Genomic DNA, 144,179 nt, shown 5'->3' with positions numbered 1-144,179 from the left:
TGTCTATCTACAAGTTTCTTGCAACTGATATTCCTAGACAGGTGATCAACATATTTTTATTTCCTATTATTGTGGTTGTTCACTCCCTGTTACCACTGGAGTTCAACATTTGAATTAAGGGTAATGTTGCATTGTTATATCGTACTTACGGCTGCAGTACTAGCCCTGGGGGTCATTAAGGTGCAGTTCTTCCTGTCTCCTGTTGCAATGATTTGCCGTATATAATTGCAATTATATGCTAATATGGGCAGAAGTGTATAGCAAATAGATCAATAATATCAATGAGTGCGCTAGCAGCTGGAAATTAGGTGACCCTGCAAGAGGCTCTTCCCACCTCCACCACAAAGTACTAATATGTGCAGAAGGCAGAGCCGGCAGAACCCGCTCAGCAAATGGATGCAGTGCAGGGAGGCGCCAGGCAGGAGAGGCGCTCTCCCTGATCTGCATCTCTGTGCTGTACGATGTTGCTGCTGGCTGCCGCTGCGCCTATCACTACAAGCAGCAACAGCCAGCAGCCCAGATCGCGGCTCTTCCAGTCCCCATTCCAGCCACGCCGCAGATGTCATCTCCTCCCGTCCCGTCCTGTGTCAGTGCAGTGACGCTAGCAGGAGGAAGTGTGGGGGCGGGACTGACTCTGGGTGCAGAGAGCTGCAGTTACTTATAACTGCAGTACTGCCAGGAGCCACTAGATGCCCCCATCTCCATGGACGGAGCCATCTCATCACCTGCCAGGACTCAGGAACAATAGAGAGACTGCCCGGGACCAGTACAGAGGAACTAAGGGAGTTTTCTTTTTATGTGTGATTGTCTTTCTGTCTATTATCTATCTATCTATCTATCTATCTATCTATCTATCTATCTATCTATCTATCTATCTATCTATCTCATACCTCCCAACATAACCCTCTCCAGGAGGGACAAAATGCTCTGCTTCTGGACTTTACTTTATTTGTCATCGCCTGTTTTGAACAGGTTATTGGATAAGAAAGGTGTTTCAACACAGGTAATAGTAAGCAAGCATACATTAAGAGGGCAGTCCAGGAGCAGAGCATTGTGTCCCTCCTGGAGAGGGTCATGTTGGGAGGTATGCTATCTGTCTATTATCTATCTATCTGTGTCTGTCTGTCTATCTATCTATTTATCTGTCTGTTTATCTATCTATGTGTCTGTCCAGGGGCAAAACTGCCGGAGACAACGGAGTCTGTTGCCACCGGGTTCCTTCCCAGAAGGGGGCACTTCCTCCATTGTACCCCGCTCCATTTGTACCCATTCTGCAGTTGCTGTAGAAGAGGAGCCACCGAGCGCAGCGTCTATCATCAGTGGCACTCGCTCCTCCTCTGTGACTGTCTCGGTGCTCTAGCCTGCAGACATCACTGGACATCCAACAGCAACCCAGAGTGAGGAGCTGGTGATGTCAGGGGTCATGGCTAAACTATTGGTGTCCCTTATACATAGGTGCTGCCTGGCTGAGTAGCCCGGGTCCGGAGGCTGTACATGCGGCCTGCACTGAGCTGGCGTCCCTTCTCCTGGCTTTCGGCGTCTGGGTTCCTGCTTTCTCCGTGCTGGGGTGTGGCCGCATCTCTCCCTCCCTCCACAGTCCGGGTGCTGCTGAAGTGCCTGTGTGAGGCAGTTACACCTCCTTGCTGCCAACGCTTTCCAGCTGTACGGTAGCTGGAGAACCGAGGGATCATGCTGCACAGTGAGGAACTGGCCGGGACCCCGTGCGGGTCAGCAGTGTGGGGCTGTCACTGACTGGGGAGTGTGCACGGGAATCTAGTCTGCAGTGTTAAGTGCAAGCCCTATTGGGGGAGGGGGGAATGGGGGGGCGAACTTCGGTGCACACTGTCCCTTTATTAAGTATGGGAGGGAGGGCGCAAATTTAGAGTTTGCAGGGGGGCGCCAAACACCTTTGCATGCACCGGCCCTGGCAGAAGGTAACCCATATAAAAGGAAGCCCACTGCACTTGCATCTTTGCGTATGGTGCCGCATGATTTCAGAAACATCGGTAACATTGTTGCACATAGGGTTGTCACACACAGCCTCTGAAGACGCACAGGCTGAGCTGCTTTCCCGTGAAGCACAGCCCTCTCCAGTAGCAAGTGTGATCGCGTCTGCTAATATATGCACGCCCGTAAAAGCGCCATCCCAGTGGTCATGACATGCCTGCGTTCACATTGTAAATGCCACATTGCTTTCAAACAAATATTTAAAATGCCCGCTCTAATATATATTGTGGACGCCTGCGCATCTTATTACCATGTGCTATGAATGTGCGCTATACATTGCAAAACACTGCATCCCATAAGAGAAAACAATACACCCACACATTATCTGAGTTCCAAAGCTCATTGATGTATATATTTGTTATTAAAAGGATATGTATTCAATATATCACAATGTACAGTATATATATATATATATATAGTTACATGGTTACAATTTATACAGTAAGCAGTTATTACAATCTAATTCAAAATACAGCCACAGCCAGCAAACATACATTTAATCATATCTACTTGTTGCAATGAGCTACAACTTAATAACAGGCATCAAATTGATATACACATTAATTTGGTTGCTTTAATACCAAACACGACATGTCCATCTTGCTTCGTTCCAATAATACCCCTTTTAAACTCGCACACCCGGGTCACTCCCGGGATGCGTCCCATGATGCATTCCCGGGACTGACCCCTTTCACACTGCACTAAGACCTAGGATCGACCCGGGACAGCCCCATTTACACTGATCCCGGGATATCCCTGCAAATGCATATGTATGTCATTAGAAATGGCCTTTTCTGGCTCACATAGATGAGGTCACAGTAGTCAACAAAGGGAGGGGTGGTGCCTGCTCACACCATTGCTGCAGTCATGGCCGACGGAGTACCAGTGTGTATGCCTGAGCTCATGATTCTTTCTGCTTTGCAGATGTTTCATACAGCCAGTGACAGCATGATGCAGCTTGTCACACTGTGTAGTATACTGCACATATATTTTATGAGGAGGAGGAGGGCGCAATTTATGGTGGATAGGGCTACTAGTCGCCGCCAATATTTGCGCAGGAGGGGAGCCCTCATATCATCCAGGATGAGTACCATCCTGAGCGTGAGTATGGGGCCTAACCGGTCATTTTGGTCCAGAGATCGCCGGCACGGAGAAGCCTTTATGAGGAGCGTGGAAGCTTACCAGGATGAGGAGTGGATGGCTAACTTCCGTGTGTCTTGTGCAACCTTTAACTACATCCTGGAATTACTTACCCCAGCACTTGACATGCAGACCACCAGGCTTAGGAGACCCATCGAGGCACGCAGGAGGCTAGCTATTGCATTGTGGTGGTATGCTACCCCAGGCGAGTACTGCTCAGTCTCATGCTTGTTCGGTGTTGCGATCTCCACCTGCTGAGTCATAGTCCACCAGGTGACTAAAGCAATTGTATCTATCTTATACAAGCGCTTCATATCTCTACCACAAGGACAGCGCTTACAGGATACCATCAAAGGATTTGTGAAGCGAGGCTATCCGCAGTGTGGAGGAGCGATTGATGGGACACACATCCCCATTATTGCCCCACGTGACAACTATGCTGACAATTTTAATAGGAAGGGCTGGCACTCCATCATATTACAGGCTGTTGTGGACCACAAATATTGGTAAGTGTTTATTTTTGGGGTGGTGGGATGAGTTGCATGTGTGAGTTTTACATTCTAACTTTTTTAAATTTTACTGTTCTTTAGTTTCCTAGATGTGTTTATTGGCTGGCCAGGCCGATCTCATGACTCCCGAGTTCTTGCCAATTCTGACCTGTACAACATCGTAGAGGAGAAGCAGGGAGGCTGGCTGTACCCCAAAGAGTGTGCAAAGATTGTGAATGGGGTGGAGATCCCTGTCCACATCATCGGGGATGCTGCATACCCTTACGCCCCTGGATTATGAAAGGCTACACCCAACAGGTCCAGTTAACCCCAGAGCAACAAACCTATACTCACACCCTGAGTTCAGCAAGGATGGTGGTTGAGAACGCCTTTGGCAGGTTAAAAGGAAGATGGCGTTGTTTGATGAAGCGCAATGATGTGGACCTAAAGAATATGCCTAATGTTGTAGCTGCGTGCTGTATACTGCACAACATCTGTGAACTGAAAAATGAGGTATTCCTTCCTGAGTGGACTGTGCTAGACCCTGAGGTTATGAACCCACATGTGGAAGGTGCTTTGTTTGGGACTGCCTCAAACTCCGCTGCAGAACAAATACGCCACACTATTACGTCCAACCTTGCAGCACTGGTACAATAGTGTTTAAGAATCAGCACAACATGTTTGGTGAATTACATTTTTTTTATTTTGTATTCCACCTTTCAACTTGGACTGAAGTGCTAAGTGGTGTGCCGCAAGGCTCAGTATTAGGACCGCTATTGTTCAATATTTTCATTAACGACCTAACAGAAGGTCTAGAGAGCATGGTGTCAATTTTTGCAGATGATACCAAATTGTGTAAGGCTATAAATACAGAGGAGGATGCCGAGTCTCTTCAGAACGACTTAGTTAAATTAGAAGCATGGGCAGCCAAATGGAGAATGCGCTTCAACACAGACAAGTGTAAGGTAATGCACTGTGGTAACAAGAACAAAAATTACACCTACCTACTAAATGGGGTAAAATTAGGGGATTCTGTACTGGAAAAGGACTTAGGTGTCCTCATAGATAGCAAGCTAAGCAGTAGTACCCAAAGTAGGACTGCAGCAAAGAAGGCTAATAAGATATTAGCATGCATAAAACGGGGTATTGATGCTAGGGACGAGAGTATTATACTCCCGTTATATAAATCACTAGTGAGGCCACACCTTGAATACTGTGTACAGTTCTGGGCACCGTACTACAAAAAGGATATCCTGGAGCTTGAAAAGGTACAGAGGAGGGCGACCAAACTAATTAAGGGCATGGGGACGATGGAATACAAGGAAAGGCTTGAAAGACTAGGCATGTTTACATTGGAAAAGCGGAGACTAAGAGGGGATATGATCAACATCTACAAATATATAAGGGGACAATACACAGAGCTTGCGCGGGACCTGTTTTTGGTTAGATCAACACAGGTTAGAGGAAAGGAGATTCCGCACAATACGGCGTAAAGGCTTTTTCACGGTAAGGACAATACGTGTTTGGAATTCCCTGCCCGAGGGAGTTGTAATGGCGGAATCTGTCAACACCTTTAAGAATGGGTTAGATAAATTCCTAATGGATAAGGATATCCAGGGGTATGGTGCATAGTCATGCATTATAGTTACTATAAATAGGGATAAAATGCAATGGCTGACAGCAGCATCAGTCAGAAATTTTAGTCAAATCATCATGCATAGGACACCACAAATAGGTTGAACTCGATGGACAATTGTCTTTTTTCAACCTCAGATACTATGTTACTATGTTACCTTTGATCTTTGGTTTCAATATTTATGATTTAAAAAAAAAACACATTGCCAGCAACTGTGTATATATGGAGAAACAATGTAGAAAACACTGAAAACATGGTCTACTGTTACGCACAAGTGGGAATGTTATGCATAGATTTGCAATCAAGTTTTGATTGGCATAAAAAAAAAAAAAACACTGGTAGGCTTGTAGATACAACACCATAAACCACAGTGTCCCTGCAGTATATTATTACTGTGTAAAACATAAATAAAAAGTGCTTTAATGTAGACACTATACAAAACAGAACATAGAAAAAAAATTAAAGAATGCACAAACAGTTGTGCATAAACACTGACCACACTGTGGTTATTTAACAACAAATAACAACAATAAGAAATTCACTGTGTTTCACAGCAAATTGCGCAATACAGTAAACTCTGTGCTTTGCGCGCTAGATGGTGCAGTATTTGGGGCATAGTATGGGCCAGGATTAAATGATGACAAACACTGCTCAGGGTATTGTGAGTTGTGGAGTTGGATTGGTGCTCTTGAGTTATTGCTCATACGCTCATAGAACGCCATGTTCATTTGGTGCAATTCCCTGTGCCGGTCATACTGCTCTCTACTCATGCGTTCCTGCATTGTCATGACTTGGGAAAGAAATGCATCATGCATTTGGCGTTCTGCCTCTAGAAACCTGTCGAGCCTTGCATCCTCCTGTGCGGACATTGTAGCGTCCATCTCCCGGAGTTGGTCGACAAGGACATTTGACATGGCTTTAGCCACTTGCTCCGCTCTGCTCACTTTCTTACTTCTAGGCGGTACGGTGTAAACTGTGAAGAGAAGAAATACAAAATGAGCGTATATAAAAATAGCAGCGTTAGCAAACATGTGTTTGTGGCATTAATCCACCTACACACTAGCTACTCTGCAACATTGAACCATTTATAAAAATGCAAAGCCCCCCTGGGTGGGGGCAGAAATTGCAAAGCGTGCCACCGTGCCAGCAGCGTGATGAGCGCAGTGATCCTGCAAGGGGCTCATTTGCGCTCGCCACGCTGCCGCCACACTGGCCACTCATACTACACACATAACCGGATGATTAACAATTGTGGATTTGTGCTATGAGTGTTAATTTCTAAACATGTACTTACTGTTTTTCTGTAAAGTTGGGGTGACGGTGACGGCACTTTGTACAGTCCCACTGTCACTGGTCTGAGCATCCACGACGTCTTCAATGGTTGCAGTTATGCTGTCGTCGTTTCTGGATGTGTTTATGGACGGCTGGGAGGATGTGTCGCTGTCCTCAGGTGTGTCGTCAATTAACAACGGTGATGACGGACAGACGTCACTGCTTGTCTGTGTCTCTTCTGGAGTACCTTCTGTAGCTGTGTACTGTGAACTGGAAGACAGACATACCGGACTGCATATAGCTGTGTGTCCAAAGATATTTGCACAGATGTCATAGTACTGCCAGTCGATACGGCCAACACCGCTCTTTTTCCTGTTGTTGTCATGCACCTTCAGAAACTGCTTTTTAAGAGTTTTCATTTTGTTTAACACTTGCTGCTGTGTGCGGATGATTCCTCTGGCTTCCAGCATCTTGGAGATGTTTTTATAAATCACTGCATCTTTAACTGTGCCTGTGATCTGCCTCATTATTTCCTCCTCTCCCCTAATGCTCAGCAACTCTCTAACCTCCTGGTCTGTCCAGGTCGCCATGCTGCCTTCCTCACACGCATCCAGGACGCTCCCCTGGGCTCTGAAAGATGACATCATCTTTTCTGAGCCCAAGAGAGCTCCAATCGGAGGCCTTTTAACAGTCCCGGGATGCTCGACCCGGGAAATTGTCCCTGTACCCTTTCACACTGACAAAAAACACGGGATGATGCGCGTTCACGTGCAATATCCCGGGATTTTCATGCGAGTGTAAAAGGGGTATAATACACATACATGACGTTACTCCATTATATAATTTTAAAACATTATGATGTCTGGCGCTTGATATGTTATAATTATGTGCTGTATGAAATATGTGTCGAATCTGTCTCTGTGGCATGTCTGTGTAAATGCGTATGTTACCATATATTGCTGTGCTCGCGGCACGTATTTGCAAGCATAGCAAATCATAATGTGTGGAGTCTGTATGTTCTCTCTATGTAATATTTTTGACTTCGACAACATGACCACTCCCCATTACCACCCCCAAACGCTGACTTCCTGTCACTCACTTTGCAACTAAAATTTTGCTGCGACCGCACTCGTAAATCACTCACTGCGCATCTGCACCTGAATGACCCCCACTTTGCTTTGTGAAGCAGTTCCAATGCCAGATTAATAGTGGGGCAACCGGGATGGCTACCCAGGTTCCCCACACATAGCGCAAGGTCTTCACTGCCAACCCTGCAGCCTATTGTGGCCTGACCCCTGCACCCAACTCACTCCAGTCCCTGCACTGTTTTCATCACTGGGTTGAAGATATCTAATAATGACACTGCTAAGCTGTTTCTGTAGTGTCATCCTGTTCCAGAGCCATCTCAGCCGATTCACTGCCCAGCGCTTCTGTATCACTCCAGGCAGCTGGGGCACAGAAGCACTGCCCAGCAAATGAACCCAGCTGCAACACAGTCCAAAATTCAAATAGGGGAACCACAGTAACTGCCACCCCAAACACTGGCAAACATCACCAGCCGGGACTCACTGGCAGTTGGTGTGGTGCCCCTATTTGAATTTTGGACTGCGCTGCAGCCCCCCATCTGCAACTGCCCCTGCTTATTACACTATGGGGTAGCAAACATTTTTGTGCGAGTTTCCGCTGCCGTAAAGTGCGGTGGCTGCCCCGCAGCTTCGGCAGAACGAAAGATTCACTGGCAATTGGATGCCCTCCCGTGTGTGGTCTTTACTGATACACTGTATCATTTCCCTATAATGTGTTACAATTAGTTTTTGAGCTCATGATTAGCTATTTGTACTCTACAAAATATATTACAGGATCTGTGTATAAGTGAGCGTGAGGAAACTATATACACTTGTTATGAGAATTGGTCCCGTGGGTTGTATATCTGCTATGTTGTCTGTGCTAATAATATTATATGGGGATACACATACTGTATTTACTGCAAACAAATATGTCTAACACAAAGATCGTCTCAGAGCTGAACGCAAATGGCTTTTGTGGGCACAAATTGCTAACTGGTTTCCTAGAAACAGTCGTTGTGTGCGGATGAGTGGTGCTGTAGATTTTCTTACTTGTTGAACTGTACGTTGTTATGTGCATGGTGTGTAAGCAGTCATGTGCATGGTATGTAAGCAGTTATGTGCATGGTGTGTAAGCTGTTATGTGCAGGGTGTGTAAGCAGTCATGTGCATGGTGTGTAAGCAGTTATGTGCATGGTGTGTAAGCAGTTATGTGCATGGTATGTGCATGGTGTGTAAGCAGTCATGTGCATGGTGTGTAAGCAGTTATGTGCAGGGTGTGTAAGCAGTCATGTGCATGGTGTGTAAGCAGTTATGTGCATGGTATGTGCATGGTGTGTAAGCAGTCATGTGCATGGTGTGTAAGCAGTTATGTGCATGGTGTGTAAGCAGTCATGTGCATGGTGTGTAAGCAGTTCTATTTACTGATTATATAATCTGAGTTATTGTGTGAAGTATCCTGTGCATTTGTGAAAGTATGATTGAATAGTGTGTCCTCACATGTAATACACTGTTGGTAAGTTGATAGATTTGGGTTTGTAAAGCAATGGAGACCCTTATTGGATTAGCTACGACAGAGGTTCCCGAACTCACCATTACTGGTAGGTTTTAAGTTTATCCATGTTTGAGCACAGGTGACTTTCAGTAACTATTACCTCAGTCCAGAAGCGTAGTGTGGAGACATGACACCTGGAGCAGGGTCATGTCACGATGCCCCCACCCACCACCACCACCACACATGCATGCATGCATCACGCTTGCCTACCCTCCCGCATTCAGCGGGAGGCTCCCGATTTTTACATGAGCCTCCCGCTGCCCCGCAAACCTTGCCAGCCCCCCGGATTTTTAGAGTCCTTACCGATAATCAGTACTGCGCATGCGCAAGTCCGGAGAGGCCAGGGGGTGGGGCCTGCACGGGAGACTTCATGGCCGGCCACTGCAGTGTTGTGTGTATGTAGCATCGACACACTGCACACTGAAAAGCCGTCTCAATCAGGTGTGTGCTTCCCTGTGGCTGGCCCCTCCCACCACACTCAGAGAGGGCTGGCTGGCTGCGTGTATGTTAGGCGCGGCGGTCTTCGGCCGTGCCCTGACTGAGCAGCGGTCACGGCCGCCGCGCCTCTCTCCTTCCCTGTCCCCCGCACGGCGCCTAGCAACGCCAGGACGCCGTGTGCACGATAGTCGCCGGGTCCCTGGCAATGCAGGACGCCGTGCGTGCAGGGCCGCCGGGTGCATAGCAACGGGGACGCCACAGGTGGACCGCGTTCCCCGTTGCTAAGAATAGTTAATTAGGTTGCTCGTGCAGCAGGGCGGTTGCTCGTGCAGCAGGGCAGCTGCACGGCAACTAGTAATTAGGGTCTGGGGGCTGGTCCTGCTGGCCCTCTTGTTATTGGCCAGCAGGGCCTTTTTATGTGAGCCAGCACACTGCAGCCCCGCCGGTGATAGCTTCTTGTATGCTGTTTCTGCCTTGCAGAACTCTGTTCCTGTCAGCCGTGTTTGGTGGATCTTGCTCCCTGCCCTTTGGTACTTTGGAGGTCCGAAGCCGGTCCTGGGAATCCTTCTAGTCCTTGCGAACCTGTTTGTCATCTGGGGTTCTCGCCCGGTTTCGTGAGTAGCGGCTTCTGCCGCGTGTTGCGGCCTATGCCGCTTAGTGTTTACTTTACTGTGAATTGGTGCATTTGCGGAGGTTTCCGCTTTCACTGTCCTCCCTGGAACTCGGCGGTGCCGTGTAGGGGAGTGGACAGAGGTTTCTTTGTAGTTCTTTTCCTTTGGCGGTGTGCCGCACATACGTTTAGTTTTTAGGTAGTTTATAGCCCCTAGCATGGTTGTTTCAGTTAGAGGTCCCCTTGTTATTACCCTGTCTCAGTTCACGCCTTGTCTCTCTTTAAGACCTGAGGGGGCATCGGAGTTGGGCAGACCTAATCCGCCCTTCAAACGCGGCTGCCATGGGCCCAAGAAACCATAGTCGTTCAGGCGTGAATTGATAACACGGGTAAGACAACGGAGGTAGGGTGCTAGGGGCTATTTCCTTCCCATTTCCCAATCCCAGCATTCCGTCTTGGTGCTCAGGACTCACTACATAAGATCTCCCCTGTCCTGAGCATCAGGATCGTAACATTATCACCGACCCACATTAAAAAAAAAAGGGGGTTTAATTTTTTCCGTTGTATTGTTGGGCCTAGAAATTCGGCCTCATGAATCCGGCAGGTTTAGGGCCAAACCCCAGTCAGCTTTTGGTTAACCAAATACAGGAATTAACTCAGATGGTTCAGGACCTTACTCTTCGGGTGAGATCGCAGGAAGATCTTTTGCGAGCCTCCCCGAGTATGGTTCCAGAACCAAAGATGCATTTACCTGACCGTTTTTCGGGTAACCGAAAGGATTTTTTTAATTTTAAGGAAGCTTGTAAGCTTTATTTTCGTTTAAGGCCCCGTTCCTCTGGTACTGAGTCTCAGCGGGTCGGGATTGTGATGTCTCTACTTCAGGGTGATCCACAGACCTGGGCGTTTGGGCTAAGAGCGGATGATGATGATGCTTTGTTATCAGTAGACGCCTATTTTAAATCCTTAGGCCTCTTATATGACGACCCAGATAGAGAAGCATCAGCTGAGAGTCACCTGCGTGCCTTTAAGCAAGGCAAAAATCCAGCAGAGGTGTATTGTACCGAATTTCGCCATTGGTCGAACGACTGTGGCTGGAATGACCCGGCCCTGCGCAGTCAGTTTCGCCTCGGTCTGTCGGAAGTGATTAAAGACAGTCTCCTTCAGTACCCCGCTCCTGAGACTCTAGACAAACTCATGGAGCTCGCTATTAAAATTGATCGTCGTCTCCGAGAGCGGAGGGCTGAAAGAGGAACTACTTTTAGGCCTAATCCATGTGTATATACTTTTCCTGAGGACGTCGAGGAGCCCATGCAAATGGGTCTCTCCCGGCTGTCCCCAGAGGAAAGAACCAGAAGGTTAAGTTCTGGTCTTTGTTTGTATTGCGGTGGTAAGGGACATATCGCACGTAACTGCCCGAACAAGCCGGGAAACGCTCTGACCAAGTGAATTGTGAGGGGGTTCACTTGGGTCTGCTGTTAATCTCCTCTAATAATTCTCTATTAGTTCCGGTAAAGATTTCCTTTGGCAGCCTCAGTTCGTTGGTGTCGGCCTTCGACGACAGTGGAGCTGCAGGAAATTTTATGGATTTAGCTTGGGCTAAGGCTTTAGACGTTCCACTGATACCCTTAGATAGACGTATCACCATGCACGGCTTGGATGGGGGTCCGCTTTCCAATGGGGTTATTACTCACCGCACACCTCCAGTATTGCTGACAGTGGGGCCCTACATTCAGAAGAAATAGAATTTTACCTTACACATTGTCCGGCAGTTCCAGTAGTTTTGGGTCACCCCTGGCTTGCCTTTCATAATCCCACCATAGATTGGCGGTCTGGGGAGATTTCCCAATGGGGTCCTTTTTGTGTTAAGGAGTGTATTTCCCATCCTGTCCGGGTTGCGGCAGTTACCCCAGAACTTATTCCTCTGGAATATCAGGATTTTGCTGATGTGTTCTCCAAGGGTAATGCGGACGTTCTGCCTCCCCATCGGTCCTATGACTGCGCTATAGATTTAGTTCCCGGGGCCACTTTACCTAAGGGGAGATTATATGCCCTCTCCGGGCCAGAAACCACGGCAATGGATAATTATATCCAGGAAAGCCTGAAAAAAGGCTTCATTAGGCCTTCGAAATCTCCTTTGAGTGCAGGATTCTTTTTTGTTGAGAAAAAAGATGGGTCGCTCAGACCATGTATTGATTTTCGGGCTCTGAATAAAATTTCTGTAAAAAACACCTACCCTTTGCCTTTGATTTCAGTACTTTTTGATCAGTTACGCTCTGCCGTTATCTTCTAAAAAATCGATCTTAGAGGAGCTTACAATCTCATCCGAATAAGATCTGGGGATGAGTGGAAGACGGCTTTCAGCACACAGTCGGGTCATTATGAATACCTGGTGATGCCCTTTGGGCTGTCAAATGCTCCTGCGGTATTTCAAGACCTCATCAATGATGTTCTTCGTGACTTTCTTGGAAAGTTCGTTGTCGTTTATTTAGACGACATTTTGATTTATTCTGAGTCTATGGAACAACATATTACCCATGTGCGTCTGGTTCTTCAAAAACTACGGGAGAATCATTTATACGCAAAACTAGAGAAATGTGATTTTCACATCACGGAGGTGTCCTTCTTGGGGTATATTATTTCTCCCCAGGGATTTTTCATGGAACCGAAAAAACTCCAGGCCATCCTTAATTGGGCGCAACCCACAAATTTAAAAGCAATTCAGCGCTTTTTAGGGTTTGCAAACTATTATAGGCGGTTCATTCATACCTTTTCTGATTTGGTCGCTCCTATAGTAGCATTGACTAAAAAAAGAAGCGGACCCTTCCAATTGGTCGCCTGCAGCCGAGTCTGCCTTTCGGGCCTTAAAGCAGGCCTTTGTCTCGGCTACTGTTCTCAGGCACCCTAACCCGGAGCTCCCCTTTATAGTCGAGGTAGATGCCTCAGAGGTTGGAGTGGGGGCTATCCTATCTCAGGAAGATCCGGAGTCTCAGGAATTACACCCTTGTGCCTTCATGTCCAGGAAATTCTCCTCCGCAGAATCCAACTATGACGTTGGTAATCGAGAATTGCTGGCAGTTAAATGGGCTTTCGAGGAGTGGAGGCATTGGCTGGAGGGAGCTAGGCATACTATTACAGTGTTTACTGACCATAAGAACCTGCAGTATATTGAGTCAGCTAAGCGGCTTAATGCTTGGCAGGCACGTTGGGCATTGTTTTTTACTCGTTTCAGGTTTATTATCACCTTCAGGCCCGGTTCCAAAAATACTAAAGCTGATGCCCTGTCACGTTGTTTTCTCCCGGTTCACAATAACCATCCTGCTACTACCCCCATAGTTCCATTATCTGTCATCCGGGCAGGCCTCACACAGGATTTATTTACTCAGTTAGTCCAGCTTCAACAGCAGGCTCCTAAACCGACTCCTGCTGATCGTCTCTTTGTCCCTGAATTTCTGAGAGGCACTGTTTTAGCTGAGTTTCATGACAACAAAGTCTCTGGTCATCCATGTATCACTAAGACCTTGGAGTTAGTCTCTCGCTCAGTGTGGTGGCCTAGTCTTTCTAAAGATGTAAGGGAATTTGTCCATTCCTGTCAGGTTTGTGCACGGCATAAGGTTCCTCGTTCATTGCCTATCGGGCAACTCGTACCTTTAGCCGTTCCTCTCAGGCCATGGTCACATATATCCATGGATTTCGTGGTGGACCTTCCTCTTTCAGCCGGATTTTGAGTCATTTGGGTGGTAGTAGATTGTTTTAGTAAGATGGCTCATTTCATTGCTCTTCCCCGATTACACTCTGCTCAAGGGTTGGCAGTCTTGTTTCTCCGTCATGTGTTCAGGCTCCATGGGTTGCCCAGGGATATTGTCTCTGATCGGGGTCCGCAATTCATTGCTCGTTTCTGGAAACGTTTTTGTGCCTCATTAAATATGAAACTCTCTTTAACATCTGGGTACCATCCACAATCTAACGGACAAACCGAACGAGTTAACCAGTCATTAAAACAGTATTTACGGTTGTATTCGGCCAAACTCCAGAATGATTGGTCTGAATTTCTTCCGTTAGCCGAATTTGCTTATAATAACTCTTGTCATTCTTCCACCAAGGAGTCCCCATTCTTTTCAGTCTTTGGCTTTCATCCTAGAGCCAACTCTTTTTTTCCTCATTCTCCAGTCTCCTCGTTGACCTTAACCTCCCATCTCAGAACAATTTGGAGAAAGGTGCACCTTGCCTTGAGAAAAGCTGCCTTCCGAGAAAAGAAATTTTCTGATAGGCTCCGACGTCCTTGCACTTTTAAGGTGGGAGATAAGGTATGGTTGTCAACTCGCAACATCAAGCTCCGACAACCTTCGGCTAGATTGGGACCCAAATTTATTGGATCATTCCTTATCATTAAGAAGGTCAACCCAGTTGCTTTTCGGCTACGCTTGCCGACATCTCTCAAAATTGGCAATACTTTTCACTGTTCTCTTTTGAAACAGTATTTTTCTTCCAGGAGATTTCCTCGGAGGACTTCCCAGGGTAGATCTCCGGTGGATGTTCAGGGGCAACAAGAGTTCTTGGTGGAGAAGGTTTTAGATTCTAAGCTTTCTCGGGGTTGGCTCTATTTTTTGGTCCACTGGAAAGGTTATGGCCCTGAAGAAAGATCTTGGCTGTGGGATAAAGATTTACATGCTCCCAAGCTGAAGAGGATTTTCTTTCAGGAGTTTCCTCAGAAACCTGGCTCTAGGGGTTCTTTAACCCCTCCTCAAAGGGGGGGTACTGTTAGGCGCGGCGGTCTTTGGCCGTGCCCTGACTGAGCAGCGGTCACGGCCGCCGCGCCTCTCTCCTTCCCTGTCCCCCGCACGGCGCCTAGCAATGCCAGGACGCCGTGCGCACGATAGCCGCCAGGTCCCTGGCAACGCAGGACGCCGTGCGTGCAGGGCCGCCGGGTGCATAGCAACGGGGACGCCACAGGTGGACCGCGTTCCCCGTTGCTAAGAATAGTTAATTAGGTTGCTCGTGCAGCAGGGCAGCTGCACAGCAACTAGTAATTAGGGTCTGGGGGCTGGTCCTGCTGGCCCTCCTGTTATTGGCTAGCAGGGCCTTTTTATGTGAGCCAGCACACTGCAGCCCCGCCGGTGATAGCTTCTTGTATGCTGTTCCTGCCTTGCAGAACTCTGTTCCTGTCAGCCGTGTTTGGTGGATCTTGCTCCCTGCCCTTTGGTACTTTGGAGGTCCGAAGCCGGTCCTGGGAATCCTTCTAGTCCTTGCGAACCTGTTTGTCATCTGGGGTTCTCGCCCGGTTTTGTGAGTAGCGGCTTCTGCCGCGTGTTGCGGCCTATGCCGCTTAGTGTTTACTTTACTGTGAATTGGTGCATTTGCGGAGGTTTCCGCTTTCACTGTCCTCTGTGAAACCAGATATCTGCAAAAATGCTCACGTACTGCTGAGCGACACTGGAGGAAATCACGCTCTAAGGCAGACTTCCTCCATTTCAAACTTATGCTCTCATCCTTCAGTGCTGCCCTTTCTCTTGCTAAACAGTCATACTTCAAGAACCTCATCTCCTCCCAGTCTTCCAACCCCCGGCGCCTCTTTGCCACTCTCAACTCACTCCTCTGCCCACCTCCACCTCATCTCCCTTCCTCACTCTCTGCTCTTGACTTTGCCACTTACTTCACATCCAAAATTGACTCCATACGTCAGGACATCACATCACACCAGACCATCAGTAACCAGCCTTCTCCCATCCTTTACCAACCCTCCCCATCCCTCGCACAAACTCTGTCATCTTTCTCCCATGCATCTGGAGAGGAAGTCATGGTCCTCATTCGTTCCTGTCCCCTCACCACCTCCCCACTTGACCCTATCCCCTCCCGCCTCCTCTGCTACCTCTCTCCTTCTGCTTGTTCCCATCTTTCCCACCTTCTCAATCTCTCCCTCTCATCAGGCACTGTCCCCTCTGCCTTCTAGCATGCACTCATCTCTCCTAGTCTTAAAAAAAAACCTACCCTTGATCCAAACACTCTCTCCAACTACCGACCCATCTCTCTCCTGCCTTTTGACTCCAAACTCCTTGAGCGTATTGTCTACAACTGCCTTACTTCCTTTCTTTCCTCACACTCACTGCTTGACCCATTCCAGTCTGGCTTCCATCCTCTCCACTCCACTGAAACTGCCCTTACAAAAGTATGCAATGACCTCCATGCTGCTAAATCTAAGGGACACTACTCTCTACTTATTCTACTTGATCTCTCTGCTGCTTTTGACACTGTGGACCATCCTCTCCTACTACAAATCCTTCACTCCATTGGTCTGCGTGACACTGCCCTCTCTTGGTTGTCGTCCTACCTTTCTGACCTTTCATTCTCTGTCTCCTCTCATGACTCCACCTCCCCCTCACTTCCACTAACCTTAGGGGTACCCCAAAGTTCTGTCCTTGGTCCTCTTCTCTTCTCTCTCTATAGTCCTCACTAGGTAAGCTCATTAGTTCTTTTGGTTTCCAATATCATCTCTATGCTGATTACACTCAAATCTATCTTTCCTCTCCAGACCTCTCCCCTGCTCTCCTCACTCGTATCTCCAACTGTCTCTCTGCTACCTCTTCCTGGATGTCCCAGCGCTTTCTTAAACTTAACATGTCTAAGACCGAGCTGATCATCTTCCCTCCCTCCCTCCCGCATAACCTCACCTCCTACAATCTCATTATCTATTGATGGCACTACTATCTCCTCTACCCCCCAAGTGCGCTGTCTTGGAGTAATCCTTGACTTCTCCCTCTCCTTCAAACCACACATTCAGCACCTCTCACAAACCTGCCGTTTTCATCTAAAAAATATTTCAAGGATCAGACCCTTTCTGACCCAGGATGCTACTAAGACTCTTATCCACTCACTGGTCATCTCCAGACTGGACTACTGTAATCTCCTCCTGACTGGCATTCCTGACAAATACCTCTCTTCACTCCAATCTATCCTCAATGCTGCTGCCCGGCTCATTTTCCTCACCAAACGCACTACATCCACCTCTCCTCTCTTACTTGACCTTTACTGGCTCCCCTTCCCTTTCAGAATCCATTTCAAGCTTCTCACACTTGCTTACAAAGCCCTCACCCACTCCTTTCCCATCTACATCTCTGACCTTATCTCGCCTTACACTCCCACCCGTCCTCTTCGCTGTGCTAATGCACGCCAACTCTCCTGCCTACGGATTACTTCCTCCCACTCCTACCTCCAAGATTTTTCACGTGCTGCACCACTTCTCTGGAATTCCCTACCTCTCCCCCTCAGACTCTCCACCTCTCTACAAAACTTCAAACGGGCTCTCAAGACCCACTTCTTCACCAAACCCAGCCAAATCTCATCCTAAACCTCTGTTCCACGCTATGTACCCCATATGTCTCACCCCTGTCTGTCTCCCCCTCCCCTTTAGAATGTAAGCTCTCACGAGCAGGGCCCTCTTCCCTCATGTGCTTACCCTTTTCTTACTTTAATAATCTTCAGCTGCACCAAATCCAGCAGTCTTCTGCCACCTGATACTTATTCCAGTGTCATCTGCTGATGTAGCTATGTTTATTTACCCTGTACTTGTCCTATATTGTCGTCAACTGTAAGTTGCTGTTTTCATGTTTGATTATTGGCTTATGTACTCTGTAATTGGGCACTGCGGAACCCTTTTGGCGCCATATAAATAAAGGATAATAAAATACATACATGCATACATATATATATATAGATTCACACACATACATAAACACACCACACACATATACACAGATATGTACACATATACAGTACATACACACACAGATACAGTATACACATATATTCACAGAGACATAAACACACACATATACACAGATATATGCATATATACACACAAATATACACAGACATACATATATACACACAGACATACATAAACACACACATATGCTCACACATACTGTATACAAAGATATATACACACAAACATCCATAAGCACACACATATACACACACAGACATATACATGTATACACTAACACACACATATGCACAGACATATACACACATTTACACACAAACACTCACATTTACACACACAAACACACACACACACACACACACACACACACACACACACACACATATATATACACACACACACACACATACACATAAACACACATATACACACAGTATACACACATTAATTCTCTCCAAGAGGGCAGCAGCAGAGCAGCTCCTCATTCCAGCCTGGAGGGGTGGAGCTTCTATGTGATTGACCTCCGTGGGTAGAAGGAAAGGACTGAGGAAAGGGAAGGGGTGGCCACCACACTGCCTGCATGTTTCATATCACTGAATGCAGATCCCGGACAGCCAGGAAGGTTCTTCTGACAAGTCTCCAAACCTCCCCTCTTCCCTATCAACACACCACACTACACTGCACTGGACTCTCTGCACTGTGCAATCTGACATGGAACATGCAGGCAGTGTGGTGGCCACCCCTTCCCTTTCTTCCAGTCTTCTCCTTCTACCCCGAGATCCGGGCTTTCAGTTCTGTTACAGATAGCCTTTTCTGTCCCAAGCAGCACCTGGAGCTCAAGCTCCACTCGTTCTACCCTTGTTACACCCCTGCCTCAGTCTAACCATGTAGACCCAAGCATGGATATTATTTTTGAGATACCTAGGCGCTGATGTTCAAATTCACCAGAAATGTATAATGAATGACTTATATCGATTCCTATACGCTGTTGGAAATAAACCTCTGTGGGTTTATAAAACCAATAAATAATAATAAAAAAAAGTAAAACTTTGAGAAAGTCACGAAATGCGTTAGGACTCCTCCCACTTGTTCAAAGTTGGATCCGGCACAAGGATCGTCTATACCATCCTCCGTTAATTTCGACTGTGGAGTGGCAGTTAACATACATAATGAAGCGGCATCACACTCTGACGGCTAGCTGCACAAGCCACTGTATTTTCAGCACCAGCATCTTGAAGAGAGCGGTTACATCACCGGAGGTGAGCACACCCCTTGCAGCGGCTTTTCTCTCTCAGCGTGGCCAAGTCACGATCATCGTGGGACGCCACAAGTTTCCTAGTCCGCCAACTCTTCTGACGCTCACCGCTTCAAGTAGACGTGACACGGCCATCTCTCACTCACAGTAGCACTAATGCAGCTTATTGCCACTGCTGTGTGAACCCGATCCACATAGCGGGTTAAGTAAGTGCCGCTCCTAATCAAGTTCACCTCTGCCCATTGCATTTAATTACTCACAATCTTGTGATTGACTGTTTCCAATATAATTATAAGGAATATCAATGTCTCCTGGAGACACTGAATCCTCAGAGCACATATGGGGTTAAATTCACTATCCTCGCTCATGATGTTTGTACAAAAGGCTCACAGCCAAATGTTACATTGTTTTATTGTGAACCTTTTTGAATTGTATACAAAGTATCATGGCAACTTTTATGTTTTTCTAACAATAATTAGTATCTGCACACAGTATCTTTTTATGCCCTTTTATGTTTTTACTATTGATATACAATATTGATCACAGATAATAAATATACGTACATTTTATTACACCGTGGCATTGTCAGTTTATTCTGCATATGTGAACCCCAAGCACGGGTATACTTAAAACCTAGGGCTCTATTCATGAAGCAGTGATAAGTGTGAAGAAGTGAGCTAGTGGTGAAGTTGCCCATGGCAACCAATCAGCATTGAAGTAACATTTATAATTTGCATACTATACAATTGAACGGAGCAGCTGATTGGTTGCCATGAGCAACTTCTCCACAGGCTCACTTCTTCACTCTTTTCACTGCTTCACGAACAGGCCCCCTAGACTGTTATGGCAGAGTTTGGGAAAGTCTGAACTATGAGATAGGTTCTCAAACTCAGTCCTCAGGATCCCAAACAGTTCATGTTTTCCGTATGTCCTCACAGAAACACGAGTGAAAAACTTTGCTCCACCTGTGGGTCTTTTAAAAGTGCGTCAGTGAGTAATGATTACACCTGTGCACCTGCTGGGTGACTGGAAAACGTGACTTGTTTAGGGTCATGAAAACAGAATTTGAGAATCGTAATAGAAGAGAAAATAGAAAACTACTGCGCCCTACGCGGCAGCAGTCGAGGTTAACTCTGGGTATCACTCAACACCCCTAATCTAGGATACACAACGAAAAAATGAGTGTTTCCTCAGCTGGGCACTGCTACAAGTACACTACTATACGTCATACAATTAATCACTCACGATTACAATGGTGTGCCACATATACCTGTATAATGGGGTTAAATATCCCCAAAAGAATCTTTGCACAGTCTCTGAGGTATGGTCCTTTTATCTTCTGATAGTAATGTATTCTTTGGATCTCCATGTGTCCAAATTATGAAAGAGAGGAAAAACCAGAAAAAAAGGGCTCAGTTCCTCATGTACACTTGATGTACAACTGTTGTTAACAATTCAAGGGAGTCCTATTCCTTTTCCCATATGGGGGGGTGGTTGCTTCATTAACGATACTTCTACGGGTTCACCTTCGTGATAGGTATTGGATATGTGCTCACAATATTCTTACATAGAATTTATAGGTGCTATACTCATCAAGGTTTCTTTCTATGTGTAAATTCTTCTATTCCATCACCAAATGGATACACAAAAAGGATGCTCACATGCAAGCTTACATGGAAAACAAAGTTTTTATGCACATAAAGGTTTCTTTATCCTTTTCTGGTCCCTTTTGGTAATCCACACTTCCCCTCATTCAATTTGGGGAGAAGAAAGCCACGAAAAACAGAAAAGGGAATATTAGTGCCACCTAATAGTATTAATTCAGCCTCCTGGATGATAACCTTAAAATTATAGGATCAGTGAAAGTCACTCTTTTTATGCGGTCACCCAAAAGTGAACACAAAGACACTCACATATATGCTTACACGTAAGTAAACTGTATAATGCGCATAAAGGTATCTTTTACCGGCCCCAGATATTAAATAAACACAGCAAACAGGCAGTATTACAGATGCTCAGTTGTATGCTTACACCAACAGGGTAGTCCTGCACTCATAAAGGTTTCTTTTTTCCTTGTTGAGAGTTCCTTAAGTGACTATACCATTAGTGCATATTTGATAAAACCAGTTTGTTCATATTTATTCCACAATAAAACATACAAAAATGGAAGTAAAAACAGGAAAGACTTCTGGACTCAATGCCAAGATGGAAACATCACCAACCCTATGGGAGAAATAAAACCCGGGTCTCTCACCAATCAGGTCAATGAAGTAATGGTCCATCAGTCCGTCACAGTGTCGCTCAATCCCTCACCAACGCGTTTCGACCATAGTCTTTCTCAAGGTGTATACAGAGGGTATGAGCTGGAATATTTATACCCCTAGACAGGAAGTTCTAATAGTGGGCGGGATCGCTATCTCAAAGTTAGAAGTGGAAACCCATTAACAATGTACATATATCTTATTTTCATACTCATATAATAATATTCAGGAAACTTATCCATATAAAAAGAAAACTCCTGATAGAGTGTTTAAAAATGCAATCAGAGGACCACGATGCGTTCCATTCGATATCCGTGGAACGCATGACTTCCGGCGGAAGTGGAGGGTTCATCCCCTATAATGTCTATAAGCGCTTCTGTGCACCGTAATGTGCATTGCACCCTCGACTGCCCCCCCCTCAGAAGTGACAGATCAATGTCCCTAACGACCCGGGATGTGCTCCACCTGTTTGCGGCGGAGCGCATCCAGGTCCGAAAGCAGCGTGCGTTTCACCTGTCCGCGGTGGAACACACAAGGAAGTGACGTCGCGTATTGTGACATAGGTGCGCTCCATCTACCACCGTGAAGCACTTCTTCCCGTCTCACCTAATGCGTTCCACATACCATGCGTGGAACGCACCGTCCCCGATCAAACAATCTTTGTACAATCTCGATTAAAGCAGGGGGACGTATACAATACATATGAAATATTACACTAGAATTAAACATTCTTTGTACATTCTCAATCAAAACAGGGGGATGTATACAATACATGTAAAATATAACACTGGAAATCGAAGCCCTTGTATACAATGATTTTTGACAAATATCAAATAAATAGATAAATATAACCATGTATACCAGTCTCAAGCGAATAACCCAATACTAATAGACATATGAATTTCTCCTCTTATCCACATATTGTAGATATTAAAAGGACACAAAGGTGTACTTTACATTATATTTATCAAGGAACATGTATTTAATTGATAATAAATAACCATACTGCTAAAATGGATATACAGGAACCTTAAGAGAAACACAGGTACATGTATCATATTAAGCCCATGACAAATGAACCATTAGATCTCATACCATAAATCTAAGAAAAGGGAAGTATGTATATACTCTTGAACTGATTGTCCCAGATACATTTTCAACACATAGCAAGATGCCGTCGAGATGGTTGAATTGGACTGCAATGGTCTTGATCGAAATTAATGTCAAACCATCTTAAAGAAACCATTTGAATTCAAAATCAATATTCATTCCCTTAGACTGTAGAGTTCCTAGGTCAAAGATAGTCCTCATTTCTGTTCTTGCTAGCCGTTCTTTAACATTGTTCTTTCTCCAATTTTTTGGGGCTAGCTTTATCACTCAGAATAATGAAATGTCAGTGGGTCTGCACATGTGTTCCTTCTTGAAATGAGCTGATATCCCATGAGTTTTAAGACCTTTTTTTGATGTTTCTCAAGTGTTCGCTCATTCGTTCTTTCAACTTAAGTGAGGTTTCTCTGGAAGATGGTGTTTAATTACAGGATCCTGTAAAAGTAATCCCCAGTTTTTCTTAATAATAGTTCAACTTCCTTATGCTGGCTGCTGTATTTAGTAATAAAAGTGATTTTCCTGTCCTTTCCTCTATCTTCGGCCTCCTTCTGTTCTTGAGTTCTTAACATGGGAGCTCTCTCCGTATCCTCATATTTCTTGTAAGGATCTTCTAACAAGTTACTTCTATACCCTTTTCCTACAAATTGTTTCATGAGGTTGTCCCCTTGACCTTTATAATCTCTTCATTTAGAGCAATTCTTGCGTAGTCTATGAAATTGACTCTTGGGAACTGATGCAAGCCAATTTCGATGATGATTACTGTCGAAGGGTATGTAGGAGTTGCAATCTGTGGGTTTAATGTAAGTCCGAGTTTGGAGTCGATTGTCTTCGATAAATACCGCTAGATCAAGGAAATGGATGGAATCTTGACTAATTTCAAAGATCAGTTTGATGTTTCTAAAGTTGTTAAGATGTTCACAAAAAGAAGTCAGGGTTGAGGAATCGCCTCTCCAAATGAAAAAAATTTCGTCAACGTATCGTTTCTATAGCACCAGAATCACCCCAAATTCATGGCCACCATAGACTGAAGTATCCTCCCAGTGTGCCATGAACAGGTTGGCATAACTTGGAGCGAACCTGGTGCCCATGGCTGTTCGAAGCAATTGTAAGTAATAGGTATCATCGAACCAGAAGAAATAATTTGAAAGAATGAATCTGATACCTTCCACAATGAATAATGTAAAGTAACTATTCAGGTCCTACTTTTCCAAGAAGTATTCCGTGGCCTCTATCCCATGTGGATGATCTATTGCTGTGTATAAGAGGTCACATATGCTGTTACCAAAGTGTATTCGGGTTGCCACTCAATCGAGTCAAGAGCTAAAGTGACTTCTGTGGAATCCCTTATGTAGGATCGGGTCTTTTGAGCAAGCGGTTGTAATACGTGATCGACATACATGGACAGATTTGATGTTATTGACTCTGTACCTGCAACGATGGGCCTTCCCGGCGGATGTTCCTGATTTATATGTTTTTTTGGGAGAGTGTAAATCACTGGTATGGAAGGGTGAGAAATGATGAGGAATTTTTTCTCTGTTTCTGTAATGATATTCTTCGTACATATTTATCCACAAGATCTGTTATTCTTTTACCAATACCTTCAGAAGGATTATTACGTAACTTCTTATAGGTATTACCATCTTCCAGTTGTCTTTCGATCTCTCTTTTATAATCCACCATATTCTGTATAACCACTGCTTTCCCCATTGTCAGCGGGTTTTATAACAATATGGTCGTTCTCCTTTAAGGTTTGTAACGCTTCCTTTTCTTTCTTAGACATGTTGGGTTTGAGTATATTCCTAAATTTCATATTTTCCAAATCCTCCTTTTCTATCCTCTCAAAGCTTTCGATGAAACAGCCTTTCTTGAAGGAGGGGAAGAAGATCGATTTGGGTTTGAAGACTGATGTGGTAGTCCCTTGCCCACCTTCTATCTGATCCTGAAAAAAAATATTTAAGGTGTGTTTTCTAATAAAACGTTGTAGATCAATATAGACTCCAAATCTATCGATGGTTTTCAAGGGTGCATACTTCAGGCCTTTCTTCAGCACATCTTCTTCTTCCTTCGTCAGTGTATGATTGCTTAAATTGTAGATCCTAGTGTGCTCCCCGTTATTTCTAGTCTCTTCTCTACGATCTGAATGGGTGAGTTTACTTTTTCTCTGCTTCTGTTCCTGTTGTGTTGCTTCCGATGTTCTTTTGAGGAAATCAATCCACTTCTCCCTCTCCTGGTGGTCATCTTCGGTTTGATCTCCCCCTGGTGTGTTCTAAAAAAGTATCATCTCTCCTCTCATGAATTCTTTCAGAGGGTCTTGTTGGTAATTGACCGGAGTACTTAGGCCCTCATTCCGAGTTGTTCGCTCGCTAGCTGCTTTTAGCAGCAGTGCAAATGCTAAGCCGCCGCCCTCAGGGAGTGTATCTTAGCTTAGCAGAAGTGCGAACGAAAGGATCGCAGCGCTGCTACAAAAAAAGATTGAGCAGTTTCAGAGTAGCTCCAGACTTACTCCTAGCAAGCGATCACTTCAGACTGTTTAGTTCCTGTTTTGACGTCACAAACACGCCCTGCGTTCGGCCAACCACGCCTCCGTTTCCCCCGCCATGCCTGCGTTTTTATCTGGCACGCCTGCGTTTTTCCGCACACTCCCTGAAAACGGTCAGTTACCTCCCAGAAACACCCACTTCCTGTCAATCACTCTGCGAGCAGTGCGACTAAAAAGCGTCGCTAGACCTTGTGTGAAACTACGTCGGCTTTTGTGAAAGTACGATGCGCAGAAATGCCGATTTTGTCGCCTGAACGCTGTGCTGCGAACAACGGCAGCTAACGATCAACTCGGAATGACCCCCTTAGGTCCATATTCTTTGAAACTTCTATGATCTCTTCTCTCATCCCATTCTGATTTGTACGATCTTCTATCATCGTCATATCCGCGATTATCATTACTATGATTGTTATACCATTCCTTTCGTCTTCCTTCGGATCTCGGATTCCAATATGGTGATGTTCTCCGTGTGTCGCTATATGAAGTTTTCCTTGATCTTAATTTACACGTGGGTTTCTTCCATTCTCCATCTTGTTTAGGATTGGTCCGGTGTTCCTTGGTGGAAACAAATCTAACCTGGTTGTTTCTCTGGTGAGACTCGTTACCATTGAAGAAGTTCCTCTCCTTCCTCGTAATTCGATGTTGTGTCCCGTCCTTAAAATTGTTCAGATCCCTGAGAATCACTGAGCTAAGAGATGTTTGATGGCTAGGTTATTTTTTTGAAAGCAAATGTTTTAGTTCATCATAAGGTAACCGCCATTGTCCAAATCAGAGGCCGATGTACATTAGTGTTCCCACTAAACTTATTAATAGTGTTGCACTGAAATGTCCAATATTTTGCTTCCCCTTAAAACCTGCTAAAAAAAATAAAAAAATAAAAAATAATTAAGTAATATCACGGCTCATTATAAACAGCAGCTCACACAGGATATGAATGCAAAGTATATTTTATTCCACAAATTAAATAATTTATGTACACATTAAAGTTGAACAACTTAAAAACTCATAAATATGCATATAGCTGTTTTTTCAATTGAACATTTTGATGCAAAAATTAACCATCATTATCAATTATCACGAGACAGGTGTACTATACTGAAGTCACAGAGTGGCCTTTCCAAATGAAATGTTTTAAAGTTTAAAAAGTATAGTTGCTGCAGTAAAGCTTGTGGCCAGCAGATGGCGATATGTAACCAAGCTATTATTTTGGACATACACTTAGTAACACTTATTTAAATAGCCGGAGAGCTGTAAAATTGAGGAGAATACCATAATAAAAGAGTGAGTACTAAGAGGGAGCTAAACTTGCTCTAGTTTTTGCCAAAACTCCAGAAACTTACTTTTCGGTTAATGGTCTACTGCTGTGTGTGCTTGTGGTGGGGAAATTATATTGTGACCTCTAATAGGACATGTACAGGACGTGTACGTATTCTCTGTACAGGGCTGCATTATATGATAGGGGCCATATCTAAACAAATCATAAAAAGTAACCAAAGGGCCACACTTCAGTTTTGTGAGTAGCCTCTGCGGACTTGTTGCACCAGGGTGCAAAGATGTAACACTGCCCCCAACATCTGTCTGCCTACGCTACGCCCCCTCCCCCCCCCCCCCCTCTTGTATTCCACCTGTACATTATCCTCCTAGAATACTGCTCAGGTTGTCGCTGAAATGAATAAGTGTGTGTTTGAAGCTTTGTTTTACAATGGACAAAGTGCATATGGCAATGTGCTTCTCTGGCAACCGGCAACATTGAGGTCCAGGAGCGGAATAAATATTGGACAGGACTCAAAGACCTGCAGCTCTGAGTTGGTGCAAAGCTCCTAGTAGAGGAACTGAAGTGGCCGTACCAATGTTGTCATCATCAGGAAAGTTTTTAAGACTGTGCCCCTCCACCCAACTCAATTATCTGATCTTGAGCCACACAGACATACCAGTATGCCCATATATTGCAAATCACATTCTCATTGTTCCCAACTCCTCCCCCACAGCTCCTGGTGCTTTCCCGGTTATCACTAGCACAAACCTGAGACGTGAGCTGGCTTTGCATTGTGTAATGTGCTTTTTTTAAGGACTCTCACTGTTGTCAAAGGATGTTACTGTACAAGATTCAGGGGCCTTTTTATCAATTAAGATATGCAGGATATCCCCCCCCAAAATACCCATTTTTTGGGGGGTAGCTGCAAATATAATGTATCCCCTGTATGTATCTACAGGGGACTGCGGCAGATATCTGCTGTGATCCCCCGTGTTAGGCCACAAGAGTGAACCTATGGCGGCTGCTTTCTTGGCATTTTTGCCGAGCTCCATTTGTGTCACTGCAGTTCTGTACATTCGCTTACAGTATGTACAGTATGAAATGTTCCATACTACAAGTAATAGGCAGAAATAGTTTTTGAAATAGTTGCAGTACGAGAGAGGATCTCACATATGAAACACTGCAATAAATCTCAGCTTGCCACCTGTGTGTCTGAATGGCCTGCCCCCTGCGCATCAAGGTGTCCTGCCTACTGTCCCCTGACTAGAAACACCTTTGCAGACCAGACGTGCGCCCGGGTTTGCAGAAAGGCATAACTATATAAGTAGGCCACTGAGCAAACCTGGAAATTCCTCTTCAATAGTCCAACCCCCGACCGATTTATATACAATTTTAATGCTAAAACAATGGCCCTCATTCCGAGTTGTTCGCTCGGTATTTTTCATCGCATCGCAGTGAAAATCCGCTTAGTACGCATGCGCAATGTTCGCACTGCGACTGCGCCAAGTAACTTTACTATGAAGAAAGTATTTTTACTCACGGCTTTTTCTTCGCTCCGGCGATCGTAATGTGATTGACAGGAAATGGGTGTTACTGGGCGGAAACACGGCGTTTCAGGGGCGTGTGGCTGAAAACGCTACCGTTTCCGGAAAAAACGCAGGAGTGGCCGGGGAAACGGTGGGAGTGCCTGGCCGAACGCTGGGTGTGTTTGTGACGTCAACCAGGAACGACAAGCACTGAACTGATCGCACAGGCAGAGTAAGTCTGGAGCTACTCTGAAACTGCTAAGTAGTTAGTAATCGCAATATTGCGAATACATCGGTCGCAATTTTAAGAAGCTAAGATTCACTCCCAGTAGGCGGCGGCTTAGCGTGTGTAACTCTGCTAAATTCGCCTTGCGACCGATCAACTCGGAATGAGGGCCAATGCTTGGTTCAGTCTGGTTTAATACTTAAACTAAGCCTGAGACTGTAAAAGACATTGGGAACCTCTTTTGTACCTTTGGCACTGGTTCCTTTGTGGTAAGGAGACAGTTACATCATGTAATCTACATGTGGATATATAAGATGCCGTTCTGTATTGAAACAAACTGCATTTGAGGGCCTTGAACGACATATGAACAGGGATCCTGATACCAACCCATATAGAGATAACTGAATTGGCACTAGGGGTTGCCAGCAAATACACCACAAATCAGCTTTAATAAATATGATTATGTATCTACAGTAACTCATTACTGGTCACTCATTTACTAGCAGGTTCTCACAAATAAATACATTTAACCAGGTCGCATTCCTGAGACCATGTTTCATTTTTGCATAGATCACAGTATATAGTCCAGGTCAGAATAAACTCCCACGATTATAGGATCCTTGTCCAACTCTCCTCTGCGCTATAAGGTGTAAGGAGAACAACGGAGCTGTATACATCGTACATGTCCATGACCCAGGCTCTGTAGTGACGTTGTTTATGGCAGCACAGTTCAGCTGGCGAGTAATGAGACGCTCACTGTACGAAACTGGTATCAGCTGCCTCCCGGGCTGTTCTTGTGTTTCAGCAACATAAAGTAGGGGGACAGGGCGCCCAGCATGGAATCACTGTAACAGAAGAACAATGCACAGTTACTAGAGTGGTCATTATACCCTCTTCCGGCTTTTATCGATTCAAACTTACCACTAATATTACATTTATCCCACTTTTTGTTATACGTATCATCTGTTGGTCACATGAGATATCAATATATTTCTCAACAAAGTTCCCGAAAAAGAGACAAAGGAGGAGGAAGAGGAAAAACTATAAGAGGAAGAGGAAGAAGTGGAAGAGGAGGAAGAGGAAGTAGTAGAAGAGGAGGAAGTAGAAGAGGAAGAGGAGGAGGAAAAAGTAGAGAAAGAGGAGGGAGTAGAAGAGGAAGAGGAGCAAGTGGAAGAGGAAGAAGAGGAAGAAGTAGAAGAGGAAGTGGAGAATGTGGAAGTAAAAGAGGAAGTGGAAGAAGAGGAGGAGGGAGAAGTAGAAGTGTAAGAAGTTGGAGTAGAAGAGAAGGAAGTGGAAGAAGTAGATGAGGAAGAGGAAATGGAAAAAGTAGATGGAAGAGGAGGAGGAAGTGGAAGCAGCAGAAGAGGAATAAGAGGAAGAAGTACAACAGGAGGAAGAGGAAGAAGTGGAGGAAGAAGAGGTGGAGGAGGAGGAGATAAAACCAATCACAAAAATGAGAGCCCTACTTTACAGATGTTGCTTTGGACACTTTGGACTTGGGGCTAGACCAGTGATCCACCTTATATTTTAGTTCTTTGTTCTGGAATTAAAAAAAAAAAAACCACATGAAAAAACAAAAGGTGATTACAAAATAAACATTCTGATCCCATTCAGCCACTAAACATTAAACTGTATGGTCTGCTGACCACAGATCAAGGTGCTTGAATTAAAATAGGACATGTATGTACAGTAAATTTTCTTCTAGGTATTAGAGGGGGAGATGTATCAAATCAATTAGGGGTCTATGTACTAAGCCTACAGCGACCCCTAAAGTGGAGAGAGATAAAGTACCAGCTAACCAGCTCCTGTCATTTTTCAAACACAGCCTGTAACATGGCAGTTAGGAGCTGATTGGCTGGCACTTTATCACTCTCCACTGATTAGTAAATACACCCCGCAGCCTGTAACATGGCAGTTAGTATGCGGAATTCTTGGAAAACTAACATTTTACAGTTACAGCTTGTTGTACCTTAGCTGCAATCAGAAGGGCTAACCAGTGCTGGCAGCTGCGCCACCCACAAGTGACACAGCTACCGACGTGTATGTTCGTCTCTATGTGTTACAATTACTAATTATGACTGTTAAAGAACTCCTTCTACCAACACGTCTCACAGGAACAGATGTCCTCTTCTTTCTCTGCCGCAAGTAAAACCATCTCACACTAACGGGAATATTTATCAAATTGGTCAGGAGCATCTGCCACCAATATTTTTGGGTTCCAATGTATAGATAGACAGTAGGTCGACACCATGTGGGCAACATGCATAAGATCGACAGGTAAAAGGTAGACAGTTCTTAAGGTCGACAGGTTCAAATGGTTGACATGACAATGGACGACACACGTTTTGGGGGAGTTTTCACATATTTTTCAACTTCTGCTTGATTTACCATCCAAGTGGTATACGACTGGGAATAGTAACCTGTTTACACTGATTGTGGTCACAGATGATGAAACATTCATAATGACACCTTTTTTGTGTTGACCATTTCCATGTCGACCTTTTGACCTTGTCAACCTTTTCTACTGTCTACCTTTACCATGTCGAAATTGTGACCCTGTCGACCTAATGCGTGTCGATCATATGGGGTCACCCTAATGACTGTGTCTATCTAATTACGGGTGTGGTTCGTTTTATCGACAGTAAAACCTTTAGACCTGTCGACCTAGCACATGTCGACCTAGAAACCCTGTCGACCTTCCATCCATGTCGACCTAGTGACTGTCGACCTATAGTGGTCGACCTAAACATTGTCGACCTAGACACTGTCGATCTTCAGACCGGATCCCCTAATTACTGTAGATCTTCTATAACACACCCAATATTTTTTGGGAGCAAATTTAAGAGTCACCGGGACTAATGAGAGATACTTAGCTCTCTGGATACACCGGCCGGCTGGATACACCGGCCGGCTGGATACACCGGCCGGCAGCAGTAAGGACAACCAAGCCAGTACTGGTGGCAATAACAGATAGCCGGAATGTGTCAGCGGATAAAAACCACCAGAGTCCCGGCCTCCCAAGATTATGGCCATACCGCTGCAATGGGACCTGGTAATCACAATGGTGGGTACTCTAAGTACCAGGGTATGAAAATCTCTCATGGTGGCTCTGCCTAAATACCCCATACCCAACACTAAAACTTGTATTCATAAATGCACTTATTGTTTCGACTAAAAATGAAACATAAAACATTTATATAAAAAGAAACAAAAATTTCACCTGACATTCCAGGAAATTAATTCTATCCTTTAATTCGCCAATTCTGGCATCTTGTTCTTTCAGGTGGTCCTTCAAATCTTCAATCTGTCATTGTTATAAAATAAACATAAAATGTAAAGATGGGGAACTTGATTCAGCACGATATGCGCAGCGTGCCTTTAGAACAATTGGGCGACCAATATCTTTGCTAATTTTTCTTCGCACCCCATAGAGGTGTACAGGAAAATGAGACGATCACCTAGCATACTAAGTGGTAATGTGCACAGCCGGACACTGCTGCTATGTTCAGCGGCGTTGCACGGAACTGAGCTCCGTAGAAATTGTTTCACATATGCGCAAAGTCAGATATTTAATCAATATGGGATGGGTAAGAGGTTAGTCTGATTTAATTAAACTTGAACCAATGTTTCAAATGGCTAAACTCAGTTCTCATAAGAAGATGCAACTTTGCCCGCAATTACAGACTCTGTAGGGGGAGTTCAATTGATCACAATAATTTTTCGCGCAACAAAAATGGGTGATTTTTTTCGAGATTTTTGCCTGATGGTAGTTTTTGGCCAATTCAATTCCAGCCCATTTTTTGGGCGTGAAAAATCTCCACTTTTCACGCAAATACACATGAATCTTGGATATGTCCCTGGATCAATGTGTTTTTGTAGCTGCGAAAACGGGTCAGTTATCTGGGGGTTTGTTTGCCTGCCTACAGGCATGTGAAAAAAAAAATCCCAGACAGTGCCAGCTATTGAAAGCCGGCACTCATTGGGATTTTTTTTTTCACCTGCCGGAGGCAGGCTGGAAAAAAAATCCCTGATATTGGCCCCATTTTTGCAGCTATGATCAATCGCAAAAACACATAGGATCCGTTGATTGAATTGTGCGGAAAAAAATACTGCAAACCCGCCCCCCCCCACCACCACCACCATGAAATCACAAAAACTTCCCTTTTTTTGGGGACAATTGAATTCTCCTCATAATATTATAGCTCATGAAGCAAACTAGAACAGAGCATCTGAATCAATTTCAGATTAAATAACATCTTCCTATAGGTTACTGATCAAGGTGGTAATTCCGAGTTGATCGCTAGCTGCTTTCGTTCGCTGCGCAGCGATGAGGCAAAAAAACGGCACTTCTCGCGTCGTACTATTACAACGAACGATGTAGTTTCACACGAGGTCTAGCAAAGCTTTTCAGTCGCACTGCTGGCCGCAGAGAGATTGACAGGAAGAGGGCGTTTCTGGGTGTCAACTGACCGTTTTCGGGGAGTGTTTGGAAAAACGCAGGCATGGCTGGGCGGACGCAGGGCGTGTTTGTGATGTCAAAACAGGACTGAACAGTCTGAAGTGATCGCAAGCGCTGAGTAGGTCTGTAGCTACTCTGAAACTGCACAAAATTATTTTGTAGCCGCTCTGCGATCCTTTCATTCGCACTTCTGCTAAGCTAAAATACACTCCCACTGAGCGGCGGCATAGCGTTTGCATGGCTGCTAAAAACTGCTAGCGAGCGAACAACCCGGAATGACCACCCTAATAATATCTTCCTATCAGTGACGTGCGGTGAGGTCAATGGCTGGTGAGGCACTGGCAAATAACAGTGTCGGAATTATACCAACGTACAGTGTATGAACCTGATGGTTCTGTGGGCATTATACAAAGGTACAACAGTATCTACTGTATACAAAATCTGTGCCTAGGGAGGGCAATCCCAGGCGTATTTTTCAATCCCGGGGTACCCGGGATTGGCTAGGGTAAAAAAAGGAATAAGAAATACTCACTCTCCTCAGGTCCAGCTGTCGGCGAGTCTGGTCGGTGATGCTGTCAGCAGGTTCGGGCGGCAGTGCTGTCAGCAAGTCTGGGCTGCAGGCGGCGGGTGACCTCTAACATCACATCACACTATGCAGTGCGCACAAATGGGGGCAGGGGGAGCTGGGCAGCATCTGAGCCATATGCTGTACCAGCATACCTCCCAACTGTCCCGATTTTGGCGGGACAGTCCCGTTTTTCACGGTCTGTCCCGCTGTCCCACCTGCGGGTCGCAGTGTCCCGCGGGTGGGGGGACAGTTGGGAGATCCCTCCCTGTCACTTGCTGCTCTGTGGAGAGCAGCGGTGAATAGATTCTGTGCGCATGCGCACAGCGTCTATTCACGGCAGAGAGGGACAGGGGGCATGACCAGCAGCTCTCACAGCGCTGTTCATGCCCCCATAATGATGAAAACGGGGCGTGGCCTGCGATCGCGGTACTTGCCGCGAAGCCACGTCCCTTTGAAATTAGGCCACACCCCCTAAAACCGGTTGCCATCTCTCCACCGCTGAGATCAAAGTTTGGAGGTATGTACCAGCTCAGACACTGCCCAGCATTAAATAAAAGCATTGGCCTGAATCCCGTTATTGGAAGCTTATACCACATGGTATGAGCCAAAATTCACATTATAGCACAAAGAATGAGCCGAAATTCACATTACAGCACACGGTATGAGACGAAATTCACATTATACCACATGGTATGAGCCAAAATTCACATTATAGCACAAAGAATGAGCCGAAATTCACATTACAGCACACGGTATGAGCCAAAATTCATATTATACCACATGGTATGAGCCAAAATTCACATTATAGCACAAAGAATGAGCCGAAATTCACATTACAGCACACGGTATGAGCCGAAATTCACATTATACCACATGGTATGAGCCAAAATTCACATTATGGCACAAAGAATGAGCCGAAATTCACATTACAGCACACGGTATGAGCCGAAATTCACATTATACCACATGGTAAAAGCCGAAATTTACATTATAGCACACGGAATGAGCCAAAATTCACATAATAGCAAACGGTATGAGCCAATATTCACATTATAGCACACGGTATGAGCCGAAATTCACATTATAGCACACAGTATGAGCCGAAATTCACATTATGCCACATGGAATGAGACAAAATTCAGGCAGAGTGACAGCAGGGACATAGGGACAGGGAGAGTGACAGAGAGAGAGACAGCAAGGGCATGCAGCAGCGTTCATCTCTGCACATGCTGAGGGCCGCCCAGCATATGTTTGGCCTCCTGCCGATGCGTCCGCAATTTAACTGCGGACGCATCAGATCTAGGGTGACGTCATGCAGCCATCCCGAAAATGGTCCCGGTCCACCCCCGTTCGCCTCACTGCTGCTCCAAACGCCCGCCGCTGTTAATCACACTGCATTGTGTATACCTGAGCAGCCACTGTGCAGTCGCTGCACATGTGCAATTTGTGCCATGAGCAAACTGCTCTGCGAAGCGCTATTGCGGCCGGGTCTGAATGACCCCCTATATTTTTTACATTAACATCATATTCAGTAGCGGATCTTGCCACGGGCAAGCAGGACTTTTACCCGGGGAGCCGCCTTTCCGGAGGGTGCCGGCGCCATCCGGAGGGCGCTGCACCATGGCAAGATCCGCCTCTGTGCCCCCCGCTGCCGCTGCTTCCCCCGCTGGTCCCCCCCGCAGTGAAGGGAACTAGACGCTATCCGTCTAGTTTCCCTTCGTGCAGAGGACCTTTGTCATGACGTCTCTCCCATAGATCCGACGAGAGGAGCGGCGGCGGCGGAGGAGGTCTGCAACGGCCGGGACTCGGAAGCAGGGATTGTAAGTATCCTTTTTTTTTTTTAAAGCGGCGCTACTGGGGACACAAATGGCGCTACTGGGGGCACAACTCTACAGGGGGCGTAACTGACCACGCCCTGTATGAAGCCACACCCCTATTTTCCGCCCGGGGCGCCACAAGGGCTAGAACCGGCCCTGATCATACTGGATGGGGAACTAGATATATAAACATAGACTATAATTAAAACTTACTGTACACGTGCATCCAAGAAGACAGTGGGCTGCAGGGGACGTCACACAACTGAGCATCCATGAACGAGATTCATCTCTGGAAGCAGCAGGGAGTCTTGGATAGTGGAGGGAGGGGAGGTGGAGATCAGAGGGAGCAGTAGCTACAGGACACAGAGCTGCACAAGCCGCAACTCTTTGGGGAAAGGGGCGCAGCCTAATGCCGAGTAGGCGGGGCTTAAATCGCGGCTGTGGAATGCAGCATGAAAATGCCAGACACCCCCATGCATGTGACACAGAGGAGGGGCCAGTGTGTGAGCACCCTCATCTCTCCTGTCACACTGGCTGCTGCCACACACCCAGCCTCCTCCTGCACTCCGGGACTCGCACTGTACAGCTGGCCTGCTTCCCACCATAGCAGGCAGAAACAATGTGTAAGATATATATGAGAACCGAGGATCAACACTGTGACAGCTGGCTGCAGTCACAGCTCAGCACTGCCCAATGACATCTGCTTCCCTGACAGGGGCGTGCCTTGATGTGGGCTGAAGGCACGTCCCTGTCACTGAGAGGCAGAAATGCTAGTGCCGCTTCGCCTCACTTTTTTCAATGGGCTTTTCCAGCCTGCAGCTTGGCCCCGCCTCCTGCCCGCCCCCAGCCTTAGCTAGCTTTCTGTTATCAGCGTGAGGCACGGCTCTCGCAGCCTCCCATCAACTCTTGGTTGTGTTTTCTCAGCAGAAATAGTACAGAAAAATACAAAGCAGAAATCTATAACACAGAATCTGTGTTATAAATAGCTTCTTTGTATTATTTTAATCTCTATGACAGGGGAGGCACTGCCTCCCTTGACTGCACGTCACTGCTTCCTATAGGTTACTGATCAAATGCCCTCTTCTGCAAATACAAATGCACTCCTGCGCCATCTGCTGGATAAAGCCATGTGCAGGGGCTGGTCGTTTTCTGTGGCTCAGCAAGTTAGGTGGACAGTGGGTTGAGTTTATCGGTGCGACCGCAGCAGAGCATTGACCATTAACTCTATTGCATTTAGCACATTAATTTCCTGCTCCCTAGTTTTACACAGCTGAAATAGTAATATATTTGATAATACAGTTTAGTATCTCTAACAGAAGGGGGGAATTTACTAAGCAGTGATAAGAGCAGAGAAGTGAGCCAGTGGAGAAGTTGCCCATGGCAACCAATCAGCACTGAAGTAACATCTATAATTTGCATGCTATAAAATTATACAGAGCTGCTGATTGGTTGATGGGACAACTTCTCCACTGGCTCACTTCTCCGCTCTTATCACTGCTTAGTAAATGTCCCCCTAATACAGAATGCACTATAATACACAGTCCTGAAGGTGCCTCTCACCTCCTGAATTAGAGCGCGAAGGTGCTGGTGATGAGACATCATTAACTGCTGCAGGTGACCGATTTGCTCCTGTACCGTGAAAACTTCATTTTGAATCATCACACAACTAAAAGCAACAAAATAACAGAACAAAGATATTTAGTTTTCCACAATCATTGATGCTTTCAGTGTGCACCGTAGTGTATTTCAAACATTCTGTAAGTAAGGTAACATTAATGTAGTGTCACTGTGGCCAGAAGTCTTGGTAGATAATGGGCAATGCATAACAACCAGACCATTGAATTTCATTGGATTACTGACCCATTCTTGTTGGAAGGATCGGCCATTCGCTTTGAGAGTTCATCTTCAAGAAAATGTTTCTTTTCTACCAAAGCTGCATTTTCCTGTAAGGAAAACACGGCACATTCATAAAAATTCATATTACAATATCAAGCAAATATATTAATTTAATGTGACCAAACATCAATAAAATTAAACATTTCCAATAAAGCCACGATACATTTCACTTACAAGAGTGCCAAAAGAGCTAAGAATCATGATTATCAGACTCAAAGTGGTGGTAATTGAATGATCCTGGGGGAAGCCATACATACTACCTTATGCTAATGCAGAATTCCATGCAGCCAATACGAAAATCTGTGCGGCTTCAAGCGGGACGCTGCGCTGTAATAGTCAGCATTAGTACAGCGCCTGTGTGGTTATCGTATTACATCAGCACTAGGTAATATAGTCAGGACACGGATCACCTGAGAAGGAGTTATTGGGAGTCATTCCGAGTTGATCGCTTGCTAGCTACTTTTTGCAGCGCTGCGATCAGACAGTCGCCGCCTATGGGGGAGTGTATTTTCGCTTTGCAAGTGTGCGATCGCCTGTGCAGCCCGAGCTCTGCAAAAAACTTTTGTGCAGTTTCTGAGTAGGTCTGAACTTACTCAGCCGCTGCGATCACTTCAGCCTGTCTGGTCCCGGAATTGACGTCAGACACCCGCCCTGCAAACGCTTGGACGCGCCTGCATTTTTCCTAACACTCCCAGAAAATGGTCGGTTGACACCCGCAAATGCCTTTTTCCTGTCAATCTCCTTGCGATCGGCTGTGCGAATGGATTCTGCATTAAATCCATCGCTCAGCAACGATCCGCTTTGTAGCCGTACGACGCGCCTGTGCATTGCGGTGCATACGCTTGCGCAGTAGTGACCTGATCGCTGCGCTGCGAAAAACGGCAACGTGCGATCAGGTCAGAATGACCCCCATTGTAACACCTCTCTGATTACTGTCTTTTTAGTATGAGGGTGGGTCAATATGTGAAGTAACAAGACCTCTTGTGTGTAATATCCTCGGTTTCGTTCTAATTCTAACCACCAGCTTCTAAATGCCATATTTCAAACACAGCCTGTAAAATGTAAGGTTTAAGCTGATTGGCTGGTACTTTCTCTCTCCCAATTTTCTCTCTTGAGCCTTGATAAATAACCCCACCCCTCCAATCCCCCATACACACACAAACACAAACACACACACACCACACCACACCACACCACACCACACCACACCACCACCACCACCACCACCACCACCAGAGATACAGCGAATGGTGATCGCTATTGTGACACATTGAATTAATCCAAAACATCCTGGGTTTCTGTGAACAGGCGCTGTATGGCTGCACAATAACGCCAATCACAGTGATGGAAGATGTCACTTAGCGCTGAGAAAAGGGGCATATTAAGGCATGTACCCCTTTGTGTTTTCTGAACACCACAAGGTCTCATGATTAATGGCCAAAATCATCAAATGAATAAGCCCCGCTGCTTTCTTACTCCATGTTTTATTTTTGCTGTAAAGTAGTCTAGATTTTATACAGTATCTTCATTTCAGTCTGGGTAGGTAATAACAATGTATAACGCTCACCTAAAGGTGCCACATCCTGAAAAGCTTTGTGCCAAGTATTGTAACTTTTTAAAATAACTCCTAATACTTGAGATGCAGATACACCCTATGGCCGGCATTTGACAAGTAGTTATAGATAGACATTTCTTATCAATATCTGTAACCATGGAAACAAAAGAGGGACCGTCTGTAGAACGGCAGAAGGTGACTTCAGGCAACAGTCTTATGTCAAGTATTAAGCCTCAGGGATAAAACCAGTGACTTGTAGTAACCACATAAATTACAAGGAACATAACTATTGATCCACGTTCTAAATTGCAGGGAAATCAGGACTCAGATGTGGTAAATCCCAAGCCCAATAGTTCTCCTTAAAACCCAAGAAAATAATTATTATCTTTTTAATCAGTCATAATAATATATATTGTCAAAGTCAGAAAAATATCTCTATGCACGCTACCATATTTGCACCTCACACAGGTCCGTGCTGCGCATGCGTACGCTCTCCCGTACGTGCGCATACTCACAGTCGCGGGCACCCGCAGGCGCACGGTATGCGTATTTACGGTAGAGTTTATGTGATCGTAGCGTGCGACTCAATCGTTACATATTTTCACTATATAATGTATTTTGTAGATCATGGTCCCTTTGATAGATTCTGAAAGTTTGGTTAATGTAGAATGTTCATGAACAGAGAAATCCCTCTTTGTTTGATACGAATGGACAGACAGGAGTAATACAGTGGTGTTTAGTACCCATCGGAAGAGTATTTAATTAGCAATATTCCGGTGTTGGTTTGAAGCGGATTAATCGCTCGTGCGAATAGTTATGGACATAAGAAGTTTATGAACATTTGCTGTATTTGCACTTACTTATCCATGCGGCGGGAAACCCAGTTTCCCTCCCACCTGAGCTGTTGGAAATAGTCACGGCCCACCTGTATGAATCAACCTATGACCTTTTGTTATAATGCGAGGAGGAATTCCTGTGTCCAATGAACAATGAGATTGTAGGGACCATTGAATTGTATTGTGTGTGGGGCATAAATAGACAAGCCGATCACATCCAGCTCTCACTCTTCAACGGTTATCATTGCTGAAAATCGGGAGCTGGATGTCCAGAGGCGCATGCGATCGTTTCCTTTGTGCGTAAGTTTTTCTCCGCAACTATATTGATCTTCTTGTTATTGTGGGCCAATTTCTCTCTCTCTCTCTCTTCTCTTTCTCTCTTATTTTCCCTTAAAACGTAATTGTATTGTATTGTATTTCCTGTGCAGTTATCTGGTTAGGTAGTCTATGTTATATTGTAGTGTATGATTTGTATTTGTATTAATTCTTTTGCAAGTATATCATTCATAATATATATATATATTAGGCGTTGGACCCTAAGCCCAGGTATCTGTGTATTTCTTATAGTATTAAGTATTCTCAGAGCGTCGGTGACGCTCAAACAGCTTTTGAGTTAATAAGGTTACACTGTGTTGCATCTACACCCTATCTCTACACTAAGGTTTTACAGCATATTACATTGTTTATGGTTTAGATTTAAAGGTTTAACATTGTGAGCGTCAGCGCCGCTGGTGATCTCCTCGTGGTCCCGAGCGTCCGCTACGCTATAGCGAATCATTACGTTAGTCAGCAGCCAATAGCGTGCCTGCCTGTGATCTCTTGGCCGTGAGCGAACGTGACGCTTGAGCGTCTCGACTACGGCTAAGCGATTGTTACGCAACGAGCGTACCCTTACGGTACTTCATACGTAAATAGCGTACAGTGTTCTTAGACCTCATAAAGGGTTTTATATACGATAAATATTCAGCTTTATCAATTGGCGGCTCGCCCGTCCTTCACATATCTGCACTAGGTAATTTCAGCAGACATTATCCAGCAGCAAAGGGCGGGAGATCATATTCCTCGTAGTGCTGTTTGGATAAGCGTCTGCTTCGCTTAGTAAAGGGTGCTGAAGGAATCCGGGACCGGAGGTAAGAACAAAACGATAGTGTCTTTTTAAAACTGTTTATTTCTGTCTTGCGTACACACGCACGCATATCTGCATTTCTTTTCATTCGTGTATTTTCATATATCACTCTCCTGTTTGCCATTGTATAATTGATAAACGTACTAAGAGAGATTTGTCGCTATTTCATAGTTAAAGTGTAAAAGTAAAGGTAATACAGTTAAGGTATAGAAATACACGCAACTCTACCTAAAGGTATAAAGAGAGATTGGTGTGGTGCTTGGTAGATGGTCAAGGATCATCTACATTGATAAAACGTGTTAGTTGGGTTACGGTAGACAAAGACTGGTGTACACGTGTCTCTAACAAAGAGAGACTCGCGTACGCAAAGGCCGACGCACGCAGCGTAAATTACGCAACGGAGCGTCTGGGTACGCCCACGTAACTCAAACAACACGCGATAAATAACGCAACAGGCGATAAATAGCGAAAATTTATTTTAACATTCAAAATTTAAATTAATAGATCCTTCTCCTAATTTGTAACACATCTGGTCTAAAGAGAAATTTCTGCGCAGAAATAGAAATAGAAACAAAAGTGTACATGTGATGAGTGAGTGTTTTTACATACAATTTTGAGGTTGAACCAAAAGAAATCATCGAGTTCTCGTGAGGTACATACGTGTAAGTGACATGCACGGTGGCTAGGGAGGCATCCTTGGTTAAACATAAAATTTGAGCATTAGAGTATAGCAGACCAGGAGGTCATACTGTAGCAGACCAGGAGGTCATAGCAGACCAGCAGGTTCAGGTACAGCAGACAAGGAAGTCCGCTATACAGTCCACAGGCACAACACCTAAAAGGGTTGGTGCAACACCCATATAGGCCATACAAGCTCTTGCTGAAGGAATTCGCAGCCGCAATTTTCGATTCCACTGGTCGCTCCGTACATAAGATTAGTTGCTTATGTGCTGAACGATTGTACCGCTCGTAATTGTGTGCATTAGTAAACCTGACCGGTACTATTTGTGTACGAAGGTCATAAACGCTATTTGTACATTCTGACGTGATTTGTGTAATTTTTTATTTTTACAAAGGGAAGTTCGCTGGTCACTCAGGAATTGTCCAACAATCTCACCTTTACTGGAAAGAGTAAGTGTTCTGCGGATATCCCTCGCATGTTCCAGTAAACAAAGGTTAAATAGGTGCCCTGGGTCGAGTACGCCAGCACCATATCGGTGTGATCAGGTCGTATTGGTCGGCGTGGGCAGAGTGAGTAAGGTGCTCGGTAAACCTTACCGTCAACCTATCGTGAATATCTTGGTTTTTTGTAAGGGTCCGTAACACCTGCAAATTATGGGGGCCAGTTGTTCAGGAAGGGGGCGATCAACCTCGGTTCGGGTTGATTCCATAAACCGACCAGTCGGGTCGGCAAGGTACGTAATGTGTGAAAAGTACGGAAGTCACACAGAAGCTTTATGTGATGAATGGGAGAGAATGACAGTACATGACGGGGAGAAATTCCCAAGAGTAGGTAGCTTCAGCACAGAAGTGTTAACGAATTTAAGGAGAAGGATATGTCTCATTAAATCAGCAAAGAGACGAATCAAGCATTATGATTATTTGCAGTTGTGGCAACAGGAGGGTGACATACAGAGAGGATTGGCTCAGGCGGCGGGATCTGGCTCGATCAGAAAACTGATAGCCACGGCCCCACCGCCACCATACATATCAGGAGAGAAATTGGTTGCGGAGAATGACGCACTAAGGTGTAACAAACAAACACTTAGCAACTGTGTAAATGTTAAAGATAATGTTAACCAATTGACCAATGCAAGTATTAACCCGTGCAAGTTGTACCCTGTTTTGAACTTTCCTCAGGAGTGTGATCAAGAGGACGAATCGGCAACAATTTCAGCGCTCTCTCTAGCAGCCACCATAGCAGAGACCACAGTAGGCACAGCTCCACCCCCGAGATTAGTAACAAAGGCCCCTAGCGGAGGGATAGGTGAGGTCGTATCAACGGGTAAGTACGGCACCATACACTATGCTGAAACTATTTCACCACAGCCTATAGAATCTACACAGAATGAGGTTGTTAGAGTTAATCCTGTTAAGGTAATAGTAGTTCCAAATGGGAAAACAGACACTTCAGGAGTCACTCCTGTTAGGAACATTGCCATGTATAGCCCATTTTCCCGAATGGAATTAAGGACCATAGTGTCTGAATTCCCTGACCCTAGAAAAGACTTAGTTGCCAGCCAAAAATACATCAGAGACCTAGGTAACACGGTAGAGCCCAACAACAAAGACTGGCAGATATTGCTGAGAGCATGTTTACCCTCCAATGTTGACGCAACTCAATTTTTAGCTGACTGTGGATTAGATCAGGACGTACCTCTTACAGATGTGTACAACAAAGACAATGTAAAAAGAATAAGCTTACAGTTAAAAGAGTATTTCCCAGCGGTAGTTAAATGGAACAAGATTTTCTCCATTAGACAGAAAGAGTCAGAAACTGCTGCAGAATATTTTCACAGGGCATTATTAGAGATGGCAAAATACACAGGCATAGAGGACATTAAAACAAACATAAACCATCGAGAAGTAGCAGTATCGGTACTGATGGATGGTTTAAAAGAGTCATTAAAGACTAGGGTACAGACCACACAACCATGTTGGCGAGGTCTGTCTGTGGCTCCTTTGAGAGAGGCTGCTATTGATCACGACCGGAATATCACCAGACACAGGGAGCAACAAGGTGATAAGTTAATGGCAGTAAGTATACAGGCCTTGACCACAAAACAGCCTGTGTTAATATCACCAAACCCTGTGGGTAAGTCAAATGTGGTAACATGTTATTCTTGTCACAAACAGGGACACTTTGCACGAGACTGTAGATCGAGAAATATACAAAAATCTTATCAACCCCCTAGACAACGACACGATACACGACATTGGGATCAGGGTCCGCAGAAACGGAGTTATGAGCCACATGCAGGGGAAACAAAAAGATATCCCCCGAACAGAGACTGGCAAGCCTCTGGTAGCTCCCAATTAACTCCATCACAAGTAGTTGCTGCCAGCGGGATTCAGGGAGGTCACCATACCCAATAGGGGTGTGGCCACACCTGTAATCTGCAGCCAGTAAAATTGATTGCAAGCCTTGGAAGTGAACCAGAAATTGCAATCAATGTAGCTGGTAAATCATTAAACTTTCTTGTAGATACAGGGGCGGCCAAATCAGTGATAAATTCGACAGTTGTTATGAGAACCACTGGTAAGACAATTCCAGCCATAGGGGTAACGGGAGTAGTCCAGCACTACCCTGTTATCAAACCAGCCGAGATTACAGTAGGGCCTTTACATACCAAGCATTCCTTTTTGCTGGCTGCATCGGCACCGACTAATCTCCTGGGAAGAGACTTACTGTGTAAAATGGGGTGCGCCATTTATTGTACTCCTGAAGGTGTATTCTTGGACATACCTGAGAATCACGCTCAGGAAGTGCGAGACATGTTAGACTCCCCATCAAAATTAATGTCACATACCATTATGACAAATAGGACTCCCTCCCAAGTAGAAGAAATTACATCTCAGATACCAGAGTCACTTTGGACTAAAGATGGACAGGACACTGGATTAATGGCAAACGTAGCTCCGGTAGTTGTACAAGTAAAAGATGGTAGGATAGCTCCAAAAATCCCACAGTACCCTCTGAAGCCAGAGGTGGAGTTAGGAGTGTATCCCGTAATAGAGCGCTTGCTACAACAGGGCATTCTGGTAAGAACGTCCAGCACTGCCAATAGTCCCATCTTCCCTGTTAAAAAGAGTGGGGGGAGGGGTTACCGGCTAGTGCAGGATCTAAGGGGGATTAACAAAATAGTTGAGAGTCAGTTCCCCGTAGTGCCAAATCCAGCTGTCATCCTAATGCAAATCCCTCCCACTGCGAAATTTTTCACTGTTATTGACCTCTGCTCCGCTTTCTTTTCGGTACCTCTGCACCCTGACAGTCAATATTTGTTTGCATTTACATACAGAGGAGTCCAATACACATGGACTCGATTACCACAAGGATTCATAGATAGCCCAAGTATATTTTCCCAGGCTTTGCATGATTGTTTACAGTCTTTCCAACCAGTGAGTGGATCAGTATTAATACAGTACGTGGATGATCTACTACTGTGTTCTGATTCATTGGAAGCATCCCTGAAGGATACGAAACAGCTCCTGTTTCATCTTTCAGACACAGGACACAAGGTTTCCAAAGACAAGTTGCAATTATGCCAAACTAAGGTAAAATATTTGGGACACTGTCTAACACAAGGACTGAGACACCTGACCGCTGATAGAATTCAAGCAATTAGAGACATGACTCTGCCACAAACCCAGCAACAGATCAGAACATTTTTAGGAATGTGTGGGTATTGCCGTAACTGGATCCCAGGGTTTTCCATTCTAGCGTTACCCTTGCAGGAGATGGTCTCCTCCAACAAACCTGATCGGATTTCGCATACAGACGAGTCTGAGACAGCATTTGAGAGACTTAAACAGTGCCTAACGCAGGCACCAGCATTAGGTATGCCAGACTATGGGAAATCCTTTGAACTATACGGAACAGAAAGTGCTGGTTGCGCGGCAGGCGTACTAACCCAAAAGCACGGTGATGCCAGCAGGCCAGTAGCATATTACAGCGCTCAGCTAGATACGGTAGCGCGATCCCTCCCCACATGCTTGCGAAGCGTTGCTGCGATAGCATTGCTAGTAACGAAAAGCGAAGATGTAGTGCTAGGCCACAACCTCACAATTCATACACCACATGCAGTGTCAGCCTTGTTAAATTCTGCCCAAACCAGACACGTCTCATCAGCGCGGTTTACAAGATGGGAATTGGCACTAATGGCCCCCGTAAACATCACCATAAGGAGATGCAGTGCATTAAATCCTGCAACATATCTCCCAGGTGTGCCTGGACAGGCACAAAGGGTGGAGGATGAGAGTGGTGGGGAAGGAGAATTTAATACAAAGGAAGACACACATGATTGTATGGAATATTTGACCCAAAATTTTACCGCAAGGCCTGACATCAGTGACAACCCACTGGAAGATGTAGAACTTACGTTCTACACGGACGGTAGTTGTCATAGACAGTCAGACTCGGGAGACTTGTGTACTGGATACGCAGTCGTAGATGACCAAGGCACCATAGAAGCGGAACCGCTAGGCCCACCTCACTCAGCCCAGGTTGCTGAACTGGTCGCCCTAACCAGAGCATGTGAATTGGCTAAGGGCAAATCAGCCAATATCTACACCGATTCTAGATACGCATTCGGAGTAGTCCATGATTTTGGAGCCCTATGGCGCCTCAGAAATTTCATGACGGCAGCTGGTACACCGATAGCGCATGCAGCTCACATCAAAAGGCTTCTAACAGCGATACAGGAACCCGACAGAGTGGCTGTTATCAAGTGTAAAGCACACACATATAGTCAAGACCCAGTATCACTTGGTAACAGCCGAGCAGATGAAGCTGCTAAGTTAGCAGCTGGTACACCCAGACAGACAGACACCACACAACTGATGGTATTTAATACCATCAACACACAGAAGTTGTGTGAGATGCAAAATTTGTGTTCCACACAGGAAAAGGCAGTCTGGAAGGCAAAAGGATATGGCCAGGAGTCCTCAGGACTCTGGACGGATGGACATGGTAAACCAGTGGCCCCCAGAGCATACCTTCCATGTTTAGCTGAGGCAGCTCACGGGCTGACTCATCTGGGCAAGGAAGGGATGTGCAAGTTGGTAAGAGCATATTGGTGTGCCCCAGGATTTTCATCTCATGCGAGTAAAAGAGCAATGTCATGCTTTACCTGTTTGAGAAAGAACATCGGAAAGGCAATACCTACAGAACCATCTCATATCCCACCTGCCGGCGGCCCTTTCCAGGTAATACAGATTGACTTTATTCAATTACCCCCTTGTCGAAATTTGAAATATGTACTTGTTTGTATAGATGTTTTTTCAAATTGGGTCGAAGCATTTCCGGCGGCCACAAATACCGCTATGTTTACTGCTAAGAAAATTGTGCAGGAATTTGTATGTAGATATGGTATCCCTAGAATCATCGAAAGTGATAGGGGTACCCATTTTACAGGTGATGTCTTCCAAGGAATGTGTAAATTGATGGGAATTGATAGCAAGCTGCACACTCCATACCGTCCACAGGCGAGTGCGAAAGTGGAAAGAGTGAACAGCACTATTAAAAATAAACTGAGTAAAGTGATGGCAGAGACAGGACTGACATGGCCAGAAGCTTTACCCATTGTACTGTACAGCATCAGAACCACTCCCAGGTCCCCTCTTAATCTGTCTCCCTTTGAAATCTTGTTTGGTCGACAACCGCATGTTATGATTAACCCTCAGGATGATTTGAAGTGTAACAATGAAGTGACTGTAAAATACTTGATTAACATGAGTAAACAGTTAAGGAATCAAAATGATAATCTGAAGTTAGTGATTCCTGATTTACCAGATAGTAACTGTCATGACATTGAACCTGGGGATTATGTAATGATACGGAATTTTCTACGCTCAGGTTGCCTTATTGACAGATGGTAAGGACCATACCAGGTCTTATTGACTAGCACTACAGCATTGAAGGTTGCTGAGAGAGAGACTTGGGTTCATTCGTCCCACTGTAAGAAGGTTGCTGATCCAGAGAGGCCCCGTGATAAGGAACAGACGGTAGAGGTTGTATCACTGGAGTGTCTGTTCCAGGAGGATTGAGGCGGCACCTGAGCATTGAAAATCACAAGACCAAAAGCAGTTGTCGATCCCCTGTTCCCTTTTATTGTTTTTCTCCAACTTCCCATCCCCTCTCCCTCAAATTATTTTTTTCCCCCTTCTCATTCTTCTCCGTTTCCTCCTACAAGATGGACTTGCCCCAAGAGACTGTGATCCGGATTTTCCTGTTGACCATGATGTTGACCAGAGCAGTCTGTTCCGGCGAGAGTACCATGGAGGTCGAGAGAGGTTCTGGAATGGGTTCTGATGATAAAGATGGAGGCGTAGTTTTCCAAGAACAACATAATCAACAAGCAAAGGCGAGTATCAGAAAACGATCCGATAGCATTGACCATAGAAGGAATTGTGAAGGATTGTTAGCTGAAGAAAACTGTATCTGTCGGCTCTGTAACAATGTCATTGAGGATGGGTGCATAAAGAAATGCCAATCCAGTTTTAATATCCATATGGACCGGCATCCATTGAGTGACTATCACTCCTTAGTGGGTAGTGTGTTAAATAAAACAGATTGTTGGGTATGCTCTCAAGTACCTCAAGGTCATAGCAAATCAGGGCTAGTACCATTTCCTTTAACGTTAGGGGAGGTACTTGAGTTAAGTGGTGGGAGACCGGTGGACAGGAGGTTTAATATCTCCAGCCCTCCTAGTTTGAAGCTCCACCAATACCATGTGGATAGGTCCCTATTATGTTTTAACATCTCCAATCCCCGAAAGCCGGGAAATTGGGAAGTGTCATGGAGTAATCAAACCATAACCTTTTCGCATAGAGCAGATAGAATGCCTACAGATACAGAGCTTATACGCCACATAGCCAGTAGAGGAAAATCTTTCCGGTATAGGTATACCTTAGGAAATAGGATTACGAGAGTTGGAGAGGTATCACCAGGATACTGTGCACATATCGTGTACTAAGCAGATGGAAGAATTAGGGTTAGGAGATTTCACATGGAAGGTGTGTAATATGGTTATGTCCTACTCCGTCCCATATGTTCTCCCCGATGATGCATATTTCATATGCGGGAGAAAGGCGTATAAGTGGCTTGCCCCAAACTCTGAAGGATTGTGTTATATTGGAAAAGTACTGCCTGAAGTAATGACTGTATCACATGACAAAATGAAAGACATACACCGTGTTGCCCAAACTCCTTATACTCACACCCATTACGAGCACGTAGTTAAACGGCACCTGATAGAAAGAACAGAGCATCCGGCCTCTGACATGATCCATGAATCCACCGGGATTCAGTTTCTAATCGCGTTAGACATCACTCGCACCGCCAGAGGAGTGTTGAATTATAAATACATATCTGCGCTTGCAAATTTGTTAGATAATATCACTGAAATGTATGATGACACGTTTAGGTATACTGGAAGAGAACTTCAGGCTTATAAAACAGAACTGGTACAGCATAGAATGGTTCTTAATTACCTCACAGCAGTGACAGGCGGATATTGTGTCACACTGGCAACACAATACGGCGTGAAATGTTGCACATATATTACGAATAGCACCGAGGACCCGGTCGAGGTCATAGACCAAAAGATGGACGATATTCTCCAACTGAAGTGGGAATTTCGCAGGAGACACAATCTCACTCTTGCTGTTGTGGGTAATGAGCTGACTGGTTGGGTGTCATGGTTGAACCCGCGAAATTGGTTCTCTGGTTTAGGAGACTGGGCTCAAGGAGTCATAATGGATGTTGGGAAGTTTCTCCTATGTATCTTAGGTGTTGTCATATCAATTGGTTTGATATTTAGATGCGGTCAGGCTTTAATGAAGTGCAATCGTCGTACTAGGGTAATGAGTTTAAGGAGTGAGGAAACTGTAATTCCAATGGATTTGATTTATGACCCAAATGTAGAAACAATGATGTGATGAAAATGCGATTTCTACGGTCCGTTTCTTTCACCTGTTTTTCCGTTTTCTCCAAGGTAAAAATACCCACTTGGACGAGGAGTTTGATGAGCCGATATACAGACAACAGATGGATTAAAGAAGAAGTTTTGACAACCTTATACACAGATTTTTGATGAACTATGCCATGGATCCCCAGTTTCCCTAGAAATTTTAAAATTACGCTAGCCCAACACTTTTGTAAATCTATGGACATTGACAGCTTTTGCTCGCACCTTATGGGCAAAAGCACAAAGAAGACTGCATTCAACAGACACCAAACAAGACCTCAATCGACGAATGTACATTTACCTGACATAGAATACCACCGCATTTACCGTAATTATGTCTTTTCTTCATTTCTACAACCCTCAGGTAATGACACACATAGTCGATAGGGAATACAGGCACAGATATCAGCAATCACATATCTCCCCTATTCATGTATCATCAACTAAAATGTGCTCCCCCATTTTGTTACAACCAAAGCCGAAAAGAGCTCGGTAAAGTTTGACAGCCCATCCACAGACCCGTATCACGGGATAAGAAGGAATTCAAATGTATACTTCGCAATACCTCGAAGCTTGATTTAAAACACGTACGGCACGATGATACATGACCCCCAAGCACGGATTCATACACACATGCTTCTGCTATCTCACTAGGTCATACCCTTTTCCTACCTTCTCCTCTCCTCCCCTACCCAACCATGTAAATGTATTAACCCCTGACATATATTTTTCTCTTTTTGAAATGTTTTAGAAGGTGGCAGTTATTGTTGACTGCCAAAGGGTGGACTGTCAAAGTCATAAAAATATCTCTATGCACGCTACCATATTTGCACCTCACACAGGTCCGTGCTGCGCATGCGTACGCTCTCCCGTACGTGCGCATACTCACAGTCGCGGGCACCCGCAGGCGCACGGTATGCGTATTTACGGTAGAGTTTATGCGATCGTAGCGTGCGACTCAATCGTTACATATTTTCACTATATAATGTATTTTGTAGATCATGGTCCCTTTGATAGATTCTGAAAGTTTGGTTAATGTAGAATGTTCATGAACAGAGAAATCCCTCTTTGTTTGATACGAAGGGACAGACAGGAGTAATACAGTGGTGTTTAGTACCCATCGGAAGAGTATTTAATTAGCAATATTCCGGTGTTGGTTTGAAGCGGATTAATCGCTCGTGCGAATAGTTATGGACATAAGAAGTTTATGAACATTTACTGTATTTGCACTTACTTATCCATGCGGCGGGAAACCCAGTTTCCCTCCCACCTGAGCTGTTGGAAATAGTCACGGCCCACCTGTATGAATCAACCTATGCCCTTTTGTTATAATGCGAGGAGGAATTCCTGTGTCCAATGAACAATGAGACTGTAGGGACCATTGAATTGTATTGTGTGTGGGGCATAAATAGACAAGCCGATCACATCCAGCTCTCACTCTTCAACGGTTATCATTGCTGAAAATCGGGAGCTGGATGTCCAGAGGCGCATGCGATCGTTTCCTTTGTGCGTAAGTTTTTCTCCGCAACTATATTGATCTTCTTGTTATTGTGGGCCAATTTCTCTCTCTCTCTCTCTCTCTTCTCTTTCTCTCTTATTTTCCCTTAAAACATAATTGTATTGTATTGTATTTCCTGTGCAGTTATCTGGTTAGGTAGTCTATGTTATATTGTAGTGTATGATTTGTATTTGTATTAATTCTTTTGCAAGTATATCATTCATAATATATATATATTAGGCGTTGGACCCTAAGCCCAGGTATCTGTGTATTTCTTATAGTATTAAGTATTCTCAGAGCGTCGGTGACGCTCAAACAGCTTTTGAGTTAATAAGGTTACACTGTGTTGCATCTACACCCTATCTCTACACTAAGGTTTTACAGCATATTACATTGTTTATGGTTTAGATTTAAAGGTTTAACATTGTGAGCGTCAGCGCCGCTGGTGATCTCCTCGTGGTCCCGAGCGTCCGCTACGCTATAGCGAATCATTACGTTAGTCAGCAGCCAATAGCGTGCCTGCCTGTGATCTCTTGGCCGTGAGCGAACGTGACGCTTGAGCGTCTCGACTACGGCTAAGCGATTGTTACGCAACGAGCGTACCCTTACGGTACTTCATACGTAAATAGCGTACAGTGTTCTTAGACCTCATAAAGGGTTTTATATACGATAAATATTCAGCTTTATCAATATATATATATATATGTATATATATACGCACACTGTATACACACCCTCATTGTCAGCTTGTACTGAAATGTAAGCAATTCATGTCCAGCAAATAAGATAAGGCCAGTGGCAAACATAGGATTTGCATGGTTTGGAGCCTATATATATATATATATATATATATATATATATACCGTATATGCACCTATATATATATATATATATATATACATATACATACAGACACACACACACACACACACACACACACACACACACACACACACACACACACAGCATATTAAACATGCATACATATATATATATATATATATATGTACATACATACATACAGTGCACGTATATATACGCATGTATATACAGGTTGAGTATCCCATATCCAAATATTCCGAAATACGGAATATTCCGAAATACAGACTTTTTTGAGTGAGAGTGAAATAGTGAAACCTTTGTTTTTTGATGGCTTAACATACACAAACTTTGTTTAATGCACAAAGTTATTAAAAATATTGTATTAAATAACCTTCAGGCTGTGTGTATAAGGTGTATATGAAACATAAATGAATTGTGTGAATGTAGACACACTTTGTTTAATGCACAAAGTTATAAAAAATATTGGCTAAAATGACCTTCAGGCTGTGTGTATAAGGTGTATATGAAACATAAATGCATTCTGTGCTTAGATTTAGGTCCCATCACCATGATATCTCATTGTGGTATGCAATTATTCCAAAATACGGAAAAATCCCATATCCAAAATACCTCTGGTCCCAAGCATTTTGGATAAGGGAGACTCAACCTGTATATCATATGTGCAGGGTCGGACTGGCCCACAGGGGAACAGGGGAAACCACCGGTGGGCCCCACTGCATGTGGGCTCTCCTCCTCCACTATCTCTCAAGTTCCAGACTATCCTAGTGCATTGGATTTATGCATTATACATATGTTACATTATATTTCACAATAATTAGGTTTATTATATATTTACCAAGGGGCACAGAACATGTAATGGTTAGCCAAACCTCTGTGGTGGCTGGCCGCGCCTCCACTGGAACCAGGCTACACCTTTAAGCATGGGCCCCTACAGCAGCATTCCCCCGGTGGGCCCTTCATGCCCCAGTCCGACACTGCATATGTGTGTGTGTTTATATGTATGTATATATATTAGGGATGAGCGGGTTCGGTTCCTCGGAATCCGAACCCGCCCGAACTTCATGTTTTTTTACACGGGGCCGAGCGACTCGGATCTTCCCGCCTTGCTCGGTTAACCCGAGCGCGCCCGAACGTCATCATCCCGCGGTCGGATTCTCGCGAGGCTCGGATTCTATCGCGAGACTCGGATTCTATATAAGGAGCCGCGCGTCGCCGCCATTTTCACACGTGCATTGAGATTCATAGGGAGAGGCCGTGGCTGGCGTTCTCTCCGTTTATAGAGAAGAGAGTGAGACAGTAGAGAGAGACACAGTAGTAATTTTGGGGAGCATTAGGAGGAGTACTAGTTACTTGCTGAAGTGATAGATAGTGTGACTGTATATTATCTGACTTGTGGGGGAGACACTGACAGTGGGGAGCAGTTAGAGTCTGAGAGCAGGACTCAGGAGTACATATAACGTACAGTGCACACTTTTGCTGCCAGAGTGCCACACTGCCATTGTGACCACACTGACCACCAGTATAATATATATTGTGATTGTCTGCTTAGGAGCACTACTTGCAAGTTGCTGATAGTGTGACCAGTGACCTGACCACCAGTCACCACCAGTTTAATATATATATATATATATATATATATATATATAATTGTATATAATATATATATAATATTGTATACCACCTACCCGTGGTTTTTTTTTTTCTTTCTTCTTTATACATACTACTATAGTAGCTTACTGTAGCAGTCTGCGGTGCTGCTGAGCTGACTGTGTCCAGCAGGTCCGTCATCAGTCATTACATAATAAATATATATACCTGTCCGGCTGCAGTACTAGTGATATTATATATATATATATTGATTTCATCTCATTATCATCCAGTCTATATTAGCAGCAGACACAGTACGGTAGTCCACGGCTGTAGCTACCTCTGTGTCGGCAGTCGCTGGTCCATCCATAATTGTATACCACCTACCCGTGTTTTTTTTTTTTTTTTTCTTTCTTCTTCTTTATACATACTACTATAGTAGCTTACTGTAGCAGTCTGCGGTGCTGCTGAGCTGACAGTGTCCAGCAGGTCCGTCATCAGTCATTACATAATAAATATATATACCTGTCCGGCTGCAGTACTAGTGATATTATATATATATATATTGATTTCATCTCATTATCATCCAGTCTATATTAGCAGCAGACACAGTACGGTAGTCCACGGCTGTAGCTACCTCTGTGTCGGCAGTCGCTGGTCCATCCATAATTGTATACCACCTACCCGTGTTTTTTTTTTCTTTTCTTTCTTCTTCTTTATACATACTACTATAGTAGCTTACTGTAGCAGTCTGCGGTGCTGCTGAGCTGACAGTGTCCAGCAGGTCCGTCATCAGTCATTACATAATAAATATATATACCTGTCCGGCTGCAGTACTAGTGATATTATATATATATATATATTGATTTCATCTCATTATCATCCAGTCTATATTAGCAGCAGACACAGTACGGTAGTCCACGGCTGTAGCTACCTCTGTGTCGGCAGTCGCTGGTCCATCCATAATTGTATACCACCTACCCGTGGTTTTTTCTTTCTTTCTTCTTTATACATACTACTATAGTAGCTTACTGTAGCAGTCTGCGGTGCTGCTGAGCTGACTGTGTCCAGCAGGTCCGTCATCAGTCATTACATAATAAATATATATACCTGTCCGGCTGCAGTACTAGTGATATTATATATATATATATATATTGATTTCATCTCATTATCATCCAGTCTATATTAGCAGCAGACACAGTACGGTAGTCCACGGCTGTAGCTACCTCTGTGTCGGCAGTCGCTCGTCCATCCATAAGTATACTAGTATCCATCCATCTCCATTGTTTACCTGAGGTGCCTTTTAGTTGTGCCTATTAAAATATGGAGAACAAAAATGTTGAGGTTCCAAAATTAGGGAAAGATCAAGATCCACTTCCACCTCGTGCTGAAGCTGCTGCCACTAGTCATGGCCGAGACGATGAAATGCCAGCAACGTCGTCTGCCAAGGCCGATGCCCAATGTCATAGTACAGAGCATGTAAAATCCAAAACACCAAATATCAGTAAAAAAAGGACTCCAAAATCTAAAATAAAATTGTCGGAGAAGCGTAAACTTGCCAATATGCCATTTACCACACGGAGTGGCAAGGAACGGCTGAGGCCCTGGCCTATGTTCATGGCTAGTGGTTCAGCTTCACATGAGGATGGAAGCACTCAGCCTCTCGCTAGAAAACTGAAAAGACTCAAGCTGGCAAAAGCACCGCAAAGAACTGTGCGTTCTTCGAAATCCCAAATCCACAAGGAGAGTCCAATTGTGTCGGTTGCGATGCCTGACCTTCCCAACACTGGACGTGAAGAGCATGCGCCTTCCACCATTTGCACGCCCCCTGCAAGTGCTGGAAGGAGCACCCGCAGTCCAGTTCCTGATAGTCAGATTGAAGATGTCAGTGTTGAAGTACACCAGGATGAGGAGGATATGGGTGTTGCTGGCGCTGGGGAGGAAATTGACAAGGAGGATTCTGATGGTGAGGTGGTTTGTTTAAGTCAGGCACCCGGGGAGACACCTGTTGTCCGTGGGAGGAATAGGGCCGTTGACATGCCTGGTGAAAATACCCAAAAAATCAGCTCTTCGGTGTGGAAGTATTTCACCAGAAATGCGGACAACATTTGTCAAGCCGTGTGTTGCCTTTGTCAAGCTGTAATAAGTAGGGGTAAGGACGTTAACCACCTCGGAACATCCTCCCTTATACGTCACCTGCAGCGCATTCATAATAAGTCAGTGACAAGTTCAAAAACTTTGGGCGACAGCGGAAGCAGTCCACTGACCAGTAAATCCCTTCCTCTTGTAACCAAGCTCACGCAAACCACCCCACCAACTCCCTCAGTGTCAATTTCCTCCTTCCCCAGGAATGCCAATAGTCCTGCATGCCATGTCACTGGCAATTCTGACGAGTCCTCTCCTGCCTGGGATTCCTCCGATGCATCCTTGCGTGTAACGCCTACTGCTGCTGGCGCTGCTGTTGTTGCTGCTGGGAGTCGATGGTCATCCCAGAGGGGAAGTCGTAAGCCCACTTTTACTACTTCCACCAAGCAATTGACTGTCCAACAGTCCTTTGCGAGGAAGATGAAATATCACAGCAGTCATCCTGTTGCAAAGCGGATAACTGAGGCCTTGACAACTATGTTGGTGTTAGACGTGCGTCCGGTATCCGCCGTTAGTTCACAGGGAACTAGACAATTTATTGAGGCAGTGTGCCCCCGTTACCAAATACCATCTAGGTTCCACTTCTCTAGGCAGGCGATACCGAGAATGTACACGGACGTCAGAAAAAGACTCACCAGTGTCCTAAAAAATGCAGTTGTACCCAATGTCCACTTAACCACGGACATGTGGACAAGTGGAGCAGGGCAGGGTCAGGACTATATGACTGTGACAGCCCACTGGGTAGATGTATGGACTCCCGCCGCAAGAACAGCAGCGGCGGCACCAGTAGCAGCATCTCGCAAACGCCAACTCTTTCCTAGGCAGGCTACGCTTTGTATCACAGGTTTCCAGAATACGCACACAGCTGAAAACCTCTTACGGCAACTGAGGAAGATCATCGCGGAATGGCTTACCCCAATTGGACTCTCCTGTGGATTTGTGGCATCGGACAACGCCAGCAATATTGTGTGTGCATTAAATATGGGCAAATTCCAGCACGTCCCATGTTTTGCACATACCTTGAATTTGGTGGTGCAGAATTTTTTAAAAAACGACAGGGGCGTGCAAGAGATGCTGTCGGTGGCCAGAAGAATTGCGGGACACTTTCGGCGTACAGGCACCACGTACAGAAGACTGGAGCACCACCAAAAACGCCTGAACCTGCCCTGCCATCATCTGAAGCAAGAAGTGGTAACGAGGTGGAATTCAACCCTCTATATGCTTCAGAGGTTGGAGGAGCAGCAAAAGGCCATTCAAGCCTATACAATTGAGCACGATATAGGAGGTGGAATGTACCTGTCTCAAGCGCAGTGGAGAATGATTTCAACGTTGTGCAAGGTTCTGCAACCTTTTGAACTTGCCACACGTGAAGTCAGTTCAGACACTGCCAGCCTGAGTCAGGTCATTCCCCTCATCAGGCTTTTGCAGAAGAAGCTGGAGGCATTGAAGGAGGAGCTAAAAGGGAGCGATTCCGCTAGGCATGTGGGACTTGTGGATGGAGCCCTTAATTCGCTTAACAAGGATTCACGGGTGGTCAATCTGTTGAAATCAGAGCACTACATTTTGGCCACCGTGCTCGATCCTAGATTTAAAAACTTCCTTGGATCTCTCTTTCCGGCAGACACAAGTCTGCTGGGGTTCAAAGACCTGCTGGTGACAAAATTGTCAAGTCAAGCGGAACGCGACCTGTCAACATCTCCTCCTTCACATTCTCCCGCAACTGGGGGTGCGAGGAAAAGGCTCAGAATTCCGAGCCCACCCGCTGGCGGTGATGCAGGGCAGTCTGGAGCGAGTGCTGATGCTGACATCTGGTCCGGACTGAAGGACCTGACAACGATTACGGACATGTCGTCTACTGTCACTGCATATGATTCTCTCACCATTGAAAGAATGGTGGAGGATTATATGAGTGACCGCATCCAAGTAGGCACGTCAGACAGTCCGTACTTATACTGGCAGGAAAAAGAGGCAATTTGGAGGCCCTTGCACAAACTGGCTTTATTCTACCTAAGTTGCCCTCCCACAAGTGTGTACTCCGAAAGAGTGTTTAGTGCCGCCGCTCACCTTGTCAGCAATCTGCGTACGAAGTTACTTCCAGAAAATGTGGAGAAGATGATGTTCATTAAAATGAATTATAATCAATTCCTCCGTGGAGACATTGACCAGCAGCAATTGCCTCCACAAAGTACACAGGGAGCTGAGATGGTGGATTCCAGTGGGGACGAATTGATAATCTGTGAGGAGCGGGATGTACACGGTGATATATCGGAGGATGATGATGAGGTGGACATCTTGCCTCTGTAGAGCCAGTTTGTGCAAGGAGAGATTAATTGCTTCTTTTTCGGTGGGGGTCCAAACCAACCCGTCATTTCAGTCACAGTCGTGTGGCAGACCCTGTCACTGAAATGATGGGTTGGTTAAAGTGTGCATGTCCTGTTTATACAACATAAGGGTGGGTGGGAGGGCCCAAGGACAATTCCATCTTGCACCTCTTTTTTCTTTCATTTTTATTTGCGTCATGTGCTGTTTGGGGAGTGTTTTTTGGAAGGGCCATCCTGCGTGACACTGCAGTGCCACTCCTAGATGGGCCAGGTGTTTGTGTCGGCCACTAGGGTCGCTTAGCTTACTCACACAGCTACCTCATTGCGCCTCTTTTTTTCTTCTTTGCGTCATGTGCTGTTTGGGGAGTGTTTTTTGGAAGGGCCATCCTGCGTGACACTGCAGTGACACTCCTAGATGGGCCAGGTGTTTGTGTCGGCCACTAGGGTCGCTTAGCTTAGTCATACAGCGACCTCGGTGCAAATTTTAGGACTAAAAATAATATTGTGAGGTGTGAGGTATTCAGAATAGACTGAAAATGAGTGGAAATTATGGTTTTTGAGGTTAATAATACTTTGGGATCAAAATGACCCCCAAATTCTATGATTTAAGCTGTTTTTTAGGGTTTTTTGAAAAAAACACCTGAATCCAAAACACACCCGAATCCGACAAAAAAAATTCGGTGAGGTTTTGCCAAAACGCGGTCGAACCCAAAACACGGCCGCGGAACCGAACCCAAAACCAAAACACAAAACCCGAAAAATTGCAAGTGCACATCCCTAATATATATGTGTATATATGTATGCACATGGATATATATGTACTATAATTAAAATAAAGTAAACTTTAATTAATCACTTACAAGTGCCACTATATATATATATATATATATATATATATATATATATATATAATTATTTTTTTATTTTTATTTTTTTGGTGGAGGTGGGGGTTTCTGGGTGCTCGGAACCCCCCCCTGCGTGCGCCACTGAAGGCAGCTAGAGGTCCCACCCAAAAGAGTTAGTTTGGCAAAAGCTGAAAAACAATGCAAAAAAAGGCTTTTTCAGCAGCCAGTAATGAGTTATGAGCATACAGGTGTTTTGCAGCAATGTGGCTTGACATGGGCAGTATCCGGTCTTTAGGTCGACAACACTTACATCGACACTAATTAGGTCGACCACCATTGATCGACGTGCGTTAGGCCGACATGGTCAATAGTTCGACATCCAAAGGACGACACATGAAAAGGTCAACATGAGTTTTTCACTTTTTAAATTTTTTTAACTTTTTTATACTTTACGATCCACGTGGACTACGATTGGGAATAGTAACCTGTACCTTACCTGAAGCATGGCAAGCAAAGCGAGCCATGCGAGGGGACACGGTGCACTAATTGGGGTTCCCGGTCACTCTGCGAAGAAACCGACACCAAAAAAAACTCATGTCGACCTTTTTCCATATCGACCTTTTCCATGACGACCTAATGACCGTGACGATCCACACCCACCTGGGCTATGAAGCACCCCCAGTGATACAGTCTTGTGAACCATGTATCAAAATGTCATTTTTAAAGTCACCTCAGAGGATGTGTATACGGTGTGGAATAGGTAAAACATGCATGTCCAAACTGCGGCCCTCCAGCTGTTGAGAAACTACACATCCCAGCATGCCCTGACCCAGCTTTAGCATTCTCTGACAGCAAAACTGTGTCAGGGCATGCTGGGATATGTAGTTTCACAACAGATAGAGGGTCGCAGTTTGGACATGCCTGAGGTAAAAGATGGTCTCCTCAGTGTGTGGTGCTTATTCATTAAGCTCATGTTTGGCCATTAGAAGCATTGGCCTTTTACATTTCTGGCCTAAACCCCCCAGGATGTGGTGGCTTTAACATGATGCCAAAATAGCCCCCTGTGTCACCAAGGGACATATTCAATTGTGCGCTCAATTTTGAAAACCTCCCACAGAGCACGTTTTTTCCCGCAGCTGCAGAGTTTTTCCTATTCAACTGAAGGACAGAAAATGAGCAGTGTTGATTTATAGCTTTTTCATTGCACCCTCACAGCAAATCAGTTTTTTCCTAAAATCATTATTTTTCTGAAAAAGTCATCAGGACTTGCTCTGGCACCCCTGTGGCTTCCCCTCCCCTGTAAGTTTGCAATTAGCTTACTTAGGGGTCTATTTACTAAGCCTTGGATGGGGATAAAGTGGACGGAGATAAAGTACCAGCCAATCAGCTCCTAACTGTCATTTTTCAAACAAAGCCAGTGACATGGCAGTTAGACAGTGATTGGCTGTTACTTTATCTCCGTCCAAGGCTAGTAAATAGACCCCTTAGTCCTTAATTACCTTCCAAATCGGTTTCTTCTTCCTACATAGGGCAGTGCAGATGGTGTAATGGTTAGCATTACTGCCTCACAGCACTGAGGTCATGGGATCGATTCCCACCATGGCCCTAACTGTGTGGAGTTTGTATATTCTCCCCGTGCTTGCGTGGGTTTCCTCCGGGTACTCCGGTTTCCTCCCACAATCCAAAAATATATACTGGTAAGTTAAAAATTAACCCTAGCGTGAATGTGCCAGTGTGTATATATGATAGGGAATACAGATTGTAAGCTCCACTGGAGCAGGGACTGATGTGAATGGGCACATATTCTTTGTACAGCGCTGCAGAATATGTGTGCGCTATATAAATAACTGGTAATAAAATAATAAATAAATAACATCCTGTTGGGAAACGGTTTTGTGTGTGAGACCCCTGCCAGAAGTGTGATTGTGTGTGTGTGACCCCCCCCCCGTGTGCATATGTGTGTGGGGGGGAGGGGAGATGTCTGAGAGCTGAGGAGACCACCAGACCAGTAAGTATCTGACTTTTTTCCCCCCTCACACTGTGGTGTTTTCAAATCAGAAAACCCGTTAAGCATTTTTTATAATTGAATCCCCACAGTAATACAAAATTGGGCGCAAGATCTGCAAGGATTTTTTTGCGGGCAAAAACTCACGCCCAATTGGATAACCCCACACCCCACCCAACTGTCAGGCATGGAGGAGGAAGAGTGATGGTCTGGGACTTCTTTGCTGGATACCCGGTCTCTGACGTATACAAAGAGACTGGCACCTTGGAACAACATGGCTAGCACAGTATTGTGCAGTGCCTGGCACTACCCCCTGCTCTACATATAGTTGGTCAAGGGTTCATCCTACAGCAGGAAAATGACCCAAAACCTACCTCCAGGCTATGTCATGAATACCTTCGTAGAAGTTAAATAAAAGTGTAGGTTTCATATCATGGAATGGTCGCGGTCTCCGGACTTATTTCCCATCCAGCCGGTTTGGGTTGAATAAGACAGAAGCGTGACAGCTAAGCGGACTACAAGTACAATACTTTTCTATGAACTTCTGCAACAGCGCAGAGAAGAATTTCCTCAACAATATTTGATTTTCATCGTACAAACAATGACACAGGAGTGTTCTAGGTTTATATCTACAAAAGGCGGCTACTTGGAAACATTTATAATAAATGTTGATAAAATGTTAAACAAAATAATGATTCTATAATTTCATTTTTATCTCCAATTTGCTTATTTGCTCTGTGCTTAAATGTCAGGGGTACGAGTCGTTGGGTCGGCACAACTTAGGTCGACATGCATTAGGTCGAATGGGCCAATGTCATTAGGTCGACGTGTACTAGGTCGACAGGTCAAAAGGTCGACCTAACAACCATGGGGGTCATTCCGAGTTGTTCGCTCGGTAAATTTCTTCGCATCGCAGCGATTTTCCGCTTAGTGCGCATGCGCAATGTTCGCACTGCGACTGCGCCAAGTAAATTTGCTATGCAGTTAGGAATTTTACTCACGTTTTTTTCTTCGTTCTGGTGATCGTACTGTGATTGACAGGAAGTGGGTGTTTCTGGGCGGAAACTGGCCGTTTTATGGGAGTGTGTGAAAAAACGCTGCCGTTTCTGGGAAAAACGCGGGAGAGGCTGGAGAAACGGAGGAGTGTCTGGGCGAACGCTGGGTGTGTTTGTGACGTCAAACCAGGAACGACAAGCACTGAACTGATCGCAGATGCCGAGTAAGTTTCGAGTTACTCAGAAACTGCACAGAGATGTCTTATCGCAACATTGCGAATCTTTCGTTCGCAATTTTAAGAAGCTAAGATTCACTCCCAGTAGGCGGCGGCTTAGCGTGTGCAAAGCTGCTAAAAGCAGCTAGCGAGCGAACAACTCGGAATGAGGGCCCATATCCCAATGTCAGAATGCACAGACATTAAACTAGGTCAACTTCAATAAAACATTGGAAAGATGTGAGTGTTCTAATATCCCTGACGGTAGTGTAATTATAGTCGAGCGCAACGTTTTCTTATATTAAAGTCTTCATAATATAAACAAGACATCTCAGTTTCATGCGTGTGTATACAGAGGCTCTTCCTATTTGCATCACATTATATTTGCTACTATGTTCCACTTTCACAGCCAGCAGCATTTCCCTCTGGCAGAACACGGTTGTACAATTTCCATATCGATAGTACATCCTGTGCTAAAGTTAGGTAACGTATAAAATACCATTCTTTGGGAAACACTCATAAAACCCTGAAACACACTCACAGCTTCCATTCTTTCCATCAGCTTCTCCAGTTCAAGGATTCGTCCGTGTTTCTCTTGAATTTTCTCCGCCACCTCCTCCAACTTCTCAACACTCTTCTTAAACTGATCTTCATGTTCAGCAGCAGAAACCTAGAAGGTCAGTAGCGGAACATGTTATTCACTGGGTGTGTCCTCAATTTGCAATTCTACATTTTGTCATAAGGTCATTCCCCCATAGAATTGGCGTTGGACGTTATCTAAGACAAAGGTAAGTAATCAGCGGCGCTCCAGCTATTGTGGAACTATAAGTACCAACATGCTTTGGAAGATATAAGCCAGGAGGACTTACTGGGTCTTTTAATTCCAGAGCAGCTGCAGACCCACAAGATCTCAATCAAATTTAATTATATTTTTTAAAGTGTAATTTTGTCATGTAAATGGCAAAATTAAGGAAGGTTGCATTTATCGCTTTGTTACAATTAATATCTGGGTTAAAGATAGATTTTATTCAGATGCATTTATGTTACTTTACCTGTAATCGCTGCTTCTCTTCTACGTGACACTTCCGCAGCTCACCAGATTTCTTGCTGTAACTTTCATACAGTTTCCGTGTTGCGTCTCTTATTGCGCCTGCTCCGGCTTCTCGTGTTGCTTCCAGCTAAAATACAGACAATATATGAACAATTCAGAGCTTATTGTAGGTAGGAACCATTTATAAATGAGCTTTTATAGCCCCAGCACTAGTCAAGCAAATTACCCACCAAGGTTTAAAAGAAACACAATTTTTTTTAAATATACCTAAACAGCTATGGGAAATGCACCAATTGGTATTTGGACCCCCCCCCCACTCCCCCCCCCCCCCCCACTCCCCCCCCCCCCCCCCCCCGATTATAGTTATCAGAAGGTGTGGACTCCATCTAAGAATTCTGCCGGGATTTCACACTAGCACCACAATAAGTATTAATATCCATGTGTTCATGAAGTTTATTCACTCTAAGACTTGTTACACCCAAGGATCCAGCCTCTTGTGCCCAACTAGTAACCAGTGTCTACAACCCTGGGAGGAGGGGGCTGCTTACCCTGCCTACAAAGCTACCAAACAACATTGCTTCATTCATTATACGTTCCCCCCACATGATCAGACAATTGTATAAAACTACTGATTCATGACTCTACCTTTATTTGAAGATCTTCATTTTCCCTGTGAACGTCGACTAGCTGCAAGTCTTGGTCATTTAACTTGTCTATGATGCGTCTGTATCGAGAGCCAAAAGAGTCTTCTTCTCTGCACCCATTCTGATGTATCGGAGAAGAATTCTGAAAAGAACAGGTAATCACATCACTGTTTCCCTCTACTATGGTTTCATGAATTTTCCATAGGTGACAAAGACTGAGAAGGTGGTTGCAATCCACATTTAGCAGAAGAAAATATGCAACTAACAGCAAAAAAAAAAAAAAAAGAGAAAATAAATAAAATTGACTTTACATCTGAATAAAGAAAGCAAGGTCATAAATTTTCTTTCAGATACTCAAGTCTGTTGCCTTGAGACTCCACCGTCTCATTCAACATTCCTCCCCCCCCCCCTCCTTCACACACACACACACACACACACACACACACACACACACACACACACACACACACACACGATCAGACCCTTACTCTCTCTCAACACCATCAAGACACTGGTTCCCTCCATCATCTCTCTTCTCAAATATTACAACCTTCACACCCTCTCGCAGGAGTTGTTTAAGAGGGGAGGAGGCCCATGTGCAGTCTCCAACTGGAGAGAGAAGTCTCTCTTTCAAACAATGGGGGAGAAGTTGGGGGGAGGGTAAGAGCAGGCGGTAAGGTTACTAACATGGGTACTAAAAGGGATTTTACCAAAGCACTAATCAATGACGATTACAGGTCATCCTTGCTACATAAGGTGAAAGATGTCCCTAACGCAAGGGAAAATACTTATCTTAGTTGTATGTATGTAAACGCCAGAAGCATTACTGGTAAAAAGGGTGAACTAGAAATACTTGCAGCAAGCAAACAGTATGATATTATAGGCATTACTGAAACTTGGTGGGATCAATCTCATGATTGGACAGTCAATCTGGAGGGCTATACACTGTTTAGGATTGACAGACTAAATAAAAAGGGTGGAGGGGTGTGTCTTTACGTAAAGCTGTTTTTAAAACCTAATATATGGGAAGATATTCAGGAGGGGACTGTAGACACTGTCGAGACATTATGGGTAGAAATTGCATGCGGGGGAAAAAGGAATAAAAAAGTTAGTATTGGGTGTATGCTATAGGCCGCCTGGTATCAACGCATCTGATGATGAATTGTTACTAAAGCAAATTGAAAGAGCAGCAGGAGTAGGAGACATAGTAGTGATGGGAGATTTTAACTATCCAGAGATAAACTGGAAAAACGACTTATGTGATACTGCTAGGGGTAATATGTTTTTAAACACACTTAATGATAACTACTTAGTCCAACTAATTGAGGAACCAACTAGGTACAATGCAATCTTAGACCTGGTATTAACAAACAATGGGTATTTGGTATCAGGTATTATAGTAGGGGAACCCATAGGAAACAGCGACCACAATATGGTCACATTCAATATCAGTTTCTATAAACAGCCCTATACTGGCTCAACTAGGACTTTAAACTTTAGCAAGGCAAATTTTGAAAAGATGAGAGTATTTTTCAGGGATATTGAATGGGAAGGTTTGTTTTTAGGAAAAAATACTACGGAGAAATGGAAGGTACTAAAATTCCTGCTAGCTAAAAATACACTCAAATGTATTCCTATGAGTAGCAAAAAAAAGGAATAAAAATCATAAACCGATGTGGCTTAACAAAAAGCTTAAGGAACTTATGGGCAAGAAAAGGCAAGCATTTAAAAAATACAAATCTGACGGGGAAGCAGAGTCATTTCAGCACTATAAGGAATGTAACAAAATTAGCAAAAAGGAAATAAGAGCGGCTAAAGTAGAAACTGAAAAACTAGTAGCAAAGGAAAGCAAAGCGAATCCCCAAAAATTCTTTAAATACATTAATAGCAAGAGATTAAAGAAGGAGAGTATAGGCCCTTTAAAAGACAAGTTGGGAGTCTTAAGCAAAAATGATAATGACATAGCGGACACACTAAATGAGTTTTTTTCAACAGTATTCCCTAGAGAGGACCCAATTCAGGGACTGACACACAATCTCAATAATGAGAATATCCCACTGATAGGTACTTATTTAAGCGAGGAAGTAGTCTGTGACCGATTAAAACATTTAAAGATTAATAAATCACCAGGGCCCGATGGCATTCATCCAAGGGTTCTAATGGAGCTTCACTCTGAACTGGCAAAACCGCTATCTTTGATCTTTAAGGATTCAGTTATATCAGGTATGGTTCCCAAAGACTGGCGTATAGCGGAAGTAGTGCCTGTATTCAAAAATGGAAGTAAAGGTGAACCAGGTAATTATAGACCAGTTAGTCTTACATCTATAGTGGGAAAAGTATTGGAAGGTATTCTAAGAGATAGTATTCAGAAGTTCCTTGAAGTCAATAAGGTCATTAAAAGGAATCACATGGGTTTATGAAGGACAGATCCTGTCAAACCAACTTACTTGGCTTTTATGAAACAGTAAGCGCAAACCTAGATCAGGGTAAAGACGTGGATGTAATCTTTTTAGACTTTGCCAAAGCGTTTGATACTGTACCACACATGAGACTTATCTATAATCTACAAGAATCAGGGCTAGGAAGCACAATATGCACTTGGGTCAAAAACTGGTTAGATAATAGGGAGCAGCGCGTTGTGGTTAATGGATATTTTTCAACTTGCACTGAAGTGCTAAAGTGGTGTGCCGCAAGGCTCAGTATTAGGACAGCTATTGTTCAATATTTTCATTAACGACCTAACAGAAGGTCTAGAGAGCATGGTGTCAATTTTTGCAGATGATACCAAATTGTGTAAGGCTATAAATACAGAGGAGGATGCCGAGTCTCTTCAGAACGACTTAGTTAAATTAGAAGCATGGGCAGCCAAATGGAGAATGCGCTTCAACACAGACAAGTGTAAGGTAATGCACTGTGGTAACAAGAACAAAAATTACACCTACCTACTAAATGGGGTAATATTAGGGGATTCTGTACTGGAAAAGGACTTAGGTGTCCTCATAGATAGCAAGCTAAGCTGCAGTACCCAAAGTAGGACTGCAGCAAAGAAAGCTAATAAGATATTAGCATGCATAAAACGGGGTATTGATGCTAGGGACGAGAGTATTATACTCCCGTTATATAAATCACTAGTGAGGCCACACCTTGAATACTGTGTACAATTCTGGGCACCGTACTACAAAAAGGATATCCTGGAGCTTGAAAAGGTACAGAGGAGGGCGACCAAACTAATTAAGGGCATGGAGACGATGGAATACAAGGAAAGGCTTTAAAGACTAGGCATGTTTACATTGGAAAAGCGGAGACTAAAAGGGGATATTATCAACATCTACAAATATATAAGGGGACAATACACAGAGCTTGCGCGGGACCTGTTTTTGGTTAGATCTACACAGAGGACTCGTGGACACTCGCTCAGGTTAGAGGAGAGGAGATTCCGCACAATACGGCGTAAAGGCTTTTTCACGGTAAGGACAATACATGTTTGGAATTCCCTGCCCGAGGGAGTTGTAATGGCGGAATCTGTCAACACCTTTAAGAATGGGTTAGATAAATTCCTAATGGATAAGGATATCCAGGGGTATGGTGCATAGTCATGCATTATAGTTACTATAAATAGGGATAAAATGTAACGGCTGACAGCAGCATCAGTCAGAAATTTTAGTCAAATCATCATGCATAGGAGACCACAAATAAGTTGAACTCGATGGACAATTGTCTTTTTCAACCTCAGATACTATGTTACTATGTTACTATGTATTAAGCCTGGAGAAGTGATAAAGCAGTGAAAAGTGGAAGGTGATAACGCACTGGACAATCAGCTCCTAACTGTCATTTTTCAAACCCGTAATGATTGGCTGGTGCGTTATCTCCTTGCACTTATCACTGCTTTATCCCTTCTCCAGGCTTAATACATCTGCCCCAATGTGACCCTTCTGAGTGTGACACATGTGTGCCCGCTTTTCTGTAAACCCAGGGCATTGTTCATAGATGCATACTGTATATCCGCCAACGTGTACAGAAAATTCATGTCACTACAAATAGTAAGTAGGGAAAATCACCATTTTTACTCGGCTCCTTTAGTAAATAAGATTAGAGATTCAGGAGTAAATACATTTCATCTGCTCATACTGATACACTAAAGGCAGTACGGATGGTGTAATGGTTAGCATTTCTGCCTCACAGCACTGAGGTCATGGGTTCGATTCCCACTACGGCTCTACCTGTGCAGAGTTTGTATATTCTCCCCGTGCCTGCGTGGGTTTCCTCCGGGTACTCCGGTTTCCTCCCACAATACCAAAAAATATACTGGTAGGTCAATTAGCTCCCAAGAAAATGAATCCTAGTATGAATGTGTGCGCATGTGCATGTGGTAGGGAATATAGATTGCAAACTCCACTGGGGCAGGGACCGATGCGAATGGCCAAATATTCTCTGTGAAGCGCTGTGGAATATGTGTGCGCTATATAAATAACTGGTAATAAATAAATAACCCTGGTGAGCCAAAAGAAAATGACTGGATTTATATTAGGCAGGCCAGGCAAATCCAGTTAAAAATAGACTGCGGCGAATGGAGTGCGCCAATACCTGCAAACCACACTTACATACCATAATGTGTCTCAAAAGAGACCTAGACATCCTGACTGTAAGGTAAACAGCCAGATCTCATCCACCTGCACCCTGTAACAAGATTGTTCCTATGCATTTTGATTCATGTGAAGTGAACATAGAGTTATAGATAAGGAACGTAACCTGTATTAATAATGGCTTTTTCAAAATGTCTCTGCTGAAAGTAAAGCAATTCATTAATGAATGAAATTACTACTACCGTGTTTCCCCGATAATAAGACCTACCCCGATAATAAGACCCACCCTTACTTCTGCAGAACGGTCCAAAATAAGCCCTACCCCGAAAATAAGACCTAGCTAAAACCCCATTTTGTATGGTCCCTGGGATACACTACAATGCCCCAAGCTCAACTCCCCCCCCACCTGAATCCAACCACATCACAGCGCAGCGTCTCACTCTCTCACAGTGAGCGCGCACCCTCCCGTCATTTTCTGCGAATGACGCTGGTGTGCGTGCCAGCGCCATTTACAGCTGCGCCGCGGAGGAGAGTACAGGAAAGTGAAGAAAAAAAAAACGGTAAGCAAAGTACCGTATTGTAAAGGAGGACTGAGGGGCATGTATAGTAAAAAAACGAGCGCTGTCAATGTTAATTAAAATAAGACCTACCCCGAAAATAAGCCCTATGGTGTTTTTTTGACCAAAAACAAACAAACAAACAACAGTATCTTATTATCGGGGAAACACGGTAAGTAGATAAAGGGGGCTGTGTTGCCATCTTTAATGGTAGTGATTACAGTGTATTTATGATGCTGCTTGCCAACTGACTATGCCAGTCCAACATAACATCTCTCCGGTGATCCTGCATGGCAGGTTAAGAAACAAAGCATTTATTCATTTATTTCCAGTTATCTATACAGCACACACGTACTCTGCAGCGCTTTCTAAAGAATATTGGGGGGTCATTCCGAGTTGTTTGCTCGCAAGCGGATTTTAGCAGATTTGCTCATGCTAAGCCGCCGCCTACTGGGAGTGAATCTTAGCATCTTAAAATTGCGAACGATGTATTCGCAATATTCCGATTACACACCTCGTAGCAGTTTCTGAGTAGCTCCAGACTTACTCGGCATCTGCGATCATTTCAGTGCTTGTCGTTCCTGGTTTGACGTCACAAACACACCCAGCGTTCGCCCAGACACTCCCCCGTTTCTCCGGCCACTCCTGCGTTTTTTCCGGAAACGGTAGTGTTTTTTCCCACACGCCCATAAAACGGCCTGTTTCCGCCCAGTAACACCCATTTCCTGTCAATCACATTACGATCGCCAGAACGATGAAAAAGCCGTGAGTAAAATTCCTAACTGCATAGCAAATTTACTTGGCGCAGTCGCAGTGCGGACATTGCGCATGTGCATTCAGCGGAAAATCGCTGCGATGCGAAGATTTTTACCGAGCGAACAACTCGGAATGACCCCCATTGTGTCATCAGTAACAATATCTTATGGATAAAATCATCTTCCAGGTTGTTTTTTTTTTTTTTTGGGGGGGGGGGTTACTACTGAGCACCTTTTTGTAGACAAGTAGTTTTCAGCTTTCATTCCTTCCATTAGCCCAGAGTATTGTAGCAACAAAACACCACCAATATTTAAGGTGTTAATTTACTCCTAAGTATAAATCAAGTATAATTCATTCATTAACGTTTGACAAAATAACTTATTATCTCTGTTCATCACAATATTTGTTTGCGGTGCTAGGAGGAAGCATGGCATTGTCATGGCATTGTCATTTTATTCTTCATCCTTGACCAACTGGGGTGCTTGGTAAGAAATATTTTCTAGCTGATGTCAAGTTTTACCAACAGACTTTGGGGACAGCTATGAGCACCTCAGCGGCCCCTTCATTTGTTAATATTTATGCATAACATTATACAAATAGCATCTATATGCACAGTACATTTCTTTGTACCTACATTTTATAGGTGGCCATAATTGTTTGGAAGGGTCCGATTACTCTATTCAACTTAATGGTCAATGAGGCTAAGCAAGCACACTGCCACAGTGTAATTTCACAATGCTTAAGATTTTTACAATCTTTACAACATTCTCTTTAACAATGGACGCATATCCACCAACAGTATGTCCATTAAACAATGACATACTGACGGTAGAGAGAAAGGGAAGTGGTTAGCATACCGCCAGTCGGGATCCCGGCAATTTCAATACAGACGCCAGAATCCCGGCAAGCGGTGAAATGCCAACACCGGAATACCGGCACCACAGGCTATTCTCCTTCCATGGGTGTCCACGACACCCATAGAGGGAGAATATAACCGCAGCTTGGTGAGTACAGCGAGCCCGCAAAGGGCTTTCTAGCGATCGCCCTGCTGCCTTCATACTGGTGGCTGGGATGCCGACGCCGGTATACTGATGTCCAGCATCCCGGTCGCCGATACAGCATGCTGAATCAGACAGAAATACCTGACGTGAAATGACAGCAGAATTTCATCAGAAACATTTAAATATGGACAGTCTGCTAATATACTTGCGAGTAGATTTTCAGTTATGAAAGTAGTACTGGTAAAATCACAGGCTAAGACAATGCACAGATGTCCTTCATACATAAATAAATACTACGCGGTAAATTTACTAAACCAATCTTTTTTTACGCTGACTCATCTTCTGCATTTTGGGCGCTGGATTGAAACCACCCAAGATACGGCGGCTTTAGCGGCACAGCGGGGTGACGGTACCCCAATTTTTCAGTACCTTTGATTTAGAAAGGTCAAATAAAATTAGGAAACAAACAAATATTGGGATATCCTACAACATGACAGGCAATGTGTCATGTTGCTGCAAATCAAATCTGTAAAAATAATAATAATAATAATAATAATAATAATAAATGAAATAAATGAGTTTTAAGAGTATCCTTTGTTTTCCTACAATATACACACATACAATATACTTTCATATGTAAAAAACTTACGGTTAATATTCAAAATGACATAACTTAAGAGCTCACTGATAAACGAGGTACATTTCCTGGTTGTGAAAGTAACTGTTTTACAATAATTCCAGGCTTTGTGATAAGACATCCTAATAAAAGGATCTAACAGTCCTACTTAAGTTTTTTTTTTACATGAGATATTGTAGGTGAGGGACCATATTTACATTTGTCACCTGTGTTTGTATAAAGTGATTTATATATTACACTGGGCACTTGTTTGTGATTGGTTGGTTTATGAAGGGGTATCCCAGAAGTTAATAATAGTCCAATGCTATATTTGCTCTGTGGTGTGGCTGATTTCCACTTCATAAATAACCCACATTGTGAGCTGGGGTGGGGTGCACCCTACAAGGTACGTCATAATGACGGAGGGCTTGTTCTAAAAGCTTTACATGTACTGATTTGTTAAACGGGCATACTCCCATGGCTGAGACTGATTTGCGCAAAAACCAGTTTGACAATTAGGCTATTGAGGGGGGCACCTTTTTTTTCTATAGCGGATATTTCAAGCGACTGTTACGTCAGTTTTAATTAAATTAAACTATGTGGAGAAATGATGGAGATAAAATAATTCTCCATAATGTCCACATCAAATTAATATTTACTAATTTTTTAATCGCATCTCAGAGAAGTTTGCACGAAAATGTGCAAAGATTGCATGCAATAAAAAGTGGCAATGTACAAAGCCGGACAACGCGGTGACGCATTCTGGAGAATTTATTTGCCCCCAAAGTCCTACATGCGGCATACTTTATAGTCACACGTTTGTCTGAAGAATCTAAAAAAAAGATAGAGTGAAAATACACATGTATAATAGGAAGTAATTGATAACTTTATTCCTTTACCTTCTCATGTGTTATTCTTCCATTTATATCATCTTTAAATAACTGACTTTGAATTTTCTCTAAGGTTGTTCGGATCTGTGAGGGGAAGAAAAGAAAACTCAGTGATTGACAGTAGATCCGCAGCAGAGACGGGGGTCGGGGTGGGGCTCAGTATATATAAATTAGGATATTAGCAGTTTTACAGATATTAAAAAAAAAAAAAAAAAGTACTTTTCAAGGTGTACACCCACTTCTCGTTCCATGCACACCAGTATGATCAGTTATTGCGGACATTTGTGGATAGTTCGGAATACCCAGTTGTAAAGCGCAACAGAATTTGCTATATAAAAAACTGTTAATAAATAAATAATACACACATGGAGGAAATCTATGAAAAAGGTCACTGTAAAGTCCGACCTAATTTCACTTTAGGACAGTCTTTTACCAGGTTTATGTTATTCTCCTAAAATACACTGTTTAGCCTCATTTAAGGCCCATTTCCATTTAATGCTTCTGTAAGGCACTTTGCATCTGCCAGTTGACACTTCAAAACATTTAAAATACTTAGCATTGGAGTATAGGGGGTAATTCTGACCTGATCGTACCAGCAAATTTGTTAGCAGTTGGGCAAAACCATGTGTACTGCAGGTGGGGCAGATGTAACATGTGCAGAGAGAGTTAGATTTGGGTGGGTTATTTTGTTTCTGTGCAGGGTAAATACTAGAGATGTGCACCGGAAATTTTTCGGGTTTTGTGTTTTGGTTTTGGATTCGGTTCCGCGGCCGTGTTTTGGATTCGGACGCGTTTTGCCAAAACCTCCCTGAAATTTTTTTGTCGGATTCGGGTGTGTTTTGGATTTGGGTGTTTTTTTACAAAAAACCCTCAAAAACAGCTTAAATCATAGAATTTGGGGGTCATTTTGATCCCATAGTATTATTAACCTCAATAACCATAATTTACACTCATTTTCAGTCTATTCTGAACATCTCACACCTCACAGTATTATTTTTAGTCCTAAAATTTGCACCGAATTAGCTGAATGGCTAAGCTAAGCGACATCAGTGGCCGACACAAACACCTGGCCCATCTAGGAGTGGCACTGCAGTGTCAGACAGGATGGCCCTTCAAAAAAATAGTCCCCAAACAGCACATGATGCAAAGAAAAAAAGAGGCGCACCAAGGTCGCTGTGTGACTAAGCTAAGCGACACAAGTGGCCGACACAAACACATGGCCCATCTAGGAGTGGCACTGCAGTGTCAGACAGGATGGCACTTCAAAAAAATTGTCCCCAAACAGCACATGATGCAAAGAAAAATGAAAGAAAAAAGAGGTGCAAGATGGAATTGTCCTTGGGCCCTCCCACCCACCCACCCTTATGTTGTATAAACAGGACATGCACACTTTAACGAACCCATCATTTTTAGTGACAGGGTCTGCCACACGACTGTGACTGAAATGACTGGTTGGTTTGGGCCCCCACCAAAAAAGAAGCAATCAATCTCTCCTTGCACAAACTGGCTCTACAGAGGCAAGATGTCCACCTCATCATCATCCTCCGATTCCTCACCCCTTTCACTGTGTACATCCACCATCTCAGATCCCTGTGTACTTTCTGGAGGCAATTGCTGGTGAATGTCTCCACGGAGGAATTGATTATAATTCATTTTGATGAACATCATCTTCTCCACATTTTCTGGAAGTAACCTCGTACGCCGATTGCTGACAATGTGAGCGGCTGCACTAAACACTCTTTCGGAGTACACACTGCAGGGAGGGCAACTTAGGTAGAATAAAGCCAGTTTGTGCAAGGGCCTCCAAATTGCCTCTTTTTTCTGCCAGTATATGTACGGACTGTCTGACGTGCCTACTTGGATGCGGTCACTCATATAATCCTCCACCATTCTTTCAATGGTGACAGAATCATATGCAGTGACAGTAGACGACATGTCAGTAATCGTTGGCAGGTCCTTCAGTCCGGACCAGATGTCAGCACTCGCTCCAGACTGCTCTGCATCACCGCCAGCGGGTGGGCTCGGAATTCTTAGCCTTTTCCTCGCACCCCCAGTTGCGGGAGAATGTGAAGGAGGATGCATCGGAGGAATCCCAGGCAGGAGAGGACTCGTCAGACTTGCCAGTGACATGGCCTGCAGGACTATTGGCTTTCCTGGGTAAGGTGGAAATTGACACTGAGGGAGTTCGTGGTGTGGTTTGCAGGAGCTTGGTTACAAGAGGAAGGGATTTAGTGGTCAGTGGACTGCTTCCGCTGTCATCCAAAGTTTTTGAACTTGTCAATGACTTCTGATGAATGCGGTCCGGGTGACGTATAAGGGAGGATGTTCCTAGGTGGTTAACGTCCTTATCCCTACTTATTACAGCTTGACAAAGGCAACACACAGCTTGACACCTGTTGTCCGCATTTGTGTTGAAATAATTCCACACCGAAGAGGTGATTTCTTTTGTATTTTGACCATGCATATCAATGGCCATATTCGTCCCACGGACAACAGGTGTCTCCCCAGGTGCCTGACTTAAACAAACCACCTCACCATCAGAATCCTCCATGTCAATTTCCTCCCCAGCGCCAGCAACACCCATATCCTCATCCTGGTGTACTTCAACAGTGACATCTTCAATTTGACTATCAGGAACTGGACTGCGGGTGCTCCTTCCAGCACTTGCAGGGGGCGTGCAAATAGTGGAAGGCGCTAGCTCTTCCCGTCCAGTGTTGGGAAGGTCAGGCATCGCAACCGACACAATTGGACTGTCCTTGGGGATTTGTGATTTAGAAGAACGCACAGTTCTTTGCTGTGCTTTTGCCAGCTTAAGTCTTTTCATTTTTCTAGCGAGAGGATGAGTGCTTCCATCCTCATGTGAATCTGAACCACTAGCCATGAACATAGGCCAGGGCCTCAGCCGTTCCTTGCCACTCCGTGTCGTAAATGGCATATTGGCAAGTTTACGCTTCTCATCAGACGCTTTCAATTTAGATTTTTGGGTAATTTTACTGAACTTTTGTTTTTTGGATTTTACATGCTCTCTACTATGACATTGGGCATCGGCCTTGGCAGACGACGTTGATGGCATTTCATCGTCTCGGCCATGACTAGTGGCAGCAGCTTCAGCACGAGGTGGAAGTGGATCTTGATCTTTCCCTATTTTAACCTCCACATTTTTGTTCTCCATTTTTTAATGTGTGGAAATATATGCCAGTATCAATAGCAATGGCCTACTACTATATATACTGCGCACAACTGAAATGCACCACAGGTATGGATGGATAGTAAACTTGACGACACAGAGGTAGGTAGAGCAGTGGCCTTCCGTACCGTACTGCTATATATACTGGTGGTCACTGTCAGCAAACTGCAAAACTAAAATGCACCACAGGTATACAATCTAGATGGATAGTATACTTGACGACACAGAGGTAGGTAGAGCAGTGGCCTTCCGTACCGTACTGCTATATATACTGGTGGTCACTGTCAGCAAACTGCAAAACTAAAATGCACCACAGGTATACAATCTAGATGGATAGTATACTTGACGTCACAGAGGTAGGTAGAGCAGTGGCCTTCCGTACCGTACTGCTATATATACTGGTGGTCACTGTCAGCAAACTGCAAAACTAAAATGCACCACAGGTATACAATCTAGATGGATAGTATACTTGACGACACAGAGGTAGGTAGAGCAGTGGCCTTCCGTACCGTACTGCTATATATACTGGTGGTCACTGTCAGCAAACTGCAAAACTAAAATGCACCACAGGTATTGAATCTAGATGGATAGTATACTTGATGACACAGAGGTAGGTAGAGCAGTGGCCTTCCGTACCGTACTGCTATATATACTGGTGGTCACTGTCAGCAAACTGCAAAACTAAAATGCACCACAGGTATAGAATCTAGCTGGATAGTATACTTGATGACACAGAGGTAGGTAGAGCAGTGGCCTTCTGTACCGTACTGCTATATATACTGGTGGTCACTGTCAGCAAACTGCAAAACTAAAATGCACCACAGGTATACAATCTAGATGGATAGTATACTTGACGTCACAGAGGTAGGTAGAGCAGTGGCCTTCCGTACCGTACTGCTATATATACTGGTGGTCACTGTCAGCAAACTGCAAAACTAAAATGCACCACAGGTATACAATCTAGATGGATAGTATACTTGACGACACAGAGGTAGGTAGAGCAGTGGCCTTCCGTACCGTACTGCTATATATACTGGTGGTCACTGTCAGCAAACTGCAAAACTAAAATGCACCACAGGTATTGAATCTAGATGGATAGTATACTTGATGACACAGAGGTAGGTAGAGCAGTGGCCTTCCGTACCGTACTGCTATATATACTGGTAGTCACTGTCAGCAAACTGCAAAACTAAAATGCACCACAGGTATAGAATCTAGATGGGTAGTATACTTGACGACACAGAGGTAGGTAGAGCAGTGGCCTTCCGTACCATACTGCTATATATACTGGTGGTCACTGTCAGCAAACTGCAAAACTAAAATGCACCACAGTTATAGAATCTAGATGGATAGTATACTTGACGACACAGAGGTAGGTAGAGCAGTGGCCTTCCGTACCGTACTGCTATATATACTGGTGGTCACTGTCAGCAAACTGCAAAACTAAAATGCACCACAGGTATAGAATCTAGATGGATAGTATACTTGACGACACAGAGGTAGGTAGAGCAGTGGCCTTTCCGTACCATACTGCTATATATATATATTGGTGGTCACTGTCAGCAAACTGCAAAACTAAAATGCACCACAGGTATAGAATCTAGATGGATAGTATACTTGACCACACAGAGGTAGGTAGAGCAGTGGCCTTCCGTACCGTACTGCTATATATACTGGTGGTCACTGTCAGCAAACTGCAAAACTAAAATGCACCACAGGTATACAATCTAGATGGATAGTATACTTGACGTCACAGAGGTAGGTAGAGCAGTGGCCTTCCGTACCGTACTGCTATATATACTGGTGGTCACTGTCAGCAAACTGCAAAACTAAAATGCACCACAGGTATACAATCTAGATGGATAGTATACTTGACGACACAGAGGTAGGTAGAGCAGTGGCCTTCCGTACCGTACTGCTATATATACTGGTGGTCACTGTCAGCAAACTGCAAAACTAAAATGCACCACAGGTATTGAATCTAGATGGATAGTATACTTGATGACACAGAGGTAGGTAGAGCAGTGGCCTTCCGTACCGTACTGCTATATATACTGGTGGTCACTGTCAGCAAACTGCAAAACTAAAATGCACCACAGGTATAGAATCTAGATGGGTAGTATACTTGACGACACAGAGGTAGGTAGAGCAGTGGCCTTCCGTACTATACTGCTATATATACTGGTGGTCACTGTCAGCAAACTGCAAAACTAAAATGCACCACAGGTATAGAATCTAGATGGATAGTATACTTGACGACACAGAGGTAGGTAGAGCAGTGGCCTTCCGTACCGTACTGCTATATATACTGGTGGTCACTGTCAGCAAACTGCAAAACTAAAATGCACCACAGGTATAGAATCTAGATGGATAGTATACATGACGACACAGAGGTAGGTAGAGCAGTGGCCTTTCCGTACCATACTGCTATATATATATATTGGTGGTCACTGTCAGCAAACTGCAAAACTAAAATGCACCACAGGTATAGAATCTAGATGGATAGTATACTTGACGACACAGAGGTAGGTAGAGCAGTGGCCTTCCGTACCGTACTGCTATATATACTGGTGGTCACTGTCAGCAAACTGCAAAACTAAAATGCACCACAGGTATAGACTCTAGATGGATAGTATACTTGACGACACAGAGGTAGGTAGAGCAGTGGCCTTCCGTACCGTACTGCTATATATACTGGTGGTCACTGTCAGCAAACTGCAAAACTAAAATGCACCACAGGTATAGAATCTAGATGGATAGTATACTTGACGACACAGAGGTAGGTAGAGCAGTGGCCTTCCGTACCGTGCTGCTATATATGCTGGTGGTCACTGTCAGCAAACTGCAAAACTAAAATGCACCACAGGTATAGAATCTAGATGGATAGTATACTTGACGACACAGAGGTAGGAAGAGCAGTGGCCTTCCGTACCGTACTGCTATATATACTGGTGGTCACTGTCAGCAAACTGCAAAACTAAAATGCACCACAGGTATAGAATCTAGCTGGATAGTATAGTTGACGACACAGAGGTAGGAAGAGCAGTGGCCTTCCGTACCGTACTGCTATATATACTGGTGGTCACTGTCAGCAAACTGCAAAACTAAAATGCACCACAGGTATAGAATCTAGATGGATAGTATACTTGACGACACAGAGGTAGGTAGAGCAGTGGCCTTCCGTACCGTACTGCTATATATACTGGTGGTCACTGTCAGCAAACTGCAAAACTAAAATGCACCACAGGTATAGAATCTAGCTGGATAGTATAGTTGACGACACAGAGGTAGGAAGAGCAGTGGCCTTCCGTACCGTACTGCTATATATACTGGTGGTCACTGTCAGCAAACTGCAAAACTAAAATGCACCACAGGTATAGAATCTAGATGGATAGTATACTTGACGACACAGAGGTAGGTAGAGCAGTGGCCTTCCGTACCGTACTGCTATATATACTGGTGGTCACTGTCAGCAAAACTCTGCACTGTACTCCTCCTATATAATACTGCTGGTCCCCAGTCCCCACAATAAAGCAGTGTGAGCAGTGAGCACAGATATATGCAGCACACTGAGCACAGATCTGGAGCGTTTTTCAGGCAGAGAACGGATAAAACTGGTGGTCACTGATCAGCAAAACTCTGCACTGTACTCCTCCTATATAATACAGCTGCTCCCCAGTCCCCACAATTAAGCAATAAGCACAAATATTTGCAGCAACATTAATAAACGGAGAAGACGCCAGCCACGTCCTCTCCCTAACATTTCCAATGCACGAGTGAAAATGGCGGCGACGCGCGGCTCCTTATATAGAATCCGAATCTCGGGAGAATCCGACAGCGGGATGATGACGTCCGGGCGCGCTCGGATTAACCGAGCCATACGGGAGAATCCGAGTATGCCTCGGACCCGTGTAAAATGGGTGAAGTTCGGGGGGGTTCGGTTTCCGAGGAACCGAACCCGCTCATCACTAGTAAATACTGGCTGCTTTATTTTTACACTGCAATTTAGATTTCAAAATGAACACACCCCACCCAAATCTAAAGGTCCGTACACACTGGCCGATATATCGCGGGTCCATCGGCCAGTGTGTACGGCCAATACGTCTGTGAACTCCGTCGTTCACAGACGTATCGCGTCGGCCCCGCAGCACAGCCAATGGCCAATATATCTACCGATATATTGGCGCATCGCTGTGTGTGTACGGCGGTCGGCCGACCGCCCGTACACATGCTGCGGCGGCCAGCGGTGATTGGCAGCTGAACTGGGCGGGCATGTGTACACGTTCACCCAGTTCATGACGTCAGTCCCCGACGGATTGGGCAGTGTGTATGCACAGCACACTGCCCGATCCGTCCATAGATATATCTGCCGATCAATTGATATATCTTTCCAGTATGTCCCCACCATAACTCTCTCTGCACATGTTATATCTTCCCCCCTGCAGTGCACATGGTTTTGCCCAACTGCTAACAAATTTGCTGATGCGATCAGATCTGAATTAGGCCCATGATTACCTAGTTTTTCCAAGGGGGTGTGGATTGACAGTAACTAGGTCAAATTAGGTCAACCACTATTGGTTGACAGTGACTAGGTCGACACCCGAAATATGTCAACACGGTCATTAGGTCAACATGGAAAAAGGTCGACATTGGTTTTTTTATTTTTTGGGTGTTGGTTTCTTTGAAAAGTGACTGGGAACCCCAATTAGTGCACCGTGTCTCTTCGCATGGCTCACTTCGCTCACCATGCTTCGGGCAAGATGCCTCGCTCTACTACCGCTGCGCTCGGCACACGTTACTATTCCCAATCGTAGTCCACGTAGATCGTAAAGTATGAAAAAGTTAAAAAAATTAACAAAATATGTGAAAAACTCATGTCGACTTTTTCATATGTCGGCCTTTGCAATGTTGACCTAGTGACTATGTCGTCCTAATGACCATGTTGACCTAATACAGTAGTGGTCGACCTAATGAGTGTCAACCTAAGTGTTGTCTCCAGGAGATTTGAGGACGGGGAAGTCCAAGTGGGAGGTGTGTGTGTTCTAGCGCTGTGAATTGTGTGATTGTTGCATCTCCGTCCCCCATGACATAACGCTATAATTAATGTTCACAGTCCCGCCCACTCCACTGGGGAAGGTGGTACTATCTGGGGGCCCACTTTAAAGAAAATATGACAAAGAACAAAATACAGTACACAGGGAACACTCACCTTACGAACATATTCTGTCTCCTCTGTGACGTGAGCTGCTGTGGACCCGTACATATAAAATATATCATCTTCCATCGCACTTTCATTGACCCTTTTTAAAAATTCTCTCTCTGACGCAGGAAGAGCGGCCATTTTTCTGGAATATCCTGTGGAGTTTAGAGAAACAAACAAGTATTATGATTCCAGTTACATGAATAAATCAGTAATCTACAAGGAAGATCATATTCAGTTAGGTTAGGAACATATATATTTGGATACTGACACAATTTTCGTTATTTTAGCCGTTTACCACACACGTATTCAAGTTACAGTTCTTTAATGAATACGGTTTTAAAGTGCAGCTTTAATTTGAGGGTATTCACATCCAAATTGGAGGAAGGTTTTAGGAATTACATCTGTTTAATATGTAGCCCCCTCTTTTTCAAGGGACCAAAAGCCATTGGTCAGTTGACTCAAAAGCTGTGTTATATACATGTTTGGGCTATTCCTTCATTATTTCTTTATCAATTAAGCACAAAAAAGATCTGGAGTTGTTCCAAGTATGGCGTTTGCATTTAGAAGCTGTTGCTGTGAACCCAAAAACCTGCGGCCAAAGGAGCTCCCAATTCAAGTGAAACGGGTCATCCTTAGGCTGAATAGCGGGAACCTTAGGAGTGGACAAATCAACAGTTTCGTACATTCTAAGAAAACAAAAAGAGAACACACTGGTGAGCTCTGCAACACTATAAGGGGGAGAGGTCGACCTACGGCGGCCCCCTTTGTTTCCGCTCACATAAGCTAATAAGCTCCCCTTGAAATAAAGAGTCTGACACATTTCCTTTGGATCGAATTACTGGCCACAGTTTATTTCCATTACCTTACATGTTACCTTACAAGGTTGCGGGGCACGGATAGAAGTGGTGGGCAAGGCGCCCCTGGGTCCCTGACCCCTCCTGATTTCCTGGGGGCGTGCCCTGCCTACCCTGTAGGCACCGCGGCAACGCCCCTGGGGAACCAGCCCTCCTGGCGCATATCACGCTCACCTGGCACGCAGCTCCCTGGCCCAACCGTCCAAAGCTGGAGCCGAGCATGCGCCCGTTCACCGAGGGTGAATCTGCCAACCTCGGCTGGCTCCCCCCGTTCGCCATGCCTTGCGCACCGCTTCTTCCCGCCGCCCGCTGACTGTGACATACGTATTCCTTAATTTTCCTTAACACATTAAACATACAACCGTATTATAACTTGCAACGATTTATACGATAAAACTCTGAACTGTAAGTATATGTACCTATATACACCTTTTCTAAATGGGTGGGTGGGTGGGTCACTCTGTGCTCACCTTTCTCAGTGGCCGCCTCCTCCCCCCCGCCTTCCTATTTAACCCGCCCGCTATCCGGCCGGCCCCCTCGCCTTCTACAGGCTACCAGCGCCTGTAGGTGTGAAAGAGGGGACGGGACACCTGCCCGCCCCTCCTTTCCATTGTGCCGCTGGCCCGCGGGCCACCTGCCGCCCCTCCCCCTTACCCCTCTCCGGCGCCATCACGGGCTCGGCGCCTTTGTTACCATAAGGGGGAGAGGTCGACCTACGGCGGCCCCCTTTGTTTCCGCTCACATAAGCTAATAAGCTCCCCTTGAAATAAAGAGTCTGACACATTTCCTTTGGATCGAATTACTGGCCACAGTTTATTTCCATTACCTTACATGTTACCTTACAAGGTTGCGGGGCACGGATAGAAGTGGTGGGCAAGGCGCCCCTGGGTCCCTGACCCCTCCTGATTTCCTGGGGGCGTGCCCTGCCTACCCTGTAGGCACCGCGGCAACGCCCCTGGGGAACCAGCCCTCCTGGCGCATATCACGCTCACCTGGCACGCAGCTCCCTGGCCCAACCGTCCAAAGCTGGAGCCGAGCATGCGCCCGTTCACCGAGGGTGAATCTGCCAACCTCGGCTGGCTCCCCCCGTTCGCCATGCCTTGCGCACCGCTTCTTCCCGCCACACGAGGATCTCGGCTGCCCCCCTCCCCCGAGACCCGAAGCCCCCACCCTGCAACCAGCTACTGACCCCCGGCCTCCAGTGCTTCCTGAAGCGCGTTATTAAAAAGGTCAATCCCAATGTCCGACAAATGGACCCCGTCGCTCCTATACATGCCCCCGATCTTTTGACTGATGTCCTTATGCCGTATGACCTGTCCCCCTAGTGCGGCCACGCATTTGCCCACGGCCGCGTTGACCCTTTTCCCAGCCCTCTCCACTCCTGCCCCTTTCCGAGCTCCGCGCCAAGCTAGCCTGGGAATGATGTTAGACCATATTAGCTCTACGCCCGGCCATCGCTCGCTTACCCATGCTAGATCGTCCCGTCGTTGAGGGGTCTAATGTAGCGCCTGTAGCTGTTGGACCCCCACCTGCCTAATGCTTTGATCTCTTCGATCGCGCACCCTTCGTTAGCGGCTGACGTGGCCGCCCCTATTCTAAACGAGTGTGTCCCGAATCTCTCTGCCTGCCAGCCAAGTGCTCCTACACATCTCTTCAACACTGCTGCAAACTGGTACCTAGTGAGCGCCCTTCATTATCGTGCGTACTACGAAACTCTTCGTCTCGTCCCTTTCGCCTGCCAGTTTCTGGAAAAAGGATACCCCTGCTAGTATCGTGTTTGCTCCTGCCCTGGACGTCTGCTCCCTTCTGAGTTTGTCCAAGAACGCCAACACTTGTTGCTGCGGAGGCTTGGCTTCAATCTCCCCCTCCCCCTGGAACTGCCGCCATCTTCTCCATGCGGCCTTGTAGGCCTTCCAGGTCTTTGGTGCCAGGGATCGCTCCACCAATTTATCTAGTTCTGATCGACTATCTGCCAGAGATAGGAGGGGCATGTTAAACCTACTTCGCTTGCTCCCGGCGCTGCGGTCCTAAAAACTTCCCATTTCTGCCTGGACAATGCGTCCGCTATTACGTTCTTCTCCCCTGGCACGTGTCTAGCTCTGAATGTTATGTTGTGGTGCAAACAAGCTGCCACCAACCTCCTGAGCAACCTGACCACCGGCGGCGATGATGCCCGCTGGTTGTTCACGGCTTGCACCACCCCCATGTTGTCGCACCAGAATTGGATCTGCCTGTTTGCCAGCACTTTACCCCATATGTCGACTGCCACGACTATCGGGAACAACTCCAATGCCGCTAAGTTCTTGGTGATCCCTGCGGTCTCCCATTCTGGTGGCCATCGCTGGGCGCACCATTCGCCCTGCAAGTATGCCCCAAACCCCGTAGCTCCTGCTGCGTCTGTGAATAACTGCAGCGCACGGTTTGGTGCTACTTCCTTGGGCCAGATTTGCACCCCGTTAAACTGTAAGAGGAACTCCTCCCACACCCGCAGGTCCTCCCTAAGCTCCCTGGTGATGCGTATGAAGTGGTGCTTTGATGCCCTGCCTGCTGTGGCTTGTTCCAGCCTCCTCTTGAAGATTCTGCCCATTGGAATCACCCTGCAAGCGAAATTCAGGCTCCCCAGCAAAGACTGCAACTGCCCCAGCGTGACCTTCTTGGCCTTTGCGCATTCGCTCACTTCCCTGACCAACTTTACCACCTTCTCTGTTGGTAGTCTGCACTCCTGCCTAACCGTGTCAATTTCTATGCCCAAATAGGATATAACCTCCGTCGGGCCTTCGGTTTTCTCCGCCGCGATGGGTACGCTGAACTCTTCCAGCATATCCTGTAGCTCTCGTAAAAGGTGGCTGCACTGCTCCGACTCTGGTGGGCCCGCCACCAAGAAATCGTCTAGATAATGCGCTATGGCCCTTGCCCCAGCGCGTTCCTGCAAACACCATTGCAGGAACGAACTAAATGCCTCGAAGAAAGCGCATGAAATGGCGCACCCCATTGGCAGGCATTTGTCCACAAAGAAAACCCCGTCAAAACTTAGACCCATCAACCTGAAGCTCTCTGGGTGCAATGGAAGCAGTCTGAAGGCCGACTCGATGTCTAGCTTTGCCATGAGAGCTCCTTTCCCTTGTGCTCTCACCATCTTGACCGCCTGGTCAAAGGATTGATACTGCACTGAACATTGCTCTTTGTCCAGTGCGTCGTTTACTGACCCTCCCTCGGGGTAAGACAGGTGCTGGATGAGCCTGAACTTCCCCGGTGCCTTTTTTGGGACCAGTCCCAAAGGTGACACTATCAAATCCTGTAATGGTGGGGCTGCAAATGGCCCCGCCATTCTACCTAACTCTAGCTCCTTTGCGATCTTCTCCCGTACCACCCCCGGTTGCTCCTTGACGGATTTCAGGTTTCTTATTTTTTCCGTGGGCGGGACCTCTCTTATTATTGGTATCCTAAAGCCCTCCCTAAAACCGTCCCGCAGCAATTTGGCTTCCTGCTGCTTCGGATACCTGGCTAGCCACCCCAGGATCCTGCTTAAATTCACTGGGCTAAACGCTTTTCCCAGCCCCTGCTGCCGCGGGTAGTTTTCTTGAGTGATTTGCTCTCTTCCTATAGCAATCCTTTGCTGCATGACTTGCGTTGCAAAAGGAACATGCGTGCCTGAATTTGCACTGCGCGCGGGTGCACTGAGATTCGTTAAACGCCCAGCATTTGAGGTCATGTTTCTGCGTGCTAGGCCTCCCTGCCCCGTCTGCTTGTGCCGGTGCCGCCTTCTCCGCTATACCGCTTGCTAATGCCTTGAGCCACGCGTCGAGGTCCCTAACTCCGAAGTCGATGGGCTTACCGCCCTCTGCCTTCGCTCTAAAACTCTCGTCGTACCTCAGCCAGACTGATCCCCCTTGTTCCTTGTACACAGAGTATATAAAATCTGTATATTTCAACATGCTCATCGCTACCTCGGGGTACGCTTCTATGTAACAGCCGGAGTAAGCGAACATTCCGCTCAGCCAGTTCTCAATAGTCTTGTAGCTATTGACTTGTGTACCCCCTTTCGGTTTTGCCTTTTCCTTGTCGCTCAAGCCCTTCTCTGTCAATGAACATATATCGACGAAACCCCCTTTTTCTATCTCCTTTCTGATTTGTTTTGGCAAGTGGCCTGCCACTGCGCTAAACTCGCAACCCACTGCGGATCCTGTCTGCAAAAATTTCTTAGCCGTTTCCTGCTGCACCTGCCCCATCTGTTCCCTAACCGCATCTGTCCCCGGCGTAAGCCCCTTCCTTTTCTTACATGTCGCTCTAGCTAACTTTAGCTGCTCCCTCAACACTCTACATGATTCGTCCTCGTCTGAATCCGTTGCGCTATCCCCCTGCTCCCTCGCCTGACCTGCTCCGCCCTTACCGACCACCCCCGTGAACTTAACCATAACGTTACCAGCATTCTGCGATATATCTGGGGACACCATAACATTACACAAACTGTTCATATCGACATTGGTCTCACCCGTCCCGTGTGAGGATTCCCTCGCTGGACCGTCCGCGCTGGTCATCGCGCCGGATGCTGCCTTCGGTGTGGTGGCCACTTGGACCGTGTTGACTGCTGGGGCATCGCCGGCCGTAGCGTAGCCCATGACGCCCTCTCCGCGCTGGAATTCCGCGCCTCCTGGCCGCTGCGTGTATGCCCTCTGCCGTTCCCGTGGCGTGATGGTACCGTGGACCGCCGTATTGCTCCCGTGCGTTGATCTTGCTGGCGTGGTGAAGACTTGCAAGTTCCTGTGCACTGCCTCCCTGTCGCCTTGTCTTGTCGGTGTGCTGTGCTGGCTGCTGTGCTGCACTGATCGCTGCCCTCCTCCCGTCGACTGATAACGCTGTTCCTGCCTGTCTTCTCTCCTGCTGCAGCTGCACCCTCGACAGCCGTGCCGTGATGTGATGTATGCCTCCGGCGGTGATGCGTGTCGGCTGTAACCCCTGACCGGTGATGACCTGCGTGCTGTGAAATGTAGGCTGTGCCGATGCCGAGGGCTGGGCGGTGGCGAATGGTAACGCGGTGATCTCCGGCCGTAAGATGACTCCCTGCTTCCGTGCCCGTTGTGATGCCTCTCCTTGCTGTGACGGTGTCCGTTGTCATGCCTCCCCCTGTCCGGTTGCCCCGCCGCCGGAAGCTGTGACATCTCCTTGAACAGCTGGGTGGAAGCCTCCTGTACCCACGCATCCCGGCCGCTTGATGATGGGCCGCCCTCTCCTTTCTCCCATCTACGGGCTGGGGTTTGCGGTTGTGTGGCGGGTGAAGTGGGATTGGCGCTGCTCAAAACTTTGCCCCAACCCTTCCGCCCCTCCCCCCCGGAGTCAGGTCCGTCTGACTCCGCTGCCGCGGGGATATCTTCGTAAATGGGCGGCAGGTCACTCACCCCGTATTGCTGCTCGCTGGTGATCGCTGCTGCCGGCTGCTTCTTCCTCTTCGCAGCCCTGGCTGCCGGATTGGAGCTGCTCTTCCTTCTCTTCGTCTCCTGCAGCTGTCCTCTTCCTTTCCTGCCGCCAGGGGGAGCTCCTGCATCATTCTCTCTGTGCTGCTGCTGCTGCTGCTGACGTGCTCCTTCCCTCCCTGCAGGGTTAAAGTGCAACCCTGCGCTGTCCTCTGTCTCCTCCCTGAACCTGTGGGGTATGCTCCTTCTTCTGACCCCCCTCTCTGCTGGCCCATCCATGCTGCTTTCCTTTTTCTATTTTGCAGGGGATGCAATGTGGCTTCTGCAGCTGCCCTGCGGTGCTGATCCTGCTGGTGGCCTTGTCCGCCGAAATGCGACACTATTCTGGCCCCCCCGCGCTGCACCCAGCCTCCGGAGCCGCCGCGCGACCGGAAGTGACCGGAAGTCGCTTCCGCAGCCTGTGCCCGACGTCTCTCCGTCCCCCCGCTGCTGCCTCTTCTCGTACCCGCCGAGCCGCACTCACCCGCGAGTGACCTTCTTCCTCCTGCTCGGCGGATGCTGGTGCCCTCCGTGGATCCTCTCCGCCGCCGTTCGTAGCACCGCCGCTGCTGCCGTCCGCTGGCTCACTCTCCTCACTCTCTGTGCTCACCTTTCTCAGTGGCCGCCTCCTCCCCCCCGCCTTCCTATTTAACCCGCCCGCTATCCGGCCGGCCCCCTCGCCTTCTACAGGCTACCAGCGCCTGTAGGTGTGAAAGAGGGGACGGGCACACCTGCCCGCCCCTCCTTTCCATTGTGCCGCTGGCCCGCGGGCCACCTGCCGCCCCTCCCCCTTACCCCTCTCCGGCGCCATCACGGGCTCGGCGCCTTTGTTACCAAAAGCTCCACAGTGGTGGATGATCACAGGATCCTTTCCATGGTAAGGATAACCCCTTCACAAAATCCAGCCATGTGAAGAACACTCTCCAGGAGGCAGGCAGATCATAATCCAAGTCTACCATAAAACGAAGTCTTCACAGAAGCAAATACAGACGGTTCACTACAAGGTACAAACCATTCATAAGCCTCAAGAATACAAAAGGACAGATTCAATTTTGCAAAAAAAAAAACAGCCAGCCCAGAAATGGAACAGCAATCTTTGGACAGATGAAACTAAGAACAACCTGTATCAGAAATTGAATGAGGGGAAGAAAAAAAAAGTATGGGGATGGCCTGGAATGGCTCATGATCCAAAGCATGCCCCATCTTCTATAAAACACAGCGTAGGCAGTGTGAAGGCATGGGCATGCATTGCTTCCAATGGCACTGGGTCACTTGTGTTTATTGATGATGGGACAGAAGCAGCTGGATGAATTCTGAAGTGTATAGGGACTATAGGTGGACAATAACCGATAATATACTGCAAAAGTTGTAAAGACCTGGCAAAGCATGACAAAGGAGGAAACCCAGCAGTATATAGAGGGTCATATCCCATGTACCTCTGCAGAGAAGGGAGTAGGGTGGGACTGAGCTGTGAATCACTCCACAGTTGCCCCCACTCCACCTCCGCATCATTCAGCAGGGGAGGGGCTGTGATGGCACAAGTCACATGCAACGCAAACCCCCCACCCTCTCCTATCCAACTTTTTACTGCATGTGTACAGAAGTTCTCATAACATACACTGGTTACTGATTAACATGTTAATGCCTATAAAACAGCAGCTTAATAAATGAAAAGCCTTTAAAACCAAGGCTATATACACTTACGGAATACATGTCTGAATATAAGACAGTTATTTAAAAAATAATATTTTACTGGAACTAAACAAAACACTTCACTTCTACTGTACATGGTGAAATGTAACACAAAAGCTAAAGTACAAAGTTTACTCAAATAAAAGGGGTACGGGTGACATTGTAAAACACATAAGACAAGGGGTTATCCAGACTGAAGATGCAGATCAGCTGGATCTGTGATTTTTACTAGCGATTCCTGCTTTTTGATGGGGGACAAACCTGCTAGAAAAGAGGCTTTGGGCCGGAGTTACCAAAAAAAAAAAAAAAAAAAGGAGTTTTGTAACTCTGCACCTTGGTAAAACCATTGTTGCACTGCAGGTGGGCCAGGTGTAACACATGCAGAGATATTTATAGTTTGAAGGGTCCAATCTGGGTCATTGAACACTGGGCCTGATTCAGATTTGTAAGTAAGTAAAAAAAAAAAAGCAAGTAACTTTGTGTCTGGAAACCGTGGGGTAAATTTACTAAGATGGGAGTTCTATTTAAGATGGGATGTTGCCCATAGCAACCAATCTGATTCTACTTCTCATTTATCTAGCACCTTCTAGAAGATAATACCTGGAATCTAATTGGTTGCTATGGGCAACATCCCATCTCAAATAGAACTCCCATCTTAGCAAATTTACCCCCATGTTGCCATGCAAGGGAAGAAAATATATTTAGATTTTTTTTTTCTGTGCAGTGTGAATATTGGCTGCTTTTGCATGCAGCCCACAAATGTTAGACAGCTTTTTCGACTGCAATTTAGATTTCAGCTTGAACACAACCCACCCAAATCTAACTTCCTGTGCACATGTTACATCTACCCCACCTGCAGTGTAACATGGTTTTGCCTTGGTGCTTACTTTTTTGCTTTACTTGCAAACATAAACCAGGCCCACTGTTTCAAACCATGTCCAGCTGCTTGAAACGGCGTTCACACCGCAGGCTGGACCCAGGTTATTGCCGACAAAATCTCCAAGCACCGGTGAGCCAGCTCTCTGTATACTTATAACCCAGGTCGGATAGACTGATGCACACTGTTCACACTGCAGGCTACCCTGGTCAGTGCAGGGTTCGTTCCTGGTAGTTACCAGGGTCAGAATCCCAGGTAACACAACCTGGTTCTGGCTTACTCCGGCAATAACCTGGGTTATACTGTAAGCTTGGTGTGAAAGGGGTATTAGCTGAAACCTTAATTGCTGTAAAATTTAACCTGTCAATCATTTGTGGACTACTTGCAAAAGCGGACAGTATTTACCCTGCATACAAAAAATGTATTTGCCCAGCTTGCATTGCAACATGGTTTGTCCAGGTGAATGGGGACATGGCATAATAATTTGCACCTATTGTAGGAAAATTAAGTAATTTCTAAATTATTATTTACACCGGAATGCACTACAATGGAGGATTCTGTAGTAAATAATGGATCATCCCTTCTAAAAATCTCAGTGGCGCACTCAGGAAGGGCAGAAGGGGGTCTCAGTATCTAGAAAGCCCCCTTCTCCAAGAGACCATAAATGTTTTAGAAGGATGGTTGGGCTGGGCCAAGTGATCCTCACCTCCCAAGCTTCCTCAACCCTGGTGCCTTGGAGATTGCAGGTGTGCCGATCTGTCATAGGTTCTCAAACTCGGTCCTCAGGAACCCAAACAGTTCATATTTTCTAGGTCACCCAGCAGGTGCACAGGTATACTCACTACTCACTGACACAAAGAAGATCCATAAGGGGAACTAATTATTTTACTTGGGATTCTGTGAGGAGACCTGGAAAACATGACCTGTTTGGGGTTCTGAGGACAGAGTTTGAGACTGTATGGTGTATAGAAAAGCAACCAGAGCAGCCGGGCTGTGTCTCCTGCCTGTCTCCCAGCCGCATATCAGGTATGTGCAGCACAGCAGTGACGGTCCGTTCAGTCAGACTAAACAGTGGCTCTGGCCTTCCACCGATTGCAGTGGTGGTATGTCTTCATGGGTTGTGTACGAAATCCCATAAGTCGGGATCACAAGGATCAGAATGCTGATGGACTGCATAAAGTATCCTAACTAGTGATGTGCACCGGAAAATTTTCGGGTTTTGTGTTTTGGTTCTGGATTCAGTTCCGCGGCCGTGTTTTGGATTCGGACGCGTTTTGGCAAAACCTCCTGAAATTTTTTTGTCGGATTCGGGTGTGTTTTGGATTTGGGTGTTTTTTTTTTTTACAAAAAACCCTCAAAAACAGCTTAAATCATAGAATTTGGGGGTCATTTTGATCCCATAGTATTATTAACCTCAATAACCATAATTTCCACTCATTTCCAGTCTATTCTGAACACCTCACACCTCACAATATTATTTTTAGTCCTAAAATTTGCACCGAGGTCGCTGGATGACTAAGCTAAGCGACCCAAGTGGCCGACACAAACACCTGGCCCATCTAGGAGTGGCACTGCAGTGTCAGACAGGATGGCACTTCAAAAAATAGTCCCCAAACAGCATATGATGCAAAGAAAAAAAGAGGTGCACCAAGGTCGCTGGATGACTAAGCTAAGCGACCCGAGTGGCCGACACAAACATCTGGCCCATCTAGGAGTGGCACTGCAGTGTCAGACAGGATGGCACTTCAAAAAATAGTCCCCAAACAGCATATGATGCAAAGAAAAAAAGAGGTGCACCAAGGTCGCTGGATGGCTAAGCTAAGCGACCTGAGTGGCCGACACAAACATCTGGCCCATCTAGGAGTGGCACTGCAGTGTCAGACAGGATGGCACTTCAAAATATAGTCCCCAAACAGCACATGACGCAAAGATAAATTAAAGAAAAAAGAGGTGCAAGATGGAATTGTCCTTGGGCCCACCCACCCTTGGGCCCACCCACCCTTGGGCCCACCCACCCTTATGTTGTATAAACAGGACATGCACACTTTAACAAACCCATCATTTCAGCGACAGGGTCTGCTACACGACTGTGACTGAAATGACTGGTTGGTTTGGGCCCCCACCAAAAAAGAAGCAATCAATCTCTCCTTGCACAAACTGGCTCTACAGAGGCAAGATGTCCACCTCCTCCTCATCATCCGATTCCTCACCCCTTTCACTGTGTACATCCACTGGAATCCACCCTCTCAGGTCCCTGTGTACTTTCTGGAGGCAATTGCTGGTGAATGTCTCCACGGAGGAATTGATTATAATTCATTTTGATGAACATCATCTTCTCCACATTTTTTGGAAGTAACCTTGTACGCCGATTGCTGACAAGGTGAGCGGCTGCACTAAACACTCTTACGGAGTACACACTGGAGGGGGGGGGGGCAACTTAGGTAAAATAAAGCCAGTTTCTGCAAGGGCCTCCAAATTGCCTCTTTTTCCTGCCAGTATACGTACGGACTGTCTGACGTGCCTACTTGGATGCGGTCACTCATATAATCCTCCACCATTCTTTCAATGGTAACAGAATCATATGCAGTGACAGTAGATGACATGTCAGTAATCGTTGGCAGGTCCTTCAGTCCGGACCAAATGTCAGCACTCGCTCCAGACTGCCCTGCATCACCGCCAGCGGGTGGGCTCGGAATTCTTAGCCTTTTCCTCGCAGCCCCAGTTGCGGGAGAATGTGAAGGAGGAGCTGTTGACGGGTCACGTACGTTCCGCTTGACTTGACAATTTTCTCACCAGCAGCTCTTTGAACCTCTGCAGACTTGTGTCTGCCGGAAAGAGATCCAACGTAGGTTTTAAATCTAGGATCGAGCACGGTGGCCAAAATGTAGTGCTCTGATTTCAACAGATTGACCACCCGTGAATTCTGGTTAAGCGAATTAAGGGCTCCATCCACAAGTCCCACATGCCTAGCAGAATCGCTCTGTTTTAGTTCCTCTGTCAGGTCTGGACTTGTCTGTGTCCCCAGAGGGGGCGCTAGTGGGTCAGTGGAGGTAGAAGGGAGAAAACGAGGAGGCTGGATGATGTTTCTGCGCATGGCGCAATGATATTTATTGGCAGATGAAATCAACAGAAATGGCAGCAGAAATAATAATCACAGATGTAAAAATGTCAATCATACAGCGTAATAGCTGAAAGTCTTATGGCAACTGGATGACAGATGATTTGAAGAAATAATAACCGGAAATGTCATAAACAGAAGAACGGGTGCTTGTAAATGGTTCTGGTTTGGAAACCAGTGCAGATAATGAAACAGGGAACTTAGGCAGCAAGGTGTAAGATGACAAACCTGGTAGCAGAGGCAGGAGTCTGACTTCACAGTGCAGGTATTGAAGCACTGGCAGCAGCAAGCTGTATCACAGGTGTTTGGAATGAGACACACCTGGAGTCAGTCTCAACTGCAGGCTGAAGCACACAAGGTGGTGATGAGTGTGAAGCCTGTTTGCAGGTATTGCTGGGCCTTGAAGTTCCACGGAGCTTGTGCAGATAACCAGGAGTACAGGTCTTTAGCCAGAGAGCCAGGAACACAGGAGTAACGGAACAGATCCTTACACATGGGTCGCAGGAGTGACACAAAGTCCAGGATGCCTGCAGACTGATCCTGCAGTCTCTTATACACCCCTTGGTGCACAGGGATTGGGTGAGTGAGGGAAAGTGGGTGCGGCCAAGCACCGGATTGGCCGCTGTATGCTGGCTGTTTGTAGACTGTCATGGCGGCGCCCATGCCGCGGCCTAGCGGGAACGCGGCGCGCTACACGCCCGCTGTCACAGGAGTGTTCCCAGGCCCGTGATGGCGTCCCATGGCAGAGACACAGATGACAGGTGACCGCAGGGAGCCAGGATGGAGTCCGCAGCGGCGGACGGATGTCGGCTTGGTGAGTCGATTCCTGACAGTACCCCCCCCTTTAAGGGTGGACACCGAACACCCACGTGGCTTGGAAGGATGAGTGCTGTGGAAAACACGGACCAACCTTGGAGCATGGACATCAGATGAGTTTACCCAACTCCTCTCCTCTGGGCCATAACCGGACCAATCGACCAGGTACTGAAGACGTCCATACCGGCAACGGGAGTCCAGAATTTTACCGATCTCGAATTCCACGCCCCGCTGAGTTCGAATTTTGGGGCCAACTGGAAGAGAACTCTGAAAACGGTTCAGGACTAGAGGTCTGAGGAGAGAAATATGAAAAGCGTTAGGTATACGAAGAGAAGGTGGTAACTTCAGTTTGTAGGCCACAGGGTTGATGACTCTTTCAACAGGGAAAGGACCAATGAAACGGGGTGCAAACTTCATGGACGGAACCCTAAGACGGAGGTTACGGGTTGATAGCCAAACCTTGTCCCCGGGTTTCAGGTGAGGAACCGCACGTCTCTTGCGGTCAGCAAAGAATTTGTACCGGCCGGAGGCCTTTTTGAGAGATACATGAATCTTTTTCCAAATTGATGAAAACTGAGACAGAGCAGTAGTGGCAGCAGGAACATCCATATGAGGGAGTTCTTGGAAGTCAGGAACACGGGGATGTTGCCCATATACTGCAAAGAATGGTGTTGTTTCAGTAGCAGTATGGTATCGGAAGTTGTGGGCAAACTCGGCCCATGGGAGCAGATCGAACCAGTCATCCTGGGAAGATGAAACATATAATCTTAAAAACGTCTCTAGATCTTGATTAACTCTCTCTGTCTGCCCATTCGTCTGAGGATGGTATGATGACGAAAACTTCAGTTTGACCTGCATGGCAGCACAGAGGGCCCTCCAAAACCTCGCTACAAACTGTACCCCCCGATCAGATATTATTTCTGAGGGTAGACCATGTAAGCGGAAAATCTCCCGTAGGAAGATTTGGGCAAGTTTCGGGGCAGACGGGAGACCCTGGAGAGGGACAAAATGAGCCATCTTGGTAAATCTGTCCACTACAACCCAGATGGTATTATATCCTTGGGAAGGAGGAAGGTCGGTGATAAAATCCATGGACAGGTGTGACCAGGGACGACTAGGAACAGACAATGGTTGTAACTGACCTGCTGGAGACTGACGAGGAGTCTTATGCTGCACACACTTAGGACAGGATGCCACGAAATCCTTGATGTCAGCCTTCATCTTTGGCCACCAGTACGTCTCAGAGAGAAACTTGAAGGTCTTCAGAACACCAGGATGACCGGTGAACTTGGATTGATGAGCCCAAGATAGCAACTTGGGACGGAGCTCTGGGGAAACAAAAGTCTTACCAGGAGGAGGAGCTGGGGAGACTTGAGATGCAGCGAATACCACTGGACTCAGGATGGAATGAGGCACTGAGTCAGGCGTTTCCTCTTCGGATTCCATGGATCGGGATAGAGCGTCAGCTTTAACATTCTGCGAACCTGGGCGGAAATGAAGCTTAAAATTAAAACGTGAGAAAAACATAGCCCACCTGGACTGGCGAGGATTAAGGCACTGAGCTGCCTTTAAGTATAGCAGGTTTTTATGATCCGTGTAGATATTAAACGGATGTTTGGCCCCTTCTAGGAGGTATCTCCATTCCTCGAGAGCCAGCTTGATCGCCAGTAGTTCTTGGTCTCCAACGGAGTAGTTAGCTTCTGCAGGAAGGAATTTGCGAGAATAAAACCCACAAGGGTGGACTTTCCCATCGGTTCCCTTCTGGGAGAGAACAGCTCCAACCCCAACTGTAGAGGCGTCCACCTCCAATTCGAACGGTTTGTTAACATCTGGCTGAGACAGAACTGGGGCAGACATAAAGGCCAGCTTGATCTTCTGGAAGGCTGCTAAGGCTTCTTCTGTCCAGTTGGAATGGTTTGCCCCTTTCCGAGTCAGGTTGGTAATAGGAGCGATGAGAGTGGAGAATCCCCGAATAAATTTCCTATAGTAGTTGGCAAAACCCAGGAACCGCTGGATAGACTTGAGAGAATTTGGAATGGACCAATTGGCAATAGCTTCCAATTTTGTCGGGTCCATCTGAAGATCCGATCCGGAAATTATATAACCCAGGAATGGTATAGAGGGTACTTCAAAGGTGCATTTAGATAGTTTTCCGTAAAGACGGTTCTCACGAAGACGTCGGAGAACTTCTCGGACTTGTAGACGATGAGATGGAAGATCTTGGGAGAAGATGAGGATATCATCCAAGTAAACAACGAGGTACTTATACAGGACATCACGAAAAATTTCGTTCACAAAGTGTTGGAACACTGCTGGAGCATTACTCAATCCAAATGGCATTACTAGGTATTCATAATGGCCATCTCGAGTGTTAAAAGCTGTTTTCCACTCGTCACCACTCCGGATTCTGATGAGATTGTAGGCACCGCGGAGATCTAACTTGGTGAAGATGCGGGCTCCTTTGACTCTGTCAAATAATTCGGTAATGAGTGGTAATGGATAACTATTTTTGATGGTAATGTCATTGAGACCCCGGTAGTCAATGCATGGACGCAGTCCTCCATCCTTCTTTTTAACAAAGAAGAAACCTGCGCCAGCGGGTGATGATGACGGACGGATGAATCCCTTCTGAAGATTCTCTCTGATGTAAACGCTCATCGCCTCAGTTTCAGGAACAGACAACGGGTAGGTGCGCCCCCTAGGTGGCTTCTTGCCAGGAAGGAGATCGATGGGACAATCCCATTCCCTATGGGGCGGCAGGACATCAGCGGCCTTTTCACAGAAGACGTCTGAGAAATCTTGATAGGCAGCTGGGAGACTTGACTGTGTCTTAACTTCGGTAGACTTTATGGGACACACTTGGGCTAAACAAGATTGATGACACTGTGAACCCCAAGAGGTAAGCTGCAACGTTGACCAGTTAAACTGTGGATTATGTAGCTGGAGCCAGGGCATGCCCAAGACGATCTCCTGGGTGGCTTGAGGGATGACCAAGAACTTAATCAGTTCAGAGTGTAGGAATCCAACTCCCAGGACCACTGGGGCAGTTTGATGGGAAATATTCCCCTTGGAGATTCGGCTTCCATCCACAGCGGTAATATAAACTGGACAGGAAAGTTCACAAGTAGATAAGCAGAATTTATTTACCGCAGCTTGGGTGATGAAATTTCCTGCAGCTCCACAGTCCACCAATGCTGATGCGGACTGGAGCCCAACTGAAGTCTCTAACGTCACTGGGAGGATAAGGTCTGGATTAGAAGGAGCTTGACAAAAAGATCCCAACTTGACTCCTCCTTTGCAAGTCAGGATCTGGCGTTTCCCGAACGCACTGTGCAGGAGTTAATCTGGTGGCCCGCAGCCGCACAGTACAGACAGAGTCTCTCACGTATTCTTCTTGCCCGCTCTTCAGGAGTTAGGCGGGACCTATTTATCTGCATAGGCTCGTCAGAAGAGGGAGACTGAAACTGTACAGAAGGTATTATCCTTGATCTGCGTGGCTCACTCCGAGCGCGTTCATTATTGCGTTCGCGGATGCGAGAGTCCAACTTAATGCACAAGGAGATCAGGTCAGATAATTGAACAGGAAGGTCGCGGGTCGCCAGTTCATCCTTGATCCGGTCAGAAAGTCCATGCCAGAAGGCTGCTACCAGGGCCTGATTATTCCACTGAACCTCAGCGGCCAACGTCTGGAACAGAATAACATATTGTCCCATACTACGGGTACCTTGGCAGAGTTGAATCAGGTCAGCGGAAGCTGATGTTGCACGACCAGGCTCGTCAAAGATCCGTCTGAAAGTTGACACGAAGTCTGTGTAGTTGTTAATCAGAGGGTCAGCACGTTCCCACAGAGGAGACACCCAATTCAGAGCAGATCCAGAAAGTAAGGAGATGATGTAGGCAACCTTGGATCTTGGCGTGGGGAAATTATGTGGCAACAACTCAAACTGGATTTCACATTGGTTGAGAAACCCGCGACATAACTTTGGACTGCCATCATACTTGCTCGGCACGGGCAGGTGCAGACGTGACACTGGAGCTGATGCAGTCGGCATAGAGGAACTCACGGCACTGGCAGGTGCTGGAGTAACAGGAACAACAGGAGTGAGGACACTAGGCAGGGATTGCTGTAGTGTATCTATCCGGGAGGACATCCCTTGCAGAAATTGAAACATCTGCTGCTGCGCAGCCTCTTGACCATCCAGACGGGAGACCAGGTTTTGCAAGGCCTCTGACCCCACACTCCGTCCACCATCTGAGTCCATCGATCCTGGACTTACTGTCAGGTCTGGACTTGTCTGTGTCCCCAGAGGGGGCGCTAGTGGGTCAGTGGAGTTAGAAGGGAGAAAACGAGGAGGCTGGATGATGTTTCTGCGCATGGCGCAATTATATTTATTGGCAGATGAAATCAACAGAAATGGCAGCAGAAATAATAATCACAGATGTAAAAATGTCAATCATACAGCGTAATAGCTGAAAGTCTTATGGCAACTGGATGACAGATGATTTGAAGAAATAATAACCGGAAATGTCATAAACAGAAGAACGGGTGCTTGTAAATGGTTCTGGTTTGGAAACCAGTGCAGATAATGAAACAGGGAACTTAGGCAGCAAGGTGTAAGATGACAAACCTGGTAGCAGAGGCAGGAGTCTGACTTCACAGTGCAGGTATTGAAGCACTGGCAGCAGCAAGCTGTATCACAGGTGTTTGGAATGAGACACACCTGGAGTCAGTCTCAACTGCAGGCTGAAGCACACAAGGTGGTGATGAGTGTGAAGCCTGTTTGCAGGTATTGCTGGGCCTTGAAGTTCCACGGAGCTTGTGCAGATAACCAGGAGTACAGGTCTTTAGCCAGAGAGCCAGGAACACAGGAGTAACGGAACAGATCCTTACACATGGGTCGCAGGAGTGACACAAAGTCCAGGATGCCTGCAGACTGATCCTGCAGTCTCTTATACACCCCTTGGTGCACAGGGATTGGGTGAGTGAGGGAAAGTGGGTGCGGCCAAGCACCGGATTGGCCGCTGTATGCTGGCTGTTTGTAGACTGTCATGGCGGCGCCCATGCCGCGGCCTAGCGGGAACGCGGCGCGCTACACGCCCGCTGTCACAGGAGTGTTCCCAGGCCCGTGATGGCGTCCCATGGCAGAGACACAGATGACAGGTGACCGCAGGGAGCCAGGACGGAGTCCGCAGCGGCGGACGGATGTCGGCTTGGTGAGTCGATTCCTGACATCCTCCTTCAATCTCTCCAGCTTCTTCTGCAAAAGCCTGATGAGGGGAATGACCTGACTCAGGCTGGCAGTGTCTGAACTGACTTCACGTGTGGCAAGTTCAAAGGGTTGCAGAACCTTGCACAACGTTGAAATCATTCTCCACTGCGCTTGAGTCAGGTGCATTCCCCCTCCTTTGCCTATATCGTAGGTAGCTGTATAGGCTTGAATGGCCTTTTGCTGCTCCTCCATCCTCTGAAGCATATAGAGGGTTGAATTCCACCTCGTTGCCACCTCTTGCTTTAGATGATGGCGGGGCAGGTTCAGGAGTGTTTGCTGGTGCTCCAGTCTTCGGCATGCAGTGGCTGAATGCCGAAAGTGGCCTGCAATTCTTCGGGCCACCGACAGCATCTCTTGCACGCCCCTGTCATTTTTTTAAAAATTATGCACCACCAAATTCAATGTATGTGCAAAACATGGGACGTGCTGGAATTTGCCCACATGTAATGCACGCACAATATTGGTGGCGTAGTCCGATGTCACAAATCCCCAGGAGAGTCCAATTGGGGTAAGCCATTCTGCAATGATGTTCCTCAGTTTCCGTAAGAGGTTGTCAGCTGTGTGCCTCTTATGGAAAGCGGTGATACAAAGCGTAGCCTACTTAGTTACGAGTTGGCGTTTGCGAGATGCTGCTACTGGTGCCGCCGCTGCTGTTCTTGCTGCGGGAGGCAATACATCTACCCAGTGGGCTGTCACAGTCATATAGTCCTGAGTCTGCCCTGTTCCACTTGTCCACATGTCCGTGGTCAAGTGGACATTGGGTACAACTGCATTTTTTAGGACACTGGTGACTCTTTTTCTGAGGTCTGTGTACATTCTCGGTATCGCCTACCTAGAGAAGTGGAACCTAGATGGTATTTGGTACCAGGGACACACTAACTCAATAAATTCTCTAATTCCCTGTGAATTAACGGTGGATACCGGACACACGTTTAACACCACCCAGGCTGCCAAGGCCTGAGTTATCTGCTTTGCAGCAGGATGACTGCTGTGATATTTCATCTTCCTCGCAAAGGACTGTTGGACAGTCAATTGCTTACTGGAAGTAGTACAAGCGGTCTTCCGACTTCCCCTCTGGGATGACGATCGACTCCCAGCAGCAACAACAGCAGCGCCAGCAGCAGTAGGCGTTACACTCAAGGATGCATCAGAGGAATCCCAGGCAGGAGAGGACTCGTCAGACTTGACAGTGACATGGCCTGCAGGACTATTGGCTTTCCTGTCTAAGGAGGAAATTGACACTGAGGGAGTTGGTGGTGTGGTTTGCAGGAGCTTGATTACAAGAGGAAGGGATTTAGTTGTCAGTGGACTGCTTCCGCTGTCACCCAAAGTTTTTGAACTTGTCAATGACTTCTGATGAATGCGCTCCAGGTGACGTATAAGGGAGGATGTTCCTAGGTGGTTAACGTCCTTACCCCTACTTATTACAGCTTGACAAAGGCAACACATGGCTTGACAAATGTTGTTCGCATTTCTGTTAAAATAATTCCACACCGACGAGGTGATTTTTTTTGTAATTTGACCAGGCATGTCAATGGCCATATTCGTCCCACGGACAACAGGTGTCTCCCCGGGTGCCTGACTTAAACAAACCACCTCACCATCAGAATCCTCCTTGTCAATTTCCTCCTCAGCGCTAGCAACACCCATATCCTCATCCTGGTGTACTTCAACAGTGACATCTTCAATTTGACTATCAGGAACTGGACTGCGGGTGCTCCTTCCAGCACTTGCAGGGGGCGTGCAAATGGTGGAAGGCGCCACCTCTTCCCATCCAGTGTTGGGAAGGTCAGGCATCGCAACCGACACAATTGGACTCTCCTTGGGGATTTGTGATTTAGGGGATTTGTGATTTAGAAGAACGCACAGTTCTTTGATGTTCTTTTGTCAGCTTAAGTCTTTTCATTTTTCTAGCGAGAGGATGAGTGCTTCCATCCTCATGTGAATCTGAACCACTAGCCATGAACATAGGCCAGGGCCTCAGCCGTTCCTTGCCACTCTGTGTCGTAAATGGCATATTGGCAAGTTTATGCTTCTCATCAGATGCTTTTAATTTTGATTTTTGGGTCATTTTACTGAACTTTTGTTTTTTGGATTTTACATGCTCTCTACTATGACATTGGGAATCGTCCTTGGCAGACGACGTTGATGGCATTTCATCGTCTCGGCCATGACTAGTGGCAGCAGCTTCAGCACGAGGTGGAAGTGGATCTTGATCTTTCCATCTTTTACCCTCCACATTTTTGTTCTCCATTTTTTAATGTATGGAATTATATGCCAGTAATATATCAATAGCAATGGCCTACTGTGCCGTACTGCTATATATTATATATTGGTGGTCAGCAAAATTCTGCACTGTCCTCCTACTATATATACTGCGCACAACTAAAATGCACCACAGGTATGGATGGTTAGTATACTTGACGACACAGAGGTAGGTAGAGCAGTGGACTGTTGTACCGTACTGCTATATATTATATACTGGTGGTCAGCAAAATTCTGCACTGTCCTCCTACTATATATACTGCACACAATTAAAATGCACCACAGGTATGGATGGATAGTATACTTGACGACACAGAGGTAGGTAGAGCAGTGGACTACTGTACCGTACTGCTATATAATACTGGTGGTCACTGGTCAGCAAAATTCTGCACTGTCCTCCTACTATATACTACAATGCAGCACAGATATGGAGCGTTTTTCAGGCAGAGAACGTAGATATTTTCAGCACACTGAGCACAGATATTTGCAGCACACTGAGCACAGATATTTGCAGCGCACTGAGCACAGATATTTGCAGCACACTGAACACAGAAACTGAGAGAACGCTGCACATCCTCTCCCTATCATCTCCAATGCACGAGTGAAAATGGCGGCGACGCGCGGCTCCTTATATAGAATACGGATCTCGCGAGAATCCGACAGCGGGATGATGACGTTCGGACGCTCTCGGGTTAACCGAGGAAGGCGGGAGGATCCGAGTCTGCCTCGGAACCGTGTAAAATGGGTGAAGTTCGGGGGGGTTTGGATTCCGAGGAACTGAACCCGCTCATCACTAATCCTAACCCACCCCTCCCACAGTTTAACCCTAACCCTCCCACTGTCTAACACTACCACCCTTCCCCCCCCCACACACACACCCCCACCCCTGCATGCCTAACTGCAACCCCTGTACTTACCTTTGACCGTCGGGATCCCGCTGTCAGAATTCCAACTGTTGAGATCAAAATTGCCAAGATCTTGACAGCATTCCGTCTCCACACACTGATTGGTGAATGGCTGGAGATATCCACCAATCAGAGCGCATGTAGCTCTAAGCAGAGACAGCGATGGACTCGCTGATAGCAGAAAGCACAGGCAGGTGAGAATTGTATTTGATCTGGCTCCCCATTAATCTGAGATCTGAACAATGCGGGTTGATAGGGGAATCACCGTTAATGAGGGGGAGCTGGAAGGGGAGGATTGTATACCTCCCAACTTTTAGGTGGTTGAGATCGGGACCTGTCCACCTTTCCTGGCTCCGCAGGCAGGAGGTGAGAGACAAGTAGATCCCTTAATGTGATGCAAAGTGAGAGAGTGAAACTGACAGACCCACTGGTTAATGGGTATACATGACTAGTTCCAGCCCGTATAAATGACTGAGCAACATAACAATAATGGTAGCGCCAGTGGCTCTGTGCGCCTGAACGGAGCGGCACTTTATTTCTCCATTGGGCGCAATCTAGTGGCCGCCGGCATGCAAAACACTTAGATTCCCCCCACAGAGGTGAGGAGCAGTGTTAGCCTTTTATTATAGGATATGGCACATTGTGAATTTGTGCCCTGGGTGGGTAATACCCTGGTTATATTGCTGCTGGCTGCACCTTTTTAAATGCCACATGATCCATAACATAGGGTAATATACTGGGTGGGTATAATGCACACTGTATGCCGCAGTCTTCATCAATAACTGCAGGATAATGCACACTGTATATACTGCACTACATAGGGTAATATACACTGCCAGTATAAAGTATTGTGAATTTGTGCCCTGGGTGGGTAACACCCTGGTTATATTGCTGCTGGCTGCACCTTTTTATAAGAATGCCCCATGATCCATAACATAGGGTAATATACTGGGTGGGTATAATGCACACTGTATGCCGCAGTCTTCATCAATAACTGCAGGATAATGCACACTGTATATACTGCACTACATAGGGTAATATACACTGCCAGTATAAAGTATTGTGAATTTGTGCCCTGGGTGGGTAACACCCTGGTTATATTGCTGCTGGCTGCACCTTTTTATAAGAATGCCCCATGATCCATAACATAGGGTAATATACTGGGTGGGTATAATGCACACTGTATGCCGCAGTCTTCATCAATAACTGCAGGATAATGCACACTGTATATAGGCCCTCATTCCGAGTTGTTCGCTCTGTAATTTTCTTCGCATCGCAGCGATTTTCCGCTAATTGCGCATGCGCAATGTTCGCACTGCGACTGCGCCAAATAAATTTGCTAAGAAGTTTGGTATTTTACTCGCGGCATTACAAGGTTTTTTCTTCGTTCTGGTGATCGTACTGTGATTGACAGGAAGTGGGTGTTTCTGGGCGGAAACTGGCCGTTTTATGGGAGTGTGTGAAAAAACGCTACCGTTTCTGGGAAAAACGCGGGAGTGGCTGGAGAAACGGGGGAGTGTCTGGGCGAACGCTGGGTGTGTTTGTGACGTCAAACCAGGAACGAAACTGACTGAACTGATCGCAGTGGCAGAGTAAGTCCCGAGCTACTCAGAAACTGCAAAGAAATTTCTGTTCGCAATTTTGAGAATCTTTCGTTCGCAATTTTGATAAGCTAAGATTCACTCCCAGTAGGCGGCGGCTTAGCGTGTGCAATGCTGCTAAAAGCAGCTTGCGAGCGAACAACTCGAAATGAGGGCCTTACTGCACTACATAGGGTAATATACACTGCCAGTATAAAGTATTACCCTATGCAGTGCCGTTTCTTGCGGCGGATGAGCCGTGCACTTTGTCCCCTTACAGCTTCCCCTCTTCCGAAGTACTCCGCTCAGCATTCCCCTTGGCAATGAGTATTACATTTGACAACGAGCATTCCCCTTGGCAACGGAGCATAAAACCATGACAACTAGCTCATGAAACCCCTGGCAACAAGCATGACACCTGTGATGTTAGTGTATTAGAATGCTTAATATTTGTAGACACTCCCTTACTAATCTGTGTAAGCCTTAATCTTCAGTGATGGTCCCTGGGACCAGGGGGATGCTGGGAAGTGGGTGGTCCAGTGTGCAGTGTGCCTGGAGTTGGTGATGGAATAAACAGCACAGCAGTGAACTCACATGTCTTTGTGTCCTGATGACTGGATTTACAAATGTATGAACAAAACATGGTGTCAGAAGAAGTTTAACTTGGACTGCTAGTGCTCTCAGAGTGTGAAAGAATCTTGCAGAAGTCTGTAAGGCTGTGATAGTGTCTGCAAAGCCTGCGGTGTGCTCCTATCTTCAAACAGTGAGTAACCATGGATAAACTAGCTCCTCCAACCGGCATGCTGATGTCTGGTAACTTGTCTGAGAACTGGAAAAGATTTAAGCAAAGGTTTAAAATATATCTTGCTGCATGTGGAGCTGATTCAGAGGCTGACAAAACGAAAGGCATCCATTTTCCTCCATGTGATAGGAGAGGATGTCCTGGACATTTATAATACTTTTCAGTTTGATAAGGGGCAGAATATGGTGCTATCTTCTATAATGCAAAAGTTTAAAGACAACTTTGTGCCAAGGAAAAATGTGACATATGAAAGATATAAGTTTTTCACATGTGATCAGAAGTCTGGAGATGTATTTGATCAGTATGTTACAGAGCTGCAATCACTCAGTAAAACCTGTGAGTTTTGTGATTTAAAGGATTCACTGATTAGAGATCGTATTGTCTGTGGAATACCTGATAATGGACTCAGAGAGAGATTGCTGAGAGAGCAAGACCTAACACTAGAATAGGCAGTGACTATGTGTAGATCTGCAGAAATAACTAGATTTCAAGCCAAAAAGTTACACAAGGACGCTGATGCTGATGTACATGTAGTGCAGAAAACAGAGCCATGCAAACCTCCATTCTCAAGAATGAAGCAGTCTAAGCCACAGTCTAATAAGGAAATGTGTAGTAGATGTGGAAATGCTCACAATCCTAAAATGTGCCCTGCTTATGGTAAAACCTGCATGAAATGTGGTAGACTTAATCACTTTGCCAAATGCTGTAAAATTAAAAGTAAAACAACCAAAGTGCATGCTGCTAAACAAACAGAGGAATTCTTTGTGGATTGCATTGAACTTTGCAGTGCAGATAAGAAAGAATGGATTGTCCCTTTAACTGTGAACGAGTTTGTCATTCCCTTTAAGCTTGATACTGTCGCGCAGGTGAATGTAATATCATTTCAAGACTATAAGACTTTTAGAGTAAAACCTAAAATTCATCCAGCCAAAGTGAAAGTTACAGGGTACACTGGGGAGGAAATTCCTGTGAAAGGTACATGATTAATGACACTGAAATATAAGGGACAACAGTTTAAAACATCTCTACTGATTGTGGATAAACATGTGCAACCGATTCTAGGATTAAGTTCCTGTGAGAAACTAAGCTTGCTAAAGAAAGTTTTTATGGTGACATCACAAGTAGAAGATGACTGCAAATTGATGTGTACAGAATACAGAGACTTATTTGAAGGTCTAGGTTGTTTGCCTGGCGAGCATGAAATAAATATAGACACGCAAGTTTCTTCAGTGATACACCCCTGTAGAAAAAGTGCCTTTTGCGCTGAGAGAAAAACTGAAACAAGAGTTAAATTGCATGGAAGCCTTGGGTGTGATACAGAAAGTTAATGAGCCTATTGAATGGGTAAGCTCCTTAGTAATTGTTGAAAAGAAAAATGGACAACTTAGAATATGTCTAGACCCCAGAGATTTAAACAAAGCTATTAAACGAGAACATTTCAAACTACCAACCAGAGATGAAATCATGTCACAATTTGCGGGAGCAAAATGGTTCAGTAAATTGGACGCATCTTCAGGATTCTGGCAAATGAAGCAAGATGAGGCCAGCTCAAAGCTTGGTACATTTAATACACCAGAAGGTAGATACAGATTTCTTCGACTACCATATGGAATATCGTCTGCTCCAGAAGTATATCACAAAAAGATACACATGATTTTTTAACATATTCCAGGTGTTGAAACAATGATGGATGACATTATTGTCTGGGGATCTACAAAGGAAGAACATGATTCTAGATTGAGACAAGTAATGGAACTTGTCAAGAAAGTGAATCTAAAGCTAAACAAGGACAAATGTGAATTTGGCGTGAATACACTTACCTTTATGGGCGACGTGGTCTCGGATCAAGGTGTAAAACCAGACCCAAGGAAAATATCAGCCATAGTGAACATGGAACGTCCTAACAACAAAGACGACGTCAGAAGATTCCTAGGAATGATTACTTACTTAGGAAAGTTTATTTCTCAACTCTCTGAACGAACAGCCTCTCTTAGATGGTTGTTGGACAAAGATAACGAGTGGATGTGGTCACATGAACAAGAAGAAAGTTGGCAAAACTTGAAACAGATCATTACAGAGCAACCAGTGCTAAAATTCTTTGATCCTGCGAAAAGAATAAGAATTTCAGCAGATGCTTCGCAATTTGGCCTAGGCTCAGTGCTCTTACAAGAACATGAGGATACATGGCAACCAGTAATCTATGCTTCAAGAGCACTGACAAGTGCTGAAACAAGGTATGCTCAGATAGAAAAAGAACTTCTAGCGATCACATATGCATGCGAGCGATTTCATCAGTTTGTGTATGGTCAAACATTTACAGTGGAAACTGACCACAAGCCATTGGTAGCTATAATGACTAAATCATTACATGACTGTCCCATGAGAATTCAACGAATGCTTATCAGACTACAGAAATATGATGTACACTTGCTGTACTGTCCCGGCAAATACATGTACATTGCTGATACACTTTCTCGTGCTGTGGACAAAAGTGAAGGTTCCAAAAGTTTGACGCAATGAAAGTGTTGAAAAATATCATTCTGAAAGGTTGGCCAGCAGAAAAACATGCGTGCCCGCTGTCTATCCATGATTATTGGATGTACCGCAGTGACCTTACAGTTGTCGATGGTATTATTTACAAAGGCAATAGGTTTGTAATACCTGCACGACTAAGAAAAACTATGCTGTGCAAGATACATGAAGGCCCCTTAGGAGAAGAAAAATGTAAGCGGAGAGCGCGTAAAGCTATGTATTGGCCAAGAATGAACCAAGACATAGCACAGACTACAGCTACATGTGAATTATGTCTTACGTATAGATTGAAAGTCGAGCCACTGAGTCCTCACGCAGTGCCAGAGAGACCGTACCAGAAAGTTGGCGCAGATTTGTTTGATTGTAATGGGAAAACGTACATTGTCGTGACTGATTATTACTCTAACTACCCTGAGGTGAAGACACTACATACAACTACTAGTAAAGCCGTAATCAATTGCATGAAGTCAATCTTTGCAAGGCATGGTGTTCCTATGGAAGTGTTCACTGACAATGGTCCTTAGTTTTCCAGTGCTGAATTTAGACAATTTGCTGATGAGTGGGAGTTTGTCCATACTACGTCAAGTCCCCACTATCCACGCTCAAATGGGTTGGTGGAAATTTCAGTAAAAACTGTAAAGTCTCATGAAAAAAGCTCAAGAAGGTAAAGAAGATTTCTACAAAAGTCTTTTAATCTACCGCAGTACACCTTTACAGAATGGACTTTCTCCTGCACAAATGCTGATGGGAAGGAGGATTAGAGCAAATCTCCCGATACATGATGAACTGCTTAATACACATAACTCAGCGTTGGTCAGACTGAGTAAGGAACGTCAACAGGCGAAACAGAAACTGTTCCATGACCGGCGAGCAAAAAGCTTATCTGATCTAAAATCGGGTGACCAAGTCCGTCTCAGAGATCATGAGAAAGGTATTTGGGCACAGAAAGGTATTGTGCAAGCACAAGTAGCACCAAGATCTTATACTATACGTACAAAGCGTGGAACGGAAGTAAGAAGAAATCGGGTGGATTTAAGATCTCAACCTAACCATAATGAAGACAACATGACTGAAGGATACCCTTCATCTGACATGTATGATGATCCTGATAATGGTGAACAAACCACGATTCTAGAAAGGTCCAACATGGTCGATTAAACACAGACTGTGTATGAAAGACCCAAAAGGAAAATACACAGACCTGAGAGACTCATTGAAATGTGTTAGATGATGTTCTTAATGTGACGTTGTTAATTGTTACATTGAAGCGTACAGGGCTTATCTTTAAAGAAAAGAGGATGTGATGTTAGTGTATTAGAATGCATTATATTTGTAGACACTCTCTTACTAATCTGTGTAAGCCTGAATCTTCAGTGATGGTCCCTGGGACCAGGGGGATGCTGGGAAGTGGGTGGTCCAGTGTGCAGTGTGCCTGGAGTTGGTGATGGAATAAACAGCACAGCAGTGAACTCACATGTCTCTGTGTCCTGATGACTGGATTTACAAACGTATGAACAAAACAACACCCAGCGTATGATAGCACTGGAAACAAGTATGACACCCAGCACATGAAACCCCTGGCAACAAGCATGACACCCAGCATGTGAAACCCCTTCCAATGAGCATGACACCCAGTGCGTGAAACCCCTGGCAATGAGCATGACACCCAGTGCGTGAAACCCCTGGCAATGAGCATGAAACCCAGCGCGTGAAACCCCTGGCAATGAGCATGACACCCAGCGCATGAAACCCCTGGCAACGAGCATGACACTCAGTACATGAAACCCCTGGCAACGAGCATGACACCCAGCGCATGAAACCACTGGCAACAAGCAGGAAATATAAAAGTAATTAGAAGCTTTACTGTAGGGTATAATTTATCACGGGCATTGCAGTGTATTACATAATATGGTGCAAGGGGCATTACTGTGTGGGGCTTAATACGGCGGAACTTTTTTTGCTCCTGTGGTGGCCGAGGTCTTTTGTTGCAGTTTCAAAAACTGGTGTGTAAGGTAGTCTTTTCCTGCAAGACCACACCCATTTTAAAGTGAAGCCACACCAATTTTAGTGTGGTCACGTCCCCTTGTCGGGAGCGCGTGTGCCTTCGGTGTGTGCAAAATAGTTTTTTAATGTCTAGGGGGTGGGGGCACATTTTTAACTGTTCCCACTAGGAGCCAAATTGTCTAGAAACGGCCCTGACCTTATGCATCCTCCAGAGTGCATTCAGTGTATTATCCTATGGATCCACTCTGCACACTGCAGCCTACAATGTATAATACTGGATATATACTGATCAATAGGGCAATGTATTGGGTAGAATGCACACAGGAGTCTAGATCTATCAGGGAACACACTGCATGTACTGCTGCACCTTGTACAATCCCCACATGATCCACAGGGTATACAGGGAATACAGGGTATACTCCAAATTTCAAATAGGGGAGCCACACCAACTGCCACCAACTGTAACCCTAAACTGACTAACTGGCAGTCAGTGTGGCTCCCCTATTTGAAATTTGGACTGTGCTGTAGCCCCAGCTATGGAGCCACCACTGATTGGAATGTATCCCAATGTAGGTTATTAACAAAGGGGCAGATTCGGAGCTGTGTGCAGGTCGGACACAGACAGAGTGCACCTGCATTGCATGCAATTGAAGAAAATTTGCATTGTGTTACTCCTCCTGGATTTGACCACCCGACTCAAGCCCCCTTCCTGTGTTTTGTCAGAACAAAGGTGGCAACCCTAGGTATAGTTCGGCTTGCTGCTTCACGGGGTATACTTGGGGTCGGGGTAGTGTGCAAGCAACTTCCAGTGTGTGTTGGTAACTTGTGCAATTAAAGTATAATTGGTATAGTTTAAGCATCTCATAAATTGTCTTACCCCAATTACTCCAATACCATAGCACCCAACTTTCATTGTCATGAAGCCGGGACCCCTGCCTGACGTAGGCACGTGCAGCCAAAAAGGGTCATGGCCTTTAGTGTAAGGGGCGTGGCTTTGTGACAGGACCCTGTTTTCTGCATTTTGAGGACATGCCCAGCACTCCCCGAGCAACTGGGCAGCCCCCTGGTTTACCTTCCTGCACTGTTTGGCATCTATTCAGAGGTCACCCGCTGCTCGGCAAAGAGGTGAAAACTTCCCTGCCAGCGGAACATTGCAGCCAATGAGTGGAACAGTGGGCCTAATTCAGACCTGTTCACTCGCTAGGGTTTTTTTGCAGTCCTGCGTTCGCATAGTCGCCGCCCACAGGGGAGTGTATTTTTGTTTTGCAAGTGTGTGAACACAGGTGTAGCAGAGCTGTACAAACAGATATTGTGCAGTCTCTGAGTAGCCCAGGACTTACTCAGCCGCTGCGATCACTTCAGCCTGTCTGGGACCGGAATTGACGTCAGACACCCTCCCTGCAAACGCATGGACACGCCTGCGTTTTTCCAACCACTCCCAGGAAACGGTCAGTTGCCACCCACAAACGCCTTCTTCCTGTCAATCCCCTTGCGAACGCCCGTGCAAATGGATCCTTCGCACAAACCCATCACTGAGCGGCGATCCACTTTGTACTTGTGCAATGCGCCTGCGCATTGCGGTGCATACGCATGCGCAGTTTAGACCTGATTGCAGGCTGTACGAAAACGCAGCCTAGCGATCAGGTCTGAATTAGCCCCAATGTCTGAATAGTGGGACTGTCCCGCTAGAGTTTGATACAGTTGGGAGGTATACAACGATGTGGCAGCAACAAATTGCATCTGAAAATCTGCTTCTCCCGGATTGTTATGCAAACTATGGAATGGATTTAATCATTTTTATATAGAAGAAAACACTAATCTCGCTCTTAGTTTATTATATTTTTAGATACTGTATTCCATTTCTGTAATGCTATACGTAGACAACAAGCCAACATCGCTCTAAGCAGTTTCCCAGGTAATTGTGATTCAGTCACAATTACTGTATCTCGTATGACTGGGGCTGGAGACACTCAAGATATTTAGGAATTTATCCAGCTGGCACTAGACTTTATATACCTGGTAACCAAGGCACCGACATGCCAGTGTGACGATTCTCGGCCCCTTCCGCTGTGGGAGATAAACGTGAGATGGGCGCCCACGCCAAGTTTCACAGTGTTTATAAGACTTTAATGTTATGCATGAAAACATGCCAGCTACTGTTTAAGTGCAAAGAAAACAAGATGACATCAAATCTCCAACACAGATTCCTGTCCTGTCATGTATAAAGAGTTCTAGGTGTAGGTCAGGTCTTCAGTAAAGAATGATTGAGACAGCACCTTGAGTGGTTAGTAAATACTCGTAAAACTCAACCTCACCCTTTAGTAAATGGGTGAAAGTAGAGCCACTGGGTATTAAAAGATTATCTGGTAAAGGCAGACATACCTACTCTCCCAGAATATCCAGGAGACTCACAGAGTGTTAAAAGAGGAGTGCGCTGCTGCACAGACTCCAGTCTTCCCGTTCTCCAGGCAGGCTTCATGCCCTATCTCAAGATGGCCGCCAAGATCTCTACTCAGCATTTGCAGGGGCCATGGTGGGAGACAGAAGTCTCCTGCTTAGCTTTTATGAGAGACCTGGTTAATACCAGCACTCACCAGCTGGTGAGCTGTATGAAAACCCACTCCACTCAAGCTCTGCTACATCACCAGTGTACATGTAACAGTGAGTACGGCTGTACCTGCTATCAATAAACCAACACCACTTGTTAAGTAACTGGGCTGTCCATAGTTTGAGTTATCTGCTCCTATATTAACATCTGCACACACATAATTTCCATACGAAGAAAGCAGACATAGGTGTATATTCAATTGATGTCGGATCCTTTACAACGGAAAGGATCCGACATCTCAGTATTCAAGGAGCGGCCAACTCCGATAGGATTTGGCTGTTCCCGACAATGCCAATCTGACTTTTTATAAAGTCGGATTAACATTGTCGGAAACGGGGCTAAAATCTGTAGGATTTGGCCGCGGAATCCGGCAAAACACGTGGATCCGCGGCTATTCGGAAGATCCACGGGTTTCCTGACTTGTCGGAAAAAAAGCCAGCCCCATTGAATAGGTTGGAACACCTTTGACCTAAAAAAGTTGGAAACTGCCGTCTTTCCGACAACACTTCAGTTTCCGACTACAATTGAATACAACCCATAGCGCTAGTCTGATTTTATCAGAGGCATGATGCCCTCAATGAAGTTGGATTACTGCCATTTCTGAGGTAGAATGAAATGCATTGGGTCACTGGCTGTTTGCTCTGGATTGAGGTTGGATTGGTACTGGAGAGCCACCGTAATAAAGCATACTGAATGGTAGCCCACAAAGCAAACAAGTAACATCAAGAAAGTACAAACTATTTCACAAAGATTTAAAAAATAAGTTAAGGATTCACCTATATATCACTATAGGCAGTCAGACTGAACTTGTGGGACACCTGAATACATTACAGGATTGCTAAAGCCAGAACACCAATCTCTTCTGCCCTAGGGCAGACCACATCTCTCCTTACAGGGCCCTTTCAATGCTTCAAGTAAGATCTTACGGCATGGGAAAATGACTACTGATACTTTCAACTCTATTAACCATTTGTATGTAGTGTTCATTCTAGCACCCTGCACCTAATCAGGGGGTGGGGGATATTTTAATCTTCGAGGGCAAAAGTTTAGACGTGATGTATCGCTATTGCAGCCCTCCTCGCTGATTAGGTGCAGGGTGCTAGTTGAACACTAGTATGGGGCAACCTACTTCGTAAAGTATGGCAGCACAGTACAAATAGCCACCCCATAATGGCTTCTCATGCTTCACTAGAGCACAACATGCAGACTGCTATGCTAAAAAGAAGGTGAGACTTTAATGTGACCACTTAACATGAGCTGGAATAACCCAGAAAATACAGTACATAGTTAAAACTAAATTCTGACACATATCCCGAATGGGTGATTTAACAGTTATAATTAACATTCAAAGAAGCGAAACTACACATAATGAGCAGGAATCATCTTGTGAGTGTTACATATTACATAATATTATTAACAAGTAATGAATATTAAATATGTAGTTAAATCTCCACATTTGTAATGTATAAAACTTAGAGAGGATAGGTATGGCCTGATGCCTACTATGCAAATATGAAATGCCGCATTGAGCCTTCATACTCGATCACTCTAGCGAAGAGATTTCCAAAGTGCAAGCCAAGTTACAATTCTAAAGAATGAAGGACATTGTGGAGGCATGTAGGGCTGAGCCCACTAATCTCTGTTACCTAATAGAGTAAAGAGATGTCACATTGTCTCAGGAGACGCAGACAAATGCGCACCGCAGGCACAAGCCAGATAATTGTTCTATAAAAGGGAGGGAGGATCTCTATTTTCTCTCTGTATCTTCTCTCTAATGCAAAAGCAGTTCTGTTTACTTAAGGAGTCATTTCTTGTATTCAGTGGGTGTTCAGGCTGTCCCCTTTCTTGTATTCAGTGGGTGTTCAGGCTGTCCCCTTTCTTGTATTCAGTGGGTGTTCAGGCTGTCCCCTTTCTTGTATTCAGTGGGTGTTCAGGCTGTCCCCTTTCTTGTATTCAGTGGGTGTTCACTTCAGGCTGTCCGCTTTCTTGTATTCAGTGGTTGTTCAGGCTGTCCCCGTTCTTGTATTCAGTAGGTGTGCAGGCTGTCCCCTTTCTTGTATTCAGTGGGTGCTCAGGCTGTCCCCTTTCTTGTATTCAGTGGGTGTTCAGGCTGTCCCCTTTCTTGTATTCAGTGGGTGTTCAGGCTGTCCCCTTTCTTGTATTCAGTGGGTGTTCAGGCTGTCCCCTTTCTTGTATTCAGTGGGTGTTCAGGCTGTCCCCGTTCTTGTATTCAGTAGGTGTTCAGGCTGTCCCCTTTCTTGTATTCAGTGGGTGTTCAGGCTGTCCCCTTTCTTGTATTCAGTGGGTGTTCAGGCTGTCCCCTTTCTTGTATTCAGTGGGTGTTCAGGCTTTCCCCTTTCTTGTATTCAGTGGGTGTTCAGGCTGTCCCCTTTCTTGTATTCAGTGGGTGTTCAGGCTGTCCCCTTTCTTGTATTCAGTGGGTGTTCAGGCTGCCCTCTTTCTTGTATTCAGTGGGTGTTCAGGCTGTCCCCTTTCTTGTATTCAGTGGGTGTTCAGGCTGTCCCCCTTCTTGTATTCAGTGGGTGTGCAGGCTGTCCCCTTTCTTGTATTCAGTGGATGTTCCGTCTGACCCTTTTCTTGTATTCAGTGGGTGTTCAGGCTGTCCCCCTTCTTGTATTCAGTGGGTGTGCAGGCTGTCCCCGTTCTTGTATTCAGTGGGGGTTCAGTCTGTCCCCCTTCTTATGTTCAGTGGGGGTTCAGTCAGTCCCCCTTCTTGTATTCAGTGGGGGTTCAGGCTGTCCACGTTCTTGTATTCAGTGGGTGTTCAGTCTGTCCCAAGTCTTATATTCAGTGGGTGTTCAGTTTGTCTCATTTCTTGTATTCAGTGGATGTTCAGTCTGTCCCACTAAAGTCACTAAGGGGCTTACTTATCACCATCCGCATCCAAAGATGCGGATGTGGTGTGATAAAATCGCCAGAATCTGCACTGCAATAATTGAAGACATCGCACGGATGTATCAATTATCGCATGCACGGACAGAGCAAGCCCTGTCCCTGCGATGCAAGCAAGCAAGCCCTGTCCCTGCGATGCGAGCAAGCCCTGTCATTGCGATGCGAGCAAGCCCTGTCCCTGCGATGCAAGCAAGCCCTATCCCTGCGATGCGAGCAAGCTCTGTCCCTGCGATGCGAGCCCTGTCCCTGCAATGCGAGCAAGCCCTGTCCCTGCGATGCAAGCAAGCCCTGTCCCTGCGATGCGTGCAAGCCCTGTCCCTGCAATGCGTGCAAGCCCTGTCCCTGCGATGCGAGCATGCCCTGTCCCTGCCTGTCCCTGCGATGCGTGCAAGCCCTGTCCCTGCGATGCGTGCAAGCCCTGTCCCTGCGATGCGTGCAAGCCCTGTCCCTGCGATGCGAGCAAGCCCTGTCCCTGCGATGCAAGCAAGCCCTATCCCTGCGATGCGAGCAAGCTCTGTCCCTGCGATGCGAGCCCTGTCCCTGCAATGCGAGCAAGCCCTGTCCCTGCGATGCGAGCAAGCCCTGTCCCTGCGATGCGTGCAAGCCCTGTCCCTGCAATGCGTGCAAGCCCTGTCCCTGCGATGCGAGCATGCCCTGTCCCTGCCTGTCCCTGCGATGCGTGCAAGCCCTATCCCTGCGATGCGTGCAAGCCCTGTCCCTGCGATGCGTGCAAGCCCTGTCCCTGCGATGCGTGCAAGCCCTGTCCCTGCGATGCGAGCAAGCTCTGTCCCTGCGATGCGTGCACGCCCTGTCCCTGCGATGCGAGCAAGCCCTGTCCCTGCGATGCGTGCAAGCCCTGTCCCTGCGATGCGAGCAAGCCCTGTCCCTGCGATGCGAGCAAGTCCTGCCCCTGCGATGCGAGCATGCCCTGTCCCTGCGATGCGTGCAAGCCCTGTCCCTGCGATGCATGCAAACCCTGTCCCTGCGATGCGAGCAAGCCCTGTCCCTGCGATGCGAGCAAGCCCTGCCCCTGCGATGCGAGCAAGCCCTGTCCCTGCGATGCGAGCATGCCCTGTCCCTGCGATGCGAGCATGCCCTGTCCCTGCGATGCGAGCAAGCCCTCCCCCTGCGATGCGAGCATGCCCTGTCCCTGCAATGCGAGCAAGCCCTGCCCCTGCGATGCGAGCATGTCCTGTCCCTGCGATGCGAGCAAGCCCTGTCCCTGCGATGCGAGCCCTGTCCCTGCAATGCGAGCAAGCCCTGTCCCTGCGATGCGAGCAAGCCCTGTCCCTGCGATGCGTGCAAGCCCTGTCCCTGCAATGCGTGCAAGCCCTGTCCCTGCGATGCAAGCATGCCCTGTCCCTGCCTGTCCCTGCGATGCGTGCAAGCCCTGTCCCTGCGATACGTGCAAGGCCTGTCCCTGCGATGCGTGCAAGCCCTGTCCCTGCGATGCGTGCAAGCCCTGTCACTGCAATGCGTGCAAGCCCTGTCCCTGCGATGCGAGCATGCCCTGTCCCTGCCTGTCCCTGCGATGCGTGCAAGCCCTGTCCCTGCGATGCGTGCAAGCCCTGTCCCTGCGATGCGTGCAAGCCCTGTCCCTGCGATGCGTGCAAGCCCTGTCCCTGCGATGCGAGCAAGCCCTGTCCCTGCGATGCGCGCACGCCCTGTCCCTGCGATGCGAGCAAGCCCTGTCCCTGCGATGCATGCAAGCCCTGTCCCAGCGATGCGAGCAAGCCCTGTCCCTGCGATGCGTGCAAGCCCTGTCCCTGCGATGCGTGCAAGCCCTGTCCCTGCGATGCGTGCAAGCCCTGTCCCTGCGATGCGAGCAAGCCCTGTCCCTGCGATGCGAGCAAGCCCTGTCCCTGCGATGCCAGCAAGCCCTATCCCTGCGATGCGAGCAAGCCCTGTCCCTGCGATGCGAGCAAGCCCTGTCCCTGCGATGCAAGCAAGCCCTATCCCTGCGATGCGAGCAAGCTCTGTCCCTGCGATGCGAGCCCTGTCCCTGCAATGCGAGCAAGCCCTGTCCCTGCGATGCGAGCAAGCCCTGTCCCTGCGATGCGTGCAAGCCCTGTCCCTGCAATGCGTGCAAGCCCTGTCCCTGCGATGCGAGCATGCCCTGTCCCTGCCTGTCCCTGCGATGCGTGCAAGCCCTGTCCCTGCGATGCGTGCAAGCCCTGTCCCTGCGATGCGTGCAAGCCCTGTCCCTGCGATGCGTGCAAGCCCTGTCCCTGCGATGCGTGCAAGCCCTGTCCCTGCGATGCGAGCAAGCCCTGTCCCTGCGATGCGTGCACGCCCTGTCCCTGCGATGCGAGCAAGCCCTGTCCCTGCGATGCGTGCAAGCCCTGTCCCTGCGATGCGAGCAAGCCCTGTCCCTGCGATGCGAGCAAGCCCTGCCCCTGCGATGCGAGCATGCCCTGTCCCTGCGATGCGTGCAAGCCCTGTCCCTGCGATGCATGCAAACCCTGTCCCTGCGATGCGAGCAAGCCCTGTCCCTGCGATGCGAGCAAGCCCTGCCCCTGCGATGCGAGCAAGCCCTGTCCCTGCGATGCGAGCATGCCCTGTCCCTGCGATGCGAGCATGCCCTGTCCCTGCGATGCGAGCAAGCCCTCCCCCTGCGATGCGAGCATGCCCTGTCCCTGCAATGCGAGCAAGCCCTGCCCCTGCGATGCGAGCATGTCCTGTCCCTGCGATGCGAGCAAGCCCTGTCCCTGCGATGCGAGCCCTGTCCCTGCAATGCGAGCAAGCCCTGTCCCTGCGATGCGAGCAAGCCCTGTCCCTGCGATGCGTGCAAGCCCTGTCCCTGCAATGCGTGCAAGCCCTGTCCCTGCGATGCGTGCAAGCCCTGTCCCTGCGATGCGTGCAAACCCTGTCCCTGCGATGCGAGCAAGCCCTGTCCCTGCGATGCGAGCAAGCCCTGCCCCTGCGATGCGAGCAAGCCCTGCCCCTGCGATGCAAGCATGCCCTGTCCCTGCGATGCGAGCAAGCCCTGTCCCTGCGATGCGAGCATGCCCTGTCCCTGCGATGCGTGCAAACCCTGTCCCTGCGATGCGAGCAAGCCCTGTCCCTGCGATGCGAGCAAGCCCTGCCCATGCGATGCGAGCAAGCCCTGCCCCTGCGATGCGAGCATGCCCTGTCCCTGCGATGCGAGCAAGCCCTGTCCCTGCGATGCGAGCATGCCCTGTCCCTGCGATGCAAGCATGCCCTGTCCCTGCGATGCGAGCATGCCCTGTCCCTGCGATGCGAGCATGCCCTGCCCCTGCAATGCGAGCAAGCCCACCCCCTGCGATGCGAGCATGCCCTCCCCCTGCGATGCGAGCAAGCCCTCCCCCTGCGATGCGAGCATGCCCTGTCCCTGCGATGCGAGCATGCCCTGTCCCTGCTATGCAAGCAAGCCCTCCCCCTGCGATGAGAGCATGCCCTGTCCCTGCGATGCGAGCAAGCCCTGCCCCTGCGATGCGAGCAAGCCCTGTCCCTGCGATGCGAGCAAGCCCTGTCCCTGCGATGACAATCCGCAGCATCATCTGTGTATTTTTTGGGGAAAAATACCCGATGTCCTGCTGCGCATGTGCCGCCACCGCCATGCCAGGTCGAACCCCTCCTCGTGCTGCGGGCCCCCTACTCCCATGGTAAATATACTTACCAATCCAGAAAGCCGGTGATCGCTGCTTCTGCAGGGCTGCTGGGTGCCGGATCATGTGCGCTGCTGTTACCCCTGGTGCTGTTTTGCAGCGTCACTTTACTGCACCGGGGGTCAAAGCGCAGTACATGGAGGACCCGGCAACTCGCACCGGAGCACCGATCACCAGTTCCCTGGGCTGGCAAGTATGTTTTTGGGCTTCTTTTACTTTTTTTTTTTTAACCATCGGACACACAGAGCTGATCACACTGGCCGGTCCCCACACAGCTTTCTCTGCTCACTTAGGGCCTGGTCAGACGCAGATGCAGCTACGTCTTAGGCTAATGCCACAGGCCTGATTTTGTTCAGATTTGAGACATCCACTTGGGGCGGTACACAGCTGTCTCTGACGCACCATCGGAACTACCACCAGCCCTATGGCAGGAGCAGGTTCTCCATGTGAACATGGCATCCTGTGTGTATATGGTTCGCTGTCTTTAGACACTTCTGTGGTCAGTGAAGCACCTGCATCTGCCTAGCCATGCCCATTACCACCCAGTAACACCAACTAAAATCCACAATCCAAGCATCCAAATTAGCTCTGCCTCTGCACGGTAACCATTAGGGCACATGCGCTCTACTTATAACATTGGACAACTGCGTACATTTCACCAGTGCACACAGCGTCTGACTCAGAATGAGGCCGATAGTCTCCATTACCGTCTCTACGCTGTTAACACCTTGTGATAGAAGCACTGGTAAAGTGATAAACAGAAGATATATTTGTCCCAGGTTTCTGGCCTATGTATTTTAAACCCCCAGGAAATGTCTGTTTTGCTAAACAGACTTGATTAGAGTCTGGGCTTTCAGTAAAAGACGGAAATGGGTCCTGGGGGTGTGGATCTGAGAGAGAAGGGAGGGCTCCATCCACAAGGCCCATTTCGGATCTTTAGGCATTCAGCCCGAGCGCAAGCTACTTAGTGCCTGCACCTATAAGAGGATGATATAAGCTGTCAGGGCTTGGCTCAGGGTCTCACTACCTGGGGAAACAGGTAGAAGGCCTGTTAAGCTGATGCAATGTGGGGCTCTAGCACAAAGTTTTCACTCCACCACTTCAGCATTCAAGATGTTAATACATCTCGGTGCTGCTGCTTCCTGAGTCGCCTCGGTAAAGAGGCAAAGCAGAAAGCGCTATACCCGCACGATATGTGTGGGCATAATACATTTACCCCAAAGTACCAGCCAATAACCTCCTAAATGTCAGTTTGGAGCTGAGAGACCCCAAAGTACCAGCCAATTAGCTCCTAACTTCCATGTCACAGGCTGGGTTTGAAAAATGACAGTTAGGAGCTGGTTGGCTGTTACTTTATCTCCGTGCACTTTGTCTCTCACCAAGGCTTAGTATATGGGGGGGGTCATTCCGACCCGTTCGCACGCAGCGGTTTATCGCTGCGGTGCGAACGGGTACAGAATGCGCATGCGCGGTGGCCGCAGTGCGCGTGCGCGCCGTTGCCCAGCGACAGGGGTCGCCGGGTTACGTTGCGTCTTCAGAAGAAAGTGGTCACAGAGCGGACCGCAAAGAAGATGTGCAGGAAGAAGGCGTTCCTGGGCGTCTCCACAGCGTTTGCAGCCGTTTTCGGGGAGTGGATTGGAAAACGCAGGCGTGTCCAGAACAACAGAAGTGCGGATGTCTGACGTCAGAGGCAGCTTCAGCATCGCTGGATCCATCGCACAGGGTAAGTAGGTATAGGGCTGGTCAAGTTCTGCTTGAGATTTGTTTAGCTTAGCAGGGCTTCACAAGCGATCGCAGCCCTGCTAAGCTAAAATACACTCCCCCATAGGCGTGGACTAGTTGATCACAGCAGCAGCAAAAAGTTGCTGGCTGCGATCAACTCGGAATGACCACCATAATTCCCATAGACCCCAAGGGTGTGGTACAAAATGCCGAAATTATGAACAGATACCGAGAAGATGGTTAATTGGGATTTCTCTGACGTCCTAGTGGATGCTAGGAACTCTGTAAGGACCATGGGGAATAGACGGGCTCCGCAGGAGACTGGGCACTCTAAAGAAAAGATTAGGTACTATCTGGTGTGCACTGGCTCCTCCCTCTATGCCCCTCCTCCAGACCTCAGTTAGAATCTATGCCCGGCCAGAGCTGGGTGCTCCTAGTGGGCTCTCCTGAGCTTACTAGTAAAGAAAGTATTTATTAGGTTTTTTATTTTCAGTGAGCTTCTGCTGGCAACAGACTCACTGCTACGTGGGACTAAGGGGAGAGAAGCAAACCTACCTGCTTGCAGCTAGCTTGTGCTTCTAAGGCTACTGGACACCATTAGCTCCAGAGGGTTCGAACACAGGCACCTGTCCTCGATCGTCCGTTCCCGGAGCCGCGCCGCCGTCCCCCTTGCAGAGCCAGAAGAACAGAAGCATGAAGACGACGAAATCGGCGGCTGAAGACTCCTGTCTTCATTAAGGTAGCGCACAGCACCGCAGCTGTGCGCCATTGCTCCCAGCACACTTACACACTCCGGTCACTGTAGGGTGCAGGGCGCTGGGGTGGTGGGGGGGCGCCCTGGGCTGCAATTGAAGTACCTTTGGCATAAAAATACATATATACAGTCTAGCACTGTATATATGTAAAACCCCCCGCCATTTTTTTACACAGAAAGCGGGACAGAAGCCCGCCACTGAGGGGGCGGGGCCTTCTTCCTCAGCACACCAGCGCCATTTTCTCTTCACAGCTCCGCTGGAAGCAGCTCCCCAGGCTCTCCCCTGCAGTATCCAGGTACAAGACGGGTTAAAAAGAGAGGGGGGGCACATAAATTTAGGCGCAAATAAGACATATAAAGCAGCTATTGGGTAAATCACTTATTATCAGTGAAAATCCCTGTGTTATATAGCGCTGTGGTGTGTGCTGGCATACTCTCTCTCTGTCTCCCCAAAGGACTTTGTGGGGTCCTGTCCTCAGTCTGAGCATTCCCTGTGTGTGTGCGGTGTGTCGGTACGGCTGTGTCGACATGTTTGATGAGGAAGGTTACGTGGAGGCGGAGCAAGGGCAGATAAGTGTGGTGTCGCCCCCGTCGGGGCCGACACCTGATTGGATGGATATGTGGAAGGTCTTAAATGACATTGTAAACTCCTTACATAAAAGGTTTGATGACGCTGCAGCCTTGGGACAGCCGGGGTCTCAGCCCGCGCCTGCCCAGGCGACTCAGAAACCGTCAGGGGCTCATAAACGCCCTCTATCTCAGATGGTTGACACAGATGTCGACACGGAGTCCGACTCCAGTGTCGACGATGATGAGGCACATTTACAGTCTAAAATGACCAAGGCCATCCGATACATGATTATTGCAATGAAAGATGTATTATACATTTCTGAGATTAACCCTGTTAATACCAAGAGGGTTTATATGTTTGGGGAGAAAAAGCAGCCAGTGACTTTTCCCCCATCTGATGAATTAAATGAATTGTGTGAAGAAGCGTGGAGTTCCCCTGATAAGGAATTAGTGATTTCTAAGAGGTTACTGATGGCGTACCCTTTCCCGCCAACGGACAGGTTACGTTGGGAAACATCCCCTAGGGTGGACAAGGCGCTGACACGCTTATCTAAAAAGGTGGCCCTGCCGTCTCAGGATACGGCCGCCCTAAAGGAGCCTGCGGATAGAAAGCAGGAAGCTATCCTGAAGTCAGTATATACACACTCTGGTACTCTACTGAGACCTGCTATTGCTTCAGCCTGTATGTGTAGTGCTGTAGCAGCGTGGACAGATACTCTGTTAGACGACATAGATTCCCTCGACAGAGATACTGTTTTGCTAACCCTGGGCCATATCAAAGACGTCGTCTTATATATGCGGGATGCTCAGAGGGACGTTTGTCTGCTGGGCTCTAGAATTAATGCTATGTCCATTTCTGCCAGGAGGGTCTTATGGACTCGGCAATGGACAGGAGATGCTGATTCTAAAAAACACATGGAGGTTTTGCCTTATAAGGGTGAGGAATTGTTTGGGGACGGTCTGTCGGACCTCGTGTCTACAGCGACAGCTGGAAAGTCGACTTTCTTGCCTCCGGTTTCCTCACAGCCTAAGAAAGCACCGTATTATCAAATGCAGTCCTTTCGTTCCCAAAAAGGCAAGAGGGTCAGGGGCGCATCCTTTCTTGCCAGAGGCAGGGGTAGAGGTAAGAAGCTGCACCATGCAGCCAGTTCCCAGGAACAAAAGTCCTCCCCTGCTTCCACTATGTCCACCGCATGACGTTGGGGCTCCACAGGCGGAGCCAGGTGCAGTGGGGGCGCGTCTCCGAAACTTCAGCAGCCAGTGGGTTCGCTCACAGGTGGAATCTGGGCTATACAAATTGTATCTCAGGGATACAAGCTGGAATTCGAAGCGACTCCCCCCCGCCGTTACCTCAAATCAGCCTTGCCAGCTTCCCCCATGGAAAGGGAGGTAGTGCTGGCGGCAATTCACAAGCTGTACCTCCAGCAAGTGATTGTCAGGGTCCCCCTCCTTCAACAGGGAAGGGGTTACTATTCCACAATGTTTGTGGTACCGAAACCGGACGGTTCGGTGAGACCCATTCTGAATTTAAAATCCTTGAACACTTATATAAAGAAATTCGAGTTCAAAATGGAATCGCTCAGAGCGGTTATTGCAAGCCTGGAAGAGGGGGATTTTATGGTATCGCTGGACATCAAAGATGCTTACTTGCATGTCCCCATTTACCCACCTCACCAGGAGTACCTCAGATTTGTGGTACAGGACTGTCATTACCAATTCCGGACGTTGCCGTTTGGCCTGTCCACGGCAACGAGAATATTTACCAAGGTAATGGCCGAAATGATGATACTCCTTCGGCAGAAGGGAGTTATAATTATCACGTACTTGTACGATCTCCTCATAAAGGCGAGGTCCAGGGAGCAGTTGTTGATCAGCGTAGCACTCTCTCAGGAAGTGTTGCAACAGCACGGCTGGATTCTGAATGTTCCAAAGTCGCAGCTGATTCCTACGACGCGTCTGCTTTTCCTGGGCATGATTCTGGACACAGAACAGAAGAAGGTGTTTCTCCCGGTGGAGAAGGCCCAGGAATTAGCATCTCTGGTCAGGGACCTCCTGAAACCAAAACAGGTATCGGTGCATCACTGCACGCGAGTCCTGGGAAAGATGGTGGCTTCATACGAAGCCATTCCCTTCGGCAGGTTCCATGCGAGGATCTTTCAGTGGGATCTGTTGGACAAGTGGTCCGGATCGCATCTTCAGATGCATCGGCTGATCACCCTGTCCCCAAGGGCCAGGGTGTCTCTTCTGTGGTGGCTGCAGAGTGCTCACCTTCTCGAGGGCCGCAGGTTCGGCATACAGAACTGGGTCCTGGTGAACAGGGATGCAAGCCTCCGAGGATGGGGGGCAGTCACACAGGGAAGAAACTTCCAAGGGCTGTGGTCAAGTCTGGAGACTTCTCTACACATAAATATACTGGAATTAAGGGCCATTTATAACGCCCTGAGTCAAGCAGAGCCCCTGCTTCAAAACCGGCCAGTGCTGATTCAGTCAGACAACATCACGGCGGTCGCCCATGTAAACCGCCAGGGCGGCACAAGAAGCAGGATGGCAATGGCGGAAGCCACAAAGATTCTTCGATGGGCGGAGAATCACATGCAAGCACTGTCAGCAGTGTTCATTCCGGGAGTGGACAACTGGGAAGCAGACTTCCTCAGCAGACACGACCTCCACCCGGGAGAGTGGGGACTTCATCAAGAAGTCTTCCAACTGATTGCAAACCGATGGGAACTGCCACAGGTGGACATGATGGCGTCCCGCCTCAACAAAAAGCTAAAAAGATATTGCGCCAGGTCAAGGGACCCTCAGGCGATAGCTGTGGACGCCCTAGTGACACCGTGGGTGTACCAGTCGGTATATGTGTTTCCTCCTCTTCCTCTCATACCCAAGGTACTGAGAATAGTAGAGATGAGCGGGTTCGGTTTCTCTGAATCCGAACCCGCCAGAACTTCATGTTTTTTTTCACGGGTCCGAGCGACTCGGATCTTCCCGCCTTGCTCGGTTAACCCGAGCGCGCCCGAACGTCATCATGACGCTGTCGGATTCTCGCGAGGCTCGGATTCTATCGCGAGACTCGGATTCTATATAAGGAGCCCGCGTCGCCGCCATTTTCACACGTGCATTGAGATTGATAGGGAGAGGACGTGGCTGGCGTCCTCTCCGTTTAGAATTAGAATAGATTAGAGAGACACTTGATTTACTAATTTTGGGGAGCATTAGGAGTACTCAGTAGTGTACAGTGCAGAGTTTTGCTGATAGTGACCAGTGACCACCACTTTTATTTATAATCCGTTCTCTGCCTGAAAAAAGCGATACACAGCACACAGTGACTCAGTCACATACCATATCTGTGTGCACTGCTCAGGCTCAGGCCAGTGTGCTGCATCATCTATTATCTATATATAATATTATATATATCTGTCTGACTGCTCAGCTCACACAGCTTATAATTGTGGGGGAGACTGGGGAGCACTACTGCAGTGCCAGTTATAGGTTATAGCAGGAGCCTGGAGTACATAATATATTATATAGTGAGTGACCACCAGACACACAGTGCAGTTTATTTAATATATCCGTTCTCTGCCTGAAAAAAGCGATACACACAGTGACTCAGTCAGTCACATACCATATCTGTGTGCACTGCTCAGGCTCAGGCCAGTGTGCTGCATCATCTATATATATATTATATATCTGTCTGACTGCTCAGCTCACACAGCTTATAATTGTGGGGGAGACTGGGGAGCACTACTGCAGTGCCAGTTATAGGTTATAGCAGGAGCCAGGAGTACATAATATTATATTAAAATTAAACAGTGCACACTTTTGCTGCAGGAGTGCCACTGCCAGTGTGACTAGTGACCAGTGACCTGACCACCAGTATATAATATTAGTAGTATACTATCTCTTTATCAACCAGTCTATATATTAGCAGCAGACACAGTACAGTGCGGTAGTTCACGGCTGTGGCTACCTCTGTGTCGGCACTCGGCAGCCCGTCCATAATTGTATATACCACCTAACCGTGGTTTTTTTTTCTTTCTTTATACATACATACTAGTTACGAGTATACTATCTCTTTATCAACCAGTCTATATATTAGCAGCAGACACAGTACAGTGCGGTAGTTCACGGCTGTGGCTACCTCTGTGTCGGCACTCGGCAGCCCGTCCATAATTGTATATACCACCTAACCGTGGTTTTTTTTTCTTTCTTTATACATACATACTAGTTACGAGTATACTATCTCTTTATCAACCAGTCTATATATTAGCAGCAGACACAGTACAGTGCGGTAGTTCACGGCTGTGGCTACCTCTGTGTCGGCACTCGGCAGCCCGTCCATAATTGTATATACCACCTAACCGTGGTTTTTTTTTCTTTCTTTATACATACATACTAGTTACGAGTATACTATCTCTTTATCAACCAGTCTATATATTAGCAGCAGACACAGTACAGTGCGGTAGTTCACGGCTGTGGCTACCTCTGTGTCGGCACTCGGCAGCCCGTCCATAATTGTATATACCACCTAACCGTGGTTTTTTTTTCTTTCTTTATACATACATACTAGTTACGAGTATACTATCTCTTTATCAACCAGTCTATATATTAGCAGCAGACACAGTACAGTGCGGTAGTTCACGGCTGTGGCTACCTCTGTGTCGGCACTCGGCAGCCCGTCCATAATTGTATATACCACCTAACCGTGGTTTTTTTTTCTTTCTTTATACATACATACTAGTTACGAGTATACTATCTCTTTATCAACCAGTCTATATATTAGCAGCAGACACAGTACAGTGCGGTAGTTCACGGCTGTGGCTACCTCTGTGTCGGCACTCGGCAGCCCGTCCATAATTGTATATACCACCTAACCGTGGTTTTTTTTTCTTTCTTTATACATACATACTAGTTACGAGTATACTATCTCTTTATCAACCAGTCTATATATTAGCAGCAGACACAGTACAGTGCGGTAGTTCACGGCTGTGGCTACCTCTGTGTCGGCACTCGGCAGCCCGTCCATAATTGTATATACCACCTAACCGTGGTTTTTTTTTCTTTCTTTATACATACATACTAGTTACGAGTATACTATCTCTTTATCAACCAGTCTATATATTAGCAGCAGACACAGTACAGTGCGGTAGTTCACGGCTGTGGCTACCTCTGTGTCGGCACTCGGCAGCCCGTCCATAATTGTATATACCACCTAACCGTGGTTTTTTTTTCTTTCTTTATACATACATACTAGTTACGAGTATACTATCTCTTTATCAACCAGTCTATATATTAGCAGCAGACACAGTACAGTGCGGTAGTTCACGGCTGTGGCTACCTCTGTGTCGGCACTCGGCAGCCCGTCCATAATTGTATATACCACCTAACCGTGGTTTTTTTTTCTTTCTTTATACATACATACTAGTTACGAGTATACTATCTCTTTATCAACCAGTCTATATATTAGCAGCAGACACAGTACAGTGCGGTAGTTCACGGCTGTGGCTACCTCTGTGTCGGCACTCGGCAGCCCGTCCATAATTGTATATACCACCTAACCGTGGTTTTTTTTTCTTTCTTTATACATACATACTAGTTACGAGTATACTATCTCTTTATCAACCAGTCTATATATTAGCAGCAGACACAGTACAGTGCGGTAGTTCACGGCTGTGGCTACCTCTGTGTCGGCACTCGGCAGCCCGTCCATAATTGTATATACCACCTAACCGTGGTTTTTTTTTCTTTCTTTATACATACATACTAGTTACGAGTATACTATCTCTTTATCAACCAGTCTATATATTAGCAGCAGACACAGTACAGTGCGGTAGTTCACGGCTGTGGCTACCTCTGTGTCGGCACTCGGCAGCCCGTCCATAATTGTATATACCACCTAACCGTGGTTTTTTTTTCTTTCTTTATACATACATACTAGTTACGAGTATACTATCTCTTTATCAACCAGTCTATATATTAGCAGCAGACACAGTACAGTGCGGTAGTTCACGGCTGTGGCTACCTCTGTGTCGGCACTCGGCAGCCCGTCCATAATTGTATACTAGTATCCAATCCATCCATCTCCATTGTTTACCTGAGGTGCCTTTTAGTTGTGCCTATTAAAATATGGAGAACAAAAATGTTGAGGTTCCAAAATTAGGGAAAGATCAAGATCCACTTCCACCTCGTGCTGAAGCTGCTGCCACTAGTCATGGCCGAGACGATGAAATGCCAGCAACGTCGTCTGCCAAGGCCGATGCCCAATGGCATAGTACAGAGCATGTCAAAACCAAAACACCAAATATCAGTAAAAAAAGGACTCCAAAACCTAAAATAAAATTGTCGGAGGAGAAGCGTAAACTTGCCAATATGCCATTTACCACACGGAGTGGCAAGGAACGGCTGAGGCCCTGGCCTATGTTCATGGCTAGTGGTTCAGCTTCACATGAGGATGGAAGCACTCAGCCTCTCGCTAGAAAACTGAAAAGACTCAAGCTGGCAAAAGCACCGCAAAGAACTGTGCGTTCTTTGAAATCCCAAATCCACAAGGAGAGTCCAATTGTGTCGGTTGCGATGCCTGACCTTCCCAACACTGGACGTGAAGAGCATGCGCCTTCCACCATTTGCACGCCCCCTGCAAGTGCTGGAAGGAGCACCCGCAGTCCAGTTCCTGATAGTCAGATTGAAGATGTCAGTGTTGAAGTACACCAGGATGAGGAGGATATGGGTGTTGCTGGCGCTGGGGAGGAAATTGACCAGGAGGATTCTGATGGTGAGGTGGTTTGTTTAAGTCAGGCACCCGGGGAGACACCTGTTGTCCGTGGGAGGAATATGGCCGTTGACATGCCAGGTTAAAATACCAAAAAAATCAGCTCTTCGGTGTGGAGGTATTTCACCAGAAATGCGGACAACAGGTGTCAAGCCGTGTGTTCCCTTTGTCAAGCTGTAATAAGTAGGGGTAAGGACGTTAACCACCTCGGAACATCCTCCCTTATACGTCACCTGCAGCGCATTCATAATAAGTCAGTGACAAGTTCAAAAACTTTGGGTGACAGCGGAAGCAGTCCACTGACCAGTAAATCCCTTCCTCTTGTAACCAAGCTCACGCAAACCACCCCACCAACTCCCTCAGTGTCAATTTCCTCCTTCCCCAGGAATGCCAATAGTCCTGCAGGCCATGTCACTGGCAATTCTGACGAGTCCTCTCCTGCCTGGGATTCCTCCGATGCATCCTTGCGTGTAACGCCTACTGCTGCTGGCGCTGCTGTTGTTGCCGCTGGGAGTCGATGGTCATCCCAGAGGGGAAGTCGTAAGCCCACTTGTACTACTTCCAGTAAGCAATTGACTGTTCAACAGTCCTTTGCGAGGAAGATGAAATATCACAGCAGTCATCCTACTGCAAAGCGGATAACTGAGTCCTTGACAACTATGTTGGTGTTAGACGTGCGTCCGGTATCCGCCGTTAGTTCACAGGGAACTAGACAATTTATTGAGGCAGTGTGCCCCCGTTACCAAATACCATCTAGGTTCCACTTCTCTAGGCAGGCGATACCGAGAATGTACACGGACGTCAGAAAAAGACTCACCAGTGTCCTAAAAAATGCAGTTGTACCCAATGTCCACTTAACCACGGACATGTGGACAAGTGGAGCAGGGCAGGGTCAGGACTATATGACTGTGACAGCCCACTGGGTAGATGTATGGACTCCCGCCGCAAGAACAGCAGCGGCGGCACCAGTAGCAGCATCTCGCAAACGCCAACTCTTTCCTAGGCAGGCTACGCTTTGTATCACCGCTTTCCAGAATACGCACACAGCTGAAAACCTCTTACGGCAACTGAGGAAGATCATCGCGGAATGGCTTACCCCAATTGGACTCTCCTGTGGATTTGTGGCATCGGACAACGCCAGCAATATTGTGTGTGCATTAAATATGGGCAAATTCCAGCACGTCCCATGTTTTGCACATACCTTGAATTTGGTGGTGCAGAATTTTTTAAAAAACGACAGGGGCGTGCAAGAGATGCTGTCGGTGGCCAGAAAAATTGCGGGACACTTTCGGCGTACAGGCACCACGTACAGAAGACTGGAGCACCACCAAAAACTACTGAACCTGCCCTGCCATCATCTGAAGCAAGAAGTGGTAACGAGGTGGAATTCAACCCTCTATATGCTTCAGAGGTTGGAGGAGCAGCAAAAGGCCATTCAAGCCTATACAATTGAGCACGATATAGGAGATGGAATGCACCTGTCTCAAGTGCAGTGGAGAATGATTTCAACGTTGTGCAAGGTTCTGATGCCCTTTGAACTTGCCACACGTGAAGTCAGTTCAGACACTGCCAGCCTGAGTCAGGTCATTCCCCTCATCAGGCTTTTGCAGAAGAAGCTGGAGGCATTGAAGAAGGAGCTAAAAGGGAGCGATTCCGCTAGGCATGTGGGACTTGTGGATGCAGCCCTTAATTCGCTTAACAAGGATTCACGGGTGGTCAATCTGTTGAAATCAGAGCACTACATTTTGGCCACCGTGCTCGATCCTAGATTTAAAGCCTACCTTGGATCTCTCTTTCCGGCAGACACAGGTCTGCTGGGGTTGAAAGACCTGCTGGTGACAAAATTGTCAAGTCAAGCGGAACGCGACCTGTCAACATCTCCTCCTTCACATTCTCCCGCAACTGGGGGTGCGAGGAAAAGGCTCAGAATTCCGAGCCCACCCGCTGGCGGTGATGCAGGGCAGTCTGGAGCGACTGCTGATGCTGACATCTGGTCCGGACTGAAGGACCTGACAACGATTACGGACATGTCGTCTACTGTCACTGCATATGATTCTCTCAACATTGATAGAATGGTGGAGGATTATATGAGTGACCGCATCCAAGTAGGCACGTCACACAGTCCGTACTTATACTGGCAGGAAAAAGAGGCAATTTGGAGGCCCTTGCACAAACTGGCTTTATTCTACCTAAGTTGCCCTCCCACAAGTGTGTACTCCGAAAGAGTGTTTAGTGCCGCCGCTCACCTTGTCAGCAATCGGCGTACGAGGTTACATCCAGAAAATGTGGAGAAGATGATGTTCATTAAAATGAATTATAATCAATTCCTCCGCGGAGACATTGACCAGCAGCAATTGCCTCCACAAAGTACACAGGGAGCTGAGATGGTGGATTCCAGTGGGGACGAATTGATAATCTGTGAGGAGGGGGATGTACACGGTGATATATCGGAGGGTGAAGATGAGGTGGACATCTTGCCTCTGTAGAGCCAGTTTGTGCAAGGAGAGATTAATTGCTTCTTTTTTGGGGGGGGTCCAAACCAACCCGTCATATCAGTCACAGTCGTGTGGCAGACCCTGTCACTGAAATGATGGGTTGGTTAAAGTGTGCATGTCCTGTTTTGTTTATACAACATAAGGGTGGGTGGGAGGGCCCAAGGACAATTCCATCTTGCACCTCTTTTTTCTTTTCTTTTTCTTTGCATCATGTGCTGATTGGGGAGGTTTTTTTTGGAAGGGACATCCTGCGTGACACTGCAGTGCCACTCCTAGATGGGCCCGGTGTTTGTGTCGGCCACTAGGGTCGCTAATCTTACTCACACAGTCAGCTACCTCATTGCGCCTCTTTTTTTCTTTGCGTCATGTGCTGTTTGGGGAGGGTTTTTTGGAAGGGACATCCTGCGTGACACTGCAGTGCCACTCCTAGATGGGCCCGGTGTTTGTATCGGCCACTAGGGTCGCTAATCTTACTCACACAGCTACCTCATTGCGCCTCTTTTTTTCTTTGCGTCATGTGCTGTTTGGGGAGGGTTTTTTGGAAGGGACATCCTGCGTGACACTGCAGTGCCACTCCTAGATGGGCCCGGTGTTTGTGTCGGCCACTAGGGTCGCTAATCTTACTCACACAGCTACCTCATTGCGCCTCTTTTTTTCTTTGCGTCATGTGCTGTTTGGGGAGGGTTTTTTGGAAGGGACATCCTGCGTGACACTGCAGTGCCACTCCTAGATGGGCCCGGTGTTTGTGTCGGCCACTAGGGTCGCTAATCTTACTCACACAGCTACCTCATTGCGCCTCTTTTTTTCTTTGCGTCATGTGCTGTTTGGGGAGGGTTTTTTGGAAGGGCCATCCTGCGTGACACTGCAGTGCCACTCCTAGATGGGCCCGGTGTTTGTGTCGGCCACTAGGGTCGCTAATCTTACTCACACAGCTACCTCATTGCGCCTCTTTTTTTCTTTGCGTCATGTGCTGTTTGGGGAGGGTTTTTTGGAAGGGCCATCCTGCGTGACACTGCAGTGCCACTCCTAGATGGGCCCGGTGTTTGTGTCGGCCACTAGGGTCGCTAATCTTACTCACACAGCTACCTCATTGCGCCTCTTTTTTTCTTTGCGTCATGTGCTGTTTGGGGAGGGTTTTTTGGAAGGGACATCCTGCGTGACACTGCAGTGCCACTCCTAGATGGGCCCGGTGTTTGTGTCGGCCACTAGGGTCGCTAATCTTACTCACACAGCGACCTCGGTGCAAATTTTAGGACTAAAAATAATATTGTGAGGTGTGAGGTATTCAGAATAGACTGAAAATGAGTGTAAATTATGGTTTTTGAGGTTAATAATACTTTGGGATCAAAATGACCCCCAAATTCTATGATTTAAGCTGTTTTTTAGTGTTTTTTGAAAAAAACACCCGAATCCAAAACACACCCGAATCCGACAAAAAAAATTCGGTGAGGTTTTGCCAAAACGCGGTCGAACCCAAAACACGGCCGCGGAACCGAACCCAAAACCAAAACACAAAACCCGAAAAATTTCAGGCGCTCATCTCTAGAGAATAGTAAGAAAGAGAGGAATAAGAACAATACTCATTGTTCCGGACTGGCCAAGAAGGACTTGGTACCCGGAACTGCAAGAAATGCGCACAGAGGACCCATGGCCTCTGCCTCTCAGACAGGACCTGTTACAACAAGGGCCCTGTCTGTTCCAAGACTTACCGCGGCTGCGTTTGACGGCATGGCGGTTGAACGCCGGATCCTAGCGGAAAAAGGCATTCCGCATGAAGTTATTCCTACGCTGATAAAGGCTAGAAAAGACGTGACAGCAAAGCATTATCACCGTATATGGCGGAAATATGTTGCTTGGTGTGAGGCCAGGAAGGCCCCTACAGAGGAATTCCAACTGGGTCGTTTCCTGCACTTCCTACAGTCAGGGGTGACTATGGGCCTAAAATTGGGGTCCATAAAGGTCCAGATTTCGGCCCTATCCATTTTCTTTCAAAAATAACTGGCTTCACTGCCTGAGGTTCAGACATTTGTTAAGGGAGTGCTGCATATTCAGCCTCCTTTTGTGCCACCAGTGGCACCCTGGGATCTTAACGTTGTGTTGGATTTCCTGAAATCCCACTGGTTTGAGCCACTTAAGACCGTGGAACTAAAGTATCTCACGTGGAAAGTGGTCATGCTGTTGGCCTTAGCATCGGCTAGGCGTGTGTCGGAATTGGCGGCTTTGTCATGTAAAAGCCCATATCTGATCTTCCATATGGACAGGGCAGAATTGAGGACTCGTCCCCAATTTCTCCCAAAGGTGGTGTCATCGTTTCATTTGAACCAAACTATAGTGGTGCCTGCGGCTACTCGGGACTTGGAGGACTCCAAGTTGCTGGACGTAGTCAGGGCTTTGAAAATATATGTTTCCAGAATGGCTGGAGTCAGGAAGACTGACTCGCTGTTTATCTTGCATGCACCCAACAAGCTGGGTGCTCCTGCTTCAAAGCAAACTATTGCTCGCTGGATCTGTAGCACGATTCAGCAGGCTCATTCTGCGGCTGGATTGCCGCATCCAAAATCAGTAAAAGCCCATTCCACAAGGAAGGTGGGCTCTTCTTGGGCGGCTGCCCGAGGGGTCTCGGCTTTACAGCTTTGCCGAGTGGCTACTTGGTCGGGTTCAAACACATTTGCAAAGTTCTACAAGTTTGATACCCTGGCTGAGGAGGAGCTTGTGTTTGCTCATTCGATGCTGCAGAGTCATCCGCACTCTCCCGCTCGTTTGGGAGCTTTGGTATAATCCCCATGGTCCTTACGGAGTTCCCAGCATCCACTAGGACGTCAGAGAAAATAAGAATTTACTCACCGGTGATTCTATTTCTCGTAGTCCGTAGTGGATGCTGGGTGCCCGTCCCAAGTGCGGACTTTCTGCAATACGTGTATATAGCTATTGCTTAACTAAGGGTTATTGTTATGAGCCATCCGTTGAGTGAGGCTCAGTTGTTGTTCATACTGTTAACTGGGTAAGGTTATCACAAGTTGTACGGTGTGATTGGTGTGGCTGGTATGAGTCTTACCCTGGATTCAAAATTTCCTTTCCTTGTAATGTCAGCTCTTCCGGGCACAGTTTCCCTAACTGAGGTCTGGAGGAGGGGCATAGAGGGAGGAGCCAGTGCACACCAGATAGTACCTAATCTTTTCTTTAGAGTGCCCAGTCTCCTGCGGAGCCCGTCTATTCCCCATGGTCCTTACGGAGTTCCCAGCATCCACTACGGACTACGAGAAATAGAAATACCGGTGAGTAAATTCTTATTTTTAAACTAATAACTGGTGGGACTGAAAAAGACCGTAGTCATGGCTCGGTCAATGTATCGGGGGAAGTAAGGAGAGCAGGAGATGTGTAATAAAAGAGACAGTAAAAGTAGGAAATGTATGGTAACAAATGCTGGGAGTCTCCCAAATCAAACATGAGAACTGGAATGAATGATGCTAGAGGAGAAGTATGATATACTGGGTGTAACATGCTTGTCTGGATATAAGTCGTGTCTGGGCAGTGAGATGAGAACGGTACAGCAGGACTGTACAGCAGGTATAGGAAGGACTGAACACAGGAAACGGAAGCAGTGTACTTAATTGAGGATCTCTCAAGATTTTGACTATGTGCTGTTAATATGGGTGGAAAAGACTCCAATAAAGCAGTTTAAGAGAGTAAAGGGCCTGTGTGCAGTATCCATGTGGGCCTGCTCCACTCTGGCAGGGCAGTAGACTGGCACTGTGCGAGAGTCTACTATGCATGCGCACCCTGTTCCCAGTGATATCTCTATTGCGCATGAGCAAATCACTGCGTAACAGAACGCCCAATCATTTCAGTCTGCAGCAGGGCAGCGGCAAGTATGATTATATGGGTTCAGGGTGTGCAGTGCTGGTGCCCCTGGACCGTATGCACCACCTTGCACCATGTCTTAAGCTCTGACTGAGGTTTGCTATGAAGCATACTTGCCTACCCTCCCAGAACGGCCGGGAGGTTCCCGAAAATCGGGTGACGCTCTCGGCCCCCCGGAAAAGTAGGCAAGTGTCCCGCATCCGCCGCCAGCTCCCGCAACCCCCCTTGGCCGCCCACAACGGAGCACCAGTGGGCGGTCCGAGGGGGACCCGATGACGTGTTTCACGCTGAATCGCATCATCATAGCTCCGCCCCCAGCTCTCCTGCGCCTGTTTCCTCGGCACTGGATAGCGGGGGGTGGAGCACAATGACATGTTTCATGCCGCCACGCCCCAGACACGCCCCCTCACTACCGGACACGCCCCCCTGTTCGCCGATCAGGCTGCCCCCTCCCGGAAGAGGGAGCAGCAATATTGGCAAGTATGCTATGAAGCAACTGCCATACATGACTGTACTAACTTGCAAGCCTCATTATAGCTTTAGGGGGGTATTTAATTAGTGCCATTTTTTCGACCAGTCTAAAAATCCGCCTGGGTGAAAAACAATGTGGAGCAGCGAATTAGCCACTGATCCACGCTTTTTGTCGAATTTGCAAGCATTTTCAGTTTTTGGGTCCGTTTTCGCCCATGCCAATTCAACAAAAAAAATAATACAAAAAGGCATGGGCGAAAATGGATTTAAAAACAGGCGAACAGGTCCACTACCGAATACACTGAGGTTGAATTAGTGCAGATTTTCCGACTGTCTTACCTATCAGCCCCCCTCATAGTGCCAGATCCCGCCGACTCGGCCTCACATAGCGTCATTCTCGCTCAAAATGTGCGCCTTGCTTACATAAATAAAACTGGAAGCGACAAAACTACTCCGCTAGATTACACTGGTCAGTTTCATGTGCAACATTTGTACATCTGTATGCGACTGGATCCGAATCTGTGAACGAAGTGCTACAATGCAACGGCATTTCTCCCGCCAAGTTCAGTTGTGCTTCATCTGCGACTTTGTACGCGCTTAGAACTAATTCCCGTGCCCAGCGGCTCTAGTACATTGTGAACGGAGTTTTGCGAATAAGATGCAAATTTTAGTGTATTGACGGTATAAGGACACATCTATAGGAAAAATAGTTGTTAAATATTGTTAATTATTTATTAATCTTTTTTTACTAAAGCTTTTGTATATTTGTGGTTCACACGCACTGAAGACTGAAAGCTCAGCTGCGGATGTGATAGAATAATGTTACATAGATTAAACAAAGTGACTTTTATAAATATGACCCTTTTATAGTCAGAAAGGCAAATACTAATCAATAGTCCTTTATGACAGAAAAAGTATTTGGGGGGAGATGGCATGCACATTTGGTAAAGGAACTATGGGGGTGATTCAGACATGGACACGGGGGGGGGGGGGGGGTAATTCAAATCTGATCACTGCTGTGGGTTTGGCACAGCGGGCATTCAGATCCTGACTGTGCATGAATATGCACCGCAATGCGCACGCGCGTCTGTCAACGAGGACGCCGGTCAGCGACGGGATGATGTGAAAAATCTGAATGCAGAGGCGTTCGCAAAGTGATTGGCGTTTACTGGGAGTGTTCGGGAAAACGCAGGCGTGTCCAAGCGTTTTCACGGAGGGTGTCTGACGTCTGCTCCGGACCCGATCAGCCTGTTCTCATTGCACTGTAGGAATAAGTCCTGGGCTGCGCACACACTGCACACAGTGTATTTTAGCAGCTCAGCTACACATACGATCGCAAACTGGCACGGCGAATTTACACTCCCTCGACTAGGCGGCAACTATCCGAACGCAGGACAGCAAAATTAGCAGCCCAGCGATCAGATCTGAATTACCCCTACAGTTCGCTCTGGACACAGCAGTGATGCACAAATACTGTGAAAATAGACCCCTTCTGCCGGTTCTGTTCCCTCAGGTTACTTAAGATGGCTGTGCAATCGCCTCTCATGCCTACACAATTAAGGGGGGGGGGGGAGGGACACCCCGTAACTTCCCCATATTTTGTAAAACGGTCCCCATTGCTGCCCCTGCTCTGACCTTACATGGCTTTGGGGCACTGCGACTGAGATCGGTAAACATCGGAGTTGAGCGTAAACCATCGGTATGTATCTGAAATAGACCCAATGTTCAGCAATTAATACACCACCATTGTTTATATGTATTGATTCCCACATAATCAGGTCACTGGCACCCAATTTGAATTTTGACCTGTGCTGCAGCCCACCTCTCGAGCCAACACTAGATGATGGTATAAGTAAGGGAAGTAGCACATGAGGGGAGAAGGTCCAGCTCGCTCCCTCTAAAGGGGAGGGCAGAAGGGGTGATACAGATGGGGTAGACAGTGTGCGTGGAACAGAGGGTTAGGATGAGAGAAGGCTGGGTTCGATGAAGAAGTGGGTCTTGAGAGTCCATTTGAAGCTTTGTAGAGAGGTGGAGCCAGGTCTGATAAGGAAAGGGAGAGAATTCCAGAGGTAGGGAACAGCATGGGTAAAACCTTGTAGGCAAGAGTGGGAGGACGTAATCACTTGGGAGGAGAGACAGCATGCATTTGTGGAGTGAAGAGGGCAGGAGTGTGAAAAGAGAGAAGGTCAGAGATCGGAGAGGAATAGCTTGAATTGGGGTCCGAAGGGGAAGGGGAGCCAGCGCAGGGCTTGTAAGAGAGAGCAAGAGGATGTAGCACATTTGGAGAGGGCAGCAGCAGTGAGGGTAGATTGGAGTGGAGAGAGACCAGATATGAGGAGGTTACAATAGTCCAATCTGGAGATGACCAGAGTGGATGAGGGTCTTAGTAGCCTCCAGGGTGAGAAAGGGTCTGAGCCTGGAAATATTTCTGAGTTGGAAACAACAGGACTGTGAAAGGTACTGAATGTGTTATCAACATCACCTTACATAAATGGACATAACAAGATGTATGAGAGCTGCTGTGTTTATGGCAAATCCTGTCACGGTGCCGCCTTCCTAGACGACTAAACCTATTTGGCTGCCAATGACGTCTCATTATAAACACTCGTGTATTGGTTAGTGAGTCAAGTCATAATGCTCAATTACCTCCTAATTTGTCACAGTTATTTACAATCTATTGTTCAAATAAACTGCAAGATATAACAAGGTTGTCATGGCCACATAAACATGAAAGTCACACAGGAACATTACTGTAAAATATTTCATTGTAGTTAATTTGTAATGTACAAATGATCAGACATTAACCAATATGTAATCATACTAACTGTCCGTTCACTATTGTTGTATACAAAGGACATAAACAAATCTATCTGGAGAAACGATCAGAACCTGCAGTTCATGATATAATCTGGAAAGAACATTTACATTCTGCCACTGTTTTTGCATTGGCTTAAACATTTAACATTTGGTTGGTACTTTATCTCTGTCCTCTTTATCTCTCTCTGAGGCTTAGTACATTTACCCCTCAGTTTATCAGAACTTTTCCCTGTTCAGCCAGGTCCAAGCCCAGGAGTAAAGTGTACAGACCTAATACAAAGTGGATATGATCATAATACAGTTCCACTACACTCCCGAGTTGCCTACCCTCCCTCATTCTGCAGGAGACTCCCTGAAATAGAAGCAATCTCCCTGACTCCCTGAATAGACCAGCAATCTCCCTGATTGCACCTTAACCCCATTATATAGCTGTTATATTCTTGGGGGAAAATAAGAAATCAGAGATACATACATTCATATGGGAACATCAGTGCCATTTCCCTGCATTGGTTATGACACATTGATCCCTATGGCTACATGCATTTTAAATAAAGTTTCTCGTGGCCACTTACAGTATATGGAACCTCCTGTAAAACACAATACACAAAAAAATCCTGCAAAATATCGGTGTCTTTTCTTTAGCAAGTAGATCTTACTAACTTTGAGGCTCATTTACATTTGGATGTAAGTCATGTTTATGACACGCCTCTCAGATGGAGCAGTACACGTCCGCAATGATAGTTGTTACTTTCACATCTCCCTGAAATGCTTTTTCAAAAGTAGGCAAGTATGATGCACTCTATACAGAATCAGATATAGGAAATTCTAACCACCAATGTGGCCTGACCTAACTACTGGATGCGGCCAGGGCAGTAACTTGGGGTGGGCGACATGTACAGTCGCACAGAGTGCAGTGCTCGGTGGGCAGCACTATCACTGCCCCGCACTCCCTGCCTCTGGCATGCAGCCAGGGTCTCTTCTGCAGTGCTGCCTGGAGCGTCCTTTAAATACTTCCGGCAGGCACCCCTGCAGTCTGTGCAGATCCCCCAGAGTATCCAGAGGACGCTCCACGCCGTTCTGCACTTACTGGTGCCTTTGGCCCCTCCGTGATGCCATCGGTTGGGGGCGTGGTCAAGGCACAAGGCTTATTATTTATCACTGTTTTTTATATAGCATGGCATATTCCGTTGCGCTTTACAAATGGAGAAGGCTAGTGAAGCTACGGCACTGAATATGGCCACTATACAATTCTATTACCCCCTACACAGACCTAGGTAGCTACACCCCTGATCACTGGACATGGCCATTGCATTTCTATTACAGTATATTGTGCCTTTTAAATGAATGCCCCTTTAAAACATCGGGCACAGTCACCAGGAACTCACGATGCCTGCACCACGTAGGCTAATACATTTACCCCTGTGTTACATAACACCAATCAACACCTTCAAAATAGACCATGTGACACATCGGGGCAGGCTTAATTGCTGCGCATGCATCCCAATTGTATTCAGAGTCGCAGGAGTGATTTCAGCACGCAGAAGTGGAATAAGCTGCGCTATGTGAGAAACTTTAAATAAATATATAAAATGTATTGGGCGTTCCTTGGCGGTGACAGTGAGGTGGCTGTGCGGATGCACAGAGGTGGTCCATCTTATCGGCATGTAATGGGAGTGACGCGGGTGTGCACATACAGTATGCTTTAATTGTTCACATTGAAGGCCATGACCAGATAACAAATCTGCACAAGGCTGGGGCAAGTTTCGATGTGACTGCAGCGTCTGGAGACACGCAAAGTGGGCGTTTCAGTCCTGGCACAAGAATACGCATGACTGTACACCAGGAGAAGGTTTGTACCAGTAATTGCAAATAGCATAAATTTGCAGACGTGCGACCGGCAATGGATACACATTGGGACGCCACTGTTTCCGGCTCAATGGCCCTCATTCCGAGTTGTTCGCTCTGTAATTTTCTTCGCATCGCAGCGATTTTCTGCTAATTGCGCATGCGCAATGTTCGCACTGCGACTGCGCCAAGTAAATTTGCTATGAAGATTGGTATTTTACTCACGGAATAACAAGGTTTTTTCTTCGTTCTGGTGATCGTAATGTGATTGACAGGAAATGGGTGTTACTGGGCGGAAACTGGCCGTTTTATGGGTGTGTGTGAAAAAACGCTACCGTTTCTGGGAAAAACGCGGGAGTGGCTGGAGAAAAGGGGGAGTGTCTGGGCGAACGCTGGGTGTGTTTGAGACGTCAAACCAGGAACGACAAGCACTGAACTGATCGCACTGGAAGAGTAAGTCTCGAGCTACTCAGAAACTGCACAGAGAAGTCTTTTCGCAATATTGCGAATCTTTCGTTCGCAATGTTGATAAGCTAAGATTCACTCCCAGTAGGCGGCGGCTTAGCATGTGCAATGTTGCTAAAAGCAGCTCGCGAGCGAACAACTCGGAATGACCACCATTGTGCGGTCCCTTGACTTATTTTTCCCCATGAAATATGTACAGCTCCTCTTAATACGCTAATGGGGACATGTACTAAGCAGTGAAGAAGTGAGCCAGTAGAGAAGCTGCCCATGGCAACCAATCAGCTGCTCTGTATACTTTCGTATTATGCAAATGATAAATGTTACGTCAATGCTGATTGGTTGCCACGGGAAACTTCTCTACTGGCTCACTTCTCCACTTTTATCACTGCTTAGTACGTCCCCTTAAGTGTTACCTGCGTATATTGCATGCCCCTGTTGCTGCAAGCAAGGCCGTCTAAAGCAGTGGCGGGACATAGCCAAATCGAGGAGACGTGGCTATGCCCCCCTAATACAATGTATAAGAAGTATTATGCTGTGCGGTGCAGCGTGCTGGTAAGGATTTGTGCGGATTTGTCTCCCTCCGTCTGGGGGTAGATCCAAGGGGAGGGGGCGAGATAAGTGTGATCACCCCCTACCCCCCATCTTGGGAAACACACACACATTAGTTTGGTCTCAGGAAACCCATTTTTTCCTAGATCTGTACAAATCTTCTTTACAGAACTGTCTCCAAGTCTCTGTCCCGCTACAGTATCTATGAAGAGTAAAGAATCAGAGGGTGACCTACTGACCCCAAGGATTTTACCTGGAGCCAGAGCCGGCCCTAACCAATATGATGCCCTAGGCAAGATTTTTGCTGGTGCCCCCTAGCACCACCGCTGGTTCTGCCTCTGACCTTGCACCTCTTTCCCAGCACCATCACCCCTCACCCATAGCAGTCCTTGTACCCCCTATATTTTAAATAGGAACAGTTCGCACATTTGACGCACAGCCCAAAAAGGGGCATCTTCTTGCTGGGAAGGGACATGGCCACACAATAGTAGCCCCAATCCCAATTACGCCAAACAGTACTGCAACTTTAGTCACATTTTATCTTGCGATAGTGTCCATAATTCATATTACATCCCACAGAAGTATCACTTTACCTTATAAACGTTACTCCTCACAGTAGAGCCCCTTATTCACATTACATCACACTGAATTGCTCCTTATTCACATTACACCACACCCTATTGCTCTTTATTCACATTAGATGACACAGTAGTGCCCTTTCTATTTGCAACGCCACGTAGTAGAGCACCTTATACACATAATGCCACACATTAGTAATGCATTTATACACAATTCCACACAGTAATGCCCCTTACACATATGAGACACATTAATGTCCTTATAAACATAATGCACCTTACACATTATGACAACCTTTATTAATGCCCTTTTACACATAATGTCCCTTACACATATGCCGCACATTATTAGTGCCCCTATACACATAATGACACACATACAGTAGTACCCTGTTACACATATGCCGCACATTATTAATGCCCTTAAACACATAATGACACACATAGTGGCCCTTTACACATATGTTGCACATTATTAATGCGTTTTTACATGACACACATAATGCTCCTTACACATATTCTGAACACTACTGCAGAACCAACCCACTCACATGCACACAGCACTCACACTGCCACTAACACTGTGACGTCTGCCTCTGCTTGGATACAGATGTGTCCTCACAAATCTTGCATCAATGCTAACGTCGGGCACCTTTTTTATGAAAATGCATCTTATTTGCATTGCTATGTGGCTAGGATGCACAAGCAGCTTCTGCTGATTAAAATGATATGCAGCATGCCAATATACTGTGCGAGACTGCGGCTGTATCTGCATAAGAAATGCTACATACAGAATATAGGCATGTCGCATATCATTTTAATCAGCAGAAGCTGATGATGCCCCTAGGCATATCAAATGCCCTAGGCAATTGCCTAGTTTGCCTATGCCTATGGCCGGCTCTGCCTGGAGCTGAGACCCAAACACAGGAAATCTGCTGTTTATACACAAAACAACCCCTTTCAGCGAGGCATCGGCTTACACTATACCACACGGCAATGTATTGTTGTATTGCACAATTTCAGGAAGTGGCAGTGTTGAGACGCAGCGCTGCAGAACACAAAGCCCTGTGTAACACTCATGCCCCATGTGCTGATCTGCCATCAATTAGGATTAACAGGAAGAAACCGCACAAATTACCTAAAGATAAAACTAATTACTGTAGATACTGCATAAAAAAGGAGAACAAAAAGGTGGAAGAAAAAAACCACATACTATACTCTTCCCGGCAGGGTATGCTGACACTTGTAGTTCAGAAGCTGTTAGCGGGTCAGAAGTTGCCAGTGGAGATTTAGCTATATCGTTGCCAAGCTTTGTAATCACAGAAATTCATCCGTCTCTGCTCACCAGGGTATATTGGGGGGTGATGTGTGACACCCTCCTTCGGGCCTTGGAGAGACATATGGGCCAGATGTACTAAGCCTTGAAAAGTGATAAAGTGGAGAGTGATAAAACACCAGCCAATCAGCTCCTAACTGCCATGGTACAGGCTGGGTTTGAAAGATGACAGTTAGAAGCTGGTTGGTTGGTACTTTATCACTTACATCTGCCCCATAAAGTGGAGAGAGATAAAGTACCAACCGATCCGCTCCTGTCTTGTTACAGGCTGTGTTTGAAAGAGGACAGGAGTGGTTAGTGCGTTATCTCTCTCTAAGCTTTTGAAACATGTCCACTTGGTCTGGGACTTGTAGTTCCACAACAGCTGGAGAGCCGCAGGATGACGGTTTCAGATGTGGAGACCACCACTGCCCACACACACCTGACCCCATCAGACAGGTCCCTCTGCAGGTAGCTAGCCTTCCCCATCCATCAGCCACAGGCAAAGCCCCACGCCGGGTGAGCAGGATTACTGGCCTGGAGCAACGCCTTCCAGTGACTCACACTCACCTTACAAGACAGTAAATATCCCCATTCCTACTGTAAGCTTCAAAATTAACCCTTGATAGGCATCTCTGGCAAAGCCTAAATCCCAGTCACCCCCACCAGTGCATCCTGCATGTACACTGCAATCTATGACGACAAATACACAGGTAAGAAGAGTCCCAGCCTGTCCTAGCATTCTGGCACTTGTAGTCCCACCACAGGCGGAGAGCAAAAGGTGACCTACCTGTGAGCTGCAGCCGGCCAGTGAGCGCTATTGCGCTGTGCCATCGTTGCGCACACAGCCACCATCCGTGCGCATCATCCCTGCATCCAGGTGAGGCTGTGCGAGCAGGTATCTGCCCTGTGCCAGGTGTAGCAGCCCTTCCCAGGCTGGAGCAAAGTTCAGCAGCTCCTGCTGTCACTCTCTGCGGTTTCGGTCAGGTCTCACCCTCCTTTCTGTGTGCACTTCCCCAGGTGTAAAGGTGACACAGACCCTCCCTGCAGCCAGTGGCGTTATCTCACTGCTACTGTAGTACATCACACCGATTTGTGTGAGGGCTCTCCCCCGCAGGTGGGGCTATGCAGATTGGGGGAAGGTATGAGACACACCTGTGTATGATCAGTCAGGAAGGCGAGGACACAGTGTATGCATTAATAACTGGCTACATTAGTTATGGGTACAGTTGCATTTATAGCATGATGGGTTGTCTGATGAAATCCTCCTGGTATGTATTATGCGGGGATATCATATCTAAGGGTGTATAGCAGCCATTCTAGCAGTTACCTTATGCTGTGGTCTGTTACATATGAATAGTGTGTATGGTTCCAATGTAAACGGCAGACATGTTGCTATGACAGCGCTAAAGATGATACAATTTTATAATTTGAACTTAAGTTTCAGTTAATAAGCGTTTAAGAAGAACTGGCTCATGTGCTGCTCCAAATGCAATGAAACGTCCTGGTTCCGATATATAGGTAATGTAAAATTGCGACACACAATAATCTATCCATAAATGTAAATTTCTGCGGCTGAATTTTGAATTTAATGCATTTTGTGATCTATCTAATGTACAAGAACATACAATGCAGAAATGCATCCTTTATCATCATCATAAAGGGGGTAATTCTGAGTTGATCGCAGCAGCAAATTTGTTAGCAGTTGGGCAAATCCATGTGCACTGCTGGTGGGGCAGATGTAACATGTGCAGAGAGAGTTATATTTGGGTGGGGTGTGTTCAAACTGAAATCAAAATTGCAGTCTAAAAATAAAGCAGCCAGTATTTACCCTGCACAGAAACAAAATAACCCACCCAAATCTAACTCTCTCTGCAAATGTTATATCTGCCCCCCTGCAGTGCACATGGTTTTGCCCAACTGCTAACAAATTTGCTGCTGCGATCAGGTCTGAATTACCCCCAAAATTGGAAACTTGCACAAAGGCAATGGGATACGCAAAGATACGCTACCTCAAAGGATCATCTTACAGATGGTTCCGATATGAATGGTCGACACTCATTAGGTCGACCACTATTGGTCGACATGGACAAACGGTCGACACATGAAAGGTCGACATGAGGTTTTTTTACTTTTTTGGGTGTCGTTTTCTGCGTAAAGTGACGGGGAACCCCAATTAGTGCACCGCGTTCCCATTCGAGGGGACGTAATCCACGTGGATCATAAAGTATGAAAAAGTTACAAAAAAGAAAAAAAATTTGAAAAACTCATGTCGACCTTTTCATGTGTCAACCATCTGAATGGATACCCATACAGATACAAGTAACCTTTTAAGACACTTGTGTAAGTCGAAAGTTGATATTGAACGCTGGGATCCCAACAGCCGGTATATTAACTGCATCCCTCTCTTCCCTACAAAGCTAATATAGGCCCTCATTCCGAGTTGTTCGCTCGTTATTTCCCTTCGCATCGGTGCGATTTTCCGCTAACTGCGCATGCGCAATGTTCGCACTGCGGCTGCGTCAAGTAAATTTGCTAAGAAGTTTGGTATTTTACTCACGGCATTACGAGGATTTTTCTTCGTTCTGGGGTGATCGGAGTGTGATTGACAGGAAGTGGGTGTTTCTGGGCGGAAACTGACCGTTTTATGGGTGTGTGTGAAAAAACG

At 46.5% G+C, this 144,179-nt stretch overlaps 1 protein-coding gene across 1 annotated transcript; it reads right to left on the bottom strand.

Moving 5' to 3' along the window:
- Positions 1–26,706: 26,706 nt before the first annotated feature.
- Positions 26,707–142,600, bottom strand: CCDC68 (coiled-coil domain containing 68). The gene is made up of 11 exons (XM_063959897.1): positions 142,302–142,600; positions 79,995–80,140; positions 71,608–71,682; positions 63,194–63,334; positions 62,550–62,675; positions 62,039–62,167; positions 36,804–36,886; positions 36,504–36,609; positions 31,320–31,403; positions 29,566–29,639; positions 26,707–28,944 (listed from the first exon to the last, which is right to left on the bottom strand). Exons 2-11 carry the CDS (start codon positions 80,124–80,126, stop codon positions 28,872–28,874), a joined length of 1,023 nt encoding a protein of 340 aa, XP_063815967.1. The 5' UTR covers positions 80,127–80,140; positions 142,302–142,600; the 3' UTR covers positions 26,707–28,871.
- Positions 142,601–144,179: the final 1,579 nt, after the last annotated feature.

This window comes from Pseudophryne corroboree, chromosome 1, assembly GCF_028390025.1.
Source record: "Pseudophryne corroboree isolate aPseCor3 chromosome 1, aPseCor3.hap2, whole genome shotgun sequence".
NCBI classification, from domain to species: Eukaryota; Metazoa; Chordata; class Amphibia; order Anura; family Myobatrachidae; genus Pseudophryne; species Pseudophryne corroboree.
This window is presented reverse-complemented; position numbering and strand designations above follow the sequence as displayed.

Excerpts from the sequence above, each read along its gene's own strand:
- CCDC68 (XM_063959897.1), bottom strand. The coding sequence starts at position 80,126 with ATGGCCGCTCTTCCTGCGTCAGAGAGAGAATTTTTAAAAAGGGTCAAT. Across the intron at positions 62,676-63,193 it reads ATGAAGATCTTCAAATAAAG|CTGGAAGCAACACGAGAAGC; the intron begins GTAGAGTCATGA and ends TCTGTATTTTAG. Across the intron at positions 62,168-62,549 it reads AAGAGAAGCAGCGATTACAG|GTTTCTGCTGCTGAACATGA; the intron begins GTAAAGTAACAT and ends CTGACCTTCTAG.